Here is a 144179-nt window from a genome sequence, read left to right on the forward strand (position 1 = left end):
AGAGTATTTCAAAAGTGGAGCCAGCTGCCTAGGGAGGTGGTGAGCTCCCGTTCACTGGCAGTTTTCAAGAAGTGGCTGGATGAATATTTGTCAGAGATGCTTTAGGCTGATCCTGCACTGGGCAGGGGGTTGGACTAGATGGTCTGTATGGCCCCTTCCAACTCTGTGATGCTATGATTCTAATGCTGGATGGCATGCCTCCTTTGGAGCTGCCCTCTTGGTCTGTGGTTGGGATCCATGGCTTGGGTATAAGAACTGTGAATTCAAGCCTGGCCTTTGCCGTGATGTTTTTTTCATGGGAAGGGTGTGTGGGGCTTGGTGCAGGGATGGTTCTGTGCTGGGAGCCCTTTTGCTGCCCGTGAGGCCCAGCTGGGGAAGGGGTGAGTGTCCTGTCTGCTGCACAGGAGGGCTTAGCCCGTGTGCTTCTGTACTCTGGCTCTTGGAGGGGTGGCATTGAGGGGCACTGCCAGATTGCCAGGTGGGGATGGGCTGCGCCTGCATGTGTCACTCACAGGGGCATCATCAACTGCTGTTGTCTGGTTGGTGTGTGTTTCTGGGGTTGCTATGGACTCTGGCATGCCTGCTATGCCATCTGTGCTTGGTGGAAGGGCATGCCTTATTTCCCCCTGCAGAAAGTCCATAGGGAATGGACTAGCAGTGCCACTTTTGCATTGGCAAATGGAATGTACTGTCCATGCAGGAAGATTCTGTTGCAGAAGAACACTAAATAATTTTTTTAAAAGTACCCCCTTCCAACTGCTGTCAGAAATGGCCCAGTGCATTCTACCATCTTAAAATTCTGTCATTTTATTTTATGCATGAATAGACTGGACCTGTTTCTTTTGCCCTTCCCTGCTGGGAAGTGACAAACCTACCTGGAGTACACTCGCCACTGGCAGGCAACCCAGGAAAGCACGCACCAAGTGTACTCCTGATGGAACATGACAGGAGTGCTCCTGCACTTTGCTGGGGCCAATTCTGTCCCCAAATGGGCTGATGCACACGGAAGCATGCCTGTGACCAGCGTGATGACCTCACTTCCTGGAAGTGACATCATCGTTCAAGTGTGAAAAGTGACGCCCAAGGCACAAAGTAAGTGCCAGGAGGGCACAGGGACCTAACAACTCTATTGTTCTGCCATGGAATCTCACTGGGTGGCCTTGGGCCAATCACATTCTTTCAACCTAACCTACCTCATAGGGTTGTTGTGAGGATAAAATGGCAGAGTGGGGTGTAAGCTGCTTTGGGTCCCCATTGGAGAGAAAGGCAGGTCTTGATTCAGCCCAGGTGGATGCATTGTCTTGAGCTTTCTTATCAGTTGCAATTCATCAGTCTCTCTTTCTAATCTCCCTCTGAAATTCCTCTGCAGGATAACTTCTTCTTCCAGTCCAAGATCGCTTTTGAGAACGCACCTGACCCCACACAGACCTGCAGCATCTCATTACAGAGACAAGTAGAGATAAGCAGGCTGTCTTTCAGGAAAGCTTGTGATGTTGGCCTTCTCAGTGAGGGACCCATTGAAGTCCAACAAAGTGAATGATTCCCTGGAGTACATTTTGAAAGCCACCAAGCTAGCATGCTTAAATTGGTTCTGTTATTTTTGCACTGACACAGGATATAGTTATAGATGGACTCACATTCTGGCTGTATTTGAAGAAGTGAGCTGTGACTCACGAAAGCGCATACCCTACCACAAATTTTGTTAGTCTCACAGGTGCTGCTGGACTCTTGCTCTTTTCTACTGCTACAGACTAGAGATGGGCATGAACCACAAAAAAACCGAACCATGAGGTTTGTGGTTCGTGGGTTTTCACGAACCAGGAACCACAAACTGGCACGAACTCCTGCAAGTTTACGAACCAGTTTGTGGTTCATGGGGTTTAAATGCCCCTTTCCGGCCGCTTAGCAGTGGCCGGGAAAAGGGCATTTGACAGTTTAAAGGGCCCTTTCCTGCCTTGCAAGGGGCAGGTCCCTTTAAACTATTAGCCGGCAGGTGGCAGGGGGGGATCCCCCCTCGCTGCCTGCCAGCTGATAGTTTAAAGGGACCTGCCACTTGCAAGCAGCAGGGCCCTTTAAACTGCCCAAACCCCAGACCCCACCCCCCCCAGCCCCAGCCCCACACTCACCTTGCCCAGCCACCCTACATCCTCCCCCTCCTCCTGTGAGGGGGCGGGAAGGCTGTTTTTGGCCTCTTCTGCCACTGTGTGGGCCCGCAGGGCGGCGGAGGAGGCCGAAAACGACCTCCCTGCCCTTCAAATGGCCTTCCATAGAAGCAAAATGCATCCCAGTTCTGTCCAAGAACATTGAAAATAGGGAGCTGCTGTAGCATAGTGGTTAAGTGACTGGGCTACGAATTAGCATTCTGCTAGTTTGACTCCCACTACTGCCATAAGCTCTGCAGGTTGCCTTGGGTAAGCCACTCCTCTCAGCCCAGCTGTATTGTGGGGATAATAATAACACTGACTTTGTTTACCGCTCTGAGAGGGCAATAATCTGTCTAGAAGGGAGGTATATAAACAACCTGTTATTAACGAGGTTTCATGGCAGACATATTTATTAGTTAAAAGATTCCATCTTTCCTTCCCTCTCATCAAATTGTCTTACAAACAGCCTGCATTAAATGAATTCAAAACCAAGACAAATAATAATAACAACAACAACATTCAATTTATATAGCATCCTTCAGTACAAGGGCTTTCTCTGTGGTGGCCCCTACCCTGTGGAATGACCTGCCTGAGGAAGTCAGAAGAGCCCCCACTCTCCTGGCTTTCCATAAACGATGCAAAACCGAACTATTCAAAAAGGCTTTTTACTCAAATGGGAGGGCTGCATTGTAGGGATGGGGTGTCAGGGATCATAGATTTCATCACCATTTTTGCCTCATATATTATCTGCTGCTTTAAATATGTACTCCTATGTACAACCATCGCTCCATGCTGTCTAATGTTAGTCCTAGAATTGATTACATTTTGCTTCAGTATCTCTACTGAGTCTTGGATCCTTGCTAATCCTATGTCTTTAAACTTGTATATGTTTACCTTATGGTATTGTATTGAAATGTACTTACTTGATACTGATTGTATTAACCTCGCTGTGTAATCCACCTTGAGTCTCAGTGAGAAAGGCAGACTATAAATGACGTAAATAAAAAAAAAAATTAAATGCCCACTCAGAATGGTGTACAAGGTATGTCATTATTATCCCCACAACAAAACACCCTGTGAGGTGGGTGGGGCTGAGAGAGCTCCTAGAAGCTGTGACTGACCAAAGATCACCCAGTGGGGAATCAAACCTGGTTCTCCAGATTAGAGTCCCACACTCTTAACCACAACACCAAACACACACATCAATCCCAAAATTACCACACAAGAGACCAACACAGATTAGTCTCCAATCAAAGGCTCTCCTAAACAATACTCTTTTATAGGGCTTCTTGGAACTTCCAAGATGGAAACCCTCCTCTAAACTTTCTGGAAAACTGTTCCAGAGGAACGGCGCCAAGGCAAATCTAATGATCTCGGACAAGGAACAGGCTGTAGAAGCTACTTGGAAGATCAAATTTAGCACAGAGGTTCATATAGGGTTGCCAGCTCCAAGCTGAGAAATTCCTGGAGATCTGGGGGGTGAAACCTGGAGAAACCTGGACAAAGTGGGGTTTGGGGAGGGAAAGGACCTTTGCATGGCATAACTCCATAGAGTCTACCCCCCAAAGTAGCCATTTTCTCCAGGTGAACTGATCTATGTGACCTGGAGATCAGTTGTAATTCCAGGATATCTCCAGTCACTACCTGGAGGCTGGCAACCCTAGGTTCATAACAGGAGGAATGGTCCTTTCAGTCTCATAACAGACCAATGGGAGTCCCTCAGCAGATCAGTTGCTGAAAGCCACTGTGCTATAGAGTCTGAGCACTGATCTTTTTCGTATTTCTTTTGGCTTTATCAATACTTTTTTCCTGCAGTCTCTTATTGCTACAGGCTTGTAAAAGGTGAATTCATTTATTTTCAGATGAAGCTGTGAAGTAGATCTCTTTAGAGGGATTATCTAAGCTCTGAACAGTAGCACTTTCCCCCCCATGAATAAGCCTTTTGTAACTTACGCATGTGATGTTTATGTACGCTGAACATTTTGTGTTTGCCAGAAGAATAGTGGTGACCTTTTTCCAAAGAGGCACACAGAGATGTATGCTTAGACTCCCACTGTGATTTTATGTATTTCACTTGGACTCTAGCAACTTTTGTGACACCGCAAGACAAAAGTGTAGCCTGGTGTGTTGTCTTCAGCTGGATTTATCTGGATCCCTCCCACCCTTCTTGCTTCATGTTAAATCTGCTTATAAAAAGAAAGCCGCATGTACCAAAGTGAATTTATATAAAGGTAATTGGTGAGCAGCATTGGAAAAGGGGGAGAACAAATACCCCTCCTGCACACTTCCTGGATGCAATTCTGGTGTTGGACTGCATTAAATTTGTAGGAAAGAAGGGCTTCTGCCACAGTTTCTCCACTATTGTGCAGAGCCTCACTGGTCCTAGCTTGTCTTAAAATATATTATTTATTTATGAAATGTATACTCTTTTTATTTTTGATAAACTATTGACACATAAAAAGGTATAATAAGAGCTTAAAACAACATAAATTAAAGTTAGAAATCAAAACATTGAAAGACACTTGAAGCATATGTAAGAATTACTAAATAATTGAAGAACTGAGTCAACTAAACTTATTTACAATCATAGAACGACAGTTAACATATCTACATCATAAAAGCTGGAACTATTTGGGCTGGGTGAAGTGGAATATTGCCTCATGACTTGCTATAAAGTCAATTATAGGTTGTCATGTGTCAGCAAAATCAGAAATATATTGATCCGACTCGATCTGCTTCTGTTGGTCTAGGATTTTATCCATTACAAATATGTCCCATATCTTCCTGTACCAATCAGATAACAAAGGGAGTTTGTTGCTCTTCCAATGACTAAGCAGGCTGCGGCACACAAAAATGCTATAAATCGTGCAATCCTATGCAGAGTTGCTCCAGTGTAAGCCAATTTATTTCAATGGATTTAGACTGGAGTAACTCTGTTTAGGATTGCACTGTAAATTAAGCCTTAACAGGGTGTACCATATTTTGAAAAAAAAATCAACAACATTATTTCCAGCTTAAAAGGAATTAGATACGTTGTTGTAATAGATATTTGGATTTGAATTAGATGCCAGAATGACTGAACATGGCTTACAAGACCACCAAGTATGAAAATATGAACCTCGGTCTCCACACTGTTTCTAGCAGTTTGATTGCTGGTTACAGTTCATATCACCAGTTAACACCATTTAACTGGTGTTAAGATACCATCTCATTAATACTTAAAACATCTGGGTTTTAATATTGATTGTTCTGGAAGTAGCCAATTTAGATTGTCAGATCTGTTGCCATTGATTTTTAGAGACTGTAAAACCAAGGTCTCTTTACTAAGCCTGCAGATATGGTTTGTTATTGGAGGACGTTAATAAGATTGTGTAAATGTCTGAGATAATTCCTTTGTCATTGCATGAAATATTTTTTTAAAAATTTCAAAGTCAGTCAAAGGTTTCGACAAATGTTCCTTATAATTGTTAACTAAGTTTCTAATGTGAAAGTATTGATACCAATGGAATCTAGTTTGGCTTCCAAAACAGATTTATTTAAAACATTAGTGTTCTTGGTTAAACCTATTAGGCTTGTATAGCAAGTTTCCTCCAAAACCTATAGTCTTGTGTTTGCAACCCTGTTTCATACCGTGATTGACCTATGAAGGTAGAAAGTGGTGATATTGGGGGTACACACTTGAAATGCCCACTATCCCTTATTTGTAGTGAATTTAAGAGGAAAATGTTATCAATAACAGAGTTTGGCCTTTCCTTTGTATTGTTCCAAAATACTACATGCAAGTTTTTTGGATAACTATGTATATCCTATCTAAAGTCGGAATTGGATTTAATAACAACAACAACAACATTTTATTTATTATACCACCCTCCAGGACAACTTAACACTCACTCAAAGCAGTATACAAAGTATATTATTATTATTCCCACAACAATCACCCTGTCAGGTGGGTGGGGTTGAGAGAGCTCTGAGAGAGCTGTGACTGATCCAAGGTCACCCAGCTGGCTTCAAGTGGCGGAGTGGGGAATCAAATCTGGCTCTCCAGATTAGAGTCCCAGCGCTCTTAACCACTACACAAAAATGGCGTTTGAATAGACTTGGTATGAGTGATGTATCCCAATACAGTTTTAGATCTGGTTAACTAAATCTTCTTAGGTTTATTCAGAGTGTTAAAACTTATTCTAGGTTTTTTGTTGTTCCATACAAAGGCATTAAAAGATTGTTGAACTTTCTTAAGGAATGTGTTTGGGAGAGGAATTGGCAAAGTTCTAAAAAAAAAGATAAATTTAGGTAGAATAAATGATTTGATCAAATTAGTTTTCTCTAGCCATGAAAATGGTAGGTTATTCCAATGCTTAATGAGTCCAGAAAATTATGTTTAAACAAATCATTTAGATCAAGCAGAATCTTGATCCCCAAGTGACACCAGAATGAAGAAACCCAATTAGATTTGTAAGAATTTTTGATTTGGAGGGTAGTCATTTGAGCGAGATGTATAGGAAATATTACTGTTTTAGTATGGTTAACTCGAAGACCCGAAATTGCTGAAAATTGGGCAAGTTCTGTGTCAACAGCTGAAAAGGACTGTAAAGGGTTAGGTAAGTATAAAACTACATCATCTGCAAACAGTCCGATCTTCATCTCCTTATCTTTTACTTTGGTACCAAGAATTTGGAGGGTTTTGCAAATAGCAATGGCTAGAGGTTCAATAGAAAGGGCAAAAAGCAGGGGCAAAAGCAGGCAGCCTTGTCTTGTACCCTGTGAAATCAGAAAGTCTTTCGAAGATAGGTTGTTTATTTGGATTTGGGCCACTGGAGATGAATAGAGGGTGTGGAAGATGCACAGAAAATGTTCCCCAAATTCCATGTGACTAAAGAGTGAGATTAGGTATTTAGGCTCTAGCTTGTCAAATGCCTTTTCTGTACAAATCCGTTGTCAATTTTCTTTTTCCTGTTGTAATTTATGATGTCAAGTGATTTATGGATATTATCCACTGTTACGTTTCAGCATGAACCCTGTTTAGTCTTGGTGAATGTAGTGTATGATGACTGAGCTTAACCTAATTAGCAATTGTGGTTGTAAAAAATTTTGCATCTTGATTTATTAGTGATTTTGGTCTGTAAGAACTTGGGTTAGTTAGATCTTTATCTAGTTTGGGTATGACTACTATTCTGGAAAGCAGCAAGACTGAGGAACTATGCCAGAGAATAAGACATCTTTACAAACCTTAGCTAGGGGTTCTATTAGGATATCTGCATCTGCATACTTTATATAAAACTCACTTGGGATTCCATCTCTGTCTGGAGATTTATTGCTTTTCAAGTATTTGATAGTAGTTAGAAGTTCTTGAGTTGTTGTGACAGGAGCTTCCATTCGATCTCTATATTCTTTTATAAGTTTTGGGATGTTAGATTTGGAAACTAGATACTCAGTCTTTTCTGAGTTTGGGTTGGAAGATGCATATAAATGCATCTTATTGTAATACCCATTTCTTTTTTTTTTTTATAAATTTTTTTATTTTTCATAACTACAAAACACTACACCAGACTATCACAAGGAAAGGGGAGAGGGAAGGGACAAAGGGGGGTGGAAAAAGAAAAAGGGGGGGGGAATGAACTACAAACACTAAACACTACACTTCAATGTTTCCCTTCATACTGTCATAATACAAAAATAGCTCCATAGAATAATGATGGAGTGGTTAATCATACAGAAAATAAACATTTCAAATTCTGATTAAACTTTCCTCCCCCTTCTAGGTCCCGGACGCAATTCTCTCTGTGCAACTGCTGTTGCGATGCTCTCCCCCCCCCCTCCGGCTCCTCCTTTTCTTCGTTCTTGGTGCAGCAGAGTTCTGGGTTTTTATTCTCAAAATCCTTTAGTTGATCTTCTGATAATATCTTATAGGCCTGATCTTTATATCTGAACCATATTCCTTCCGGGAATAACCATTTGTACTTTATTCCATGGTCCCTCAGAAGAGCTGCAAACTTTTTATATTTAAAACGCCGTTTCCGGACTAGAAATGGAACGTCCTTCAAAATCTTGACTTTCAAACCCATAAAGTCCAAATCCGCATTGTATGAGTTATATAGGATGGTGTCCCGAATCTTTTTAGTTGAAAAGTCAATAATGATCTCACGAGGCAACTGTCGCTTTGTTGCATATTTTGAAGAAGCCCGACGGACCTCCAAAATGGCGCTTTTAACCTCTTCTTTAGTCGTCCTCGCGGGTGTCGCCAGTAGTTCCGAGACCAAATCCCACAGATCCTCATTTTCCTCCTCTTTCACGTTTTGGAGACGCAAAATTGTCTGCGTTCGTTCCACCTGTAGCCCGATCAGCTGGTTCTCCACCAACTTCAGCTCCTTTTTTGTAGCCTTCACAAGTGACGCACTTTCCAGAGCAGACTTTTCTGCCCCCCCCCCCGCTGCTGCCTTAATGGTTTTCACCTCGCTTTCAATTAAGCCCACCCTTTGATCAGTTTCGTTCAGCTTGTCAACAAAGGGTTTTATGGCTTCCACCACCGCCCTGCGCACCAACTCTTCGAGCGACTCCCCTTTCTGCAAGGTAGACGAGATTGACTTACCGAGAGCGGGACTTTGCTTCTTTGCTGCCATTTTTGGGGGGGGGGGGCGCCAACAAAATTCTGGAACTCCACGAAGGGGAAGAGCGAGTCTTCTTCAGATCAACCTCTCCTTCACAAACGCTTGTAGAACAGAAGGGATTCGCTTGTTTACAGGCTTCCGCCTGTTTCTTTTACTTGCCGTTTCTCGTTGCCCGGCGGCACTCGAGGCGCCGCGCACATCTGCCGGCCTCCATAGGGACAAACGGGCAATTCCCCCCCCGCATTGATTTCGGGGAGTTCTTCCCGCCGCGTCCCGGACCCTGGCTCCCTCCCTGGGAGTCCTGGGGGCTAATCCTTGCGGATCAGCCGCCCGGTCAGGGTGCCCGGTCGTTTCCTCCTGGACCAGCCGAGAGGAGCGTCCGGCATGGCTGAGAAAACGAAACCGAATCATCGTAATACCCATTTCGATCGCATTTTCAGTCACTTGAGTGACTTGCTTTAAGTTTATTCTAATTTATTTGATCTCCTCCAATTGATTGTAAAAAGATTTTTAAAATGTGGAGAGTCTGTCAAAAATTCCAGTCTCAAAGACTCTTAAAAGCCTCACAAAGATCTTTTTTTGTAATGGCTGTGGTGTCCAATGAAGGAACTACATTAACAACAGTTGCTGCAGCCATGTTAGAATTCCCCTAATTCTCACTAGACCCCTCTACAATCAAAGCCCCTACCTTAATATAAGACCTACTCGTTTGAGATCTCGGCATATTACCCAAATTTTTATGTTTAACACCTCCTGTTTTCTTCAGTTCTAGCAAGTGGATGCAGTCTTCACTTAAGATAAGTGAAATATGTCAAAAGGGGATGAGGGGGAGATGAGGGGGAGTGGAGCTCAGACTTCAAATGTCCATTGCTGTCAGTGTCGACACCGGAAGTTCATGAAATGTGTACTTTATTTTTGTGCACTCATAGGGGTTATCAAGGCATCTAACAAACGAAAACATATGTAATAAAAGCTCATCTTAAAAATCATTAAACAAGAAATATATCATCAAAACAAAATGAGACCTAAAATATATACAAATTTTTTTTTAAACACTTAAAACATTGGGGAGGAAGGAGGGGGTCACTGAGGGAACGCAAAACAAAAGAGTCTTCACCTGGTAGTGGAAGATAGTAACAGAAAGGGACAGATGAGATGGAAAGAGAATTCCAGCGTTTGGTCGCCACAACTCAGAAGGCCTTCTCTTGAGTTGCCATCCGCCTCATCTGAGAAGACAAGGACACCCAGAGCAGGGCCTCCAAAGATGACCACAGTAGCCAGGTAGGTTCATAAGGTACTAGGTGGTCTTTCAGGTATGTTGGTCCCAAACCATAACGGACTTTAAAGGTCAACACCAGCACCTTGAACTGTGCCTGTAAATAGATTGGGAACCAGTATAGATGGGCCATGATGGGAGCAATATCGTCCTTATGACCCACTCCAGTCAATATCCTGGTGGTAGCATTCTCCACCGATTGAAGTTTTTTGAAAACTTTTCAAGGGCAGACCCACGTAGAATGCATTGCAGTAATCTAATCTAGCTGTAATCATGGCATGCATCAGAGTGGCCAGATGTTTTCTGCTCAGGATGAGGCCACAGCTGACTACCCAGTGAAAGTTGGGAACAGGCACTCCTATTACCTGAGTAAAAAAGCCCTCCCAAATACTTCAGTTTTGCAAAGTTTGCAGAAAGCCAGGAAAACGGGAGCTTTCCTGACCTCCTCAGGCAGGCTGTTCCATAAGGTGGGGAATAGCCTGCCTGTATTATAGCTGGCATCCAGACCAGAGTGTATTTGTGCTATTTTATTAGCGTATAATAGCAACCCCAGGGCTTTTTTTCTGGGAAAAGAGGTGGTGGAACTCAGTGGTGGAACTCAGGACCGCACAATGACATCACTTTGGGTCAGCTGGAACAAAGGGAGAGTTTTTTAAAAGTTTAAATCGCCCTTGGCAAAAATGGTCACATGGCCGGTGGCCCCGCCCCCTGATCTCCAGACAGAGGGGAGTTTAGATTGCCCTCTGCGCCGCTCCGGCACGGAGGGCAATCTAAACTTCCCCCTGTCTGGAGATCAGGGGGTGGGGCCACCGGCCATGTGACCATTTTCAAGAGGTGCTGGAACTCCGTTCCACCCCGTTCCCGCTGAAAAAAAGCCCTGGCAATTCCATCTCTCCTGCTGCCCGTCCACGGTTGGTTGAGGACTGCATAATCAGGTTTGTGTTTGGAAATCTAAAATCCCCTAGACCATTTTGGAATCTAGAAGGATCTAGACACCCTTTAAAAATAATATGAGAATAAGCCCTTGGCATCAACATTCCATCCCTCCAGTACTGAAATGATGGAACAAGCTGATAAATTGCAGTGGCCAAACTTCTGTGCACAGACACAGACTCTTATGTAATCAATCCTAAATCCTGCTTGGCAACATTAACGGAGTAAATTGTGCCCTTGCTCTCGTTCATTCCCTCACAAAAATCTTTGCAATTCTTTGAATTATAATCAGAGTGCATCCAAAATATCTGGAGCTAATTTTTCAGCAGTATTTTTAAGAGCAGCATTTTTAAAAAAGGTCATTATTTGTGAAATTTAGCTGCATTTTCAGTTGGCTGTATTACGTTATTCAGTGATTTCTAGGCTACACAACATTTCAGCCCTAGTTCTATCACTGGGTGGAGGTGGGGGGGGAGGGAATGAAAAATAATTGAGCTCAAATAAATCACCCAAAGTGACAAGGTTCTTGGGAGAAAAGAAAACAATGTATGATAAAATGTTACGTTATTTTTTTTAAAAAAGATTCAAATGTGGTGCATTTCAGTGATTTCAAAGAGGTATAGGAGAAATAAGTTGTTAATATAAATTCATAGAAGTTAGTCTGTTGCTCAAAAAATAGTAATTCTTGTAGCACTTGGCACGATTTTAAAAATGAAGTAGAAAGCCATTGCTAACAGCAGGTGTCACTGTTAACTAAAGTTATTGTCAGCGGCCAGGCTCTCCGCTGCAGAGCATTTTCTATTCTAATCATTTAAGGACTGTATGAATGCATGAATTCTGCTGGAGTTACCAGTTTAGTTGCTTAATGTTGTGCTGCATACCCTTTGGAAGTAAGATTAGAGCATTCAAGAAGTAAGATTAAAAGTAAGAAGTAATGTTAGAGTGTTATGAGATTACACCAAATTTCATTTAAAATCCAAATGGGAAAAATTGCAGGAGTAGCCATTTCAATCCGATCCGGTTAGACTGGGCACAGTCATATACACACATCCTTTATGTTTTCTCATGAGCGCTTTGCATCTCTGGCCACTAAACTAATTTTCCACATAGGGTAATTGTTACAAACAGTGGGCTCAGGCATACCAAGGGCATCATTCCCTTTTCTCCCCTCCCTCCAATGGAGAAGGGAACACTTGCTCTGTATTGATACCATTACTAATGTTGTTATGAAATATATTAGCTACAGTCCTAGGTTCTCCATCATTACATCTGTGGAGCCCGAGTTTCAGAAGATATACCACATTATTATCTATACTATCCTTCATAAATAGAGTCTAGAACTAAATTTCTGGCTGAGTTGTTAAAGAGTTTCAACTCTTCCACAGTCCTAGAGAAGCTGATTTTTCTCCTCTCAGACACTGAACCATGTCTCCTATGGAGTATCACTTTTTGCTGTAGAAGCCAAGAAAATTCGGGCTTAGGGTTGCCAGCCTCCTGGTAGTATAGAAGCAACTCAAAACAATTTTTGCAAATGCGTACAAAAGTTTTTACTAGTTATATTTGCTAAATAGCTAAAGTGCACAGACAAATGTATAGAATAGATATCCAAGTGAACCTATATATACGCTCAGATACAATATAGTGGTGTGATATAGTCCTCTGATACATGCAAAGAGTTCATAAATCAATTGATTCCTTTTGCTTCAATCATATAGTGCGTGGGTCAATAGACTCTTTTTTCTTCAGTCGTATTGCACAATGGCCAGAAGGGTGGTATTAAATCCAGAACACATATTCCAGTGTATAGCTGGGCATATTCCTCAGCTACGGGTTGCAGCCAGTGACCGGCATTGTTCCGTACTTACTGATTTGTCTGGGTCGTGGATGTGAGTTATTGGTGTGGTGAACATCCAGATTACACATTACTGCCTGATGAAGTTTTGACCACGAAACGGGTATTGGAAATATTGCTGGCTGCAACCCGTAGCTGAGGAATATGCCCAGCTATACATTGGAATACGTGTTCTGGATTTAATACCACCCTTCTGGCCATTGTGCAATACGACTGAAGAAAAAAGAATCTATTGACCCACGCACTATATGATTGAAGCAAAAGGAATCAATTGATTTATGAACTCTTTGCATGTATCAGAGGACTATATCACACCACTATATTGTATCTGAGCGTATATATAGGTTCACTTGGATATCTATTCTATACATTTGTCTGTGCACTTTAGCTATTTAGCAAATATAACTAGTAAAAACTTTTGTACGCATTTGCAAAAATTGTTTTGAGTTGCTTCTATACACTAGCTTTGCTTTGTGTTGTTGACAGTTCTGTATCCGGTGTGCCCTTTTGGTTTTTTTAGCCTCCTGGTAGTGGCTGGAGATCTCCCGGAATTACAACTTGTATCGAGGCCACAGAGATCAGTTCACGTGGAGAAAATGGCTACTTTTGGGGGTGGACTCTATGGAATTATGCCATGCCAAGGTCCTTTCCCTCCCCAAACCCCACTTTCTCCAGGTTTCACCTCCCAGATCTCCAGGAATTTCCCAACTTGGAGCTGGCAACCCTATTCGGGCTAGAATTGTTTCTTGTAATGTTTTTACCTGATTAGTACCTTTTGGTCTGTTCATTTTAAATATTGTCATCTGTAACTGTGATTTATATATTTGTATTAGATTCTTTTATGTGACTTGATTGTGAACAACCTTTTGCCACAGACAATAAACCTCTACTGGTTTATATTAGCTAAAGTAATATGCCTTCAGCAGTTCACAGATGGAAATAGCGACTGTTGTGTGTTTTAACACCTCTTTTTACACACCAAGCATTATGGTCCCCCAACTTGCTGAGAGATCTTCAGTATCGGTAGGCTGCATTCATTTATTCTTTTGGCTACACTAAAAAAAAAAATTGCCCTACTGAATTATCAGCTGTTCAAAATACACTGCACCAGCTGCAATGTGTGAAATAGCAAAGAATCCAGTAGCACCTTTAAGACTAACCAACTTTATAGCATAAGCATAAGCTTTCAAGAGCCACAGCTCTCTTTGTCAGATACACGTGACTCTTGAAAGCTGTGGCTCTCGAAAGCTCATGCTACAGTAAAGTTGGTTAGTCTTAAAGGTGCTACTGGATTCTTTGCTATTTTGCTACTGCAGACTAACACGGCTAACTCCTTTGGATCTATGAGAATGTGGGAAATGATATTGTGTATTTCATGGATCTTCATACATGGCCACAAGAGGCACATAGCAAATTTTCATTTCTAAATACCCTTGGAAAAGGACTAAAATTTGAAGAAAGGTAACTTTAGTAACTTATACTAACAAGTTTTTGAAAAGGTATCTCTACAATCACCCCTTGGAGGCAAAATAGGGACAGTAATTGACAGGGGACAAATACCCAGAAAATCAGGTATGGTCCTGGTGAATAGTCTCAATTGTTTGTATAATGCATTGTTTTCTTTAACTCTAAATATATTTAAAACCAGAGTTGAGGCTTGTTTTGAATCTTATCCCATTTACAGACAACTCTTAGCCCACTCGGACAGTGGCCTGGAAAGAGAAATGGGGCTTCTCACAGCAAAAAAGACACTGTTGTGTAACTGCATTGCAAAGAGAACACTATGATATAGCGATGGCTTTGTTATGTAGTTCCTGAGATGGTTTTCTTACAGATGAGAGAAAGCACTGGAGGCTGTTTCAGGTGGGCAGCCAGGTTAGTTTTTAGTAGTAGGAAAAAAATGTGAGTTTAGTAGTACCTTACAGATTAACACAATTTTCCTCCTGGGTATAAGCTTTCATAAGTCAAGGCTCACCTCGTCAGCTTTGACTCACAAAAGCTTGCACTCTGGAAAAGTTGAGAGCTGTAGGGTGTCACTTGAGGCTGTTCCACTCTCAGTGAAGATGTCCTTCAACATTCTGCCAACAGAAGAGGTTTGTTCTCCTGGCGGAAGGCTCCTTTTGTTAGTGAAAGGTTCAGCTAGTGTTTTTTTAAAACTTTTGCTTTACTTAAGAGTATATAAGCAGAGCATAAGTGGAAGCAAAGCGGTATCCCACTAAGGCAGCAGACCCGTCTCATCATTTCAGATCCTGAGAGAAATCCTGTCCTCCAAGGTGCTATAGCTTCAGCCAATTTTCAGCTACCTGTCTGCATTTCTCTTTGACTCTTCCCCAGACATAATTGCTGTTTCTTTGCATATCACATCATGCTGTGATGGACCCCCTTCGCTCTCCCACTGTGAGGAAGATGTTTCAGCCAAAATTCAGTTTGCCGGTTTTGGCTGAGCAACCCCAAGTACTGTGTTAATCTTTGTGGTTTGAAAGTCTGTGTGTTCCACCCTGACAGATATAATTTTGGCATTTTAGCCCAGCCCAGGAATTTGATGGGGAGAAGCAGGAGCGTTCTTTCTGTTTGTTGGAAATGGCACTGGAGACTGTATAATGTTCCAAAAAGAAATAACTTTTTTTAGCAGGCAGGGATTGAATAAGAGTAGTAAGGGAATGAAAGTAGTGAGGTAAAATTTTGTTGATACTAAAGAATACATTTTGAGTAACAGACAAAATATTTTCCTTGAAGATTAGTTTCTTATATTCTTGGATTTTAGCAGTGAGAGATTTTACTTAATACATTAGTTACAGTAACAATGTTTCACAGAGTTTCCTATGACAACTCAGGTTTCCTGGAGTTAGTTTATAGCTATTTTCCCTTCACAACAGATCCAGGGTCCTCCTCAGAGCCAAACTCCCTTTAGAAACTGGGAAGGAATTAATCTTCTTCTCAAAGAAAATATAACCCTTCTTCTTTTGGCTTGAAAGGGAATCTAATCTACTACCCAAACACACTCCAGTTCTATGGTGTTTGTGTCAAGTGGGCTTCAGCTTATGCTGACACTTATACTAAAAAATCTTAAATAGAATTCTTCTTCAGGACAGTGAAGTTACAGTGAAGGTAAAAGTCTCCTCATACCTCACTCCAGAGGGGAACTTATCTGACCTTCCCTGTCAGACTCACTCATAAACTCTCTCTGACCAATCTTGTCAGAAACCAACTGTCAGCCTGCCAGGTTCTAATTGACCACTCAAGCTCTCTGTTCCAAGAGTTAACTCTTTCCCTCTCAGCTCTATGACTGCTGCACTTAGGAAACCTGCTTTCAAATGCAGTCCGTCACACCGGCCTTTCCCCACATCTTTACCACCCTCTGTTTCAAGAACTCAGAGCTATCATTTTCTATAAGTTAGCTCCTACTGAGAAACCATCCACAGTTATTACATTAACATTTCTTTGCCAAAGTCCCTGATTCCCATCAGATGTTATTTTTAGACCAAACCACAACGATAGACCCATAGACAGTAACCAGGCAGCAAGGCAGCAAGCTCACCACAGCATATTTAGCTTAACAATCAATAAATCTTTGAATCCTTATGTGGCAGTGGATTGTTGCTTTTATATCTTTTTCTCAAGTGTGTATTTGATTCTTACAGTTAGTGACAAAATGGAATCTATAGAAGACCCAATGCTGGTGATTTTGTGTGTGTGTGAGAGAGAGAGTTGGACATCTAGTTGGATGTTCCCTCCTCTCCCTTTTTTAAAACATCCAGCCTGATAAATCATTTTTGCAGAACAGAATCTTGCACATTTTTATGTTATTTTGTTTTACGTGACCCTTGTTTTTGGATTCTACCAAGAAAGTAATTCAGTTGCATGGGGAAAAATATCTCCTCTACACATTTTTGTATCTAAGTTATGTGGGCGTGGGTTTGAGTTGTTCATAGGTTCAAACATTTCTCCAGGGAATCCTGTCTACAGCAAAGAATATTTCTTGAATTTTGAAGCATAAAAAGATACTGTAGATGTGAAACAAAGAGGCACAGAGCTGTTACTACTGATAGGGGATTTTTAAAAAATAGTACTCTGCTGCCAATTATAAACTCCCCTTCTACCACTTATCCAAATATATTTCAAGACACCAAACACAGTGATACAAGAAAATATGAGTTTTATTGTGTTTCATATAAAACCCAGACACATATTGCTTCTTTCTGGCTGATACATGTAACAGCCTGATCGACAGGCCAGTAAGATCTCACTGTAATGTAAGCATCTTAAATGCTTGGAGTCACACTTCTGTTGTGGGTAAGAAACTTCTCTTAGGAAACTGTTCTTTCAAGGCTAAAACTTAGTTGCCAAGTGAAAACAAGAGAAAATGTTTATAGTTGAAAGGAACTTTTTCGCCTCACTATAAGACTAAGGGCTAAGCTACAAGTGACAAATGACACTTGAATGGCAAGTGAATAGACTCACGTGTATTCCTCCCTGTTCACTTGCGCTCCACTTGATCACGTAGGGCCAAGCTACAAGTGACAAATGACACAAGTTGGACACTTGTCAGCTTCCCTCAAGTTTTGATGGGAAATGTAGGCATCCTGGTCTTGCAGCTTGGCTCTCTGACTGCTGTCCGATGGACTTTTCAACTGTCACTTGTTCAACATTCCACCAAGCTGCCTACATTTCCCATCAAAACTTGAGGGAAGCTGACAAGTGTCCAACCTGTGCCTTTTGTCACTTGTAGTCAGTCTGTCTCGTAGTGATCAAGTGGCGCACAAGTGAACAGGGAGGAATACACGTGAGTGTTCACTTGCTGTTCAAGTGTTATTCGTCACTTGTAGCTTGGCTCTAAGTTGACCTGCAATTTAATTTCTAAAATGTGGGGGAAAGAGTCTGCCTACCAAGGGAAATTTCGCTTCCTGTGTGGGTATTTAGCATCAATAAAGCTCACATAAGATTTTAGGAGAAGGGGCCTCAGAAAAATTCCTTAACAACTACGCATAACAAACAAACAAACAAACAAACAAATGGTGGTGGTTGCACTTTCTTAGTCAAAGTCAGGGTGCAAGGCACAGAAGCCAGGTGCAGACATTTTGGGGCATAACATAAAGTTAGTGTGACAGTCTCTTTAATCACATTAAGAGAAAAGCACTAAAGAGCAAAGCAGTAAAAGAATAGTTTAAAAACAACTGAATTTTGTCTGGACTGTATGAACTGGTTGTAGAAAGGTGAAGGAAATACTTGATGGCCAGTTGATATCACTGTCAAAGTGAATGAGGTTGATGAAGCCCTCCGTGAAATGTTTAACTGTGCTATGCTAAGCAGAGTCACACCTTTCTAAGTTCATTATAGTCCATAGTTTTAGATAGGAGTAAGTCTGCTCAGGAAAGCACCGTAAGTCCTTAGGGCAGAAAAACAGCACTACACAACAGTGAATGGTACATCCTCCAAAACAGAAAAAACAATATATTATCTATCTTGTAGATAATACTTAGTATTTGTATAGCATTTTCTTAGCTTGCAAAGTGTTTCACACACACATAGAAAAGTTAGCCTGTTTAGACTTGGCAAAATAGCTGAAGAAGACATTTCTGGTGCATGGGATGGAAAATGGGATGAGAAGTTAAAAGAGAGCCACCAAGATCTCGGGGCAGAGCTGCTGACATCTCAATGTACGGGGCAAACACGTTGCTTCAAACAGATGTTATAGTTAAGAAGTGATATGTCAAAACTGCATTATATGCTAAATAGCACACATAATAATCACCACAAGCTGATGCATGATGTTTTGCAGTGTATCCAGAACATATATTACATGATTCTTAACTAATTAAAAAGGCTTCCCGTACAGTTCTAATCAGAATACCTGCTGGCTCCCAAAAGTACTTTCAAGTGTGGCTCTTTTTTATCTCTCATTTCGTTATACAACCTTACAAACGATTATGTGTGAGGCATTAGTTAGATTGCCACACCCTATTTATGCCTTTATTTTATGAACTGCCATATGAACCTCATAGATCCGCAGGTTGAGAAAAGAAACTCTATTCCCTGTGGTTGGCAATTTCAAACAGAATATCCTGTTTCCCAAACTGACCCCAGCTCCTGTTCACATATGGCTAGTTTCTTCAGAACTTCATTTGGACAACCACAACAATTCTTCTTCTTTGAAACAGAGTGTTTTATGCGATACTGGTAAGTGTGTTAGTACTTAAATACTTCCAGATTGCATCTACTTTATATTTCGGCTGATGACTATTGCCATTAAAGCTGGCTAGTTCAGTCATCTTGGTGAATCAACGCTGGAGCAACAGTAAGTGTAAAGTGATTCACATTGGCGGTGGGGGGGTGGATTCCTAACTCTGATTGGGTTTTGTCTGACTGGGTTTTTGTCAGGAAAGAAATCTTGAGGTTGAAGACTAGATAGATAGCACAATTAAATGTTATGATGTGGCCACATTTAAAATACAGATATGGATAAACTCAGGGGTCATTTCGTAGAAAGAGAGCTCGAGGAACTTATTAGCACAACTTATTAGCATATGCCACGCCCCTTGACAGCACCAGAAGTGTGTCATTAGCATAACTGATTTGCATATGCCACACCGCCTGACATCACCTATCCTGGCTGTTTTGGACCCAATCCTGGCCATTCAGGGCTGAAATTGGGCCCAAAATGGCAAAAAGGGGCTGAAAATGGCTGAAAGGGGCCCCAAAATGGTCAGGATCGGGCTGCTGCTGAGTGAGAGAGTGATCCACCACCCATCAGAGGTCCGATCCAGGCTGTTTCGGGCCCAATCCAGGCTGAAATGGGCCCAAAATGGCCGAGAGTCAGGTGGGTGGGGTCACCTGACATGTGACTTCTTTGGGGAACTACCGGAACTGTGTTCCTGCATGCTCCCCCTCGAAATGAGCCCTGGATAAAGTAATGTTCTCTGTTCCTTGCCATCTGTGGAATGTGAATGTCCAGTCATCACTGTCCCACAGGAGGCCAAAATACTCAGCAAAATCTTGCTCCTGCAGGTCCCCTTTCCCCCAGAAACAAGATTTCAGGCTGCCACAGGAGGGGAGAGGCAAGAAAGTTACCCTCTGCAGGTGGAAATCCTTCTGCCCATGGAAACACTAGTCTGCGACCAAGCTACAAAATACAGTTCCGGCTGCGTCATCACACACACAAAATAAATCCAGAGGTGTTACCTGTGTTAGTCTGTAGTAGCAAAATGGCAAAGAGTCCAGTAGCACCTTTAAGACTAATCAACTTTACTGTAGCATAAGCTTTTGAGAACCACAGCACTCTTCGTCAGTTGCATTTCTTGAAAACTTGAAAGCTTATGCTACAGTAAAGTTGGTTAGTCTTAAAGGTGCTACTGGACTCTTTGCCATTTTACACAAAATAAAGACATTGTCAAGCTGGAAAAGAAGGAGAAAATGCAACCAAAGGGATCATGGGGTTGAAGCATCTTCTACAAGGAAAAGCCAAAGAAGTGGAGACTTTTCCATTTCAGGGGAGGGTTTACTAAGAAAGAACATTACCATAGTTTATATTAAGCATGGGAGGGGGGGAGTGGATAGAAAACTTGGGTGGGGGCATCCAAACAAGCTGAGGGGCAATAGATTCAGGACAGAGGAAGGAAAATACTTAACGAATGACTTTCACTGCCATAGACTGGAGTAATGCTCACCATTCTTGTATGATATTAAATGGGTATTAGACAAATGCATGGCTAATTAGCCATGATGGTTAAAGGGAACTCTTGAATATATGAGTACTGGTTGCTGGGAGACAACAACAGAAAGAAACTCAGGCCTTTACACCCTTCTTATAGGCTTTTTAGGAGCTCAGCTCAGATGAATCTTTGGTCTGATCTAGCAAAACTCTTCTTAAGTCCTTATATTCATAAGAAGATCAGAACAAACTTTCGAGGCACAGAACAACTCTGAAATTCTGCTAGTGTCCCACGCCACTTTTTTCCTGGAGGAAGTTATTGAAGGTAGACAACTGTTGCTGTACTATCTATACCATGAAAGTGTTGGATATCGTTTTATGGTTTCTATTATTATGCCTGTTGGTCAACATGAGAATGTACAGATTGAGAACATGGGATGCAAATATACAAATATGTAGCATTCTCTACCCACCTTTACATTTAGGACCATAGGAAACCCTCTGGTGGAATAAAAAGAAAGGAAAACTTTCCCCTCTTGGGAATCTATTTGATAATGAATCTAATGTAGGCCGTTTCCACACTACTTACCTTCATCCGGAACGCTGCGGAATGTCGCGGGAAAAATGTGGAAGATAATGTCTTCTTGGGCGAGTTTTGAGCGATGTCGCGCAAAACTCGCGCGAGAAGATGCTATCTTCCGCAGTTTTTTTGTGACGTTCCACAGCGTTCCGGATGAAGGTAAGTAGTGTGGAAACGGCCTCTATGTAAAGAGTATAAATTATGCTGGAAGCAACTTTTTAGTAATAATATTTATTGTAAGTGGACAAATTATGTTAAACATATGCAAATATACAAGGATGATATCTGGAATCTAATATGACACACACACCTTCTGAAACGAAGGGGACATTTGGTTCTGTGTTCATTCCTTCCTCTTCCATCATTATTTTTTTTTAATTGGAGAGTTTGCTTAAAGAGCATTGGGCTCACTTAGACCTGGATTAAAATGAATTGGAGAGAGTGGAAATAAAACGGCATGTTGAAAAATAATGACGCTCAGGCGCAATCCTGAGCGTGGCTACTTAAAACAACTCCGTCTTTATTCAAGAGGAAAGTGCTTTTAGAAAACCTCTAATCACACAGTCACTACTGATACTGATATGACTCTCCCAGCATGGGGAAACTATATAGTAGTTAACTCCAGGGTTTTTTTTCAGCAGGAATGAGGTGGAACGGAGTTCCGGAACCTCTTGAAAACAGTCACATGGCTGGTGGCCCCGCCCCCTGATCTCCAGAAGAGGGGAGTTTAGATTGCCCTCCGCGCCGCAGCATGGAGGGCAATCTAAACTCCCCTCTGTCTGGAGATCAGGGGGCGGGGCCACCAGCCATTTGACCATTTTCTCTGAGGGCAACTCACTGGGTTCCACCACCTCTTTTCCCAGAAAAAAAGCCCTGGTTAACTCCTAAAGCTTTTCTGGCTAGATCATCAGAGGCCTGGATATAATATTCAATTGGGGGCTCCTGAAACTGGCACTAAAAAAGGAGTAGCCCACCTGCTGGAATGCTCTGTGGAGTACACTGATAAAAGATCTTTTGTCTCAAGTCTCTCTGGACCTTCCTCACACCCTGGCTAATAATTAATGTAAGCTTGCTGGACAATAACTGAGAGAGGAACTACAAGTGACAAAAGGCACAGATTGGACACTTGTCAGCTTCCCTCAAGTTTTGATGGGAAATGTAGGCCGCTTGGCGGAATGTTGGACAAGTGACAGTTGAAAAGTCCATTGGACAGCAGTCAGAGAGCCAAGCTGCAAGACTAGGATGCCTACATTTCCCATCAAAACTTGAGGGAAGCTGACAAGTGTTCAATCTGTGCCTTTTGTCACTTGTAGTTCCGCTCTGAGACTCCTGGCTTTACTGGAAAGAGCTCCACTCTCCAATTCCATCAAGTTCCTAGGCAGAACTCCCAACCCTGAGTTCATCTCACCAACACCCCAGCTTCCTTTTACCACCCAGTCACTAGTCTCACCCTCCCAGCTTCCCTCTTGGGACAACCTTAACAGTTATTTTCAAACTCCCCAATAGATTTCAGAAAAATCACCTTCCAGACCTATCTTTGTAGCGGGTTTTCTGGATCCTATCAGTTGCTTTGACCTCATGGTTTGTCTACTTCCTTATTTTTTGCTGAAATCATTGATTCTCCCTGCATTGGACCTTACCCCTTGAACCTGGCAGCTGAATTTCTGGACCCAAGTCTGTTTCTCAAACCTTATGGTTGGTTCACGTTCCCCTCCTCTAAATCCTTGAACTTCATCCCTAGATCTGCTTTTTATCACCTGCTCTTGGACTGAACTCTTCCATTTTTTCCCTTCAGGATTAGGCTCCTATTGTTTTCTTTCTTGCCCCCCCCCTGCCCCAAAACACCACTGGCTTGCCTAACTGATAGCCAGTCTCTTGGTATATGGAATTAGCTTGATTCCAAAGTAAAACTGAGTAAGTATATACTGACTTTAAACTGTGTTCATTCCAACTTGGCATGCCAATGGGTTCTGAAAAAAAATGTCTTGCCCCTTTAACAGAGGCTTAATGAGGAGAAATGGGCAGATGAAGTCTCTCATGGTATGGAGGTAAATAATATAACCTAATAAATGACATCCTATTAAGCCTCTATTAAAGGAACAGGACTTTTTTTTCCTCCAGACAGTTGGCAAAATTAAGTCCAATACTATTCTTGCATTTAATTTGATTTCCTCCTTAGAATTTCACAAAAGTTATCTTTTACACACAACCCTTCACACTATCTGCTCTTGAAATCATGGGCTTGTCGAGACTTCCGGTTTGGGATTTATGGAGGTCTAACGCAGCTCCATTTGCGGAGCTGACCGGACTGCCGTTTTAAGCGGCCGGCGGGGTGAAAATAGCCCGCGGCCGACTGCTCTCAGGCGGAGAGCAGGCAAAGAACGCTCGAGACCCTAGGGCGCATTGATCTCGGACGAGGGGGGGCTCTACACAACGGGTCCCCTCCCGATCCTTGAGGTCCCACCCTGAGACGGGTCGGCTACAATCTCTGCGGCAGTTTTGGGGCCAACTCGGCTGGCACAAGACCTACATACCCAAGCTTCGATTGGGGGAAGAAGTGGAAAGGAGAATCTGAAATCGAAACAGCGATTACAACCCGAGAAAAGTGAAGGGAAGGTAAAGATCACTATCTTCCGATACGGGACAGATTGATAAAAACAGAGAGGAAAAAAAGTAGACTTTTAAACTGCAACAGACTAGTGAAAAGGAGGGGAAGCTTCGGCAGGAGTTGTATTAGAAAAGAGACTAAGTTTAAAGAAGTTATTAAAGAAATTGGACTATTGTTTTGAATACCTGTGGCTTTGGAGCTGTGAGAAAAAGACACCATCGCGAGATCTGCTGTGGGAAGACGGGAGACAGGAAGTGCGTAACGGCAATAGAGCGGCTGGAGAGAAGCGGCCCTGGCTGGAGGGCAGGAAGAAGGGAATCGCCATCTTTGAGAGGGGAAGGGCCGCGGCCTCAGCGGAAAAGGAAGTAGGCCATATTGGATTATAAAATCATAGAGAGACCATAGAGAAAAGACGCCCGACATTTTGGACCCTTTAAAATTAATTAATGCAAGAAGACCGGGACATTTGAAATAAAAAAGGTACTAAATTTAACGCCACGGAGTTAAGGAAGAGAGCGGACTCGTGGGAGCGAGCTAAAGCAAGCCCCACGATGTCGAAGAAAGAGTGGCAATCGGCAATAGAAAACCTGGATAAAAAACTTTTGGAGGTGATTAAAGAATTTAAAGACATGAAATTGGAGCTGATTAAAGAGGTTAAACAGACAGTAAAATCGGAGCTGTCAGAAGTAAAATCGGAGCTGTCAGAAGTGAAGAAAGGTATGGAAACAATACAAAGTGAACTACAAGGGATGCAGCAGAGAGTCAAAACAGTAGAAGGAGCGATGGAGAACCTAGCAGATACGCAACAAACAGAGATGAGGCAGATGAGGGGAAGGATGGCGGTTGCGGAAAGTAGACATATGGAGAAGCAGCTCAGATTTCGCGGCCTGCCGGAAGTGGAAGGAAAGACAGCGCAAGAACAGTTGACGGAGGTGTTAGCTGAATACCTGGGGAAGGAGGAGGAGGATGTTGTGGCTATCCTAGATGTGGCATATCGTGTGAATTCGAGAATTGCAACCCAGAGGAAACTACCAAGAGACGTGATTGTACAATTTACAACAAGAAACATGAAAGAGAAGATTGTGACTAAACAGTTTCAAGATCCATTGGAGATCGATGGCAAGACAATTATCATAATGAAGGAACTACCCAGATCAGTGTTACTAGATCGGAAAAAATATAAAGGGCTAATCCAGATGCTGAAGGACATGAAAATCAGGTACAGATGGGAGCTCCCAGAGGGTTTGTCCTTTGAATTTGGAGGAGCTAAAAAGCGTATCAGGTCTGAGCGGGAGATGGAGCGATTTATAAGGGACAATGAAAAAGACTTACCAACAAGATTATGAATATGGAGTGTAAAGTATTATCTTGGAATGTAAATGGACTAAATTCACCGAATAAGAGAAAAAATATTTTTCACTGGCTATTAAAACAAAAATGTGACATTGTTTGTTTGCAAGAGACTCATATTCGAAAACAGGATGTAAAATATCTAAAACTGGGAAAATTGGGCAAAGACTTTGTAGCGGCCTCAAGTAAAAAAAAAAGAGGAGTGGTGTTGTATGTAAAAGAGGAGCTACAACCAAAATTTATAATGAAAGATGTGGAAGCCAGATTTGTAGCAGTGGAATGTACTTGGAATTTAAAGAGAGTGTTGGTAGTCGGAATCTATGCACCCAACGGCGCAAAAGAGAGCTTCTTTGAGGATTTGAGGAAGCATTTAGATGATCTTTCATATGACCAAATAATACTTGCTGGAGACTTCAATGGAGTGACAGACTTGGAATTGGATAAAAAGACTACAATGACACAAAAGAAAAGAGGACTATTACCAAAGCTCTTTTTTGAGTTGATTCAACAAGAGACTCTTGAAGATGTATGGAGGAGAGAATATCCTAAAAGTAGGCAGTTTACTTTTTATTCTGCAAGGCATTCCACGTTATCAAGAATTGACATGATCTGGGCCTCAAAAGATTTGGCGTTATGGACTAAAGATGTAGAAATAATGCCGATGGTAGGCTCAGATCACAACCCAATTATGTGGAAGCTGGGGAAAAGGAGGAAAAGGAAAGCATGGAGAATAAATGAGGATTTGTTACAGGAAAAAGAGAATATGGAAATATTGAGAAGAGAGACAAAGTTTTTCATTCAATATAACGTGAATAAAGAAGTACCAACTGATAAAGTTTGGGATGCTTACAAGGCGGTTATAAGGGGCATACTAATGGACTTAAATGGTAGAGCAAGAAAGAAGAAAGAGGAGAAGAGACAAGAGATTGAGGAGAAAATAAAAACTAAGGAAATACAGTTAAAAAAGAGACCAGGGAAAAAGAAATTATACCAGGAAATTAAAATACTGCAAGAACAGCTAACAGCAATGAGTAATAAAGAATTGGAGTGGAATCTCAAAAGGCTGAATCAGAAAGTGTTTGAGGGTGCAAATAAACCTGGGAAGTACCTGGCATGGCAACTGAAGAAAAGAAGGGAAAAGAAAACAATAAATAAAATTTGTGAAGATGACAAAACGTATTTGGAACAGAATACCATTAGTAGAGCCTTTTATAAATTCTACGCTAAACTGTATAATAAGAAAGAAGTAAATAAAGACTCAATAGCGTCATATTTGGAGAAAATGACACTTCCAGAAATCTCGGACGCTTGGAGAAATAAATTGAACAGTGAAGTAACGGATGAGGAAATAAGTAAGGCAATACAATCTGCAAATCTAGGAAAGGCGCCAGGGCCAGATGGACTTACAGCTAAATTCTATAAGACTATGGCCAATGAGCTGGCACCATTCCTAAAGGAGGTGATCAATGGAGTTTTAAGGGACCAAAGGATTCCAGACACTTGGTCTGAAGCGAACATATCATTGATCCCAAAAGAGGGCCAAGACTTGACTAGTGTGAAAAATTACAGACCTATATCGTTACTCAACAATGACTATAAAATCTTTGCGAAGATACTGGCGGAGAGACTGAAGGGGTGGCTTTCGGAAGTTATAGAGGAGGAGCAAGCAGGCTTTCTGCCAGACAGACAAATAAGAGACAATTTAAGGACAGTGATTGATGCTATTGAATACTATGATAAGCGTTGTGATAAAGAGGTTGGTTTCTTCTTTGTTGACGCTGAAAAGGCATTTGACAACTTAAACTGGGACTTTATGTTTGCCACTATGGAAAAGCTACAATTAGGAGAAAGATTCATCAGAGCAATTAAGGAAATTTATAGAGACCAGACTGCAGCAATTGTGGTAAATGATGAATTGACCAAGAAATTGACTATAAGCAAAGGAACAAGACAAGGTTGCCCGTTGTCTCCACTGTTGTTCATTTTAGTATTGGAGATTCTGATGATACAAATACGACAAGACGAAGAAATTCGAGGAATAAAAATAAAGGACTATTCATACAAGGTCAGAGCATTTGCGGATGACATAATGTTAATTGTAGAGGACCCACTGGAGAACATGCCAAAAGTGATAGATAAGATCAAGGAGTTTGGAGACTTGGCAGGTTTCTTCATTAACAAAAAGAAGTCAAAGATACTATGTAAAAACATGACTAAGCAGAAACAACAATTGTTAATGGAAACAACGGATTGTGAAGTAACAAGTAAGGTGAAATATTTGGGAATTGAACTGACTGCAAAGAATATAGATTTGTTCAAGAATAATTATGAAAAATTGTGGATTCAGATTGAGAGAGACTTGATTAAATGGAATAGGCTCAATCTGTCATGGTTGGGTAGGATTGCAGCGGTTAAGATGAATGTGTTACCAAGAGTGATGTTTTTGCTACAGACAATACCAATCATCAGAGACTCTAAACAATTTGAAAAATGGCAGAGGAAAATATCAGATTTTGTATGGGCAGGCAAGAAGCCTCGAGTGAAAATGAAAGTTTTACAAGATGCAAAGGAAAGAGGCGGAATGCAACTGCCCAACCTGAGACTTTATCATGATGCAATCTGCCTAGTTTGGCTGAAAGAATGGATGATATTAAAGAACAAGAAACTATTAGCCCTAGAGGGATATAAAAAAATATTTGGATGGCATGCATACCTATGGCATGACAAAGTAAAGGTCAACTCGATGTTCCTGCACCATTTTGTACGGAGAAGTCTATACACAATCTGGAAGAAGTACAGAATTTACCTACAAGAAGGAACACCTTGGTGGGTGGTTCCATATGAGGTGATAGACCCGAGAGCTGTTGACAACGAACGACAATGTTTGACATACAAAGAAATAACTAAAATAGAAGCATCTAAATTTAGAATAAAGACGCAAGAGGAACTATCACCGAACTACGATTGGTTCCAGTATAGACAGATCAGAGATTTGTATAACTCGGACTCTGTAAAGGGAGGTATACGAACAGAGAACTCGGAACTAGAGCAGACCCTTTTTAAAGAGGACAAGAAAAGAATATCCAAGGTATACCAAGTACTGTTGAAATGGTATACTGAGGATGAGACAGTCAAAACACAAATGGTGAAATGGGCTATAAATTTTAATAAAGAGATAACAATGGAGGCATGGGAATACTTGTGGAAGACTACAATGAAGATAACGACATGTACAAATATTAAAGAGAATATTTACAAAATGATCTATCGTTGGTACATGACACCAAAGAAGATTGCGCTAGGGAACTTGAACACTTCTAATAAATGCTGGAAATGTAGGAAGCATGAGGGCTCCCTCTATCACATGTGGTGGTCGTGTGATGTAGCTAGGCAGTACTGGGGGGAAATAATAAGAGAAATGAGTGAAATTTTACAATTTCAAATAAATAAGAACCCAGAACTCCTGCTACTAAACTTGGGAATGGAGGGAATTCCAGCCCATCATAGGACGTTGATATTTTATATGACAGCAGCAGCCAGACTTTTGTATGCGCAAAAATGGAAAGTACAAGAAGTGCCAACTATTGAAGATTGGATCTACAAATTGCTGTACATGGCAGAAATGGACAAGATGACAAGAAAACTGAGAAATCTGGACTCAGGGCAGTTTAACACAGATTGGGAGAAGCTGAAACAATATCTGGAGAAGAAATGGGAGGTGGGAGGAAAACTGTGGCAGTTTGAGAACTACTGAAGTATAATAAAATGTAGAGGGGGGTGACTTTACCGGGGGGGGGGGAAGAGATAAATGTGAATTTATAAGCAGTTAGATTAACAGATTGATATATATATAGATATATATAGGTTAATAGATAGAATATTGATAGAAAATAATTAATGATAAGGTTTAAATATAAGGATTGAGTAACCAACAATATTTTCTTTCTTTGATAAGATTTGTATAATGCACCAAACTGAATGTACAGAAGAGTCAAATTGATTGACTATGTGATGAGCTATATAGAATTACCATAAAGATACAATGAGTAATTTATAGAGAATAAGTCAAATTGTTTGATTTAAATGTAAGATTTTTATGGTTTATGATATATAGGTTTATGATATATAGAAATATTTAAAACTGGAAAATGGGATAAATTGTTTATCCAAGATGGAAATAAGGACTTACAGTTTGGGTATATAACAAGAAAAGTAGTTAAGGATGTACTGCTTAGTATAATGGAGAATGTATATTTGTTTTAGATAGAGGAATTTAATAGAAGTAAGGGAAAAGGGACAAAGGGTGGGAAAGCTGTTGGAAGTCAGCAAAAGGGGGGGAAAGGGAGGGGGTTAGAAATGAAAAATTTGGGGAAAATTGAATGTAATGTAAAAATAACGGATTCTAACCCAATAAAAATTTTTTCAAAAAAAAAAAGAAATCATGGGCTTGTCAATTTTTGTTATTATGTAATACTGTTTCGAAGCAATTGCCCTTAGCCACTTATACCTCCTCCAGTAAACTTGGAGTGATAGCGGGTGATATTCAGCTTTAAAGTATTGGGTTCTGCAGTGCTGAAGAACTAAAGAGATGGTTACTTCTGCCCTCAAAAGAAGCAAAAGTTATTGGGCATGTGGATAATAATGCATGCAAATGGATCCTGAAAAAAGAAAAGAGCTGCGATAATGGAGGAGGTGGTGAGACAGGACCTCTGTCCAAACCAACAGGTGAGCCTTTGTCTCTCTTTAATGAGATACATGCTTTCATGCAAAAATTGAGGGAAAGTGCTAACCAGTGACAAATGACAGAAAGCAGGGCTTGGACCTATCATGAGAAAGGGCAAGAATTTTAGGGAACCATTAAAGGCAGCTAATTGGTCGGGTTTATTTGTTGTATTTCTGCCACCATAGGGCTAGATTGGATGGGTGGAGTGAGTTACCAAATGAATGCTCTTTTTCACTTTTACCCAAAGATCATGTTTCAGCTGTGCATGCTGTAAACAACACCCAGGGCGGGGTAGGGTAGCATATTGGGCCAAAGTTTCTTATTGTGTGTGAAAGCAAGTACTTAAATGTCATTTACCTAGCAGAGGCAAGCTGTGGGAAAACCTATCAGGAACAAATACAACTGTGGGCTAAATATTATGGAGCACTTCTGAGCTGTCAAGGAAAGGATTCCTTTGCAATTTCCACTGACCGCCGTAAGCTCTAGCACCACTACAAAAGAAAGACTCTTCTTTCCTGATGTACAAACAACTGGGAGAAAGAAAGAAAAAATCAGCCCAGCAGTTCAATTCAGAGCTTTCCTTCTCCCCTCACTGCTCCACTTTTCCAAACAATAATAAAACCCTTCTACAAATAACACAACCAGAGACTTTTTAATTTAATAAGGAGCACAGATTTTATTCCCCTGCTGCTCCTTTCTGCTTCTGCTTAGAAAGACCCAGGGAGAGGTTTCCCAGCGGCTATTCCAAAGGCGGACATTTGCTCCACAGAGTATTTAATGTGCTGTTTATTGCCTCGCTGTTGAATAACAGAGCGCCCTCCCTCCAGCTCCTCCATCTTTCTCACTCCCCTTTCGGTTGCATATTCCCCACCACAGCCGTTCTTTTCTGTGAAGGGGGTAAAGGAGAGGCTGTTCGCCACAAAATAAGTGTTAAAGTACTATTAGAAATCTTTCTCTGCAAATCTTCCTTTGAAAACGATACCTTTTTTTTTTGAGGAGGAACGACTTCCCTCAAGGAAATAAAGAATAAAGGAGACAAATTTCACCCGTACGTTTAACACATACACTCCGTGTGAAACTGAGGACACCTGGGTGACTTGTGCGTGACACAATTCATTGCACAACGACATTTATAGCTTCATATACAGTCCCTGCTACTTGCTCAGTTCTCTGGCAAATTTTATTGGGTCTATCCATTTTAAAACGGGGATCGAGAATCCCTCGAAGCTTGCATAGAGTTACGGGAAAGATCCGAGCTCTTTGAAATATCTTTCATCTGCCGGACTAGAAGGGCGTGACAGAAACCTTTCTGTATGGAGCATGGTAGAGTTGTGAGAGGTAAATACCACTAGCGTGGATAGACGCATATGCAATATTTCCAGTCAGTATGCTTGCCTTGAAAAAGCCCGGACTATCTGTATATATCCATATGTATATCTCTACTCTTTCTTTATACACACACACACAATTTACATATATATTATTGCATATATATTGCATATATATATTGCACGCACGCACACACACACGCAATATAATGTATGCACACGTTACATGTGTGATAATACACAGTGTATGCACTATATGTGTATGTGTGCATATGTCTGTTTGTCACATAGCAGATGTAGCCTATGTGTGCATATATTACATTGCATACAGCATGTTAAACCTGTTGTGGTACGCGGCACGAATGTGTGCTTAGGCTGTGTCGACATCCCCAACGCATTTCTGCTCTGTGCTCATGGCCGGCTATGTAATAAATCCGCTTTGGCAGGCAGAGACCCATGATATATGATAGCGGCGATGTTTTCCCCTCTCTTCATTTGTTCAGCCTCCCCCCCCCCCCCCAGTAGCTGTGGGCTGGGATAAAAGTGGGGCAGAGAGGGGCGTGTTATTGTGTGTGTGTGTTGGAACAGTGGGAGGCGGGGGCAAAGTGTGTAACAGTCGGTGTGTGTGTGTTATTGCACACTTCCTGTGGTATATTTATGACCAGGGCTTCGATTTCCGGTAGTAGATACGCGCGCTCTCCTTCTCTCGCTCTCTCCCTCTTTCTCAGGGAGCGTTTAATATCACAGAGCAAAGGAGGAGGGCAACCTCCAGCAAACACACACACACACACACCCAGGGGTGGTGCGGGGGGTAAGCGGAGCAGCACCAGCCGCCGCCAGTGAACTGGGGGCGAAAGACGCCTCCCTCCCCCCTCAGACACAACAACTCTCCCTCCCAGCCCAAACAGTATCCGACGAATATGCGCCCCATCCAATACAGCGCATAGACCACGGGCTCTGCTCCCCGCTGCCCCCCGGCGCGCGAGCACAGGCGCGCCACATTCCTATGGACGGGCACGTGCAGGTAGGTGGCTGTGTGGGGGGAACGGGGGCGGGAGGCGGGGGCGAAACGGTGGGGCTGTGGGGGTATCTGACGCGGCGGGCGCCTATCGCGAAAGGGCGGGCTGCTTGCATGCCTTCCGGGGAGGGGGGGCTGCCTCCTCCGTTTGAGGCGGACGTGTGGAAATAACAGCCTCGTTCAGGGAGATAGGACGGTTATCGAATGGTGGGGCTATATGGCCAATATAGTGCGGGCGGCTCTTGGGTGGGAGATGCGTGTTGGGGTTGACCGGGAAAACAGACGCAAGAGCCGCCCCGGCCCCGCCATGAAAGGGTCTCCAGGGTTTTTATTCTTTTTTCCTCCTTGTTCAAGTTTATTAGAGCATGAAAGGAATGAAGCGCGGATATCTCGCCCCCCCCCCCGCCCCGCTCCTCTGGCATCTTCGCCAAGGGAGAGACATCTTTGTGGCGACGGGAGAGGGGCTGCATTGAGAACTGCCTGAGGGCAGGAAAGCGGGGCTAGGCAGGTCGGGGGGTCGCTGCGCTGGAAAGTGGTCGAAGGCGACGGATCGCGAGCGTTGGGGGAAGAGGCAAGGTTGCGTGGTGTGGCAGAGCCGAGTCGGGTGGTGTAGGGGCAGGTGCGCCGTTTGTGCGGAGGTTGCATGTTGAGGTGTGCGCGCCCAGGACGCGAGGACTCGCTTCCAGAAGGTCAACCCGTTAGTCTGTTGCCCCCCAAAGAGTCAGGAGTCTCCGGGGGCGTCTTTCAAGTTTTAATTTTCAGTCTTAATTCCTGGAACAGAACCCGCCTGGCCCGGGACACTTGGCGGGACAGGTGTGAGACTATGCATTGTATATGTTGAGGGTCAATGCGCGCTTGCTTGGCACTGAATCGGAGGGGTAATTTGGAGAGGTGTGGGAAGAACGTGGCGGGACAGCAGGTAGGGAATCCGAAAAAAACTTCCTCGCAGGGTTTGTTCGTGGCCGCCTTTTAAAACACAAATCCGTGCTGGCACACGGGGTCGATTATGTGTCCTCGTCGCGCAAAAATAAGACGCTGATTCTGACCTAAAAAGAAGAACATGAGGAAGGGCGGGAAAGGAAGAGCTGCGAGGCGAAAGCTTGCCACCACTTGAGGGAGTGGGGAGAACTTGGGTCGAAAGGGCTTGAAGAGGCGGCGGGATTCCCCTGCTGGTTCGCAGTTTCTCTCACGCCAGTGCCCAGACTTTCGCGTTCCCGCGCCTTTGACGCTTGTTACTGTTTCTAACGGAGGAGACTGGGGGAAAGGGGCAGGCAGGCTCGCTCTGTGAGGCTGCGCGCCCGCCCTGTTTGCTAGCAAACGCAGGAATTCCACCGAGAGAAGTCAAAGCCAAAAGCTGCCACGGTTGAACTGAGGGTTAGTCAAAGACTCAAGAAGAAGTTGAAACAAGTTCTGTCTGTCTGTTTCTCTTAAGAAGCGGGTTCCCCTTTGTGCCTTCCCGGCTGGTGGCGGAAAGGCAAAACATTTCTTCGCCTAGCGCTGCTGGATGAGGATTTGTTTTTCAACCTGGTATTTAAATTGGGTTCAAATAACAACAGAGACGCTGAAACTGGTCCTGGCTTGATGTTTAAAGCAGAATTTCTAATTCCGGAATGCATGCTCATTTTCTCCTATTTTTAATCACTTTTTTCAAGACTGGAAGGATGCCATGGTTTGAACCCTGTTGATTCATCCCTAAGCAGAGTTGTGCCCTTCTCAGCCCATTGGCTCCTGTTTAAGATGTTATGTAGGTTCTCAGATCTTTTACCAATACAGCTCATCAACATAACTTAATCTTAACCAGGCACTGTATGTTCTAGTCCTTTACTACCATCTTGCCTTCAGCACCCATTCGTCTCTTGTGAATTAGTATTTCTTAAGGTATAATTAAGACCAGAATGAACTAGAACCTTGCCCAAGGTTTCTTGCTAACAAATACCTCATTCTACCCTTGCCAAGCTTCTAGGCAGTATGGATTACTGGCACTGAAATTTTAAAAAATGGCTGTTGAATAATAAAATAACATTTCAGCTGTTTGTGCTTCTGTGATTTTAATATATGTTATGGTGCCAAAAATACAAACAACTTCTGTCCATAGGAATGAGTATATAACTTAATTCCATGGTGCCCCAGAGCAAAGAATTATTAAATCACTTCTACATTAGTGGCAAATTAATGCACAGTAATAGCTGTGTACCAGTTGGCTCTTCAATAATTATTCAAAAGTGTCCTTCAGCAACTTGGGAAATAATCTGTTTTTACCAACAGGCTCTTGATGTTGCCTTAACTTTGTAATTGCTTAGGAAATTGGTGGAGATGGAGTATAGAGGAGGTGAAATTACATCTTTTCCATCTTCATGGCACTTATTCTGTGCGAAAACGTGGATAAAAATACTTTCATTGGTTTTAAAAAATATAGTTGATATTTGCAACTTGGCACTCTTTCCATTGCTTTTCTTGGATTAAAACCCAGAATCCTGTTTAATAGAATATGTCTGTTTGTAGGCTTTCAGCACACAGCATTCCACAATATTTGGTTCACATTCATAGGCTCTGTGAAATATAATATAAAACTACCTCAGCTCACTGAAATGATCATTTTATTTATTTACTTACTTTGTTTATACCCCACCATTCTCCCCAATGGGTACATCATTCTTCTCTTTTCCATTTTATTCTCTCAATGATCCTGTAAGGAAGGTTAGGCTGAGTGTGTGTGACTGGTCCCAAGGTCACCCAGTGAACTTCGATGGCAGAATGAGGATTTCAGATTCTAGACCAACACTCTTAACCACTACACCATCCTGACTCTTTAATGATCATACTTCCACCCTGCTGGTATTATTTAGTTATTTATTTTGATTTGATTTATACCCCGCCCTCCCCACAGGTGGGCTCAGGGCGGCTAACAACATTAAAAAAATACAATAAAAGTCACAAAACCATACAATCAATAATAATTTTTAAAAAGTCATTAAAATAGTCCAGGAGCAGGCTATTTAAACAAATATTAGGAGTCCGTATATGGGCATAGCAGATGGCCAAGGGCAGCCCCAGAAAAAGTGGTGGTCTTAGATGGAAGAAGCAGGACACCCGCTGGCACTCAGCCAAAGGCCTGGCGGAACATCTCTGTTTTACAGGCCCTGCAGAAATGTAACAGGGCCCACAGGGCCCAGATCTCCAGCGGGAGAGCGTTCTACCAGGCTGGGGCCAGGGCAGAAAAAGCCCTGGCCCTGGTTGAGGATGTCCTTCGGGCCGGGGACCACCAGGAGTTGCTTGTCTGCAGAGCACAACACCCTGTAGGGGACGTAATGGAAGAGGCAGAAGACACAAGTCTTAGAAAAGTGGACATTAGTCTGAATTTCCCTCATCCTGTGATTTGCAGACCTATTTCAAAGATATCCTCCTCACTTTTTTCTCTTTGTGAACTGGGAGGACTCAAGGAATGCAGTCTGAAGACAAAGTGCTTTTTTATTCCCCTTGTGAGTTCTTTGCAGGTCACAGAACCAGTGTGGTGTGGTGATTAGGGTTCTGGATTAGGATCTGGGAGCCCCAGGTTCAGTCCTCCACTTTGCCATGGAAGCCTGCTGGCTGGCCTTGGGTCAATCACACTCTCAGCCTAAGCTACCTCACAGGGATGTTGTGAGGATAAAATGCAGAAGATGAGAATGATGCAAGCTGCTTTGGGTCCCCATTGAGTAGAGAGGCATGGCGTAAATGAAGAACAATAAATAAACAAACATGGAAGAATGGAGAGATGATGTGTATGTTTATTTACTGGCTACCATCCTAACCTACCTTGCAGGACTGTTGTCTAGGTAAAAAGGGGGGGGGAGGGAACTATGCATGCTATTTCAAGCTTCTTGGAGGACTGCAGGATCCAGATCTAATTGAATAAGTAAATAAGAACTACATGCAAATACTCTTCTCAGTCACATCTTTTTCATTTATGCAGGCTTTTAAATGTGTCTTTTATCTGAGGTTACATACTGGCCGTTTTCACACTGCTTACCTTCTCTCGGAACGACCCAGAACATCGCGCAAAAAACGCGGAAGATTGTGTTTTCTCGCACGAGATTTGTGCGACGCCACGCGTATCTCGCACGAGAAAACACGATTTTCCACGTTTTTTTTGCGTGATGTTCTGGGTCGTTCCGAGAGAAGGTAAGCAGGGTGAATATGTCAGAGAAACTTTGAATGGTTAGCTCTTTATTTATTTTATTTATTTAATTCAGTTTGTATTCTGCCCTTCTCACAGCCTGCAGGCTCTTCTGGTGCTGAAAGTGGCTTAGTGCTTGCCAACTTTTGCCAACATGACTTTTTTTTTAAAAAAAAAAAAGGTGCTTGCCCTTACATTTTACAATGTTTTCAAATGGACACACCTATTTCCCAGAATTGGTGAGATGTTATCTTTTAAAAACCAGCTCCAAGATGTGCAAAGTATTTAATTTAGCTGAACTCGTAATAAGACACAACGAACATTCAGAGTGTAAAATGCTGAGTCTAGCTGTTATATGCCCATTTTTGGTTTCTTCCTTGTTTTCTGCAGACTAAAGTCTGGCATGGCTGCTTATCAGATTACTTCTTGGTCATTGTTGGCTGCTGTTGTTAGTTCTCAGGTTACAAAATTGAACCGATGTGGAAAGTCCAAGCAAAACAATAGAATATGCAGTAATTCTCATTTAACGCTATAAATTCCTTTGCCTTGACACACATTTTTCTGAACCAGTGTCCAGACACTTGCTAAACATGCATCTTAGCAAAAATAATATTAATGTTTTCCCCCCAAAATGCTGAATATGACATTGACTTTGAAAGTTACATCAGATGTTGTTGGAAGAATCATCAGACTTTTCTGCCATGTCATATGTGGTTGTGATCAAATGTACTTTATAAAGGTTTGCTTAAAAATTCCTCTTGATGTTACTTTAATTGGATTCTTCAAAGGAGTAATGCCACAATGAATTTTAATTGAGTGGAAAGTTACTGTAATATGATTCTTTGGTATACCTTTTTTTCATAATTACAAAGGAACCATTGGTTTGACGATAGGCAGCCTTTGAGAAAGGTTTCTTACCTTGAACAGTACAAACCCTGTATTTAACAAGTTGTAGCCCATCCTGTTCTGACCTCGACAGGTATACACAGGGCTTTTTTTCAGCTGGAACGTAGTGGAACGGAGTTCCGGAACCTCTTGAAAATGGTCACATGGCTGGTGGCCCCGCCCCCTGATCTCCAGACAGAGGGGAGTTGAGATTGCCCTCTGCGCCACAATCTAAACTCCCCTCTGTCTGGAGATCAGGGGGCAGGGCCACCAGCCATGTGACCATTTTCTCTGAGGGCAACCCACTGAGTTCCACCACCTCTTTTCCCAGAAAAAAAGCCTTGGGTATACTGTCACATTCACACTTCAACTTTTGAAATTTACATTCCAGACATATGAGACATGCTCCTGTAAAAAGTGATGGGACTGGGAAACCTAGCAGATGGTTTCCACTTTTGAAACTTATGTTCGTTTATAAGACAACCCACAGCCTCTAATGCAGAGTTAATTAGATGACCGGATGTTCAAAACAATGGCTTTGTACGCACATTGTTACATGTATTGCTCTCTGTGTGCCCAGGAGTTTCATGGCCACCATTAGCTGCCATAGGCTGAATCCACAAAATCCCAGTCCATTGCTGCATTGGCAACAAAGCATCCACACAGGAGTTTGGGGTGCATTTTCCTCCATCGGCCATCATTTTCTCTGCTTTTTTCTCCCACTACACCAGAGGGCTTTGAAAAAATAATAACTGATAGATTGTTATAGCATTATAATAATTTATTGCCATGAACTTCTGCAGAATGAAAGTGAAAATGAAAATGTTCTGCTGAATGGCAATATTTACAGTTGCAGAAGTTGGTGTTCTAATATGGTCCGGTGGCTCTGAGTGCTTCAGAATCTCCCTCACTTTTGGAGATTCTTATTGAATCAATACAGAAAGAGAAATCTACAATATTTGTATATAAGTACTTGAGGTCAGTTAATAAATATATTATACAGAGTCTAAGAGATGAATGGAATAATGAGCTGGAGTGTCCAATTTTGCTAAAGCAACGGGAGAAGACTAAGCCAGGGCTTTTTTCAGCAGGAACGTGGTGGAACAGAGTTCCAGGACCTCTTGAAAATGGTCACATGGCTGGTGGCCCCGCCCCCTGATCTCCAGACAGAGAGGAGTTTAGATTGCCCTCCGCGCCACAGGCATGGAGGGAAATCTAAACTCCCCTCTGTCTGGAGATCAGGGGGCGGGGCCACCAGCCATTTGATCATTTTCTCCAAGGGCAACTCACTGAGTTCCACCACCTCTTTTCCCAGAAAAAAAGCCCTGCTTTAAGCTATATATCTGTTGCTGCTATGCATCTTAAGTTGCAACTTATTCAGCACAAAAATATGTTTAGGATATATTGGACATCACAGTATCTTTTTACTAAAGGTTTATGCATGGTGTCTAACTGTTGGCAGTGCAATTCATAAGATACATCTGTGAAGCATATGTTTTGGTCATGTTCAGTCATTCAGCCCTTTTGGGAGGAAGTAATTAGCCATATTAATTTTGTATTAGAAAACTCATTTATCTTCCTGGATGTTAAGGTATTGTTAAACTATTTGCCTGTCTCTTGGAATTGTACTGATGGTCAATGGAAATGGGCCCTCTGTGCCCTTACAGTTGCTAAAAAACTTATACTGCAACACTATACACTTATAATACAACACCATACACTCACAATATAATATGCGGATAGACAAAATCCAGCCAAAGTTAAGCCCTGTCAATTTAAACAGGGGCGTTAAGCATATGTTTATTTCTCTTTCAGTGGGATTTTAAATGTACTTAACTTTGTCTGAATCTGGACTTCAATTTCTACAATGTCAGCCCAATAGTTTGTACCCCATAATGTTTCCTTAAAGTGTCTGTGTAAGTAGTTCAGGTTTATCTGGAGAACTCTGCCTTGAAACAAAAACTATTTTACCATAATTTCCTTGATTTTTGTTCACAAAATGTTGATATTTGTGCTGCTGTTTTTTAGAAACCAGCATTATTAAGGAAATTCTTTTGCAAGACAGAGATCACAGTGTGTCAGTGCTCTTGTATGTTTCCTTGGTAACAAATATACTATGCAGATTTCATAATGAGTTTCTCCATTTACGTTGCCTTTCTCATTAAGCCTGCCTTGAAGTAAGTAAAAGGTCTTGTTTATGCAACTATTCAAACACATGCTGTCAAAGAAAAATTACCACTAGCATCCAAGTCTTCCATATACAGGAATTTATTGTATGATACACAATGTTGTGAACTTTATAAACGATGCAGTGTAAATAATGCAAAACATTTACTCTGCATAAAAGGTTGTGTCTAAAAGTATAAGTTCAAAACGTGTATGCATCTAGTCTTCATAAATCATTAAGCTTGTAAATTCATTCAGTCAGTCATGGATCTTTATCCTCTGCATGTTTACTCAGCAGCAGCTTTAGTGTGGCTCATTGTGAAGTAAGCAGGGCTTTTTTTCAACTGGAACACAGTGGAACGGAGTTCCGGCACCTCTTGGAAATGGTCCCATGGCTGGTGGCCCTGCCCCTTGATCTTCAGACAGAGGGGAGTTTAGATTGCCCTCCACGCTATGTCGTGGAGGGCAATCTAAACTCCCTTCTGGAGATCTGGGGGTGGGGCCACCAGCCATGTGACCATTTTCGCCGAGGGCAATTTAAACTTTAAACAGCTCCCCCTTGTTCCAGATGACCCAAAGTGACGTCATTGTGTGGTCCTGTGCTGGCAACCCACTGAGTTCCAGCACCTCTTTTCCCAGAAAAAAAGCCCTGGAAGTAAGCATACCTAAGGTTTCATCTGTAAGAAAGTTGACATTTAAGATACTATATTAAAATAACCATCACGAAGTCACTTTCCACAAGAACTTTTGTCACCCCTCCCCCATATATGATATGGCTGTGTAGTTTACTAACAATGCCATCCTAAGCAAGTCTACTCAGAACCTACTCAGGTTTATTCCATGGGGCTTACTCCCAGGAAAATATTCTTGGGATTACACTATTACACTACCATCCTAAAGAGAGTTATAAACTTCTGAACTAAATCAGCTGTGAAGGGTGTAACTGTATAGAATTGCAGCTCAGGTATCACACTATGGTTAGGGTCACAGCCTCTCCACAGGTTCAGGGCTTTCTGGGAGAGTCATTAAACAGGATCAGGGAATAATTATGTTTAATTTTTATAGTCTTCATTTCTCAGACTCAAAGTAAATTACAATTTTTTTTCAAAACCAACGATACAATAAAAACTAAATACAATTAAAAGCCTAACAACAAACACTATAAAACTATCTAAAAAAATTCCACAGACATTCAAACTACACCAATATTCCTTTTATAAAAAAATCCCTTACTAAAACGTTTCATTTTTTGTATTCTGTGGAGAGGGAGCTCAGCAGAGATTTGATGCCACAGAGCCCTCCCACCCACCCCCATCCCTGTCGCCTAGCAAACCAGCAGTTTCTCCAGGGGAACTGATTTTTGTAGTCTGGAGAACAAACAGTTTTAATTCCAGAAAAATTCCAGGCCACACCTGGAGGATGGAAACCACAAACGTATCAGATTTAAATGATAGAAACAAAAGAGACCACAGGCCAAAGAGTGAGAAGAGCGATAGGAAATAAAAACAAATCAGAGCACCAGAGAAAGCTGAAAGGAATGTAGTTGTCACAAGGAGCTAACCTAACAAAGGAACAAGTCCAAATTAAAGGGAATTGCTTTGTTTTAGAACTGATCATGATAAGGAAGGGTATAGTTAGGTTTGGCTGGTTGGGTTTTCCCTTGTTGCCGAATGCTTTTATAGTTTTTGTCCGGTGCTTTAAAACTTATATGCTGTTGATGCTTTTAAAAATCTTCAGTAAATACTTGTCCATGTTGCATGACCGCCTTGTTCTGTGAGTGCTGCCCCAGATCCAAAGTGAGTTTTCTGGGCTACAAAGAAGGCAGCTTTGAAGAAGGCCTCTACCTTGAAGTAAAAACTACAGGAAAGGAAGATGCAAAAGGAAGCAGCAGATGTTATTTCAACTCACTTTCCAGGCCTCTCAGGGGCAGGCTACCACTTGGACTATTACAGACTCTCTGGGCTTCAGGGTAACAAGCCATTCCCAGGCAAAATATCAGTCAGAATGCAAGAAAAAACCCAGTTGGGTGTTTAACGGCAATACGGCTACAAAAGGAAAGGAAGTAGCAAAAAGGAGGTATATGACCAGCTGCTGCTTGGTTCTCTCCTGAGAAACCAGGCCAAGTCTTCTGAGGAAGCTGACCTTTAACGTTCTTTGCAGGAGATATTGACGGTCCGCTGGGGATCTTTGCCCTGAATCACTGAACCAGCACTACTTTTTATGCCATCTTGATTTCAAAAAAGCCAGGATGCTTCAGCTGAACAATCATTGAGATCCTCAGAAAACTTCGCCAGAATATTCTGGAAACCAGTTATATCCATGCACCTCAGGGGAACAATCAATGTAATTCTTCCACTTCCAGTGATGTTTCAAGGCATTGTGAGGCCACAACCCTGCTCACCTCATAGCCTTGTCTTGCTGCCTCTGCGTTGGCACCTATTTTCCCGCTACTGTCTAGGGTTGCCAGCACTCATTTGTTAAATTCCCAGAGATGTTGAGGGTCGAGCTTGGTGAAGGTAGGATTTAGGAAGGGAGGGACTTCATCAGATTATAATTCCACCCCCAAAGCAGCCATTTTCTCTATAGGAACTGATCTCTGTTGCCTGGAGATCATTTGTAGGGTTGTCAACTTACAGGTGGTGGCTGGAGATCTCAAGACAACCTTAATGCCCACCCAAGGTGCCATTTACATTAATGCCTCTTCACTTCCTCAGGCATCTCTAAAAGTTAGGCTGGCAAGATATACGTTTCTCAAACTTCTGAAAATTTTCTTGCAAGAGTTCAATCGTTTTTAGTTGTCCTGGCAACAGTACCAGAGCAACCAAAAAGATGGCTGAACTCTCATGAGAGGAAGAAATTTTGCAAGAGTTCAGAAAGCCTTATAGGGTACATACAGCTTGTGTTGTTTTCTGAGAGGCTTGGGAGAACGAAGGTGAGAAACATTACTTCTTTTAGCTCCTGGACACACGGGGTGGCAGGGAAGGAGGTTTGCATCCCCCAGTATCTGTTCCCTGAGGAGATTCTCTTCCCTACTGCATAGGGCTAGCAGTGTCCTTCACTGGGTAGTGGTCTGCTCATCATACTCTCTCTGTTGAGGGTTAAAATGTCCAAGTCTCAGGTCATCTGACTCTAAGCCAGTGCAAAACAATAACATTTGACTTGTTTTATATTCAGTTTACAGAGATATACAGGAATAGCCAAGCATTAAGGTAGTGTTGGCATGGACATAGATGCTCCCTCCCCAAACTACATGCCCACAGGATCTGTACATTCCAAGATCACTCCAGTAATGACCATCGTTGCTTCTGGACTGGTAAAGGCAATGGGATAGATAGCAGCAGAATCCTGAACTGTTTCTGGTTTCCCCGTGTTGGACATGCAGGCTTGAAAGTAATGTGCTAGACACTGATTGTCTGGCAAACTTGGTGGCAGAACCATCTTTGATCTTTGCAGAACCGTCAGTGCTCCCCCGCCCCACACAACCCATTACTCTGGGACGGTGCTGAATTGGCTATTGAATTGAGCTACATTGTCCAAATGTGGTCCTTTAGTATCAGCCAGCCAGGTTTCAGTAAAATGCATGCCAGATTAGTAGCCTCAATCCTGAATCAAATTATGGATAACAGATGTCTTGCTTGGCAGGAATTAATTGTACAGCCTCGGTGATGTGATGTTGGTGGAAAATATTTGCCAATATGCTTGCATGCAATAATATCAATTTGGAATGCAATATGGGCTGTGAACTGCAGTCTACTCTGTGCCTTTTCCAGTCCAACAAACTATTCCTATAACATCTTGTGCGGAGAAATGCACTTCTAACGTGAAGCTGGTTGATACTATCAGTGGGCAACCTGTCTAGATATACTGCATTTCTTTCCTGTTTTCAATTGGTTTGCAATATTTCCCCCTCATTATTCTTCCATCAAGTGTCATGTTAAATAAGCCATTCTGAAGCATTGCACAGCATCCTAATATACCAGTCTGTGGGAAATTAGGGTTGTACACCTTCTGGGTGCAATCAAAAAGAGCTTTCTGGCACAGGAGAATGTGTAAAGTGGAATTTTATTTTTATTTTTCCCTTTGGCATGAGAAACTCACCATTATGCCAAGCGTGTGTTTTCTGAACCATCTATGCATGACAGCAGTGAAGCTTTGCTCCAGAACAGAAACAGATAATTTGTATGGGTGGTTGTTATTCAACAGGGCTTTAATATACAAGAAACATGCTACACTGTGTAATTGAGCCCTTTTAAGCAAGTTGCACCTGCTTTAACAGGATCATCTTGTTGTGTGTGTGTGTGTGTGTGTGTGTGTGTGTGTGTGTTTTCTGATAGATGGTGAAAAATCTGTTTTGTTTCAGTTGGGAGCCAAGGCAAAACAGCAACGTGGATCAGTGGTACAAAAATGCTGTCGTGGCTGCTGGGTGCAACTTACATTTTGTTAGGTTGGTAGTCATGATGAGTGATTGAATGATGGATGACTGGATGATCCATTGATATTCTCGAAACTGGATTGGATGACTGGAAATCTTTACTGAACTGTTTCTGTTTAAATTGGAAGACAGAGAGCTGGGAGTAAAAAGGCGAAAGATTTGTGCGATCTGAAGAGAAACCCAAGTGTATGAGTGTTGGGAGTGTTTTAGATGACATTTAAGTGGACCGGAAGTGATCTCAGGAGGAGCTGCAGGATCAACATGTGTTTTGGAAATCGGAGAAAGGATCAACCGTTTTACTTCATGTAAACATGAAGTTTTTCCTTTCTGTGACTGATAACTTCTAAAGCAAAGCATAAGAAGATATCCTTTAGGTTTTATTCCTTTCCCTGTGCTCTTCCCTGTTTGGGGGTCACAGTGAATCTTCTCAGAGTCATAAGGGGTTCTGTCATAGGAGGACAAAGGGGGGGGCACTGAGCAGAGAGAAAGAACCTGAAGCCAGTAAAAAGCCTTCCGTGAGCAGCAGTACCCAAGCAGATAGTTCCGCTTGTGTGTTTTGTTTCAGTACTTAGCGCTCAGAGGCTGTGCAGGCACACCACGCAGTCAGGGGCTGACTGCGGCATCTTGTTTTCCTTAACAGCAAATCTGTCTGCATGTGCAACCAATTGGCTCCAAAGGTAGGGTTGCCAGCCTCCATGCGGGGCCTGGAGATCGCCTAAAATTACAACTGATCTCCAGACAACAGTTCCCTCAGTTCCCCTGGGGAAAAAATGGCAGCTTGAGAAGGTGGACTCTATGGCATTATATCCTACTGAGGTCTCTCCTCTCCCTAAATCCTGCCCTCACCAGTCTCCACCCCCAAATCTCCAGGAATTTTCTAACCCAGTGTTGGCAACCCTACCCAAAGGAGAGAGACTGAGCCCTTAGCGTTAACTCCATTGGCAGGAAGAGAATATGCGCAGTATGCATGAGTGCATTTTTTCCAGTACTTCCTGGGCAGTGGGGCTATGGCATTGGCACGGAGTGGCTCGTAGGGTTCAAAGGTTTGCTTTGCACTGGGGAACAGCAGAAGGCAGGGTGGTATCAGAGCCAGCGTTTCCCTCGCCATCCCTTTCTGTGCTCTTTTATGCACATTGCAAGGAAAGGCCAGCCCAGCAACATCCACACCAGTGTGCATACGTGGGTTAGAGGAGGGAGGGCCCCCGGCTGCTGCAAAGGCTCATGTTATGCAGATTGGAAAGAAAAAAAGCAATTATTAAAGGAGAGCCACAATGAGGAGGAGGTCCCAGGCATGTGGAGCTGGTTCATGCCCATCCAGTGGCCGCCTGCTGCTGCTGTCCTTTGCTTAGGTCCCATGGTGCTAAGGCCACCACTGTGACTAAAGAAATCCTCTAAAGGTAGGGGGTTGAGGAGCATCAGGAAGAATTTCATCTTGCCCAGAAACCCTTTTCGTCTTTTGGGCGTCTTGCATCTTCACAGAGCTTTTTTTCTGGGAAAAGAGTTGCTGGAACTCAGTGGGTTGCCCTCGAAGAAAATGGTCACATGGCTGGTGGCCCCGCCCCCTGATCTCCAGACAGAGGGGAGTTGAGATTGCCCTCAGTGGCGCGGAGGGCAATCTCAACTCCCCTCTGCCTGGAGATCAGGGGGCGGGGCCACTGGCCATGTGACCATTTTCAAGAGGTTCCGGAACTCCGTTCCACCGTGTTCCAGCTGAAAAAAAGCCCTGCATCTTCATCCACCTGCCCTGTCGACCATGTTCAAACATATCAAATCCATTGTGCATAGATTGCTTTGTGTGACTGATTTTACACATGAATTGACTGGGATTCAACTGCTCAGTCTGAGCTGATGTGCATCAGCTATCCAAACATTCCCCCAGCACATTCCACAGTTGTGCCTGAAGGGAAGACAGGCATACCAGGAAGCAACAAGGTCGAGTGGCCAAGAAAATATAAATATATTTATTGCACAGTGCAAACATGGTTTAAAAACCGTGGAACAAAGTTACGAACTTCGAGACCTAGTAACATCAGTTGCACAGAGTCACAAAATTGTTGGCGTTTATAAAAGAACCAAGTCACAAAATTGATTGCGCAAACAGAGGCCGCTGACTAGCACAAGAACGCCCGCTTGGAGTGCAACTCTGGCTCAGGAGGACAGAAAGCTAGTTGAGCGCCGCTTCTGTGGCGTGAGGCCACCCAAGTAGATATTAACAACAAGTGACTTGTATTGGGGGCTAAAAATGTTCCATATTTAAACTACCTGGCCTGAACCAGCAACATTTCATATTTATGAGCCACAATTTTTATGTGTGTGTAACAACAAATCAGACCTCTGAAGAAGGCCCAGAGGGCCAAAACGCATTTGTCTCTGTATATGTGCAATCAGTTTTGTGACTTGGTTCTTGTATATACGCCAACAATTTTGTGACTCTATGTAACTGATGTTACTAGGTCTTGAGGTTTTTAACTTTTAGCATGCCTGGGCAGACAGGCATGCTAGATGCTTGGGGATGTAAGGAGCAGGGCTTTTTTTCTGCTGGAACGCGGTGGAACGGAGTTCCGGAAGCTCTTGAAAATGGTCACATGGCTGGTGGCCCCGCCCCCTGATCTCCAGACAGAGGGGAGTTGAGATTGCCATGGCGCGGAGGGCAATCTAAACTCCCCTCTGTCTGGAGATCAGGGGGCGGGGCCACCAGCCATGTGACCATTTTCTCCAAGGGCAACCCACTGAGTTCCACCACCTTTTCCCCCCAGAAAAAAAGCCCTGGTAAGGAGTGTTCTCAATCTCTTTGCTATGGAGGGGCTGAGTATTGTCCCATGTGGCTCAGGGTCACAACCAGTGTGGAATGGGAAGGGGGAGTGGTGAAGCCAAGATAGACCGTTCCTTTTTATTGGCTTTTCAGATCCCAGTTTCATTATCTGAGGGAATGATGTTTTTCTTGGTTGAAATGTTAAAATACTGGATTGGATCCAACTCGCTTTTTGATCCAGTCATTCCAAATTCCCCTTTTATATGACAATCTCCATGCATATCCATAATTTCCAGTATAGCCTTTGGGGGAGAGGGATCCAAGAACACTCTTCCTTTTTCATTAGCAGAAGGGCTGGTTGGATCAAGCCCGCCGGCTTGCTGGCAGGATAGCTGTGGGGGAAGGATACCTAACCAGTGCTCCATCCGCTCCATTTTCTGTACACTTTATAGATTTTTGATTAAAGTACAGCCTTGTCTATGGAAGTTGAGCACTAAATGGGACACATGAACACCCAGGAAGCTGCTTTATAGTGAATCAGATCACTAGTCCATCAAAATCAATATTGTCTAAGACTGGCCGTGGCTCTCCAGCATCTTAAAGTCTTTCCCGTCACTTACTACATATTGTTTGAATTGGTGATGCTAGGGACTGAACTGGCATGCTCTTCAAAATCAGAATGTATAAAAGAAAAAAAAGCAGTCTTAATGTTGGCTGAATTTTCTATACCAGTGGGGGGGGGGATTAATTTGAGGACTGGAGCGCAGACAGTTGCTAGTTTGTTTAATTTAAACTCCACTTTCCAACCCAATGGGGACTCAAAGTAGAATACAACATTCTCCCCCTTCTCCATTTTATTCTCACAACAATCCTGCGAGGTAGGCTACACTGAGCGTGATGGATCTGGCCAGCAAGCTTCCATAGGATTCGAGCCCGAGTCTCCCAAATTCTATTCTGACATTCTAACCACTGCACCTCGCTGGCTGTGAAGGAGCACCTTTTTCTAATTATTCTGCTCTAAGATCTTCAGTGGATGCCCTCCTTTTTTTCTCTCACCTTCTGAGGTTAAACAGGAGAAGAGTTTTTTTCAGTGGCAGGGTCCTTTTTCTGGAATTCAGCCCTCAGCTTCTTGTGCTGAGAAAGCTGGTGAATCCCTTTTTATTTAGACAAGCAGCTTTCTATTTGCTGTAGTTATCAATTGATTTCAATAATTTTATGTGGCTGTTAATTTCGTTCTTGCAGCTGTTTTACATTGTCTATCTCTTAACTTATTTATAAGCAAGCATGAAGGCTGGGTTTGGTGCTAGAATATGGAATATACATTTTAAAAATAAACAAGATGCTAACATGAAAACATGCTAAATTGAATGTGTCGGGGGTTAAAAATTAAGACAAAAATATTTACTTACTTAATTTATACCCCACCTCTCCAGCAAGGACCCAAAGCAGCTTACATAATAATCCTCTCGTCAATTTTATCCCCACAACAACCCTGTTAAGGTGGGTTAGGCCCAAAGTCATCCAGCAAGCTTCCATGGCAGAGTGAGGATTTGAACCTGGGTTTCCCATATTATTATTATATTAAAAATAAACAAGATGCTAACATGAAAACATGCTAAATTGAACATGTTGGGGGTTAAAAATTAAGACAACAACAATAATAAAGACAACAACAACAACAACATTTATATCCCGCCCTCCCCGCAAGCGGGCTCAGGGTGGGTTACAACAGAAGATAAAATATACAAGATAAAATCACAATAAATTAACACAGCTTTCTAATAAAACACCTGCTCACCGTATAAAAACCATATAACATCTGGCGGAGGTGGACGTGTGGCTTAACCATGCGTGGTCGCTCATGTATGGGGGGTAGGTGGTCAATACCCCCTACAGATATAGAGGAGACTGGGAGAGAGGCTCATTTGGTGGAATGAGTCTCTGACTCTCTAACCACTATATCATGCTGACTATTCTTGAATTTCAATGATATTTTTGTACTCCAGTCCTGAATAATTATCCTAGTTTAACTGCCTGTAAAAGCTTTTTGTGATAGCCCTTTTCAATTGGGGGACACAGTACTTGATGGGGGGGAGTGTTTGCCAGCTCTCCCTTCTCTCACCGCTCATGCCTTCAATGAACCTTTAAAAAACATATCTGTAGATGGGCTCTATTAGCAAATGGCCTCTGAACATATGAAGACTGGGTCCAGTGGACACAGTCCTGTCTTCCTCCTCTTTGTCCAGTTTCTCCACTTCGTCCAGTTTCTCCACATTTTGAATGTTTAAAGAGGCTTAGTGAAATGATTTTAAGTGTGTGTCTTTAAATGCTTGGTGTGGTACAGTTGAAGAATGAGGATGAAAGAGCGATGAGTGAGTGAGATGATTGGTTGATGACTGAGAATGGGCAGAGAGAACTGCTATTTTTAGTTACTGAGCAGAGACAGAATATTCAGTCTGGGCAAAGCAGGCAACCTGTGTGGAAGCCTGAGGAGATTCTTCTTCTAGGTCAATTAGGTAACCTGTGTGGAAGCCTGAGGGGATTCTCATTCTAGTTCAGTTAGGCAACCTGTGTGGAAGCCTGAGGGGATTCTCATTCTAGTTCAGTTAGGCAACCTGTGTGGAAGCCTGAGGGGATTCTCATTCTAGTTCAGTTAGGCAACCTGTGTGGAAGCCTGAGGGGATTCTCATTCTAGTTCAGTTAGGCAATCTGTGTGGAAGCCTGAGGGGATTCTCATTCTAGTTCAGTTAGGCAACCTGTGTGGAAGCCTGAACTGTGTGTCTTCTGGGCCAAACTACAAGTGACAAATGACACAGGTTGGACACTTGTCAGCCAGCTTTCCTCAAGTTTTGATGGGAAATGTAGGCAGCTTGGCGGAATGTTGGACAAGTGACAGTTGAAAAGTCCATTGGAAGCTGACAAGTGTCCAACCTGTGTCATTCGTCACTTGTAGCTTGGCTCATCTGTGAGAGAATATTCATCCTGCTTTCTGGTTTTGACAGGCAAACTGTGTGTGCGCCTGAGAGAGAAATGTTATGTATATCTGTGTGACTGAGCCTATGAAAAGAAACTTTAAGAACTGAGAACTATCTTTGAAACCATTAAGCTTAAGTAGTAGTGTGAAACTGATAAGCTTCTTGTAAAAATAAAAGTTTATTTTGGTTCCCCCCCCCTCCATCCCAGAGTATCTGTTATTCCTATATCCCTTTCCTTACCTCAGAGCCACATAGTCCCACAAAGGAGCCTGACGCTTGGGCACGTTATTAAAGGGGAAATTTAAATTAACTATTTTGGAATATAATTCCTGGTGGCAGCAATCTACCCAGAGGGTGTAAGAAGAGAGTTAAAGGCAAAATCTAACTGAAAAAGAGAGTGGGCCTCTATTTTTTAATTATCTTTAATGTTATTGTACTGTTATTGTTGAAATGAATAATAATTTTTTTTAAAAAAGAGAGAGGGGTCGTAACACTTAGTATTCCAACCTTGCTGTACTGTCATCCCAATTTGTGGTATTGGGTAGGGGTCACTGTCTGGAGAACGTACTTGCTGGTATGTATATATAGAATCAAATCATTAAGCACTTTCAAATCTGTTTTGAAGGATCATTAACATAACATTCAAGTTTCTGTTAGAGAAACCAGGTTGGCCTCATCACTTTGTCATGTGACAGCGATCGAGTGTTTTTCTTACTCCACCTTTAATTACCCACTTAAGCTGCGAAAATGTAGAGTAAATTCCAAAAGTGAATGCAACAGTATCATTTCCTCAGCACGAATAATTGTACCCATACAGAGTTTCATACTCCATCAAAACAGCAGAAACTGTTATGATATATGCTAATGGGGAAACGGCTTCTCTGCATCTTTGAGCAGGTTTTTCAGGGGACTTGAAAAAGGAATAAAAACAACTGCCTCATTTTCAGATAGTTTGACCCACTGCAATTGTTTCTAAGAATCTGAGTAGGTGGAAAATTGTATTGCATTTACATTCTCCAGACATTTAGGAGAGGAAACTGAAAAGGCAGAACCAGATAAACAAGCATCACATATAATAACATTACTGCCAAGGAAATTTAATTCAGTCCTCAATGATGGGTTTGGGCAGATGAGCTGCATTCAGTTTAAGATAACATAATGCATGTGGTGTAGTTTCAAGTAACCAGCCACAGAATGAAATAAGATATTTTTTTCTTGCATTAGGTATGTATTATTTATTGTATCTGATGTAAATATACAGCAGATACATGATACCACCACCATCTGCGTGTAACTGGATATGCCATGTCTCAGCGGCAGAAGTAGAACAGATGCTATTTTATCTACCTGCACAAAGGCATGTTTCATACAATTCCATTGCTTTAGTGCATTTGTGATTACTAAATTTAACATTTAAATAATTTAAAATCAGATTTCCTGTTAGAACTTGAAAGGTGAGTGTGGGATTGGTTAGGAGACCCGTTTCAGGGAGCTGAAGAAACATTCATGGTGTGGCCCTCATCCCAATTTCACCTTTGATAAACTTTTGTATTATTTTGAAAATCTGCAATGCCTGTTTGACCACAGGTGACAGTGGGACAAAAGAAATGTGCATTATATGTGATAAGAAGCAATGCCTCTTTAAAACTATCACTTTTCTCTAGCATGATTCAGGACTGGACATAGCAAATTTTGTTATTTTGGATAAAACAAGATCCCCTCCTTTCTCTAACACACTGCACATGCAATATATAAATGGATGCATATACTACTAAATTCTGGCTAAAAGTTCATGAAGCTACCACAGCTGTTTCCACACTACTCACCTTCATCCAGAACTCTGCAGAACATCGTGAAAAAAACATGGAAGATAGCGTCTTCTTCTGCGAGTTTTGTGCGACATTGCGCAAAACTCACGCGAGAAGACGCTATCTTCCGGTTTTTTTCGCGATGTTCCGCAACATTCCAGATGAAGGTGAGTAGTGTGGAAACGGCCTAGATCTAGTTTTAATAAACCACACTTAACAATGTTTGAAAGATTAACAGTGCAGTCCTAAATGGAGTTATATCCTTCTAAATCTATTGAAGTCAGTTGTGTAAGTCTGGTGCAATTCTACTTAGAACTGCATTGTTAAGTCTTTAAAGGATCAGTTTGGTGTAGTATTTAAGAGCGGCAGGACTCTAATCTGGAGGATCAGGTTTAATTCTCCACTCCTCTGCTTGAAGCCAGCTGGGTGAACCTTGGGTCAGTCACATGCAGGGATGTCCAGTCAAGACATTAATCCTTTTAAAAACCCTTATGCTGGAGTAACACAGTTGTGATGCTTATTGCTTATTTTTTCCTCCAGACGGAGAAATGGATGGCCTTGAGGTTACAGTTGTGGTTTCTACCTGAAGAGATCCAGATTCTGTACCCTAAACTGTTTTAGACTTCCTGGCTGATCTTGGTGAGTCTGTTTTTCATGCATGTCTCAACCAGAGCGAATATATATATATATATATTTTAATCCTTAAAACATCAGTATGGCGTTCTTGACATTCGGTCCTTACCTTGCAGGAGGATTATATTATTTCTATGTTTGCCCAGAAGTTGTCAGACTTCCTATATTCAGGGAACTCTGTGTGTGCTTATTTGAATGTAAAAGAGCCCTTTAACATCTGCCATGGAGCCACCTGGCTTCATAGCAGCTTCACTGCTGTCAGGAAACCTTGTCCTCTATCAATGATCTTCTCATCAAGATCTCCAGATAAGCTTCCAAGGAATCCTGGGTGTCTTGAAAACACAGTCTGTAAAGTCACTGTTGTAGCTCGTAAGTACTAGAACCATAAAGGAGGTTCTTTACATGATCAGCCATGATCAGTCTCAATCAAAATGACTGACGTCCTGTGAGTCATTGCCTTAATAAAGGACCACAGAGAAGGCGCAATGCTATGTTCATGGTAGGGATCCCAGGTCCCCTGCTCCCACCCTCTGCTCCCTGTCACCTTTCACCTGGCCAGCAGGGGGGAAAGGTGGGGAAGAGGCCTCCCGGGCGCTGCCCCGAGAGCATTCTCACACTTTGCAGCAAGCTGATTTGTACCCCAAATGGGCTGAATGGGTTCCGCTTGGGCCCAAATTGGCCTGCTGTGAAGCGAGCCCACACTCCTGGGTCCTGCACAGTGATGTCACTTCCTGGAAGTGGTGTCATCATGTTGGCTCAGGAGTATGTAAGAACTTTGCACATGCACAAGGAGCAGTAAAAAGAAAGTGCAGGATCCTCCCCTCCCACTGGGAAGGTAAGCGGACCTGACAACCCTAGTTGACAGTACAACAGTCTGACTCTGCCCACAAGCACTGGTTATTTGTTTATATTCGTCCATGGTTATAAGGCTCTCCTTCCGTTCCCTAAATGAGTCTTTTTTTGTTTCTCAAATCTTTAGAAAGCTGTTTATGGTGCCAACTTCTTTAGGCTCCTCTCATTTTTCCTTCTCATAGGAATCATTTGTGACTGTGCCTTCAATATTTTGCTTTTAGGAAACTCCCACCCCTCTTGAACTTCCTTCTCCTCAAGTATTTCTGACCATGGGATTCTATCTAGCATAACTTTAAGTTTGTTAAAATTTGCTTTTCTGAAATCCAACCTCTATGTCTGACAATGTACAGCTTTTCCCTTCCCCGAGACTGTAAATTCCAAAATTACGTGGTCACTGCTACCCAGTGTGCCAGCTACTTCTACCTTGTCAACCAGTTCTTCTCTGTTGGTAAGGATCAAGTCCAAGATAGCAGATCCCCTTGTTTCCCTCTCCACTTCCTGAAAAATGAAGTTGTCAGCAAGACAAGTCAGGAATTTATTAGACCTTTCATTTTTAGCAGAGTTAGACTTCTAACAGATATCTGGGTAATTGAAACCTTCCATGACCACTGTGTCCCATCTCTTTGAGAACTTTGTAATTTGTTCCAGGCGTGTCTCATCTAAGTCCTCTGCCTGGCTTGGTGGTCTATAGCAGACCACCACCATAATATCACTATTATTTCTTACTCCTTTTATTTTTACCCAGAGATTCTCCCTCTGAGGCGGAGGACATCTTGGGTGTTTCCCACCGTCCAATCGGGGAGGCAGGAAGTTAAACTTTCTTCCTCTTCCTTTGGTGTGAGTGGGACCACCCTCTCTCCTCAATTCTTTTCCTGCCTCAGGGGAGAGCAGTTCTCATTAGGATAGCTTAGCTACCTTGATTGACCCTATATCTTTTGTCTCTTCTTATCCTTGTGTCCTTTCCTGTTTGTATGTTCTTTTCCCTTGTCTTTCCTCTCCTGTTAGTCTCCAGTCTGTCCACTTAAAAAAAAAAAAAAAAAAAAAAAAGAGAGAGATAGAGAGAGAGAGGAAAGGGAGAGAAAGGGAGGAAAAACCCCCTCCGGAGTCCGAAGAAGAATGGAGGGACAACCGTGTGAGTCATCCGACTCCGAAGACTCATTCCTGGAAAGGGCTGAGGGCTGTTCCCCGGAGGCCGTCCTCCCGACGGCGGGAACATGCCCGACCGGGTCCGACTCGCCTCAGAGGCTTGATCGGCCCCCCGGCGGAAGAGTGCTCTCAAAAGGAAGACAGCCCGCCAAAAAACGGCCCCGTCTGTCGCAGACGGTGCCGGGAACAGCCGCACAGCAGCAACAAGAAAACGCCGGAACAAGCGCGGCTGCGAGGAGCCCTGTTTCGGCGGGAAGAGCCGCAGCGGCCGCTTTCCCGCCAAACCGCACCATCGCGGTTGCCAACCTCCCGGCGGGAGAAACGCAACCTTCTGCAACACTTCAAGCACAGGGCTCCAACTTTAGCACTCCAGAGACATTCGTAAGTGATTCTACCCCTAATGTTCCCCCTAATATTTTGGAGGCAATCAGATGGTCCCTAAGAAAGGAGCTTTGGTCCATCTGCCAAAATGGGGCCCAAGATTCCTCCACTGCCATTCCGTCCGTAGTCCCAGGCACTTCCCAGGGACATGACGATAAACCCACAGCCTGGCCCACTAAGGCAGCCAAGAAACAGCAGAATAAAACTCCCAGATGGGCAGAGGGGGATTCCTCAATCGATGAGGACTCTGAGGAAGGGGACTTTCTCTCAGAGGAAGAACCAGAACTAGCCCCAGCATTCACTGATCAATCCATTAGGCTGTTCCAAATGGGATGATTACAACTACTTACTGTCCAAAACACTGTCAGCACTGGATCTAAAGGAGTCTGACAAAGGGGAGGAGGAGGAGGCTGCCCCACGGGGGACCAAGTCACGACCAAAGGGGAATAGGGAATTTTTCCCCAGGGCTGATAACAACCCCAAAGTTTTTCCTTTCCCTGATTTCTTCGAAAGACAGCTTAAAGCTGAATGGTTAAGGCCAGCATCCACCAAGCAGGTCCCTAATATCATGAAAAAGCTGTATGCATTGCCTGACTTTGCCAATGAGCTCTTGCAGGTACCGATCATAGACGCACCGGTGGCAGCACTTCAGTCTCAGGGTCTCCTTTCAGAAGACGGACAAGGCATGATCAAAGATGGTCTTGACAAGAAAGGTGAGGCAATTTTGAAGCGTGCGCACGAGGCCATGGCCACATCCATTAAGGCCTCTGCCATAGCCTCTGCGGTATCCAGGGCGGCTGTGGTGTGGACCAGAAGGCTGATCCAGTTGCTGCCCCAGACCAATAGTAGGCTCTTAGAAGGAGCCAATAGAATACTCAAGGCCTGCACATTTACGGCGGACGCTACTCTAGATTCCCTATCGATGACTTCTAGAGCAATGGCATCTTCGGCCGCGGCACGGCGCATGCTGTGGCTTCGGGTCTGGCAAGCTGACCTTCAAGCAAAACTGATCCTGATGTCCTACTCCTTCCAGGGCGGCAAGCTCTTCGGGGACCAGCTGGAAAAGATCCTTATCGAGACTAAGGACAAAAAGAAGTCACTCCCAAAATCCCTCAAAAGGCCAGAGAAAAGGTACTTTGGCTATCAATCTTTTAGATCCCATCACACTCTACCCAGAAATCGACAGGATCAAAAGCGCAACTGGACGCTCCCCCGAACTCCAGCACGCAGAGGTGCCTTTCATCCCAAATTCAATAAACAGCAGGGATTCCGTGGGGGTAGACAGGACACCGAGGACAAAGGGCAGAGACCCTGACTCGCAAAACGCTCCGGTGGGGGGACGATTACTCAGTTTCCAACAAACCTGGGCAGAGTCCAAGGCGGATGCCTGGGCATTAGAGATTGTCTCCAAAGGCTATGCGATAGAATTCTCTACCTTTCCTCCGGAGCGATTCCTCATCTCACCACTCAAGAAAGACCCCCACAAAAGGAGCATCACAATCCAGGCTATACAACATCTACTGGAGATAGCAGCTGTCGAACCTGTCCCCGAGGAGGAAAGGGGACAGGGAGTTTATTCAATTTTTTTCACGGTACCCAAAAGAAACGGCGACTGGAGGTCCATCCTGGATCTCAAGTACGTGAACAAGTTCATCAAGTTGAGAAGGTTCCGCATGGAAACACTTCGGTCCATTGCAGAAGCACTTCAACAAGGCGAATTTCTTACTTCAATAGACCTGACGGAAGCGTACTTACACGTACCTGTTGCTCCGGCCCATCGAAGATTTCTCAGATTTTGCATACAAGACATCCACTTCCAGTTCAGAGCGATGCCCTTTGGGCTGGCAACAGCTCCCAGAGTATTCACCAAACTTCTAGTGGTACCCGTAGTCTGGCTCAGGGAGAGGGGCTACCAGCTGCATCCTTACCTCGACGACATCTTAATAAGGTCTCCATCACTAGAAACCTCAATCGAGGAGACAAGGTTTATCATTCAAGTGTTGGAGAAACATGGCTTCCTAATCAACAGGTCAAAATGCTCCCTACAGCCGTCACAACGACTGGAACACCTGGGATTCATACTCGACACCAAGAGGGGCTCTCTTTTCCTTCCAAAGGAGAAGCGGATGAAGCTCATCCGGCTAGCGTCCGATGTAATCAAGCGACCGTCATCATCGCTTATGGACCTATCCAAATTAATGGGTCTACTTGTAGCCCACTCAGAAGCCATATACTGGGGCCGTTACCATCTTCGATCCCTGCAGTCGGCACTTCGTCCCTTCCAACTACAAATAGCACACAAAGTCAACCGCAAGATACAGCTCCCTCTACCAGTCAGGGAGAGCTTGCGATGGTGGACCACGGAGAGCAACCTGCGCCAAGGCAAGAGCTTCCTGTCACCTCGGCTGGTTCAGATCTACACAGACGCCAGTCTACTTGGCTGGGGAGCAACACTGGGGGAATATCCAGCCCAGGGGGAATGGACCAATGTAGAAAGAAAACTACCAATCAACGTACTGGAAATGCGGGCGATCCTTCTAGCCCTGAAGTTCTTCAAAGACCAGATAGCTCACAATCATGTCCTAATACGAACGGACAATATTTCAGCGAAGGCATACATCAACAAGCAAGGGGGAACCAGGTCTTCGCGTCTACAACAGGAAGCCGAGAAGATCATCGGCTGGGCGGAAATCAACCTCCAGTCAATACAGGCAGAGCACGTCCGAGGAGTCCTCAACGTCCAAGCAGACTGGTTGAGCAGACAAGCTCTTCACCCGGGGGAGTGGGCCCTGAAGAGGGAGACCTTCCTGTTGGTATCAGAACGCTTCGGACACCCAGATGTGGACCTCTTCGCCTCACACCTAAACAACCAACTACCGAGATTTTTATCCCGGTATTACCATCCTCGAGCCGAGGGGACGGACGCGCTCCACTCTCAGTGGCCAGCGGGACTTCTGTACGCCTTTCCACCACTGCCAACGATTCCGAAGCTTCTGAGAAAGCTGAGGGAGCAGAGAGCGACTCTGATCCTGATCGCGCCCTGGTGGCCGAGAAGACCATGGTTTGCCACTCTGCGCCGCATGTCCATAGCGCCTCCTTTCAAACTCCCAATTCAACCGGACTTGCTACAACAGGGACCCATTTGGCACCCCAGGCCGGCGTGGTGGTCCCTGACCGGCTGGAAATTGAGCGGAGAAACTTCATGCTAGAAGGCTACCCGGCAGAAATAATTACTACATTGCTGGCATCCAGAAAGAGGTCTACTATCAGGATCTACAACTTGGCATGGAAAGCCTTTACACGCTGGTGTAGGCGCAAGAAACTAGACCCTGCTCTACCATCCAAAACTATGATTTTGGGCTTTCTACAGGAAGGACTGGACAGAGGACTACGCCCAGCTACGCTGAAGAAACAGATTGCTGCGTTGGGCACGGTCCTACCAGTGTTGGACGGAATTCCACTGTCCTCACATCCTCATGTCCAAAGATTCCTCAGAGGGGCTACTCTTCTGAACCCGCCAACGGTGCACAGATTCCCGACATGGCGCCTGAATGTGGTGTTGTCGGCGCTCATGAGACCTCCGTTTGAGCCTATTAGGAACATTCAGTTACGATGGCTAAAATTGAAGACCATATTCCTAGTGGCCATCACATCTGCACGCCGTATCTCGGAGATGAGTGCTCTTTCAATTCGTCCTGAACTCTGCATTTTTCATAAGGACAAGGTGGTTCTCCGAACAGATCCAACCTTCCTGCCCAAGGCATACTCAAAATTCCACAGATCTCAGGAGATCAATCTCCCGTCCTTTTGTCCGAATCCCACTCATGCTAAAGAGCGGGAATGGCATAACCTTGACGTGAGACGGGCCCTCAAGGCGTACATTATTAGGACAGAGTCGGTACGTCAAACCGACACTCTTTTCGTTAACATCTCACGTCCTAAGCTGGGCCACCGCATGTCATCCACGGCGATTGCTTACAGTATAAAGTCCTGTATTCGAGAGGCCTATAAGGCCATGAAGATGGAGGTCCCAAGGGGAATCACGGCACATTCAGCAAGGAGCGCAGCCACCAACGCGGCTCTAAGGAAAAATACTTCAATAGAGGACATTTGTAAAGCCGCCACGTGGTCCTCGGCTTCTACCTTTATCAAACACTATCACCTGCACACGTACGCTTCAGCCGATGCAGCTTTCGGCCGTACAGTACTCCAGCATGTAGTAGAGGACGAAGGATCCATCCCACCCAGGATATAGGGAACTGCTTTGGGAGCACCCAAGATGTCCTCCGCCTCAGAGGGAGAACGGCCCCTTGGATACTCACCGAGAAGGGTCCTTCTCCTCTGAGGACAGGAGGACATCTTGCCCTCCCGGGATCCTCGTCTACTCCAGGCTAGCAGTAGGCTATGTGATCTGTATGTTTTTTCCTTTCACTGATCAGTTGTTCAAATCATTGTGGCATTTTGCTCATTTAATGAGTTACGGCCATTACTGTCGTCAGTTGATAATGTTATTATGTTTTTTCTTCGTTCTTGTGTTCTATCCTTCTGTTTGAGAGGGACGGTCTTTTCACCCAGTTTAGGGATAGAGAGAAGGAATACTGCTGAGGGGATTTACCCGAACTGAGGAGAGAGGGTGGTCCCACTCACACCAAAGGAAGAGGAAGAAAGTTTAACTTCCTGCCTCCCCGATTGGACGGTGGGAAACACCCAAGATGTCCTCCTGTCCTCAGAGGAGAAGGACCCTTCTCGGTGAGTATCCAAGGGGCCGCTCTCAACTGAACTTCCATGCTCAGATACATGTATTTCCTCACAAGTATCTACCTCCTTTACATATAATGCTACTCCTCCGTCTCCCGTATCTGTCTATCTCTTTTAAACAAGTTGTATCCCTCAATCCTAGTATTCCATTTGTGTGTGTAATTCCACCAAGTTTCAGTAATGCCTATTATGTTATAGTCCCCTTCCTGTATTAAGACTTCAAGTTCTTCCTGCTTGTCCATACTCTATGCATTTGTGTAGAGACATCGGAATCTATTAAGTTATGGGCCCTGAGGTTTTCATTTCTGTACTTACCTGCAAGTTAATGTTTCTTCACATATGTGTCACTCCAGTCCCCACAGATCTTTAGTGTTCTTGGCCGTTTCCACATGTCCTAACGTTGCGCAACACTCATGGAACAAGGGCGTCTCCGTGGTGTGATTTCTGATGTCATTGCGCCATGAAGACACCCTCGTGCTGTGAGTGTTGCACGACGTTTTAACGTGCGGAAACGGCTCTCATCTCCAGTTATAGACTTTGGATTTTTGTCTCTCTCTTCCGTAGCATTTAGTTTAAAGCCCTCCTTATTAAGTTTGCAAGGCTCTTACCAAACACATTTTCCTACCCTCATGAGGTGCAAATCATCTCTTGATAGAAGAGTTTCATCTCAAAAGCATAAGCCATGGTCCAAAAAGCCAGACCGTTCCTGATAACACCATCTACATAGCCAGTCATTTATTCGCAGTATTCTTTTTTGTCTTTTAAACCATAGCTTTCAACAGGAAGAACTGTGCTCCCAAGTCCTTCATCTTTTTGGCCAGAGCCACATAGACTCTTTTAATGTGTTCTGGGCTGTGACACACAGTATCATTTGTCCCTACATGGATCAGCAAGAAAGGATAATAATCTGTGGGCTTGGTGAATCTTCCTACCCTTTCTGTCACTTTCTGGATGTGTGCACCTGGTAAAAGCATACCTCTCGAGGCAACAAGTCCAGTTAGCACACTTTATCCTCTACTCCTCTCTGTAGGGAATCCCCAGTTACCAGCACATGCCTTCTCCTATATTGAGGAGCAGAAGCTTGAGTTCTTTTATCCACGGGGGCCTGAGAAATTTCCTTTAAACTTCAAGGAGGCTGGAGGAGTAGCCTTTGATCCAGTGGTCCAGAATCAATATCTATGGGGAAAGCATGGAACTGATTGCTTAGCAACAGAGGCTTAGAATGTCTCCTGATTTTCCTGATCTGTTATTAATGACAAATGGCAACATAATGAGAAAGGCTTGTTTCACTAGCCACGTATAATTCAAGCTCACTTGCCATGGCTCTATGGATTCACAAGCTAGAGCTGAACATATGAAGGTGTGATATGTCGAGTCAGTTCATTGGTTTGCATAGCATAATATTATCTAAGACTTGAAACATGGGAAGGGGCCTTTCCCAGCCTTGCTACTTGAGATAATTTATCTATGTATGCCTGGGAGCTTCTGGATGCAAATCCTGTCTTCTGTCCCTGAGCTAAGAATCCACATGTGCTGAATGCAAGGATATAGGTTTCGAGATCCTTACCAGTGTGTGATGACAAAACACAGGGAGAAAACGTAAGGAGGTGTACTAAGAAGTAAGTCCCATTTTATTCAATGGGGCTTACTTCCAGGATAGCATTCTTAGGGTTGCAGCCATCGCTTTCTTATTTCAGAAATGCTCTGCTTGCTCATTTATTCAACAGAAGAGCCTCTTTATCGCTGTTCTTACAAAATAAGAAAGAGAGCGTTTTCATTTGATGCTTTGGCAGATTTAATCTTTTTTTCCAGAAGCTATTCTGAGCATAAGCCTTTAAAAATGTTCCCTTTTTTTTGCATTTATATGCATATATTTAAGGACCATTTTAAGTCACTCTGTTCTGTTTTTTAAGATCCTCTGTTGGGGAAATTAAGTTTCAGCGTTTGTTTTGTGCTGATCTTAAGAAAAACAGGACCAGTCGCTAACAAGGTTCATAAAATGCTAGTGCTATTTTAGGTCTTACAAGTATGTTAAATGAAAAAGACAGCAGCATTGCATCACTCCATCACTCCCCATAATCGTGTTACGGAAACTCCGTTATCCTAGGAAATGCAGTGGCAGTAGAGGAGAAGCAGGTGGCAGGCAGGGAGTGGGGGAGAAGCCCTGTAGTGGCTAGATATTAATTTATACCCCACCTTTCTGTTCAAATAGAACCTTTGTTTTGAAATAGAAAGCTAACCGATGCAAAGCTTCCTAAAAAAAACAAATAGTTGATGAGAACGCAATTTCCCACACTTTCCTGCGTCCCCAAAAAAGTGCTGAAAAAACGGAAGCCAAACAGCCTGCAACCGCTTTGAAATCAGAGATGTGTGGAGTGAAGGAGAAAAGCCATCAGCATTCGGTGAGTGGGTCATCCCTTTAACTTGTGGAAACGGCCATAATATAAGTTATTTTTGAGTCCTCTTGCATCCATTCTTAATGGTTACTAAGCTATGAAATAATCAAGGAGGCAGCCCATTTTGCAGCCATTCACTGCTCATTCAAAGGCAATCAGATTTTCTCTTGTAGTCTCAAGTTTGGCTTCCTAGAAAGGATGGCATGCAACATTTCTCAGCAGACTGAATTACAGGACTGTTGTTGTAAGGAACACTCTGGTTAAAGGAACAGGTATAACAGCCAGGTCAGGTTCCCACACATCCAGCCTGTGACCTTGAAGGTCAATGGCCTTGGCTGGGATAGCGTCAAGCAGTATACATGGCTCTTTCAGTAAGGCAAAGACGCAAGGCCTGGTGAGTTCGTGTAATCTGATGTTGCATGTCGAAAAGGGTTCTGAGCGTGCACATTCCATAGCAGTTCATCAGGTCAGATCTAAACTTCAGATCCTGAGGTTTCCTGATCTAAGCTCTAAAGATGATGGCAACAAGCACATGGGAAGGAATTTGTAAAACAGTGGATGAAAGGAATGTGGGGCAGTTGCTCAGGTGCGTGCAACAACTGTTAACCCATTTCTGCTTGTGTTGCCTGCTACTCAATAAGGATTTAAATAAGGATCATTCCATTGAAAAAAAAACCCTGCTCCCACCGGAGTTTCTATTTACCTGGTAATTGGTCATTCATCGCCTGCTCACGTTAGAGGATAGACTATTTAAGTAATTATTTCTGGTCCTTGATTTTTTCTGGTCCTTGAATAACAGTGCCCTTTACAATTACCAAAGGCTGCATTTTGTGAACTAATGCCCTTTTAAGATTATACATATATATATATATAGGATATATATTGCTGATCAGCTAAGACGTGAAAGCTAATTAACAGAGATCATTTAACTATGAATAATAAATGCTATGGTTTGTTTACAGCATATCTAATTAATAGAACATATGGCACACGGACATAGGACATGGCTTTGTATACCCTGCAGTTAAGGGGAAAAAATTCTGCACCAAGAAAGACTAAATTCTGTAAATTATACGAATTCAGTACCTATACAGGATTTTTTTCCCTTACTTTGTTTCTTGTGCAAAGCATCTGGAACACATCTGGGCCATTTCCACATGGCTTACCTAGTTCCGGAAAACAGTGAAATCTCACGCGAAATCGTGCGAGAAGACGCTGTTATCGTGTCTTCTCGCACGATAACAGTGTCTTCTCGCGCGATTTCATGTGAGATTTCGCTGTTTCCCAGAACAAGGTAAGCCGTGTGGAAACGGCCCTGTTCTGTTACAATGCCTAAGAATTATGGTGATATATAACAAAGATATTGGTTTGTTGTACTATAGATAGTTCCATGTTAACCTGATCTCTCAGCAAGTGGACTATTGGCTTGCAATGCTGATGCAGTGTGACAAGCTGTGCTGGTATAACTATCCTGGTACACGATCCAGATCGGTCCAGCGTCAAATGTTGCAGCAACCTTGCCGAAGCAGGTCTGGGTGCAGCTAGTGCCTGAATGGAGCCTCCTAAGAATCTTACGTAGGTTGAATTCCATGGAAGAAAAGTAGGAGCTAAATGTAATAATAGGAAATAAATAAAACCATCTTCTTTGTAATAGGTTGACTCTTAGAATCAATCTGCAAGAGATAAGAGCTTGTTTATTATTTATTTAAAATAGCTGTATCCTGCCCTACCTCCTCAGACTCATACACCCCAGTTTTTCCATTGGAATTTTTAAGAAAGCTCTAAAAATAACACAGCCTACCTCTCCCACCTCCCCCCGCCCTAGTTTGTTCATAGGCCTTCTCGTTTCTAGTATGGGGTAAATGGAAGACAATTCTAGTAGAGATTTTGGACAAATACTACCCTAACCATCTTTCAGGAGAAATTCAGGGTTTTTTGGCTGGTTCTGGCAGAAGGTATTATCCCAGGCAATCTGTTTGTAGTCTATTTGACACCTGTTGAGCAGACATTTGTAGATGAAACTATGTCATGCCATTCTTGGCAAAGAGGTGCACTTCCCTGAAGAGCTGCCAATGTTAGTAAAGCAAGAGTGGTAGACTGGAAGCAGAGTGGCAATACACTGTGCTTTAAATGAATGGAAAACAAGATCCTTTATTAAAATACCACAGACTAGAAAAAATGTCCCCCACCATTTATGAGATCACCTACTGGTGATGCTATATTGTTAAAACAGTCTATCCTGACAAAAGGACTAAAACTAGAGTTCTCTTACGAGCATGCCATTGCACAGTTGAAGCAATTTAAAACACATTAATTTTAAAAAAGTAACCTGCAGTTACGACGACTGTGTTGAGTGTAAACGCAGGCAGAGTGAATTTTAAAGCAGTTGCTGCAATGTACAAGGTAATAAATAAAATTGAACTGGAACAGTAATGAATTCTCACAAGAGCAAGAGCATTAAATAAAATGCAACCAAGAGGTTTGATGAATGGTAGGAAGGGAATGGTTTCGAAGGAGGGTGTTTTGGACTAGAGAATGAAAAAAAAAAAGACTCAACAGAATGTGCGTGGCACCAAAATGACAATGACTTTGTGAACAGTGTGATCTCTGCAAATAGGTAAGGTTGGCAACTGCCAAATCATGCACATTTTCTGTGGTGGCTCCCACCCCCACCTCCTGAGGGGGTCAGGAAGGCCCCCACATTTCTGTAATTTTAAAGAATGTGCAAAACAGAAACGTACTGGAGACATTTTTATAAATAGTACAGAACCATAGTATAATGAAACAGCTCAGAAGGTCACTAGTATAAGGGATATGCTGTCTGTTGCAATGTTTATTGTACACATTATCTACTTTTTTAGTGCAATGTCCTCTACTTTTGTAACCCTCTTCATTATGGTATGTCATGACTCACTCAGTTTTTGTTGCCTTAGACAGTTCTTTGCATTGTTTTCCAGTGTTGTGATCCTAAGTCTCGAAGCATTGTTTATCAGAGGCTTTTGCTGTCCGATCGAATTGCTTTTCTGATTTTGTAACCTGTCTTGAGTCTCACTGAGAAAGGCAAGCTATACATTATTCTTAAGAACTGTTCTACCTGACATAATGTTGTTTTTTGATGGGGGAGCATTGAATTAATGTCGTTCCACCTGCAGACTGAATTCATAGAGTCCAGTTTCCCTTTAAATTGTGCTTAAAAAAAAGTTCAGTGTCAATCCAAAACTAATTCCAGGGGGCTGCCCATGAAAAGTGTAGCGATGAACCGACAGGAGACTAAGTCAGGATGCAAGTCAGGAAGAGAGCAAGCACAATTAAGGCAATAGCAAAGTTACAATAGTAAAGTTACAATATTCTGAGACCGTCACACACAACTGGGCAAACATGCTGTGATCAGCCTTTTGTCTTATCTGTGAAGCATAACAAAGCACATTATGAGCTGATCATGGGAGTATATGGTGCAGCTCTGTGGAGGATGAAAGGAGGCGTTGAGATATGCTGAGAATGGCCCAAAGCCAAGGTAAACTCCCTGATCATGGTGTGCCTATGATCAGGACTTGCAGAGCGGGGCTGCCAAGACTGGTTGGTATGCCAGATCCAGCCCACAAAAAGAGTTTGATAAAGAATGCCACCACCAGGATGTTGTCTGGAGTAGTTCATAAGGGCCATATCACTCCATTCTTGGCCCATCTACACTGGCTTCCAGTTTTGTTTCTGGGCACAATGCAAGGTGTTGGTGTTGACCTTCAAAGTCTTATATGGTTTGGGACTAACATACCTGAAGGACTGCCTACTCCCTTATGAACCTAGCTGACAACTGTGGTCAGCTTTGGAGACAGTGCTTCTGATGCCCTCACCTTCTGAAATCAGGCAGGTGGCAACCTGATACAGGGCCTTTTCAGTAGTGGCACCAGAACTTTGGAACAGTCTCTCTCCACTCCCTTTCTGTTGCTGTCTTCTGCTTCTTTCATTTGATCTGCCCTCAGTGATGCCCAACATTTTAATCGTTGTTTTTATGTCTTTATATATACATTAACTCTGGTTTTAATTATGTTAATGATGTGAGTATTGGGTTGGTTTTAATTGATTTTAAATATGGCTTTTATTATGAATGTTTGGTGACCATTGTGAGGGCAGAAAAGCAAAATATAAATTTTGAAAACTAAAAATAACTAAATAAATCGAATGCATCTTTCTTGTCTATCTATGCTACTTCCAATTCTTTCCTATATAGTGTAAAAACACCAAGTTTCTGTAAGAATAAATACAAACGCTTTGCTATGACATAAAGCCCATCGGTTATGTACCGATGGTTTACTATGGTTATTTTGTGCTTCTCTATTTTTATGCAAGAAACAAAACACGTTACATTCCTCTCATCTGTTTGTCTGTGTAAAGCCGGAATTCAAATTTAACTGTACATAATTACACAATCCTCGTTCCGAAGTAAAGTTTTCTTCTTTATCTTCTAGGACCAAAGCAACAGTGGTCGTACCATGGAGGACTGCCTTCACACTTCCTCTGAAAATCTTTCTAAATTGGTCAGCTGGGCTCACAGCCATGGAACCATCTGTAGCCTCATTCCAAATCTGAAACATCTGTTGTCAGAGGGATCCCATGGCAACCTGACAGCGATGTGGGGCTGCAGTGCGGGCCATGCCTATCACTGGCCATTGACAGCAACCTGTCGGGCTGGCCCGCAGGAAAGGGTGTGTTTCCAGGACAACAGAAGCTTCAATTCAGACAGTCCCAGCATCATAGGTGTGACCTCAGACACACAAACCAGCCCTGTGGAGCGGTACTCAGGAAGGCCAGGGAAAGCTAAGCTGGACTGTAACAGAACGAGAGATTCCTGTGATTTCTCCTACTGCAGCGAGCCTTCCGAATTAGACGAAACCGTGGAGGAATATGAAGATGAAGCAACACTTTTTGATATGGTCTGTGAGTCCTCCGTGACTGATGAAGACAGTGACTTCGAACCTCATCCACAAAGATCGCAAGCTGTTTCCCGTAAAAGGTCGGGCCCAGGTCTCTCTTCCTCGTTTCACTCAGGATCTCAGATTGTTGATGGGAGCAGTGGTGATGCTATAGTAAAAAAAATCAAGCAAGAAATCCCTGAGGATTATTATATCGTGGCTAATGCGGAGATTACTGGCGGCGTTGATGGGCCTGCATTGTCATTGACCCAAATGTCAAAACCCAAAACGCATCCTGCAGCCTCCTACCCTGCGCCCCCTAAACCAACTCCCCGCACATCACCTTCGCTCAGCGCTGAATTTGATTTACAAAGCGTCTCCGCCTCTTCGTCTGTCATATCACGGCCAGCAATTCAAAAGCCTCTAAAAGTAACTCTGGCTTCTCCAAGCAGGGGGCCTGGTAATACCCCAGCAGCCAGCCCTCAGGTAGCCCTCCAGATGCCAGCCAGCACTTCCAGCACCGGCAAACAGATCAGCATCCCTTTATCGGCTTTGCAGCTCCCTGGGCAAGAAGAACAAGTCGCCTCGGAAGATGCCCTCCAGCCTGTGCCAAATCAAGTTCCCAATGATGCAGCGTTGTCACCTTCTGTTAGCACGGAGCCAGAAGTCAGCTCTAGCCAGCAGCAGCCAAGCACTGCTCCCACCATCACCGCCGAGCCGCTGCCACAGACAGTACCAGGTATCAACACTTAACAGTGCTCCTTGAGATGTATGCATCTAAGAGGCGGGCTTTTAAAAAAAAAATCAGTGTGCGTTCTGAAGGTCAGACTTTTAGTACAGTTCAAGCGCTGATTGTGTGCTGCTAAGAGGGAACAGAGACCGCATTCACAAATGAGTATGCAAGAAAGTATTAACTTTGGTATAGAATGGGTGCAATTTGGGAACGACATGATTAATGCAAAGGCATCATGATAAATGATAAGGGATTTTTCACGCTAGGGCTTGCTGCTGTGTTGGGATAGTGACTTAAATGCCAGTCTTAAAAACGGTCTGTATAAAGCTTTAAAATGCATCAGGAACCAATGCTGCTTAGAAATAAGAGTTTATTCCAAAGGCTCTTGCTTCTGTAGAATGGTTTATTGGGACCTCACGTACATCTATAGGAAGGGGAACACATATTTGGTTCCTATAGACCAAGAGTTCTTGTCGGGGTAAGGCTTTATTTGGGACTTGGTCTGGGAACAAGTGATACTGCGAGTAGTACTAGACCAAGTGGTAGATAGGCTTTGGCTGAAAACGGTAGCTTCATATCCAATTCTCCCCCCACCTCCCCGTCCCTTAGATTACATCATTGGCTAGCAGCTACAGAAAAATATCACAGTGTTATGATGTTCCACGGCATGCTGTGTTTCAGTAGACATTGCAGGGAAGGGGGAGACAGAACTAGAATAGTTGTTACCATTTTTGGCAGCGTCCTTGTATCTGCCGTAATGTTGAATTATGCCATGTGAAGAAAATTGAGGTGCAAACATCAATACTTGTATCATTTTCACCATGTTAATAATAATGATGCTACAGTATTTCTGCTTGACACCACTTTGCATGGGCTGAAGTGACTGAGATAATTACAGCCTAAGCAAGGTGAGTATGCATTTAACAGTGCCATCCTGTACAGAGTTACTCCTGTCTAAGCCAACTGATATCTCTGCGTTTTTTTGTTAATCTATTTGTTCTTCCTAGGGTTGCCAGGTCCCTTGAGTCCCCCAGTGGGAGACTGGGAGCCTGGCACCTACCCCTCACCATCTTCCAATGGTGTTTGTTTCATGCACGCACATGTGATGACATCACTTCTGGAAAATGATGTCATCACGCGGGTCAAAGGGCAGCCCGGGAGCACTCCTGCGCTCGCCAAAGGGCTGAATTGCCCCCCATGGGCCCGATTCAGCCCGAAATGGGCCTGTTGTGGGGCATGGGAGTGCCCCGTGCCGCCCAGGGGGGCACAGCCCCTCCAGGGACACCCTAGGGGGCACGCCCCCCCCCACTGGCCAGATAGGTGGGCGCAGGGGGAGGAGGTGGGAGCAGGGGATCCCCCCTCCCCCAGCAGGGGAATGGCCTGGTTCTTCCTGGCCTTTCCAGATGAGAAAGGAGAAGAAACTTTTTTCTCCTTTGTAAGAGGACGAGAGGGAACAGATGACTCTATCTGTATTAACTACACTACAGAATCTGATCTGAGAGCATCCCTCTCACAATACCTTCTGACGGTTTGGCTCAGTTCAGGATTCTGGTCACAGATAATCACACAAATCCTACTTTGCCTCAACAAATGCACTCTTTTCTCATCTTTGCTCTGGCCAGGTGTCTCTATAGCTGGGGAATATGTGAAGGTATTGCTGGGGGACAAACTAGGATTAAGCCAAGATGTCATTACATTCATGTGTGTGTTATGTGCCATCAAGTCGCCTCCAACTTTTGGCAACCCTACGAAGGAAAGACCTCCAAAACATCCCATCATTAACAGACTTGCTCAAATCCTGCAAACTGGAGGACATGGCCTCTTTTATTGAGTCAAGCCATCTTGGTTTAGGTCTTCCTCTTTTCCTACTGCCTTCCACTTTTCCTAGCATTATTAACTTTTCCAGAGAATCTTATCTTCTCATGATGTGACTAAAGTAAAATAGCCTCCGTTTTGTCATTTTAGTTTCTAGGGCAAATTCAGGCTTGATTTGATCTAGTTTCCACTTGCTTGACTTTTTGGCCATCTATGGTATTCGCAAAACTCTCCTCCAGCACCATATTTCAAATGAAGCAGTTTTCTTCCCATCAGCTTTCTTCACTGTCCAACTTTCACATTCATACATAGTAACAGGGAATGCCATAGCTTGGATTATCTTGATCTTGGTTCTCAGAGAGACATCTTTATCTTTAAGGATTTTCTCTAGATCCCTCACAGGTGCTCTTCCAAGTCTCAACCTTCTTCTGATTTCTTCATTGTAGTCTCCCTTTTGGTTGATGATTGAGCCAAGGAATAGAAAATCTTGAACAATTTCAATTTCCTCATTGTCATCTTAAAAATTGTGTAATTCATCAGTAGTCATTACTTTTGTCTTGAAGTTCAGATGTAATCCTGCTTTGGCACTTTCATATTCATACATGACAAAAACCCAAGATGAGACTAAACCTAGTTAAAAAATAACTAAAAGCATGATTTCAGATCCTGGTATGATAGACCCCAAATAACCACAATCTGTGGACTGCCCCATGTTCAGTTATTCTAACCATAGTAAATTTAACTTAAGTCTGAAATGAGCCTGCCTGCCTGCCTGCCTTTTCCTATACTTCAAATGCCAAGAGAACTCCACCTTGGGAAATTCCTGGAGATTTGGGGGCAGCGCTGGAGGATGATGGAGTTTAGGGAGGGGAGAGAGCTTAGTGGGAATATGATGTCATTGTAAGAATGCCATTTCTCCTAGACTCTATGGTATACCATAGAGTCAACCCTCTAGAATTACCATTTAATCCAGGGGAACTGATTTTGGTAGTCTGGAGATTTGTTGTAATTCTAGAGAACTTCAGGCATCTTTTTGAGGTTGGTATCTCTACTTCCTGGAAGTATATGGGAAACTCATAGGAGGCCATCTTTCAGATATGCTGGCTTGGAGCATTGATAACTTTAAAACTCAAAAAGGGTATTTAACTATGACTGGGGTGTGACAAAGTGCAACATTTCAGGATTGCTGTGATGTCATTTAATTCTGCATCACTAGAAACTACTGGAAATTATACTTTCAGGTGGGTAGCCATGTTGGTATGTAGAAGAGCAAGATTTGGGTCCAGTAACACCTTAAAGACCAACTAGATTTCCAGGGTATGAGCTTTTGCAAGTTGGAACTCCCTTAGTCAGACTCTAATCTTGGAAATCATATGAAACAGCATATCAAAATCAAACCACATTCCAATCTAAATTCCTATTGTAAGTAGTCACACTCCATTTTTTGTGTTGTCTGTTGTTTTTGGTAGATCCAGGCCTCGAAGAGCTGGAACCTGGCTCTGTGAACTTTGGGGATGATATGTTCTCATGCCCCAGAGCCCACCCTCTTTGGGCACAAAAGCGAATAGGATGGCCAATCCCCCGTGGGGGCAGGGGATTCCCGCTCCCACCCTTCACCCCCACTCCCGCTTACATGGCCGGTGGGGGGAAAGGTAGAGGAACGCGCTGCAGTACACCTATTTTGCCTCAATATGGGCCTGATTTGGCCCCAAATGGGCCCGATTCAGCCCACTGCAGACCACAGGAGTGCTCCAGGGGCCATCACGCCACCCCCACAGTGCCTCTAGGTTCTATAGCGGCCTGATTTGGCCTGATTCAGCCCAAAACAGGGCGCTGTGGAGCGCAGGAGTGCTCCAGGTATGGTTGCCAGGTCCCTCTCACCTCCTGCCGGGAGGTAGGGAGAACTGGCATTTACCTCCTGCAACTCATGCCCCAGGGCTGATGTGATGATGTCACTTCCAGTAGTGATGCCATTGTGCTGGCCATGTGAATGCTCCTGTGCTCTGCACAGTGCTGATTCGGCCCGTTTGGGGCCCATATCGGCCCCAAACAAAGCACAGGAATGCTTCTGTGGCTGGCACGATGATATCATCTCCTGAAGTGATGTCACCGCGCCAGTTGGGACGTGCACATGGCGCACGTTCCTGAGGTGGCTGCAGGTGGCGGGGGAGCAAATCCCTGGGAGTTTGCAAACCACTGGCGAGGGAGCAAATCCCTGGGAGTTTGCCCGCCACTGGCGGGAACCTGGGAACCCTAGTTCCAGGGCCCATCACAACCCCCCGGCACTGCTCCCACGTTCCAGAGTGACCTGATTCGAGCCCTTTTCGGGCCTGTTTCAGGCCAAATCAGGCCACTGTAGAGGGCAGAAGTGCTCCCCAGGCATCACGTGGCCTGTACAATGACATCATTTCCCGGAAGTGATGTCATCATGTAGCCCAGGAGCAAAAGATAAGAGCCAGATCTCCCGCCCAGAGGGCAAAGGGACATGGCAACCCTAGTGCAACATCAGCTTCTGTGTTTAGCAAATAGAATGAGGCCTGATACAATTGCTTTCAATTGCTGGAAACTCTATGGTAGATTCTTAGGGTTACCCACCGTCACTTGCATGTTTTCCCTAGATGTGACAACACCAGCAATTTTTAGGCAATAGCAGCTCAGGGCAGATGATCCTCTACCTTGACCGGTGTGTGTGTGTGTGTGTGTGTGTGTGTGTGTGTGGAGGGGCTTCCCTACCTTGATTGTTTTGTAGAACCTTCAGCTGCTGAAGCTCTTTTGGGAGAAGGCAGTTATTTGGCTGTTCCCAATCTTTCCCTCTGGTCTTTCTTTACTCAGAAAGTGCAACTTTATTCAGTGGGGCTTACTCCCAGGTAAGTGTGCATGGGGATTGCAGTGTTAACATAATATTTCTCTGCCACTCCTATATGTTTTATGTTGTGATGTTAAAACTATTTTTCTAATATTGCAGCTTTGATTCCAGTACTTTAAAATGCTTAATATTACCGAGCTATCAGGGAATTTTTTTTGTTTAATGTCTATGTCTTACATCCTGCATGTTGTTCTCTTATTGTACATATAATTATGCAAACACAATTAGCTGCAGAAATGGGAGATGTTTACAAATGGCGGGTGTTTTATTAACTGAAAAAGGAGGAGAAAGCCTGAAGCATAAATTGTGTTGAACAAAAAGTTGATTCATTTCAAATACTGAGTGATTTTTTAAACATGAACTTTAGAATCTTTTATATGCCAAAAAGTTTATTCATCTTAGATGGAAGTTTGACTAGCCAAACTCCATTATAATCCTTTTATGATGAAAATAAAAACTTTCTGTTCACCAGCTTTACAACCTTGATTATCTAAGCCGCTATGCAGTAAAAAGTCTATTAAACTTAAACATGGGTTTAAATTCTGATCTTTTGTAATTCTTGCTACTCAAAATGCCTTCCACATCTGTCTCTAGCGAATGCTTAAATCTCCTTTCCTTTATGTAGTTATTGGAAGGGGGCCATGTCTCAGTGGTACAGAATCTGCTTTCCATGTAGAATGTCCCAGATTCAACCCCTGGCATCTGTAGCCAAAAGGATCAGGTAGTTGGTAATGTCAAAGACCTCTGCCTGAGCCCTCGGAGAGCAACTGCTGGCCAGAGTAGACAAGGCTGAGCTTGGTAAGTGGCCCTGCACATACAGGAATGCTGATTGGTGGGGCGGAGCACATTTTGGGTAAGGCATTGCACCTGTAAGCCCCACTGTGGTTACAGACCTGATCCAACCCCTGATCATATGAAGGAAGATTTGTTTCCTTGCTTGTGTAAGGCAGAACCCTTTTGCAGTATGTAATATTCAAGGGCTGCCCCCTGTACAAATAAAAAAATGTGCCTGATAGGCCCAGCTACAGCTGCAATTTACATTTCTGCAAACCTAGGAAGAATTTTTTTAAAGCTATTATTAGAGTTGCTATAATAAGGTAAAATGGCACCTAGTGTTGCAATATCAGCTACTACCAGGGGGAACAAGAAAGAAATAATGGCAAGTGGTAGGGTTGTCAGGTCCCCCTTACCCTCCTAGTGGGGGTGGGGGGCGGGCAGCACTTACTTGTGGTTTCTTCTCACGTGTGTGCAAAGCACATGCTCCCTGCACAGCTTGATGATGTCACTTCCAGGAGTGATGTCATCGTGCAGACCCTGGAAGTACTCCTCGGCTTTGGGCCTCAAAACGAGAATGACATCATTGTGCTGCGAGAATGCCCGAGAAGGACTGTTCCTGTTCCCCCACTGTCCAGGTGAGTGGTGGGGGGGGGTAAGAGGATTGGAGTGGGGGATCCTCTGCCCGCATCGGGGGAACAGCAATCCTAGCGAGTGGGAGCCAGCTGCAAAAGGTGGAACCAGAGCTTGGGAGGGGGAGCAGGCAACAAGGAGGGAGGGAGGGAGCCTGAGAAGGCAGCAAGGAGGGAAGCCAGAGCCACAGGTTTGGGGAGAGATTTCTCTTCCTCCGTGAGTCTGTGTAGCTCCCCCTTTGGTTAAAAAGTACATTATCAGCTCTGAACCCTCAGAGTTTAAAAAAGTAACTCAGAGATCCTTACAAAAGAAATCAAAGTAATACTGGATATAACACATCATAAGTGCAGAAATGGAGGTGTGGTGTCTTTCTTGCATCATAGCAGGATGATCTGCTGGATAAGTGAAAGCAACGAAACCTTATATAACATCTTAAAATCTTTCAAGAACTCTTTATAAGAAAAGCATTCCTGCCAACAGAGCTTTGCCCTTATGATTATGAACAGCAGGACGGACGGCTCTCAGCTAAGTCAGTTGCTGGAGACAGTCTTCGAGATCATTTCCTGATGGTGACGGTCAACTGAACAATTAAACCGCTGTTGTGGCTCAGTCAAATGCACTTTTTCTTTCTCTCCTGCTTGAAATAGAGGGTTCAGAAGTCATTCACTCCATAAGCTGAGGCTAGCTCATGCTAGCTCTGCTATTGAGCTAAATATAATATTTAATTCCTGATACATAATTGGGGGTGAGGGGAAGAAAATATTTCTATTTTAGCAAACGTGGGCTTGAGGCAATGTTTTTTTCTCATGGCTCAGACATCATGAATGAAATCTTAAATCAGTTTTTATTAAAATTGCAGTCTAGGCTAACAGTACAGAATGGGCCGCTTGAGTGATGCCTTATGTCAGCAGGGTTAGACCTCTAAAGGCTAGCAGCAATTCTACATTCTAAAAATCTAAAATACAGATTCTTAAAAGATGCTCCTTTGCTACTTCTTGCATCCTAAAGCTACAAGCTCAAGCTGAACAAGACAGAAAGGAATTCTGCCAGGAATGGAGCAATTCTGTAAACAAGCCAACTTAGAATCTATGGGGTGACACTTGCATTCCTGGGATATTTTGTAGAATTTACTGATATATCTTACTGTATTGTAGAACAAATTCCAAACAAGTGTTAATATTTTTCCAAAGCTAAGCTCCAAGAAATGAGACAGGATGGAGACCATGAAAAAATACAAAATGGTGTGATGTGTTTTACCATATGTTGGGACAAGCAGCAGTATCTCCCCTATGACCTTTGAGCTACTTCAGAAATTCTAAGAAGTTGGCTGGCCTCTGTTGGAAACACATTGGGGGACTAAATGGGCCTTTGGAATAGCCATTGGAGGACCTAATGGTTCTTTATCTGTTTTTCAATAAACAAACAATATAGAGTATGAAGACAAACACATGTAGCAAGAACATTTGTTAGGCCATCTTTCCTGTAGATCCATGACTGGATTTTCTCAGTGACTTTCTTTTTTAAAAGTTAAATAGTAGACATACTGGTCCTTGGTTTGAATTGGGGCAATAGCACATAAAGGAGAAGGTGAAGGCGTTTAACCCTTCTACCTCCACATAATTTCATTAATCAAAACAGACTCCGTCCCGTACCTTTAGCCCTAGGACAGGAAAGAAACACACACACTTTGTTTGACTCTCTTAATTCCTTTCCAGAACTAATAATTTCACTGCTACAAACCCACGTGCAACTCAGGCTTAGGCTGAGTTCCCCTACCCTGAGGTAAAACTTCTCCTCTTTAAGCCTATGAAGCTGTATACTGGGCTGGGAAGCCTCTGGTAGCATGGTTGATGTGAAGCTTCAACTTTCCTTCTTGTCCCACCCTTAAGGATTATTAAAAATGGTTACCCAGCCAAGTCTTAGTAGGGAACAGATCAGGGGTTTGCGCTTCTCTTTAGCAGAAACTGGCACACAAAGCTTGGGGAGGTTCAAAAGGTAACAGAAGGTTTATTTACAGTAGGTTAAAGTGAAAATGCAGGTAGGCAGGTGTTTGAACTGAAGAAACAGAAAGGTTTTTGTACAGGAACTTCATTGGTGTGAGGCACAAAACACTTGGTTTAACACTAGGTTGCTGGCTTCTTTCAGAGGTTGACACTGCTTCATGAATGTTTCCCTTTTAAAGCACAGACACAGCACAACTTTCCCTCCTCTCCAGACTTAAGGGTGCTCCACTGAGACAAACCCTTGCTAGATACTGGGCAGGTGTTATAGTTATGAGCCCTGTTCCTGGCACTGAAGGGGAGACTCCTCTCTACCCACTTCCTTGGCCCACTATAATTCCCGGATCTCTCAAGTCTAAGCAGGAGTTAGTGCTGGTTTTTCCCACTTTAGTCAGAGGACTAACAGTGGCCGATTCCAGACGACTAACCTGAAGGCGCTGCATGGCGCCATGTTCCGGATCGCGACGGGGAAAACACGAAATATCGCGTTTTCCCCGTCGCAATCCGGAACATGGCGGCATGCAGCGCCTTCAGGTTAGTCGTCTGGAATTGGCCAGTGTTTCACAAACATTATTTCCTCTCACAGAGGATTCTCTGGCTGACCCTCTCTGGTCAAAAGCCAGGCTCCAACCCCCTTTCACTCTCTTGTTTACCCCCCAACTCTAACTGACCACTTCCCCAACATTCCATCCCCAACTGCCATTTCAGGCTAGCCCCATGGGAGGGGGTGGGGAAGGAAACGTCAATCATACTTTCACTTCTGGAAATCTCAGCATCTGAAGCTGAGTCCGTCACATTCACAAAGACAAAAGAGGATGTTTCAATCTGCACAACTTTACACAGGTAGAAAGGTCTGAATGAAGGCCAAGCGCAGCTGCCATTTGACTTAAGAAAATGCTGGGAAAATTAGCAGCACAGGCATCCTTCTAATCCCATTGACCTCACTGAATTTAGAAGGGTGTAACTCTGTTTACAATTGTGCTACAAATCTCTTGGTGTCACATTCAGTTAGAAGCTGTTGCCACTTGATTTCTGTTGTGAAATATAAAGTTTATCTTTCTTCTTAATATATGTCAGTAGTTAATACACAAGGAAGCTGGTTGCCATTCTAGAGCAAAGTCTCTTTAATTGGCAGTACCAAAAGATGAGAAGCCTTATCTAAGCTGTAATAAGCAGAATGAATTGCAGACACGTTCCTTCTCCTGCAGTGATGCATTTATTCACAATAGGGAGCAACTCTTATCACTAAATACTGATGTTACAATGAATAGATTCTTCCTTGTGTGAGTGGGTTTTTTTGCAGATTTGGATTTGGGGCTGTCAGTGGATGTACATGGAAAGAATGAACACATAACCAAGTTCCTTTTCAGTCTTTGAACATGCATACATCATATTATAAAAATGGAAATGCAGGAAACAGTTAAAGAATCTTTACCATTTTTTCCCAAAGATGTACTGCTTTTTATCTTCATTGCTGAATTATTTGATTACTGTTAATATACTGCCATAAGCTTTAGCTGAACATTTTAGTTTGAGCATCTTCTGGAGTCTGTGTAAGAGTCTTAAAATGGTGCCAGCAATGTACAGGGCACTTGTAGAATAACATTAGCACAGAAAAGACAAAGCTCCCATATCAAGGAGCTTTCCATCTGAATTTCTGTGGTGAGAAAGAGACAGAGAGACAGACACCAGAAGGATGGAAGAAAAAGGAGAGACAAATGTGTTTCCTTCTGATGCACCAGAACAACATAGGATAATAGTTGTTTTAATGTTAAGAGTTTTATCACCTCAAAATATCATTACCTATCCTGAGCCATTGTAATGAGCTGGGCTACAAATCAGATCAACCCCTCCAATAAATGTCTTCAAATCTGCCCCAAACAAATCTACTTAAAAACAGATAAAAAGCCCAAATTGCAAATCTATTATACCTGTTTGCATGGCTTATTTGTGAGGTATTTTGTGGGGGGGGAAATTGCTCAAATCCACTATGGCATAGACATCACCATTCATTTAATTCTTGGGACGATATCAAAGCATAGTCTGACTTTGAGTTGATGGTAGGGTTGCGAGCCTCTTCACCTTTAAGGTGGGGGATGAGGAGATTGCTAGGCAGGCATGGGACCCCGATCCATCTATCTCTGTCTTGCATGCACTCTGACAGCCCTGATAGGGTTGCCAGGCTCCAGGTGGTGGCTGGAGATCTCCTGGAATTACAACTGATCTCCAGGTAACAAACATCAGTTCCCCTGGAGAAAGTGGCTGCTTTGGAAAGTGCACTCTGTGATATTATACCCCACTGAGATCCCTCCCCTTCCCAAACCCCAGCTTCTTCAGGCTCCACCTCCCAAATCTCCAGGAATTTCCCAACTCAGGCCTAGCAACCCTATGTCTCAGCAGGGCCAAAATCAGCTCCAAACACATGTTTGTGGCTGATTTGGCCCTGCTGAGACCCTGTAGCTTCTGGTTTTCAACCAGAAGTGGTCATCACTGCCTCTGGAGTGTGCACATGCATCATTTCACATGTGCTATGGTGGCTCCTGGCCTGTCTCCCCGCTCCTTAGTAACGGGATTCCCTGCCCTTAGTGGAGGGCTGGCAACACTAGCTGATGGGGCCTAGCCTGGTGAAGTGGACAAACTGCTTAGTAATATGCCCCCCCTTTAGAACTGAACTTTGCCCTTCTTGGCTGATGGCATCAAGTCAGGATGGTTTGGTCAAGTGGGTCCAGGAGATTATATCTGCCTTTTTCCTCAAAAAGGAAGAGGCTTTTCCCTGGCACTTCGAAAGAAGCTGCTCCTGAAGAATTAAGTCTGGACCTGAATAGCTGTTATCCGGTGGCCAATATCTTTTTTCTGGGCAAAGTGCTCGAGCATGTAGTGGCTGTGCAACTTCAGGAGAACTTGGAAGAACTGGATTAGCAATACTCATTCCAACCTAGATTCAGGCCAGAAGTTAAAAATGGTTTGGGTTGCCAATGTTCACCCAAGAGACTGATGGGGGACTGCAACCCTACTAATTCTGACAGTTTTTTTCGATACCATTAGCCATGATCTCCTTTTGGAGATGCTGGCACTGTTGGGGATTGAAGGCGCTTTGTTACAGTGGTTTCAACCCTAGATGGTTGGCTGCTTCCAAAAAGGGGTGCTGGGGGACTGCTGCCCAACCTCCTGGAATTTACACTATGGTATCCGACAGGGTTCTGTCTTCTCCCATGCTGTTTAAAATCTACATGAAACAGCTGGGAAAGATTGCACAGCGGTTTGGAATTAGGTGTCACAAGTTGACACTAGAGATGGGCACGAACAGCAATATGAAGTAAAAAAACCCACGAACAGCCCAATCTGCTGTTCGGGAACAAGTTGTTCATCAAGCCAGACAGTCTGGCATCTGCAATCAATTCCCATGGCAACTCAGGCAGGGATTGTCTGAACTCTGTCTGAACTCCTGCTGTTGCCCTGGAAACTCCAATCTAAGCCCAATTTAGCTTGCTAGGCAGGTCTTTCTTCCAAGTGTGGACTGGAGCTCCAAATTTGTTACAAGAGGAAAAGACCAGGGGGGAGGGGGGCTCCCAGCTCTGGCTTTCAGGGAGAGACAGCTGCTGTTAGACAGAGTGAGTGCATTGGAGCCTGAATTTTCTTTATGTGTGGTGGGATAGGGATCTACCTCTTCAAGGTCCAGGGTTGCTGCCAGGCTCTGGGGCCAAGCTATTATTTATTATTGGTACCTTTCCTGCTGCCTGCTCAGGTAGGGTTTCTGGGAGTGGTGCAGTAGGGATCTTGATGGCTGGAGGAGAGCCTGCTGGTCCCCACGAACAACGAACATGTTCATGACAGGATCATGTTCGTCAGTGTTCGTTGTTCGTTCCTGGATGGCAACGAACAACGAACACCATGGCCATTTCCAGACGGCTTACCTGCCTCCGGAACGTCGCGCCATGTTGCGGGGAAAACGCGAAATATCGCGTTTTCTCATGCGAGTTTTGCGCGATGTTGCGCGATGTCGTGCAAAACTCTCGCGAGAAAACGCGATATTTCGTGTTTTCCCCGCAACATGGTGCGACGTTCCAGAGGCAGGTAAGCCGTCTGGAAACGGCCCATGTTTGTTTGTTTTTTTCTGTTCATGCCCATGTCTAGTTGACACCCAGCTGTTTCTTGGTAACAGCAGAATCTGTGGATTTGTCTTGAACTTGCAAGAGGTAATGGGATGGGTGAGGGCCAATAAACTGAAGCTCAATCCAGACAAGACTGAGGTGCTTCTTGTCCTTAATAAAGCCACCTGAGAAACGAGCCAGCCTGTCCTGGAAGGGGTTGCTTTTCTCCTGCAAGTGCAAGTTTGTAGCTTGGGAGAACTGCTGGATCCTAGCCGATCATTGGAGGCTCAGGTTTTCTCCATAGCACTTAGTGACTTCTATAAGTGATCTCTAGACCCAAGTTGTATAACATGTAAATAAAAACTGACTAGTTACTTCTCAAGTGGCTGGGAACAGTTCTTTAAGGGAGCCTGGAGGATCTTTCTAAGTTCCACTTACAACAATACAAAAGAGATGGAGGCAGATCCAGCCTTTGAGAAGGAATGCTTATCACATAATCAAAAACTATGTGTTTGGTTCCCTCAACCGCAAGAGATCTTTGCTTTATTCCAGCCCTACTCCTCATATACCCTATCCCTTATCCTGTTAATGCATCTATTTATACCGCTGCCAATAAATCTCGACAGTAAGATAAGTGGCTGTGAATACTGGGATTTCCCTATGGAACTCTGGCAACTGTTTGCTCCCATGCTCAGCAATTTGAACATTTGTCATCCTGCCCCCACCAGCCCATCAGTACGGTTATCTCAGTAAAATGAGATGGGGCATTTCCTGTGTAACTCACTTGATTAATTGAAATTCAGGGAAAGAAAATCAAGCGGCAGAGAGGTCGGTCTTGGCTGTCTCACCACAGCTGGGCCTCCACATGCTGTTGTCTGTTTGGATTTCATTCATATTATTTACTTTCTGTATGTTCTAGATGTGCTGAATTCTTTCTTTCAGCTTCTGATGGGTGTCAGGCAAAGGCAACATTGATAATAACATAACCAACATAATTCCAGTTTTTACTCTTAAATAAAATTATGAATATTTATTACTTCATATCCAGGGCTTTTTTTCAGCTGGAACGCGGGGGAACGGAGTTCCGGAACCTCTTGAAAATGGTCACATGGCTAGTGGCCCCGCCCCCTGATCTCCAGAGAGAGGGGAGTTTAGATTGCCCTCTGTGCCGTCGAGCAGTGCGGAGGGCAATCTAAACTCCCCTCTGTCTGGAGATCAGGGGGCGGGGCCACCAGCCATGTGACCATTTTCTCCGAGGGCAACCCACTGACTTCTACCACCTTTCCCAGAAAAACAGCCCTGTTCATATCTAGATGAGGAGACCTTCGGAAACCAGTCTTTGTATATAATATGGCTATTATATGGAACTTCTGAATGCACAGCAGGTGCTTTACTGCTGGGCCATGGCCCTTCTTCCCATCCTATGTCTTTTGGTGGTGGGGTGGTGGTGGGAGGTAATCAAAAGTTCACCCTCTGAAATGGAAAACTTGCCCTCTAGTCCAGACTTTGAAAATGTATTTTTCATTTCAGGGTTGGAGAACAAGCATAAAACAGAGCCTGCTTAGTTCAAGTATAAATGAAAATTGTGATGTGTCTCAAAAACAGGAAGAGACGGAGAGAGCGCAGCGCACAAGGGGAAGAAAGGGTGTGTGTGTATGATGTCCAGGTTCATCCAATAATGTCAGACCATGATTTGTGCGACATCACGTAAAGAATAAAATTTCTAAGATGATTTTAGTTTATGCTGCTATTGACCTGGAAACAATTGGGGCCTGGGGATCATGACCCCCCCCCCTCAATCATTGTACAATTATATCTGAATAGGCTTGCCAGCTTCCGGTTGGGAAGTTCCTGGAGATTTGGAGGGTGGAGCTGAGGAAGGAGAGGGACCTTAGCAGTGTATAATGCCATAGGGTCCAACTTACAAAACAGCCATTTTCTCCAGAGCTGCTGAATTGGAATTCATATGTATTCTGAGCCTGGATTGTGCATTCCACCTCTTTCATGACTTCTTGTAACTTATTTACATTTACACGGCCCTCACTCCCTTCACCCTCTCCCCCCTCCCCTCACCACCTATATATCTCTGGCTAAGTTTCTTCAGACCCTCCGTGCATCTGACGAAAAGAGCAGTGGTTCTCAAAAGCTTATGCTACAATAAAGTTGGTCAGTCTTCAAGGTGCTACTGGACTCTTTACTATTTTCTCCAGGGGAACTGATATCTGTGGCATGAAGAACAGTTGGAATTCTGGGAGATCTCAAGCAACAACCTGGAGTTTGGCAACCCTATCTCTGAGGCATGCATGAACAGTATTTCTATACTGTAATTATATATGCACCACGGAAAGAAGAATAAGGAAACTACTCCTGAGTTTAGATTTGGAGGTCAGTTCAAAAGGAGGAGTTGACCTGTGCAACCACACTAACAAAATGTTCTCACAAATGTACTGTATTACCAGCTTTCATGTTATTTAAGTGTAACAAGATTGAATTACGCGGGCCTTTTTTGTGACTATACTCACTGGTAATGAATACTGGCTCTTTTTTTGGGAGGGAGCTTTTCAAGCCCTGATCCTTGTGTGCCTGCCCCACTCAGCCACGGAAAGAGACAATAGATCCCCAGGAAAAGCCAGTGGAGGGAAAGGGGAATGGGTGGAAATTGATGCAACCTTACATACAAGTACAGGTACCCTTGCCTTGCTTCCTTCACAAAAAAAGTGTGCTGGAATTACATCCATAGTTTGTGAACAGCTACTCAACAGTTTAAAAATCACTAGAAGAACAAGTGAAAGATGATGACAGTTTAAATTCAGTGAGCAACAAAATGCGTGACTGACAATTCTTGTCATGTAGCAGAGGTGTGTAAATCAAATAGTTATGCAGGCCATAATGGGTCTTTAGTGGGCCATCCTGTGACAGTGCCTGGCTCCATTACAGCTCAGGTAACTGTTTGAATGATAGAGAAAGTGTTTTTAAGTGTTGCATGCATCCCAGAATGACTGATAACGAATCCCTGTGCTGCGTAGAAAATGTCAGATCACAACCTGTCAGTTGTTCTCTGTGCTTAGGGAAGACATTCTGATCTCCTGTTTCCTCAGAAAATTTTTTCACTCCATGCAAGGGGCTTGCAACAGGGCAACGTCCCCTTTTCTACCATAAACAGTATAAAAAGGACACAACAAAGCTACCCCCACCCCAACCAAGCATTGGCTTCAGAACTCTAGACAGTTACAGCAATTTATTGATGTTCAAAAACAGGCATCTGGCATGTTTTTCCAGAAATAATGTTCTGTCCAAAAAACACCTTCAGGAGTCTGAAAGTGTATCTGGTCCTCTTTCAGCAGAGCATTATATGTTTTCTTTTGAATACAGTGTCTTTTTAAAAAAAATAGATAAATGGATGTTGGTTCCACCGTTCCAAACCATTTTTCTGTGGAGGAGACTCTAAAATAATTTTTCAAACCTTGAAACCCTATCTGTGAAAACATTTACAGGCCAGGAAAAGAAGCTGGTAGGGGGTGCTATTCAATTACTCCGATTGCCAAGAAATTTTATTTGTAAAGGGCTGAGAGATAGACAGACAGACAATCAGCTTACATTTTAAGAAAAAAGTGAAGCATTTTTCCTGTCTTTTTTTGTATAATTTTCAAATATCAAAATATCAAATCAAAATAAAGTTCATATCCGAAGTCAATATAAGGTTTACTTTCAGGGCGATTTGGCCTTGTTTATTTTTGCACAAACGTTGAATTCTTGGTCTGTTTCTTGTGGAACCCCTGACAGTGTCCTGTGGAACACCAGAGTTCTGTGGAACTCTGGTTGGGAAACACTCGTCTAGTCTGATGGGTGACAGAGTGGAGTTCTCCAGTCTTTCCCCCCAGCGACTGTCTCCTCTACAGTCCCCAGGAATGGAAGAAGTCTGATCCTTTCTCCACTTACAGCAGTAACTGTTTGCTGCCCTGCTGGCCCAATGCAAGCAGCCCATACAGTGGAAAGGGTGGTTACCAGTTGCTCACCCTTCCTGCTGTAGGAGTCCACATGGATCAGATCAGCAGTGGAGGAAGAAGAGGTGTGGAGCCTTTGTTTTCCCTAGTGTGATGCTAGCTGCCACCCACAGCAAGGAGGACAGGTACCAGTCACATTACGGGACCCAGAGATCAGGCTAGCAGATGCACTCACAATGGGAGAGCTATAGTGCTTTTGTGGAACAGTGGTTCTGATTTGTTCCCCAGGGAGGGATCAAAATGCCGACTGTCTGCTGAGAATCAGCCTTTGGGCCACACAACATGGTTCGTAGGGTTGCCAATCTCCAGATGGGGCCTGAACTTTCCCTGGATTATAACTGTTCTGCAGACTACAGAGAAAATGGCTGCTTTGGAGGGTAGACTGTACGGCATCATATCTCTGCTGGGCTCCCTTCTCTCCCCAAACTCCACCCTCTCCAGGCTCCCTCTCCAAACAACGGGAGGATAAGGGGGTAGGTACTCATCCCTGTTGCCTTCATTGCGTTCATGGGCCAGCTCATGCTCCCACTAATGATGTCACTTCTGGTGCAAACAGGATCCCCTGCTCCCAGCCTCCTCCCCTATCACCACTCCCCCTGGCTGGCAGGGGGGAAAGCCAGGGAAAGAGGTCTCCCAGGAGGCACTCCTGGCAAAGTGCGACATCGCTCCCAGGAGTGACATCATTGCGCAGACCCCGGGAGCACTTCTGTGCTTCATACCAAGCTGATTTGAGACCCAAACAGATTGATTCTTTAAGAATTGGCCCCAGTGAGAAGTGCAGGATCACTCCCGGGGCCTGTGCGATGGCATCACTCCCAGAAGTGATGTCATCACGCTGCACTGGGAGCGCAGGTGAGAGAAAGCATCCGTAAGGTAAGTGCCAGGTCCCCCCTCCTGCCAGGAGGGTAAGGGGACATGGCAACCCTACCTGGATGCCTGCTGATGGCAAGCAATCTCTGGTGGCCCCCATTTTTCCATCGATGACCAGAGATTAGAGGGCAAAGAGAAGAATCTATGGGAGATTGCCTACCATTAATGAGCACCTGAGTACCCTATTCCACTCTCAAATCTCCAGTAATTTCCCAACCCAGAGCTGGCAAGTCTAACTAGGGTATGAGAAAGAGGACAACAGGAAACCATGTGCAGGCCTCCCTTTTGTGTGCATGTGATACATGCATCTTCGTATGTTCACATTAAGGGCTAGTAGAGATGACAAATGAGGTCAGAAGCTTCCACTCATCAATGCCTACTCCTCCTTTGCAAGCCACTGGGCACAGGTAGTAGATAATAATAATAACAACAGTGCCCTTTCCAAACATCTAAGTGTGGGTATATGGTTAATATATATTAAACTTAAATGTTCATTATAAACCATGGTATGCATGCTCAATTTTAGCAGCGACAGTAGCACACAGCTCAAATACACAAGATGCTGAAATCATTCCTCATCTGTGTTTTCAGTCTATATGGACACAATAGGATGTGTGGCGGTGGGCAGTGCCATCAAGTCATACATAGCTGACTTATGGTGACCCTTGCTGGGGTTTTCTAGGCAAGAGACTAATAGAGGTGGTTTGCCATGGCCTGCCTCTGCATAGAGAGCCTGGCCTTTTCTGAAGGTCTCTCATGCAATTATTAACCAAGGGCAGCCCTGCTTAGCTTCCAAGATAGGACAAGACTAGGCTTGTGTGGGCTATCCAGGTCGGCAATATATCAGTGCAAAGTCACCCTCTGATAAAAACAGCAATTTAGGTACGGAGCAGTGCAGTCCTAAGCAGTTACACCCTCCTCCTAAGTCCGTTGACGTTGATGGACTTAGATGGAACTTTCCTTAGGACTGTACTGTAAGTGCACGTAAAATCCTACTCCGTGTTTCCTTTAATGTGGTATTTTTGCTTGATGTTATAGAGGTTTCATTTCCTTTCATGACAAACGACGTTACGGCTAAAGTACTTGCAATGAAAGACAGAAATTGTCCAGTTTATATTTCCTTGTTTAATTGGTGTTCTTAGACCTCAATGTTTCACTTAATGGGTTTTGTGTGTTTGAAAAGTCAGAAATTAACAACACGGATGCAGCATGGAGTCAAATGTTTCCGGATTGTATTGATATTAAATCTTCAGCTGTACATGCCTGTTGGGATGTTCTTTCCTTGTCATTATTTCCTCCTCTTTCTCTTGTCAGGCTGTCCAGGCCACCAGCCACAAGTCGAGACCAGGAGTGCACCTTCTGCACACCAGCATCTTGGGCACTGTGGCTGGATCTTGGGTTAGAACCTGACATGTCTAAGGCAGGAGACATTGCTTTTGGCTGGTCATGTGACAGACCTCAGTGTCTTTTGGCAATTTTACCTAAGTTTCAAGGGGATGGGATTGACTTTCTCCTTGATTTTCCAGCAGCTGATCCAAAGACAAAAAATCAGCTCTATTAGGCTTGGTCTGTCCCTGCAGCAAAAGAGGTCATAATGAGGTTGTCAAACCTAGCCTGAAGACCAGAGGGGCAGGGACAATGAGGGTGTGGCGGCCATCAGTGATATCCTGGGAACACCTGGAAGTGACATCATACCTTTCGACGAATTGCTGGAAACTCTATAGTAAAACCATAGAATGTCCAGCAATTCCTAGAGAGGACTGATTGCACAATTTAGTTTTCCTACATTATAGTATAAAAGAGAGGGGTGACTTTACCGGGGGAGGAAGAGAAATGTGAACTTATAAGCAGTTAGATTAATTAATTGATTGAGATATATATAGATATGTAAAGGTTAATTGATAGAATATTGATAGAGAATAATTAACGGTTTAAACATGAGGATTGAGTAATTAACAATATTTTTTTTTTACTTGATAAGACTTATATGCACCAAACTGAATGTATAGAAGAGTTAAAACGACTGACTATGTGATGAGTTATATAGAAATACTATAAAAAGAAAAAATGATTAATATATAGAGAATAAATCAAATTGTTTGATTTAAATGTGGGAAATTTTTATGGTTTATGATATATAGAAATATTCAAAACTGGAAAATGGGATAAATTGTTTATCTAAAGAAGTATAGTTTGGATGCATAATAAGTAAAAGAGTTAAAGATGTACTGCTTAATATAATGGAGAATATATATTTGTTTTAGATAGAGGAAGTTAATAGAAGTAAGGGAAAAGGGACAGAGGGTGGGAAAGCTGTTGGAAGTCAATAAAAGGGGGGGAAAGGGAGGGGGTTAGAAACGAAAAATTAGGGGAAAATTGAATGTAATGCAATGTAAAAATATTAATGTTCTAACCCAATAAAAAAATTTTTTTAAAAAAAATAGTTTTCCTACATTACTAATTCCCTATAGGTAGAATACTAGCTTAGCATGTGGAGGGTTAAGCTAGACCTTTTTCGTGCAGTTGTGCTCATTTTTAATTTGCAAGAAATTTTAACAAGGGGAGGTATTGAAATGTGGCTCTCTTCATCTATAGTCTGAAATGGTACCGTTCCTTCTACCACTTCAGGAGTCCTTCATCTCATTCTCCAGCATCTGCAGACCAAGCATTAGTTTACTCTAGGATATGATGCCATGATCAGTCCTCAGTACACTTTCCCCGCAATCTCCAGTTTTCTCCCTTTCTCTCACTTTTCTAATATGCTACTAAATTAAATTTATTTATTTATGTATTTATTGTTATTACCCCTTCTTTCCGCTTGCCTCAAGGTTGGATTCCCAGCCTCTGGTGGGGCCTGAGATCTCCCAGAATTACAGCAGATTTTGAGATAGCAGTCCCCCTGGAGAAAACAGTTGCTTTGGAGGGTGGACTTTATGGCCTTATGCCCCACTAAGGTGTCCCCCTCTCCAAAACTTGCCCTCACCACGTTCCCCCCCCCCAAATCTCCAGGAATTTCCCATCCCAGAATTGGCAACCCCACTTCAAGGTAGCTTATAAGAAACTGCCCTCAGGTGGCCCTACTTTCACCTTTAACTTTCCATACTCTACTGACTCCAACAGTATTTGCAGATTTTTCTAACGAACAAAATGTAGCTTTCCCTCCATTGTATTCTGTTTCTTCTCACGACTTGCCTAATTTAATTAACGGATTAAGCAGGAGAGGACTGGGAAGTGAAAATGGCCCTGGAGTAAGTCAAGCTGAGCAGCCCCTGCTGTTCTACAAGCCAGCACTGCAGGGCCACACAGTTCAGTGGGGTTGAGAATTGCCAGTAGCTCACCCAGTGGAAGCCGTGCAGGTCAGGAGGAGCCAGTTGGTGGCCTGACACAAACTCCCAAGACTGTTGAGGAGTCTGGGCCAAGCAGCACCTGAGGCTCAGGTAGACTTTCTGGGCCTTGGTTCTGTTAGCTCCTGGCCACCAGTGACCCACCTCTGAACGTTAAAATGCCCAGCCCCCCCCGGATGAAATATTCTGAGTTGAGCTCAGGAATTTGCCTCAAGAATTCTGTGCCTTTAATAGCAGGTTGAGGGCAAGTCTAAATGCTACGTTGATCCCAGGAAGATTTCCATTTTCACATAACATGCTTGTTTGTTTAGAGGAGTTACCGCCTGCTCACTGGCTGCATTGTCACCTCAGGAATCCACCTCAAGAAATCTGTGATGATATTTTTAACCTGTGACATTCTGAACACTTAGGTTATGCTCATGGGAATGAGGCTTTGTGTATCTTCTACCCCAGAGGTCTGATTCCAAACCATCTGAGAGAACTAAGTCAATCGAGTTATTTGGGACTGTGCAGATTCTTCTAAACTACTGAGTTTAACAGTCTTAGCTCTGACTTATGAAAGAATCGGAACGCTTGGCAATAGCTGGTTTAGCATTACATATGAATCCAAGCAGTTTAAAAAAGGTTCACTGATACTCAGATGTCAAACACTATGAAACTATATAAATACAGAAGAAGTATATGGCGAGGGGCAGGGAATCTTAGCATTCTGGTGTCAATTTAAAAAATCCAGGCTAAAGATGTGAATTCATTCCACACAGAAAGCATAACTACAGGATTCGGTTGACTAATGAAAAGTTCAAAAGATCCAGATCACCTGGAGGTTGAGAAAATGTTGTTACAATAAGGTATATTCATCTCACTCTGATCCCAATGGTACATTGATTGAGTAGGGGTTTTTAGACAGGGCTTTTTTTCTGGGGAAAGAGGTGGTGGACCTAAGTGGGTTGCCCTCGGAGAAAATGGTCACATGGCTGGTGGCCCCGCCCCCTGATCTCCAGACAGAGGGGAGCTGAGATTGCCCTCCGAGCCGCTCCAGCTGATCTGGAGATCAGGGGGCGGGGCCACCAGCCATGTGACCATTTTCAAGAGGTTCCGGAACTCCGTTCCACCGTGTTCCAGCTGAAAAAAAGCCCTGGTTTTAGATAACCCATATTCAGAGGGAAATTTTTTCCCAGCTATCAACAGCATGCATTAGGAAAAGATTCTGTTGCCCCTTCTAAGCCTTACAGAGACTGACAATCATGAATAACATATATTGAAGAAAAGGAAAACAACTTATTTAAAAATCAGTCATTTAATCTGATTAAAACATTGAAATGAAAAATGAATTCTGTAACAGCAACAGAGCTGTAGTTGTGTTATCATGCTCATTCAAAGGAAAAGAAATGTGGAAATGAGATTCCCTAGGAAGAACCAATGTTTTCCTTTGCTATTAGAAACTGACAGCAATAAGTCACTGCACACATTGTATATTTACATCTGGGGTGGATATTACAAATAAATCAGAACCTTTGATTCACTACCTTTGGCAATATAATCAAAAAATAGGGGCAAAGAACTGTATGGGCCATTTTATAAACCATATATCAGCCAAGTACCATGAAGTTCTGCAGAAAAACCCAGAGCGTGATTTATTATATTAATTACAGTCCTGCGGATCCATGCTGCTAAGCCTGAAATTGCAATCACATTCTAAAGTTGATTTAAAAATATTCTTTGGCTGGGACTACAGCACAGCTTATTGTGATTAATGTAATAAAATATTTATTGCATTTTCCACCACACTCCTTTTTGTTTCCCTGGTTAGTGCCCTACTTAGAGGGTCTGATTCCAAAGCTGAGACAGACGGCAAGGTGGCAGGCACCTTGGCCATTTCCACACGGTTGTTTGCGCGACCGTGCAAAACTCGCGCGAGAAGACGCTATCTTCTGCGTTTTTTCCGCAACGTTCCACAGCGTTTCTGGTGAAGGTGAGTAGTGTGGAAACGGCCCTTGTCTGCCCCTGTTAATGGATATAGCAGAAAAGTTGGGGAGGGTCTAATTTTAACATCCGAAGGGGCATCCAGGTCTGGGGCACTGGAACTACCCAACTTTGATCTCTTCCCAATCCAACACTCAAACTGCCTTTCCCCCAATTTTAATAACAGAAATGAGTAGGCCAGGAAGAAAAGTACCTGTGACATCTGAGGGGAAAGGGTTCAGTTCTCTTCACCTGTGTGAACCCCATTATGGTACAATTAGACCTCCATCCCTACTTTATACACAAACAAAATAGACACGAGAACAAAAGAATATGGTTGCCAACAAATAATTTCATTTGACTCTTAGATTTGAAATGATTGACTATGCCAGCCTAACTTTGCTTGGGATTGTGTTGCTATTTTATTTAGGATGACACTGCTCAAGACACTTCAGTGTTTCATTTCCTTCATTTTCATTTTTAAATCCTTTTTAAAAAAACCTCATCTGATTGTTTTTTTAATGTTTAAATTTTTATTTTATTGTAGAAAAATTATGAGAACAGAAAGGAAAAAAAATATAACTATTAAAGGCCTAGAGTGGCCTACACAAAGAGACCTAAAAAAGAAAACTAACTCATATTGTGACTCGGGGAGAAAACTGCTTGAGGTAAAAAAGATTGCATTTTGTAAAACAATCTTCGGGAAAAACAATTAGCACCCCAGCATCAAATGTAGATTGGCCTGAAATGCTTGTAATTTTCCCCTGAGTTTGTGCAGAACAGGTAAGGTTGCTGTCCTGCCAAAATCTACCACCAAAGGTGAGCAAATCAGTTGGCATCATGATGGAGCCGTCTGTTTCCTTCCTGTCCCACAGACAGCCCACGACATTTTTGGTGCAGAAGGATGAAAACCAAAATAGCACCCCTCATGATAGTAACAACCAGGGCTTTTTTTCAGCTGGAACATGGTGGAACGGAGTTCCGGAACCTCTTGAAAATGGTCACATGGCTGGTGGCCCCACCCCCTGATCTCCAGACAGAGGGAAGTTGAGATTGCCCTCCGCACCACAGTGCGGAGGGCAATCTCAACTCCCCTCTGTCTGGAGATCAGGGGGTGGGACCCATCTCAGCCATGTGACCATTTTCTCCAAGGGCAACCCACTGAGTTCCACCACCTCTTTTCCCAGAAAAAAAGCCCTGGTAACAACGGAATAATAACAAATCACTGGCAGTTTGCTTGTCCTATAATGAGAGAGTGGTTAGGGTGTTGGGTGAGGGCTGAGAAGACCCAGGTTCAAATTCTTGCTTGCCACGATACTTACTGGATGCTCCCTCTCTCTCTTGCAGATTAACCTACCTCACAGTGTTATTGTGAGAAGAAAATGGGGGAAGGGAGTACCATATATGACATCTTGAACTTTTTGGAGGAAGGGCTGGATAAAAATATATCACATACATAAACAAACCCCCCAGAATTTCCCCCTATGATGTGTGGCTACCTTACTGTACTAAGTGGTAAGGTCACACTACTGCCCCTTCTTCTCTGCTGTCTTGTCTCCTCTGTGTTCCCTTCTCCCTCTTTTCCACATTCAGGAATTTGCACCTGACTACTGCCAGCTACTCCCTGGTTAAGGGAGCGCTAATTCTGGTGAAGGTTGCTCCTAAACTCAGAGCCTTTCACTCACCTCATTTCTGATCCCGAAACCATGGTTAGGCCCTCTCTCTGCACAACTCAAACAATATATTTGTTATTGCCAAAAGAACTGGTGGATTCATGCAGGGGGATCTTTTCATGCATAGAAGATATTATGGCCTCACAGCAAGGCATGCCAGTCCCTTTTACCAGGCAATGTAAATAAGCCACAACACAAACTCACACACCGGCATAACTTTTTTCTGTTGTGACAAGCCTGTCTATTAAAAAGTGATGAGCGTTTAGCATGTTTCAAACGGAGCCATTTTAGAATGTCTAGACAGGAGCATATTTTGGGAATGGTACTCTGTCAGTCAAGGTTCTGATGGGATGAGAAATTCTAAAACAATTGCCAGGTGGGTGTGAAATACTACAGAGTATGAGCATTCAGAACAACATAGATGCTCGGATATTAACTGGAATAATAGGATGCGTTTAGTATTTGCAGCAACAAAAAATACCTGTATTTTCTTATTATTTTGTTTAAATGGTGTAAATATTGTGGATCCTTCTAAAAATTGTTGTGATCGGGGCTTTTCAGCTGGAATGCAGTGGAACGGAGTTCCAGAACCACTTGAAAATGGTCACATGGCTGATGGCCGTTTTCACCGAGGGCGATTTAAACTTTTAAAATCTCCCCCCTTGTTCCAGCTGACCCAAAGTGACATCATTGGCCTTGGGAGCATGTGTGCACTTTGCGCACGCACATGTGGTACCAAGGGCACCACCTCCCACCAAGAGTTGCCCCCTGTGCTGGCAACCCACTGAGTTCCACCACCTCTTTTCCAAGGAAAAAAGCCCTGGTTGTGATAATGATAAACACACTGTAGCAGGCCATGCGTTGTTATCAACAAGTGTCACGGTTTTTCAACACACTTAAAAATGATCTCTTAAGTCACTTGTATGATATAAATGTATAATCTGAATTAGTGGAGGGGGGCAGTCTTAGCCATGGGACAATTGGAGCCCCAGATGCTGCACTCAGCAGGACTGCATTAGATGATATCCCTAATCTCCCAGCTGCTGTAGCACGGCCATTGTCAGCCTCTCTGCCATCACTGGAGTTGTGTCAGATGACAGCAGCTTAAGAGCAGCAGCTAGAAATCAGTGGTAGGGCAGTGGCAGGCCTCCAACAGAGGACTGCCACTTGCCCATGCTCTGAAGTTCCCCCACCCCCGCGATCAGGGCCAGACTGGGGACAAGACAGCCCTGAAAAACCCCCGACCCTCGTCCCATCACCCAGTGAAGGGGGGAAAGGAGGAAGAGAAGGCTCCCGTGGGAGCTGGGGGCACCCGCTTTTGGCAGTGGCTGTTCATGCTCACCCCATCTGGGTTTTCAGGCTGCCCATTCATGGCAGCTCCTTCCTGTCTTGCATGGGAAAAAAGCTGGCCCTTGATTGGGGCCAGTGTGGCCCTGGCTGGATGTGAGTGGCAATGTTTTTAAGGCCCCATCCTGGACCTTTGCTCAGGTCTCCAGAATTATTAAGATTACTCCTGATCTGAATCTAGTATTTGAATGCTTAAAACTCCGTCTCTTCTTGTATAAAGTTATCAGTACCAGGCATTTATTGTGAGCAATGCTATGTTTCAAAGATCATAGCACTGGCTAGCTACTGCTGAACAAACAGTAGATAGGAAAAGGGAATTATTTGAAGGTGGCGAGGAGAACCATCACTTAAATCAAGTAGAATTGTAGCTTAGTCTTGCCAACTTTGATCCTGTTTAGGATGGTACTCACATAACATTATCACTGGATTGCAATAAGGATCCCAGGAACATACACTGCAGCAGCAGAAACCTATAAAAGTTTTGGGAACAGGCCTGAGATTATGGAGTGGAGACATTAATCTAAATGAGTAAATAGAAAAATAGATGTGATAGTGGGGGGAGGCTGCTCTGTGGGTGTGGTGGGGTCTGGTGAGAAAGAGTCTGGCGAGAAGGCTGAGACCAGCCACAGCTGCCAATTACACTTATTGGGCTTCGTGTCTCCACTGAGTCCTGGGGAAAATATGAGTGGTTTTCCCTTGTCTGAAAAATAAAGGAACTCGTTTGAGAATCTCCTTTGTACAAGTTTCAAACAGATCTGGAGTCATACAGCGTAACACTTCTTTGAGGGAGGAAATGATGCTGTATAATAACAGAGTGCTTGTTGTTTGTTGAAAATAGGACAGCCCTTCATAATAATTGGATTGCAAGGGCTATGCTTATTTTAGAAAACATTTAGTCCTTGTCACAGCAATCAACTTTAAATATGGTGTCTTGTCAAAATTGCTGACGTGCAAATTGCATGCCTGTCAACATTTCACAATGAATGTGGAGTTAACTGCAACCAAAGAAGGAAAGGGTATCTCCACAATGGTCCTTGGGTCTTCTGGGTCTTCTGTAGACTGCATTCTCCTCCTCCTCCTCCTCCTCCTCCTCCTCCTCCTGCTGTCAATCACTTGCGTGAGGGAAACTGGCATGCTTGAAAACGAGGTGTGGCGAAATGGGGCCTTTCCTCCCACTGGTAGACCCCACTCTGCCTACCCCTCCCTTTTTGCCTCTGGCCAGGCACCTGAAGGGGCTGTCTCCCTTTCCTGTCTCTGGGTAGTTGCTGCCACCACTGTCCCTGTATGGGGTCCTGGTTAGGCAGGACAGCCTCCTAACCTCCCTCCTCTGCTAGTGGGCCCAAGCGGTTGGGGGACTACGTGGAACAGAAGAGCTTTCTTCTGTAATAAATTCCAAAACTCATTTATTTAACTTCTAACTATACACAGGCAAATATACAGTGAACGGAAGGAATAAAACAACATAAAAAGAAACCCCTACTCTCTCTCCCTCTGCTTCTCTATACTCATGCCCTAATTAGATGTTGTGTAGGGCAGGCCCGATCCTTTGATACCTGGGGTTACACTAGATCTGCCTCTCCCCTCGGAGCCGTCTCTCCCTCCACTCTCCAGCCACCAACTGTCAACTTCCAACTCCCCTCCACCAACTGACTCGCTCTCCCTCCAATCACATTCTACTCCAGAACTGGCCCCTCCCTTCTGCAGTCCATAGAAAGTTAACTCCACAAACAGAATGGTGTTTCTCCACAGGAGGTATGAGGGTTTCTCTTGCTTTATAACTCTGCCTTCATGGGCAGCACACATGTTCAGTACCGCATGAGTAACTCTTCAGAGCTAGGTTAAGGAAGGTACATTGTTGTCAAGCGATCATTTCTTAATGCTATCAACTGCTCCCCCATCTCCCTTATGGCCAGAATAGGATCTACTGTATTTAGGAAAGGATATACTTCATTTGCTTACTTCTGCCACATGAAGCTGTTCTAACAACAGCAGTTTTCTATCCCTCGTGTCAACCGAAAGTTGGCCCAAGCTCAGAGCCATCCCAACCATATAGTACCCCTTTAAGGAGCACCAAATCAGAAAGAAGTAAGTGTAATGAAAAGTTAAAATAAATCAAAATGTCATCTTTTTAAAAATCTTTACCTGGGCCGATTCCAGACGACTAACTGGAAGGCGCTTCATGCCGCCATGTTCTGGATTGTGACGGGGAAACTCGCGCGAGAAAACGCGATATTTCGTGTTTTCCCCGTCGCGATCCGGAACACGGCAGCATGAAGCGCCTTCCGGTTAGTCGTCTGGAGTCGGCCCTTGTTAATTTCAAATGCCAAGTAAATAAAGTTCAAGGTTCATTCTGAACTTCTAAATTTTCTCCATATTGAATGTGGGGTGGGTTGCCAAAGTTATAAGTTCCTCCAAGATACCAAAAGTCCCTAGGCCAGCCCTGCCCAAGCTATTCTAGCTTCTCTCCCAAAATTTTCTAGGCTGAATATACAAGCTTACTGTTCTCTTCATCATAAAGAATGGAGATGGCAAAGGGTCTCTCTCTACACAGTCACTTCTTTGCATGCACCCAATGTACATTTGTTGCATGTAATTCACATTCAAGGTGTCAGACAGTGGCTTGCTAAAAGTTACAATCCAGACTACCTCTTGCAATGAGACAAGGATCCATTGATTTCAAAAGATTTACTGAATATAAACAACCATTATAGTCCACTATCCAAGATACTAGGATCTTGGCTGATACACGAGTATTGTTACGAATGACAGGCAAAGGCTAAGGTACAGAATAGCAAACCCCTGCAGGCCTCATCCTCCCCCACAGTTCTCAAAACAAACGGCCCGAGACTGAGAAAATGAAAGCTTCCCAAGACTGGAAAGGTTGTAGTCATAACATTCCTCTTCTCTAAGATATCTTCTACTGAACTGCTTGTCACCTGCAAAAGAAGCACTTATAATACTGACAGGATTAAAATGGAGTCTCTTTGGTTTGAACATACATGAAACACAGTCAGAACATGACACAAGGAGACACTTCTGCTGCAGGAATAGCACATTGGCTCAGAACCAACATACAAAATCTTGTTGCTGGTTTTTGTATCTGTTGTTGTTATTGCAATCATTATTTAGAACCTGGTAGATTGAGAGCCCCAGGATATTGTCCCTATCACAATTCAGAGGCATATATATCAGTATCTGACCACTCCACATCTTACAAATCTTTTGTAAATCTTTAGTTTGGCAGATTATTGCTTTGGAGGCTGCATATGCTCCCCATCTCATACGCTGAAGTGCACATCTATCTGTATTCAGGGCTTTTTTTCTGGGAAAAGAGGTGGTGGAACTCAGGACTGCTCAATGATGTCACTTTGGGTCAGCTGGAACGGGGGCGGGGTTAAAAGTTTAAATCACCCTCGGAGAAAATGTTCACATGGCCGGTGACCCCACCCCCTGATCTCCAGACAGAGGGGAGTTTAGATTGCCTTCTGCGCTGCTGCAGCGTGGAGGGCAATCTAAACTCCCCTCTGTCTGGAGATCAGGGGGCGGGGCCACTGGCCATGTGACCATTTTCAAGAGGTGCCGGAACTCCATTCCACCACGTTGCAGCTGGAAAAAAAAGCCCTGTCTGTATTACCATATTGATTTGAAATGAAGACTGTTCCCCCCCACATACATTTGTCACATGGAGTATAGTGGTTACAGTGTTGGACTAGCATCTGGAAGACGCAAGTTTGAATCTCTCCTCTGCCATGAAAGCTTGCTGGGTGGACTTGAGCCAGTCACACACTCTTACCCTAAGCTACCTCATAGGGTTGTTGAGAGGATAAAATTGGAGGAGAGGAGAATGATTTAAGCCGCTTTGGGTCTTGGGGCTCAAAAATCTGCATACAAGTTACAGTCATGTTCAGTAAGAAGAATACATTTTGTATATAACCGTTTAAAAGGGGAATTGTCTTTTATTCCGTGTTGTCTTCCTTTTGGATAAATATTTGAAGCAGCTGCGCAGAGCCTCTTTTGAGGAAGGAATATTGTGCTATCAGTGTTGGATTTTGGCTTGCACAATATTGGGTAGAGGAAAAAAATGTTGGCTAAATCCACTTAATGTGGTTGTACGGAAAGATAGTTTGTCTGAACAGGACAAACTAAGAGGCATTGAGAGATGAAAATACATTTAACATGAACAAGAGGTACAACGAGTGCCCATGTTTGTGTAACAGTCTCACAAGTAACAGCCACACCTTCATTTAAGTGGAGATTCTGGCAGGTGTTGTGTAACTTGTATGACGTGGTTCTCTGTCTTTTGGACAACCCATCTTTCAAGACACTGATTTTTTTAAGAACTAAAATTTACTGATCAAAATAGAAAATATTCAAAACTATGGAGATCCTTTATACCACAATGTTTCGGTTCTAGTCTTCTGCCATCATTCTCTGCATAATATAGTGCATATCAGAAGCAAAGGATTGATTTGGTAGCCCTGTAATTGGTCTGAAGTCACTTGATTAACCTAAATAGGAGTGGATCTGAGCACTGCCTGGATAGGAGACAATGAAGAACCCCTATTTTAGACAGGCAGACGGGCAGGTAGATAGATAGATAGGCAGGAAGGCAGGCAGATATCTTTAAGAGGACATCTTATTTGTTTATGTGCTAAAAAGCATGCGATTCTGTCAGATGAAAGCTTCGCTCAGCAGATCATTCGTCTTTTAAATTGTAGTGCTATCTTTGTGGCTTATTTCTATGTCCCTTAAAATGATAGATTGTATATTTTGATCACTTGTTGCAAAGTGCATTGCAGGTCAGTGACCTTAAAAGCCTTTATGTAGTAACCACTGATATGTATTATACCAAAACAGATTATTCATTTAACAGGTTGAAAAGTGCATTTCATTAAAAGAATTTTTGGTTTATTAAACGGAACTTTAGTGATTTTTTTGTAAGTGGGAACCAGTACAGCCTCTGGTTTCACAAATGAAATGGTTCAGAACAGTTTTTACTTTTTCTAATTGGGCCTCTAAACACAACAGTGGAGTCAATATACAGTTTTATGTTTTCTGTCTTGTTCTAAAATGCAGACCAACTCAAATCTCAGAATTTCCCCCTTACAAATCTACATGCACTAAAATGTGTGCCAGTGACTTGAAGAACACTTAATGGGTTGTTTTTCATATCCTTAATAACATCATTTGTGAAACTGAAGTTGGCTTTTCAGACAGGTATGTAATAAATAATACCTTTGTGAACTTTGTGAAAAATTAATTTTTATTTTTGTTTTAAGGATAATTTAATTTGAGAAAAGTCGCATGTCATAAACCCATTTCCTCCCTTCTCTTCTTTTGCCTGTCCCAGATCAAGATGAAAGAGCAGCAGAACTGAGCAGAGAGCAAAACGAGAAAACTATACGTAGCACCCAAACAGCTCTCCGTAACTTCAGAGAATTCCTTATCTCTAAATATCCATCAGAAACTCGAGAAATCTACATCATTCCTTGCAAAGAACTGGATGCTTACCTGGCTTCATTCTTTGTTGACGCCCGTCAGAAGGATGGTTCGGAATATGAACCAAATAGTTTGGCCAACTACCAGTGTGGGCTGGAGAGGTATCTCAAGGAGCACAGATACGGATATAGTATTACCCGGGATAAGGAATTCAAGAGATCCCAAGAAGCACTGAAGCAGAAGCAGATAGAGCTACGGTGCAAAGGTAAAGGAAACAAGCCACACAAATCCATGAAGCTTACTTTTGCCGATGAGCTTATCCTACGCAAAAGAGGCTTGCTGAGCCGTTATAATCCTGAAGGATTGCTGAATCTTGTCTGGCTTAACAACACAAAAGCCTTTGGCCATTGTACAGGTTTCCATGGGTCAACCCTCAAATGGGGGGACATTCGGCTTCGGGTAACAGAGACTGGGCTGGAATATTTGGAATGGATGGGTCAGGACAGCAGTGATGGCAACGCCAAAACCAAGCGAGGGGGCACAGACTCCAGGGTGTACGCAACGCAGCATGCGCCACAGACCTGCCCAGTGCAAGACTACAAAGAGTATGCGCAGCGGCGGCCCCCTGCAATGCGGTACGAAGATGCCCCTTTCTACCTGTCCATTAAGCCAGTTGTTAATCTGGCTGCGCTTCACTGGTACAATTGTCAAGCTCTTGGTAAAAATAAGCTGGCCAAGATGGTAAAGACCATGTGTGAGAAAGGGAACATTCCTGGCAGGAAGACCAACTTCAGCGTATACCAGAGCTGCAGCACACTCTCAGAAGCTCAGAGCAACCAGCTGGTCCTGATCTGCAACAATTTGAGCCAACAGGCGGCTCAGTCCATGACGAGCCACTCCAGCTCCGGCAACTTCATCGTGTCCGCATCTTACGACTCTTCCTCGGACACCGCTTGAACGGACTCAGCGTTGAGAACAGTCTTGTGTTTTAAGCTTTGGATCCGTGTCCGGTAACACATATAAACTGTGATTGTACACTGCTCTCCCCACTCACTTTTCTCCAGTATCAATTCACTTTAATAAAATAAATAATATATATATATATTACTTTTTACAACTGAGTGAATAGAAATAGTTTAGTATAACTTATATAGTATTTATAGTGCTGACATGGAAAAAAATGAAGTCTACATGGGATGGTAATATAATGATAGATTTTTAAAGGTTGGGGTGGTAGCAAGTAAGAGACAGACCATAATATTTATGTAACATCAACTGAGGAAAGACCTACAGTACAAATTTAAACCAGTGTGAAATTATCTTGGCTGTTGTTATTTTTCCAAGAGATACTTGTCATTTAAAGTACCAGACTAGGATTTGAGAGTCCCAGATCTGAATCCCCATTCTGCCATAGAATGGGTGGCCTTGGACCAGACACTCTCAGACTGACCTACCTCACCGGGTGGTTGTTGTGAAGATAAAATGAAGGAAGAGAGAATGATGTTCTAGGCTGCTTTGGGTCCGTTCGGGGAGAATAATGCAGTATAAAATACACAAATATAAATAATATTTAGTTGCTGAGATGCCCTTGCTCCTGTATAGAACTGCATTTCCCACAGTTATTTTATTGGGAGTCATCATAATTGCAAAGATACAAACCTGGTTTAAATTTGAAATGTAGATATATCCTTAGAAGATCCTCTGCGAAGCGAAATTGTGAATTAATGGGATCTGGGCACTGAGAATTTTTTATGTGTAAGCTCCACACCAATGAATGGAACAAGATGCTCAAGAATGCTCTTGCGCAGTGACAAAGATCTTCGGTAGAAGATGTTGATGCTGGATGGTGCCCAAAGTAAACTATTTGCACCTAACATAAATTTTAAGTGCAATCCTAATCAGAACTACATCCTTTTAAGCAGGCCTTTTTTTCAGTGGGAACACGGTGGAATGGCGTTCCGGCACCTCTTGAAAATGGTCACATGGCCGGTGGCCCCACCCTCTGATCTCCAGACAGAGGGGAGTTTAGATTGCCCTCCCCTCTGTCTGGAGATCACGGGGGGGGGGGGGCAGCACCGGCCATGTGACCATTTTCACCAAGGGCAATTTAAACTTTAAAAAACTCCCCCCCCTTGTTCCAGCTAACCCAAAGTGACGTCATTGTGCGGTCGGTGGATGTCTTTTGAAATAGTGTTATTAAAATGACATGAATCTTAGAGTGGAAGGAAGGCCTCTTCCCATGATCTTTTTGCCTGGAAACAAGTTCCTTTTCAGCCAGATGAAAGGGGTGGCTGAGAAGAAAACAGGACACTGTTTCCTATAGCTTTTTTTCTCTGGTAAAAGTTTCGCTCCCCATGTCTCCGTCATGCCACCTGGGAAAAAAAGAAGTAGTTTTGATTTTTTTTTAAAGTAAGAATTAATAGTGGTCTCTTAAAACATGTATAATATTTGTATAACGTGTATTAAAATAATATGCAAAATATGTGTACGGGCGAAAAGTAGACTGTTATACTAATATGTTAACTTTTCCAAACCAAGCACCACTCTTCTAGCACTTTGTGTCCATTGTCACTTGTTTCTTGAAAATGCTGTCAAAGATCCAACTAAATTGCAGCTGCACCAATCCAACCCAGATTTTAATCAGCACACAGTCACTTAACTCTGCACTGGATTGTGAATCAGCATTTATATTTCCTTGATTTTTTAAAAAAAAGTCATAATGGCAACAGTAGCATCACATAGTACACATAGTCTTTTTCACAAGGTAGACAACTGTTTCACATCTTCTTTCTCCACATCTCTAACTATTATGTCAAGAACTGAGGTCCATAGAAAGCAAATAAAACAGTTCAAAAGACTCTGAAATCTACCATGTGAACAATTGGTGGCTTCCAATTTGTTCTTGCCAATGGAATTTCATCATTGTTTAGTTTCAAGTGGGTAGTCATTTGGTTTGCAGTAGAAGAGCAAGATTTGGGTCTGCTAGCATCTTAGAGACCTTAGAATCTCAAGGTGCTACTGGACCCGAATCTTGCTCATCATTGCTCAGGAGGACTCACTTTTTAGCTTCTGAGATAAAAAATGAAAGGCCCCTTTCTCTTTTCATTGCCTTGTCTTAGATTGCCAGGCCTTCTGCTATGGCATCTTGTGCAGCATGATGTTGCATCATGCTAGGAATCACGAGAAGGTTTTACCATAGAGTTTCCAGTGATTCCTAGAGTGACATGACTTCACTTCTGTTTTTTCCCAGAAGTGACATTATGATGCATGTGACATTGGTGCCCCCCATGTCCCTGACCCCCCCCCCCCCACTGCCAGGCATTTGTTTGCCTACAACTGTAGTTGCTCAACCCTATTTTGCTGAGATCCTCCTATTCTATATCCTACCCAGGGCCAAGCTGAACGTGACTGGCATGATCCAAGAGTAGGCTCTGTCTTTTTTTAAAAAAGCCCACAAGCAGCCATCAGCTGATTTTGACTCCAGCCAGGGTGGGGGAAAGCTAGTCTTTTCCTCTGTCCATTTTCCTACTGCAGATCACACCTCTGCACCCCACACCCCCCAAAGCTGCTGTTTGCCTTGCAGGGAAATGCATTCAAGGTGTAAGAGCTGTCGTATGTAATGTTCAAGCTATGCCTGAGCATATGAACTGGAGTTGTTACTGTTCATTTTTAATGTTTCTTTTATGGAGCCTGGGGACTTGTGAGAGGGTCAATTTGTGCAGTAAAATACTCTTCTGGTACCCAGATAAGTGTCTTAAAAGCAGTGTTCCCCCACACCCTTCCCTCTAGAATACATGAATTGGCCTCCCTTGGTCTGCATATTGTCCTATTGATCTAAAGTTAAGTTTTTAACAGCATTTTTAGAACCTTTTGAGAAGGGGATGTTTTGCTTGTAAAGTCATTGTCTTGCCAAAAGAGGAATCATTTCTATGCATTGTGTAATTCCGTGATGGTCCTGTTGAATATGCATGTTTTATAGCATATGTGATACTTGTAAAATTGTTAACCATTGCTGCTATAACCATTTATTGTAGTTAAATGGGAACAAAATGGTACTGTTTATTTTGAGGCTGTGCAACTTAACAGTTTATGTGTGGCATTTCTACTTGTGTCTTTTTAAAAAAATATGTTATTTGGAGCCCCTACTAATGCCTTCTGTTGAAGGAAATAAAACATTGTGGCTGAGAGGTTGTGCCAAAATTATGCTGTTCTGCGTTTCCAATCAGAGATCAGGTACTGACTGATTATTTTAAAGTAATCTCTTGGGCACAAACTTTTATTGTTATCGTTGATCATCTAAATGTCATGATCAGAATGCCCTGGAAACAACCATATTAGTTAGGTCACTATAATTCCCATTACTAATGGCAGGGCTCATTTCGAGGGGGAACGCACAGGAATGCAGTTATGGCAGTTCCCCAAAGAGGTCACATGTCAGGTGGCCCCGCCCACCTGACTCTCGGCCATTTTGGGCCCGTTTCAGCCTGGATTGGGGTTGAACAGCCTGCATTGGGCCTCTGACAGGTGGTGGATCACTCTCCCGCCCATCAACGGTCCGATCCTGACCATTTTGGGTCCCTTTTCAGCCATTTTCAGCCCCTTTTTGCCATTTTGGCCCCAATTTCAGCCCTGAATGACCAGGATTGGGTCCAAAACAGCCAGAATAGGTGACGTCAGGGGGTGTGGCATATGCAAATCAGTTATACTAATGATACACTTCCGGTGATGGCAAGAGGCGTGGCATATGCTAATGAGTTATCCTAATGAGTTCTTCCAGCTCTTTTTCTACAAAATGACCCCTGACTAATGAGAAAATTGAATATGAAAGATGTTACTGGCTCAGGGTTTTGCAGGGCATATATATACCATACCTTTAAAATAGTTTAACAACCTCTTCCCAGAGACCCCTAGAAATTCTTTTTCTGTCTATGGGATGTCTATGATATGTAAAAATCTCCATCAGAGAATTCTTAGCTCTTTGCCAAACTACTTTTCTCAGGATTCTTTGGGAAAGCATGATTATAGGTGCTATATTCAATCAATATATTGTTTACAGCACATAGACTATTGTAGAACAGATGCCCTGTCATCAGTGAATCTGTAGCTGAGGGACTTTAGGGAAAATGTCTACCCTTGCAAGTCCCACGGAAATAAAAGGGATCGGCATACGAATATATTTGTACACTTTAATTTTTAAAAAATATAATACCTAGAAATAGTCAAATATTTTCACAATAGTGTTGCAGTGTTAATTCACTATCAACCCCATCGCTATTGCATATATGGCTTCAATATAAAATGATCTGCAAATTTGTATGTATTGGATCCAACCGGGCCCAATACTGCTTTTTTTATTGCTTCTTGCTCCCACCCCCACAGCCATTATTTGTGCTTTTTCAATAAAGCCTTTGAACAAGCATTTTGGGTTGTCAGTCCCTCCCCTTACCAGTATCTCCGCAAAGGTGCTGCAGGGAGAGGGCTGGTACTGTGCAAGAGGAATTTTTAAAAAGGGCCTGGCTTGTCCACTACCCACCCCCCCACCCCCCACAACCCTGAAGGATCCATACTTCGAGAGCAACTTTTGCTCATCTATAATATTCGTGTTTAAAACCATAGATGGATCGATTTAGCATTTTTAAAAAAGAATGGCACAAAGGCTTGGTTGTTGGCGGGGTGGGGGGGGGGCGTGCTTCTAGAAATCCTGGCTTTAGAAAGAAAAAGAGGAGCACAGCTCAACCAGCCAATCAGACTCAATAAAGGGAGAGGCAGAGAGGGAGAAATCCAGGAAATAGGTTGATCCAGTCAATAGTCAAGCAAGCCTTTATTGGCATATATAAAATATAAAATTTTAAATACAGAGACTCCATACAAAATGAGATTAAAATACAGATAGGAGCAGGGAAACAGTGCAGCAAAACCAGTACAGAATATTACTTGTCAGGGCGTATAGCCATGGCACTGTAGAGAAACTTAGCTACTATTTCAGTTATTTCCCCATCTGGGTTGTCAAGCAGGAACTGAACCTTAAAATCATCAGAAAACTCTGAAAGTTGGGCTAATATAGGATGTAGAAGATCCTGGCGTGATGCCAGATAAAAAGGGCACTGGAGAAGAACATGGGAGACAGTTTTAACACAGTCCATCAAACAAGGACAACACCTGCTATAATAAGGAATCCCATGAAATCTGCCAGATAAAATGGCTGAAGGAAGAACATTAAATCTGGCCAGAGAAAAGGCTCTACGTAAATTGGGAGCCAGGAGTTGGTCAAGGTATACTGCTGGGAAACTTACATTAGGGAAAATCCCCAAGTTTAGGGAAGAGCAAGTTCTATTAGCAGAACTATAGAGAGTTTGTAACTCTAATCCCAAAAGACTGGATTTTACTTTTGAGAAGGCCTCAGACTCAGATAGCAGGGATAAAGATTCTATAGATAAGTTCAAGGAACTTATTTTAGCTTCAATACAGGCTGACCGACTAGGGTTGGCAAATTCAGATAATAAATGGTTCGTATAACTGGGGAGATCAGAATTAAAATGGAGTTTCAACCAATATTTAATAGTATGAAGCCATGCCTTGGCGGCCAACAAATTCTGACCGCACTCTAAGCATAAGGCAGCATATGGAACACACATAGGAACCCCCATGATCTAGGTTGATCCAGCGTTCCAGTGATGCCTTGATTTAGCACATGCGCAAAAAAGGAAGGAAGGAAGGGTCTGCACTGTGACATCACCAATGATGGCATCAGTGATGAAAGCGCCAACATTCATGGATCCTGACACATTTTGACACGATGCAGACTAAAAAAACTGGCACCACACTGATCGAATATGAGTGATGCAAAATGGCCCCCAGAGATCCGATTCGATGCCTTTCAGCTTGACTTCTGGGATAGTGAGGAGTTATGTCCCCGGTGCAGAAGGGGCGTCATTTCCATCAACACAGGCTGACTGACAAGAGACCTGATTCTCTAGCATCTCAGTCCGATGTCTTCCCAGTATTCCCATAGGACAACAGAATCTAATCCAGCCCTACACGATAGGTGACCCACCAAACTGTGCTGTTCGACTGTGTTGTAAGTCAATGGTAATTGGCTTATACAAGGTTGCTGTCTGCATTCAGAGGCTGGACCACCAACACTGGGCTCTCAGGTTCAAAGGGTGCCCGAAATGATGCAAATCACTTGTGATTATAGTTATATTTATTTAAAAAATTAACAGTGTTACAAGTAAGGTGATGTTACGTAATAAAGGCAAAGCAAAGATTTATCCTTTGGCACAGCAAGTGGCCCCCAAGGCTCTGGCAGAGTTGCTAGAGCTTGGTTATGCTTGCTCCTGGCCACTAGTGGCCCTCTAGGGCAGGGGCCCACTGGAAAATTTCCCTGGAAGTTAAATGGCCAGTCTGCTCCTGTTGTGTGGCATTCATTGTTTCAGAATATAAATGAATGCAGCCCTTAAACATGAGACTCGCTCCTCAATTTTGAACCCATTTGCATGAAAATGACCCCATCAAAGGAACCAGTTCAAATATAAGATCACGTTGGCGTGTCAAAGATGTGGACAGCGTGGGCCTGAGCAAATACTAAGTATGCATCTCTCCACATGAGACATCTGACACAAGAAGAACACATGTCTGGAGATGCAATGGTAGCTGGAAAGGGTAAAGAGACTGAGCCGGTAGCAGGGCAAAGGCTTTGCTATACACTGGAGCTGTCTGAAGGGGCTGTGAAATGCCAGAAGGGAAACTTCAGCCCACTATAACCTCTACAGGTCCAAGCCCGGCTCTGGAAGGCAGCTCCAGCCCATTGCCATTCCTGGCTGCCTCTGGTTGTGATCCTGCACAGTTTTTATATTAGAAAGGTGAAATTGAGAAATGAAATTAACAAACCCTCTGAGGAGTGATCCCTGCTGGCTCTGTCTTTTAAAACTATGCTTCCTGGCTAACGTTGCATCTCCCTAAACCTGACAAACGCGCCGAGGCGTCTCGTGTAAAGAGACACTATGTCAGTTAGAAATTTCATGAATGTTTCTCCGTGTGTCCACTGGCAGGAGGCCTGAGACTTGAACTAAGAACCAGATGGCCCAAAGCTGGGGCCTAACTTAGTTAACTGCCCTGGATTTCAGGTCCTGGGTCCCTCTTCTGACAAAAACAAGGAAGAGAGATGGAAAACATCCAGTCTTTCTGACAGGTTGGCAATATGAAGTCTCAGCACTGGCGGCCATTTCTGGTGTAAACAGCGGAACCTCGCCTCTTCTGCCCTTGCCTTGTCAATAGAACAGGGCTGCTAAAGCCTCCCACACCCCTGGCCAAGATTCCCTCTACTGCCCCCGCATCAACTGACCCAAACATATGAAAACAAATCACTTGATTTGCCCAGGAATATGGTTTCCTTAGCAACTCCCCCCACCCCAGCAACTTTGCAACAGAATACTAGGGTAGTATTGCAGGCAGAATGTTGGACTTGAAGATTGGGGTTTAAATTACTACATTTCTCACTGATCTTAAAATGTGAGAATAAAATCTCTCGTATGTGCCACCCTGATACCTGACTGAGTCTCTCTACATGAGGTTGCTCAAGTGTAGGGAGATGCAATGTTAGCTGGGAAATGTAGTTTAAAAAAGAGCTGGTGGACATTGCTCCTCAGAAGTTTTGTTAATTTCATCTTCACCTCCCAGAAGGATCTGTCCATTTCACCTCCCCTTCTGGGAGGCGAAGATGAAATTAACAAACCCTCAGAGGAGCCATCTCCAGCGATGTCTTTTTAAACTATAGCTTCCCGGCTAACATTGAGACCCAGTTTGGTGTAGTGGTTAAGAGTGTGGGACTCTAATCTGGAGAGCTGGGTTTGATTCCCCGCTCCTCCACTTGAAGCCAGCTGGGTGACCTTGGGCTAGTCACGGCTCTCTGGAGCTCTCTCAGCCCCACCCACCTCACAGGGTGTTTTGTTGTGGGGATAATAATGATATACTTTGTAAACCACTCTGAGTGGGCATTAAGTTGTCCTGAAGGGCGGTATATAAATCGAAAGTTGTTGTTGTGGATCCATATACTTGAGCATCCTTGTGCAAGATGTCTTGTGTTGAGAGACTCTTACTTTCTGTGTGGCACACATCTATCCACAATGGGAGAACAAGTGTAAGACCTTTCGCTTGATCCTACTCGTGTAAGATGTCTTGTGTAGAGAGACTCTAAGGGAGCATATAGCCATGCCACCAAACTTTTGCACTGAGTCTTTCAGCTTGCATGAACACACCAGTTTGGGTTGTGTGAATGGAACCTCACTTTCAAGGAAACGGGTTTGACATCAGGATGTTCAATCTGAAATTAACCCATAGGGACAGTCGACAATGTCTGTGATGGGTTTATGTTTTTAACCTGCGTCTCCCAAATCCTAATCTGATACTTTAATCACTACACCACATTGACCCTTGTTACAAACATCAAAAGACCCACCCAATCAACCAAGTTTTTTCTAGTTCTCAGTGGGCTTGTGTTTTTGTGACCCTCCAAGTACAGGAAATCCCATGATTATGGCGCAGCCACTGAGAGCATATTTGAGGTTCCAACACACAGTACACAGCTTACATGTTATTGTTGGGCCATACAGCTGCATAAACAATGGTCATGCTACTGCTCAGTCTGTTTTATTTCAATTAAACTTGTCAACAGCTGCTATATCACTCACTCAACAAATACACTTTCTTGTCCTACTTATATGGAAATCTCAGAGTCTTAACATTTGCAAATGATTTCATCTCGACTCTCACAAAAGTAGCCCAAGGTTATTGTGGCAAACTGCCTATTTGAACATGTTTAAGTGAATGATGCTCACACCGAGCAAGCAAAATCCTCACCTTGGGTTTGGCAGTTAACCAGTGGTTTCGCTTCATCATAACTCTTGCCAATAACAAAGGGAACTTGGCCCTTTTCTTTGGAAAGGCACGTGAGACTTCTGTACAGAAAAATCAGTGGCTCTTATTCTCTCTGGTGCTTTCTCTCTCTCTCTTCTCTGTTTCTATTATTACTGAGCGTATTAGTAGAATAATTACAGGTAACAACATTCAGGAGAGCTGGATTATAGTACAGTGGGAGGAATACTTTGAAAACAGAGACAATAACTTTGCAAGCCTACACAGCTTTTCTTATATAGAGCTAAATCAAAATTTCACTTTGAATCAAGCGAGTTTCTGCATTTGATAGGATATTAAGGTTGCTGAAAACAGACCTCCACATAAAAGTTCTCTCTGGGCCCCTGCCTCATATTTAACAGCACACGCACATGATACTTGATGAGAACATACAAACTGCAACTATCTCCCAATGGCACCTTTCCTGGTTCCCTGGGCCCCCAGGTTGAACCTTGGAATTGTATGCCCCTAATCTCCTTCTCTGGGCAGCCGTGCATGATATAATAGCTTGCATATGGTAGGGTTGCCAGTCCCCGCTGGGGGCAGGGGATCCCCCACTTCCCCCCTCCACCCCCGCTTACCTGGCTGTTGAGGGAAAAAGTGGGAGAATGCGCCTCCTGGGGGTGCTCCCAAGTAACACAGTGAGTTCCCGTACCGCAGTGGGCTAATTTGGGCCCCAAACAGGCTGAATCAGGTGTATTTGGGGCCTAAATTGGCCGACTGAGAAGTGCAGGAGCTCTCCAGACCCTCCTGGCAGCACTCCTTCGCTCTGCAGCAGGCCAAATTGGTTCGGGGCCAAAACTGACCCGCTGCAAAGCGTGGGATCATGCCAGGGCCTGTCATGCCACCCCAGCCGTGCTCCCACACTCCGCAGTGGGCCAATTTTGGCCCCAAATGGTCCCGATTTGGCCCACTGTGTAATATGTGAGCACTGTGGGGAGGTCCCTGTGCTTCACAGCGGGCCAATTTAGGCCCCAAATGGGTCTGATTTGGCCCCAAACAAGCCAAAATCGACCTTCTGCAGAGTGTGGGAGTGCTGTCAGGGGTGGCATGAGGCTCTGCGTGATAACGTCACTTCCTAGAAATGACGTCATCATGCAGCCCGGAAGCGCATGCACAACAGAGGTGAGTGCCAGGTCTCCCACCTTCCACCCGGAGGGTGAGGGGGCCTGGCAACCCTATACACACGAGGAAATTCTAGTACACTTCCAAATGAGTTATATTTGTGTACCTGTTTTTTATTTCTCAATAAAATGATCCGGAACTGTAGAACCAATACAAATCATCATTAGTTTTTAAACTGTGTTAGATTCTAATACATGCTCAGATAACAGGTTTCTTGGAGTTTCTAGGATTAGTAAACAGACTGTAAACATCCCTGACTAGATTTGAAGGCGCAAGCTACAGATATTACTCCTGTAACAAAATCAAAAAGAGTCCAGTAGCACCTTTAAGACTAACCAATTTTATTGTAGCATAAGCTTTCGAGAATCAAGTTCTCTTCGTCAGATGCATAGTACAGAAACTGGTCAAATATAGAAGAGGAGGGGAGGAGAGAGAAGATGCAGTTAAGGGGGGAGAGGGAGGATGCAACCCAAACATTCCTTTGCTAGTAAATGTAAACATCTCCTTATGCAAATTTGACTCTGTCAAGCTGGGACTGAATAGGGACTATGAATAGTTATCACATTATCACAGGTAACAGATTTCCTTTACAGAGGCGGGGTCTGGGGGAGCCCAGTGGCGCCTGGCGTGGGCTTTCGGGGACCACAGTTCTCTTTGTCAGATGCATCTGATGGGGAGAGCTGTGGTTATCGAAGGCTTATACTACATAGAAATTGGATGGTCTACCTGTTTTACTGCTGCAAACTAACACGGCAAACTCCTTTGAAGCCTCACCCAAGCCAACTGACCCCCACACCAAAAGGAGATGTTTACATTTACTAGCAAAGGAATGTTTTGGCTGCACCCTCCCTCTCCCCCCTAATTGCATCTTCTCTCTCCTCCCCTCCTCCCCCCTCCTCTTCTATATTTGACCAGTTTCTGTACCATGCATCTGACGAAGAGAACTTGATTCTCGAAAGCTTATGCTACAATAAAATTGGTTAGTCTTAAAGGTGCTACTGGACTCTTTTTGATTTTGCTACTACAGACTAACACGGCTAACTCCTCTGGATCTACTCCTGTAACAGGTTTCAAAGCCTACCCTGTGCAAAGCAAAGCAGAAAAGCAGAGGGTGGGAAGGAAAATGGTTAATCTACTTCCCACTGGCTTTTCTCCTTCAACACCCGCCCCCCTTCACCTCCTTCTCTCTAGTCAGGGCTCTGAAATATGGATCAGGAATCCCGGCTGAGGAAAAGGGATTGGCGGGCAGGGAGGGAGGATATGTTGAAGAGAGGAAATAACGGGGAAGGAAGATACTACATTGCCGTCCTGTGCAGTTATGTCTCTCTAAGCTCACTGAATTCAATGATGTAACTGCCTAGGGAGGCCCTGGTAATTATTCTCCACGAGTCCACTGCTTCTTTACTGGCCTCACTTTCCAAAGAGAAGCAGCAGTCTGGCTTTGAAATCATGAGGCAGAGTTAGAACTTCCGTCATATTTGAAAGGACCTTTAGTCAGTGGACAACTGAGAGTTAGGGTTGCCAGCCTCCAGGTGGTAGCAAGAACCAAAGGACAAACGCCGTAACTACTCCAATATAAAGAAATATCAACATATATTTTTTCAATATCATATATACACAGGAGGGGCATATTCAAAGATTTGAAAACAGGTTACAAATTAAAGGCGAGCATCAAATAGATCATTCTTAATTTTAACTCAGTCAAAGTTAAAGTGCAAGGTGCTGTAGAAACATTCCTATGTCCATATAAAAAGTGCTAGTGCCTATTTTACAACAACCTACATGGCATTAAGTGTAACCATGGAATATATTACCAGCCTCCAGGTGGTAGCTGGAGGTCTCCTGGAATTACAACTGATCTCCAGGCAACAGAGAACAGTTCCCCTGGAGAAAATGGCTGCTCTGATGAGTGAACTCTATGGAATTATACCCCACAGAAGTCCCTCCCCTCCCCAAACCCCACCCTCTCCAGGCTCCATCCACAAAATCTCCAGGAATTTCCTAACCTGGACATGGTAACCCTACTGACAGTCTCTCTACACAAGACTTTTTCCACAAGTAGGATCAAGTAAAAGATCTTACACTTGTTCTCCCATTGTGGATAGATGTGCACTGCCAGAGAGACAGCACACACTTGAATACAAGACCACACAGAAAGTAAGTCGCTTGAGCATCCCTGTGTAAGATGTCTTCTGCAGAGAGACTCTGATCAGCAGAATTGTGCCTGCACTGTCCCAGGGATGGATCCAGGGTTGCCAAGTCTGGGTTGAGAAATTCCTGGAGATTCTGGGATGGATCCTGGGGAGGCAAGGAACTCAGAGGAGATGTAAGGCCATATATTCCACCCTTTGAAGCTGCCATATTCTAGAGAGCTGTGGTTCTTGAAATCTGATGCTACAATAACATTTGTTAGTCTTAAAGGTGCTACTGGACTCTTTACTATTTTATGTTCTCTAGGGGAACTGCTGTTGATAGTCTGAAGATCAGACTATCCAGTCCCCACATGGAGGTTGGCAACCCTAATGGCCCCCCCTATATGTTTGTGATGTCACTTGTAAGTAGTGACTGCATGTGCAGAGGTCCTATAAGGTACATGTTCACCCACTATCAGACCAATCTCTTTATTGCTGCTTGACAATTGCTTCTGAGCTAGGCATTATGGAGCTCCAATCAGGACAGAGTTGTCAACTCAGACCACCTTATCCTTTGAAAAAGAAATTCTTGCCCTTTACTCTCAAGTAAGAGAGGCTCTAGACAGAGCTCAAGCCAAATGACAACTTTTGGAATCAATAGTTCCAGGGGCCAGGCAGAGATTGAGGAGGGAACTTAAAAGGAAGTCTGGAGTGGACATCAGCAGTTTTGGTGGGTTGTGTGGTAGAGCCAAGGGGAGGCCCAGTGGTTTTGAAAGGTCGGGGATGGGGGAGAACCCAGGTTGAAATTCAAATTTCGAAAGTTCACATAGAAAGAAACAAGCCCCAAAGTCTCCTCCCAACCCACACACTGTCCATGTCTTTTTTCCTATTCTGTTAACTTACATTCTTCTTTGTCCCACATAAGAACAGAGTCTATTGCAAAGTATTATGAAGGGGAAGCTATTTGCACTACTGACCATGTGGTCCTAAGTAGAGATGGGCACAAACCAAAATACGAACCAAAAATAAGCATGAACCAGGCCGGTTCATGGTTCGCGAACTGCAGTTCGTCAGATCCCATTTCTGATGAACCGCCACAAACTTTAGGCTGGTTTGTTTGGTTCGTTTTTTGGTTCGTGACTGCAGACAGCCTGGTGCCAATCAATCAGTTTCCTAGGCAACAGGGGATGGACTTCCTGCAGACCTTCTGCTGACCTGGAAGTGACCCTCTTCTGCCCCGGGAAGTGACCTTCTGCTGACCCGGAAGTGATGATTTTCTGACCCAGATGTGACATTTTCACGAATCAGTTCGTGAACCAGGGGCAGGTTCATGAAAATTCATGGTTCGTGAAATTTGATGAACCACGAACTGCATGGTTTGGTTTTTTCCCGGTTCGTGCCCATCTCTAGTCCTAAGTAGAGTTCTAAGCCCAGTGACTTTAATGGACTTGAAAGGGTGTAATTCTGCTTAAGACTGTATTGTGAGTCTAGCAGTATTTTCCCTTTCCATGCTTACTTACCAGTAATGTGTCTTCAGTGTCCCTCCTGCCCTTTGGCCTGCCAATACCTTGCCTTGCAAGTTTACCCTGTGAATGCTACACCAGTTCTGACCTCTCTTAGCAGCCTCTTCCCTTGTCTGTTGTAGTCATCTGAAACTTACTGTAATAAACCAGTTGTGCTAAGGTCTAGTAGAAACAGACGATGTGACACCTGCCCTAAACATTAAGCCACGCTTCTAGTCCTCAGCATTGCCTTATTTCTTTTTACATTCTGCCTAGGGACCAACTACGTGCTACATTTCCTTATGTCTTGCCTGCCATGCACTACAAGTTTCATGCTAGGAAGAGCTTAATTTCTAGGCCTGTAGGGGCCTGATTAGGACTAGGACCGAGATGCATGGGGAGAACAGGTTTCGATCTTCTTCCATGCCATTTTGTTGGGGGCTAGGGTTACCAACCTCAAGGTGGAGCCTAGAATTACAATAGCTCATGAGACTGCAGAGATCAAAACCCAGGAGGACATAACAGCTTTGAAGATATACCATAGAGTCTAGGTAGGGTTGCCAGATGGGGTCCAGAATTACACCAGACCCCAGGGTTAGGGGGTAGCAACATCAACCTTTTTTCCTTTTACAATTGCATGTGCGTGCTCCCAGCTGGCTCAATGATGTCACTGCCGGAAATGATATCATCCACCAACCCACTCCTGGTCTCCCTGAGGTGGCCAGCCACTCCTGGGTGGTGCCGTATAGCTGCAAGAGTACCGCTGGGCACCCGGGATGGCTGGTCGGCTACTCCTGAGTGCTGCCACACTGCTGCAGGAGGCCAGCCAGGTTCCTGGGCTGGCAGACTACTTTCCCGGCCCAATGGTGATACCATGCAACTGCAGGAGGCTGGGCTGCTGGGCTGGGCAACTGATGGGGGACAGGCTGGCCAGGCGTTCAGTATTTGGGGAATATTTTCCACGGAATGTCCCCAAAAATATCAGACTGTTCAGGTGAAAACCAGACACCTGGCAACCCTAGGTCTAGGAGAAACAGAAGTTCTACAGCAGGGGTCCCCAACTTTTTGAGTCTCTGGGCACCTTTGGAATTCTGACACAGGGAGGTGGGAGCAAGCACAAAATGGCTGCCTCAGAAGGTATAGCCAACCACAAAATGTCAGCAAGTGACATTATGCATAAACGCAATAGTAAATCTCCAGCATTTCAGGCAGAAGCTGTTTAATAGGATTTTTTTTTAAATGACAATTTTAATTTAAAATATTTTGTTGCATACAGGCAACTTCAGTAGTGCAGTAAAGATCTTTATGATGTGGTCACAGCTGCTGGCAAATTAATGTTTTAAAAAATATGCACAACCAATCAGAAATCTCCAATGGCCAATCAGAAGCCAAGCTGAGCAAAAGCCCCATCTGGCCCAGAGCACTTTCTAAAAACACCAGGAAAGGTGTTGGTGGGTCCACTCTGGGGACCCCTGTCCTAGAGTCACTAGAAGCCAGATGCTCTAGAACTTCCATTTAGGGTTGCCAGCCTCCCTTACCTTGAAAGAGGGAGGTGGGGAGCAGCAGGTGGCCCGTGCCCTGTGCTTCTTATGTGTACACAAAGCATGCATGTTTTGGAGGCCCTCCAATAACATCTCTTTTGATGTAAAACTGGAAGCGACACTGTCTCTTGGGAGCTAAATTGGTCTCAAATATTGCATCTCCACTGTTTGTGGCTGATTTGGCATCACGGAGACCCCATTTTACACCAGAATTGGCATTATCGGGGCCATCAGAGCATGTTCATGTGCCATTTCAACCTGTGCTCCAGGGCTCCTGGCCTGCCCCCTCCCCACCGGCCAGGTGAGTGGGGCTGAGGAGAGAACGGTGAAGGTGTGTGGGAAGGTCCCTCGCCCCTACTGGGAGGCTGGCACCCCACTTCCATTTCTCCTATGATATAGGAGAATATGTTCATTTCTGTTGTCTCTTCCCCCCTCTCGTAAACACATGTACACATACAAAAACCACCACAAAGGCCCTTCCCGATACTTAGACTTAGCTAATGATAGCTCTGGCTCAAAAATGCATGCCAAGTGCATAATGTTTGCAAATTATTATTAATAAATGAAGCTTCTTTGGCTACAGCCTTTTAATTTGTTTTATGTACCTTCAAAACAATACTACGTGGTCCTTCATAAAGTTCCAAAGATCATTTTTCAAGGTTCAAATCACCACATGTACAATTTATTACTATTACTCTTTTCAAAATGGAAATCCCTTAGTTAGCAAATGTTTTTCCACAGGAACAGGAAGCAGATTAAAAACACTATATTAACTTTTCTTTAAGGAATGCATCTCAAAGAGCCTCTTTTCTTTCATCAAATGGCACGTGCACAGACGCAGCAGCGTTGCCCTGACTCAAGATTCTTCACATTCTTTAAAGGCCATCCCTAATTTTGCAAATCCAAATTAAGTGCTCTTGGAGCTGGCATGCTGCTCTTTCGCACCTTCCACCTCCTTCTTGCTGTTAGAGTTGCCAACTCCAGCTTCAGAAATTCCAAGAGATTTGGGGGTGGTGCTTGAGGAAAACAGAGTTTGGAGAGGGAGCTCCGCAGATATATGGTGCCATACAGTCCACCTTCTGAAGCATTCCTCCAAGGGAACTAATCTCTGTCATCTGGAGGTCAGTTGGATTTCCACAAGAATTCTATACCCCATTGGGAGGTTGGCAGCCCTACCTGTTGGCAACGTGGGGATAACTACACTGAGATATATTTGCAGGGTTCTTACAATCATCAGTCAGATTGTGTGTTTGAGTCGCTTTGTGTGTGTGTGTGTTTTTTAATGCCTATTTTGGCTATGCTTTAGAGTCGATTGATTTGTTCCTCCACATTTCTCCTGTTATAGAGGACTTGTTTCCATGCCTAAGGTCGTAGGTTGTAGCACATCTGAAAATTTTCCACTTGTATTCTTTAGCCTTCCACATACTGTCTGGACACCTCTACTGAGAGCCTGCATGGCACGGTGATTAGCAGGCAGGTTCTAACCCCTGCTCTGCCATGAAACTCAGGGCCAAGCTAGAAGTGACGAATGACACTTGAACAGCAAGTGATCAATCAGTGACCAAGTGGAGTGCAAGTGGAGCGCAAGTGAACAGGGAGGATATACGTGAGTCTGTTCACTTGCCGTTCAAGTGTTATTCGTCACTTCTAGCTTGGCCCTCACTGGGTGACTTTGGGACAGGAACACTTTCTCAGTCTAGCCTACCTCACTGAGTTGTTGTAAGGATGAAATGAAGGAGAGGAGAAAGATGTTTGCCAGTGTTCCCTAAACTGCCGGTTAGGACCCAGAAGTGGGCCGTAAAGCCTCAGGGACAAGCTACACATGACGAATGACACTTGAACGGCAAGTGGATTGAGTGGAGGGCAAGTGAACAGGGAGAAATACACTTGCCGTTCAAGTGTCATTCGTCATGTGTAGCTTGGCCCTCAGAAAGTGGATCACAGGCTAGCCCTCTCTAATGGCTGAGCAGCAGAGCAAAAATGGAGGTTCTAGAATTCTCTGCCTTGCATCAGATGGGATACCATCTTGCACCTTTAAAACCAGGGGGAAATTTTATTATCAGTTTCAGTAGGACCAGGGTTACACCTTCTGTTTCTGAACGCACCCCTTACAGTTTCACCACACCATCACTAGATAGCAATATTAACACACTATGCCTATTTTTATATCACATTTCTTCTTGTTTCCTAGCTTATTCAACAAAGCTCAACAAATTCCCCATCTTTAATTTTGACGATGACTTGAAGTACCTCTGTATCAGTGCTGTGAGCCCAAACACGACTAAAGCCACCCTGTATGCACTGAACATGTGTGGCGTTACTGGTGCATGACAAAAGGCCTGAAGGATTACATGGACATTACAAAGGTGAGTCTTTTAGAGCGCCCTTCTCCGTTGACCATTGCTTTACTGTCTCAATCAGAATTTGCAGAACCTTGTGGAGTTGCAGGATTAAAATTACAGAGCACTAACAACCTATAGGAACTCATAGGATATAACCTTCCTAACCTTTTTAGTAGAAAGTGAACTGTTATGAGGCATGACGACATAAGGCTAACTAGGCCGAAGCCTAGGTCAGGGCCATATTATTCATAAGGCTGACTAGGCCGAAGCCTAGGGGCCCCACAGGGACTAGGGACCCATCAATTTTTTTTTGCTGAGGCACACCCCCTCATAAATTACAATTAATTGATTCTCTTATATAACCTGTATTAAAAAGATAATTAACTTCTTCCTTACTGAAGTGAAACAAATTGTCTCTTACATTAAAACAGTTATCTATAAATTATATATTTTAATAAATTATAGTAATTTTATTCACTTCAAAATATTATTGTATTGAACAATTATACCCCCAAAATGTGCTTTCCTGAAGAGTTCTACTTGCGCAATAAAAATATTAAAAAGATTGTGTGTAGAATTCCTCAGAATCGATATAGGGCTATGTACTGCAGTCTAGTACCTACCATACCAGACACAGGCTGTCAGCTGTAGTGGGGTGAAAGACTGAAGTGCCAGAGGGGGCCCAAAATACCTGAAAGTCTACGGGCCCTGCCATGGATTAATATGGCCCTGCTTTTCGGTTGTGATTTTCGGTTTTATTTTGGCAGAGTCACAGTGATGGTGAAATCCTTTCCAGCCACTGAGTTACTCCACCTCTCGATCCTGCTGCTACAAGCTGGTGTGCATGCAAAGAGAGGCATGTGTACCAGCAGCAATCCTCCCAAAAAACAGCAAAATGGTGGCAGTACTGGGATTCACAGTCCAGCAGATAAGGCTGTGCAACCCAGCTGAAGGTGGCAACCCATGAAGACCACTGTATTAGGCTCTCTGTATTCAGGTTCTCAATGTTCTGCATTGAACCTTCCTACTACCCAGTCCCCTCATCACAATTTTTTTTGCCTGTATGCCTGTCTACTTTCAGCTTAATAAAGTCTGATGAGCAGATATGAAAAAAGATAACTGAAATTAACATAGTGATGAGAGGATGAAGAGAAGAGAGCTCATTGTAACTTTTTCGGCTGCAGGCATCAAAGGAAATATTATTCATGCCTTCCTCCTGTTTTTGCAAGCACCTCATTATAACCAGCTTAAAGCTTTCCTTTTAATTATGAGTTTTATAGGGGCTGTAAGTAGATCTGAGCGGAATGGCAGGATCGGAAAGTTCCTCTACTCGTATGCACAGGGAAATGGGCTGCTTGGGCCACTGTTAAATAGCTAGACAAGTACAAATCATGGATCACGAGTTGGTCCACTGCAGAAAGATCCTTGCAGACAAATAGCTCAAAGTGATTCGTGCAAGTAGGCCAAGCTATGTACTGCAGGGGAAGAGAAGGAGAGAATTCTTCTTCTTTATTCATTATTTACATTATTTATAATCCACCTTACTCACTGAGATTCAAAACAGATTATACAGTGTATATCAATGCAATCAATAGGCTGGGACAGTCAAAAAGCAGTGTAATAGGTTTAGGACTGTGGTAATCTAAAACCAAACAAAAGTATTAAAACAAAGCTGAAAAAAAAGAGAAAAAAATATGACGTTAAACAATGCAGAAACCACATAGTAACACAATACATACAGCAACAGATAGTACATAGTATATTACAGTAGTATAGTCCACAGTCCCTTTCCCTTTATTAAAGCACCTTCCTGAATTATTCCATTTTAATACAGGCCTATTGAAATGAAATCATGCCCTCAAGTCATAGTTGACTTATGGCGCCCCCTGATGGGGTTTTAATGGCAAGAGACTAACAGAGGTCATTTGCCATTGCCTGCCTCTGCAACCCTGGTCTTTGCTGAAGGTCTCCCATCCAATTACTAACCAAGGCCCACCTTGCTTAGCTTCTGAGATCTGATATGTAGTGGTGGAGGAAAGTGTCCTAAAGTCATAGCTGATTTATGGTGACCCCTGGTGGGGTTTTCACAGCAAGAGAGTAACAGAGGTGGTTTGCCATTGCCTGTCTCTGCAACCCTGGTCTTCGTTGGAGGTCTCCCATCCAATTACTAACCAAGCCCAGCCTGCTTAGATCTGATGAGATCAGGCTTTCCTGGGCGTATTACCTTTGTAAAAATGTCCTCTTGAATAATTCAGTTTTGCACAGTTTGCTAATGCCAGAAGAGTGGGATCTTTCTGGCCCTCATCTGGCCCTACACCAGCAAGGTTTGGTGTACAAAGATGAAGAGAAGAAGACCCTACCCTATAGAGGGCAGCAAGGATTAGTCAGATAGGAATGTGAGGAATGTTATTTTATTTATGTCATTTATAGTCCCCCTTATAGTCACTGAGACTCAAGGTGGATTACACAGTATGAGATTGGCACAATCAGTATCAAATACTTTTCAATACAGTATCAAACACATTTCCATAAATAATGCCATGGGGTAAATAGATACAAGTTTAAAAGACATAGCATTGGCAAGAATCCAATATAGAGTAGAAAAAATACTGAAACAGAACATAATCAATTCTAGGACTGACATTAGACAACATGAAGCACTGGTGGTACATAGGAGTACATATTTAACGCAACAGATAATATGTAAGGCAATAAAGTGATGAAGTCCCTGACTCATTAGCGAAGCATCTGAGACCCCATCCCTACAATACAGCCCTCTCATTTGAGTAAAAAACCTTTTTGAATAGTTTGGTTTTGCATTGTTTATGGAAAGCCAGGAGAGTGGGTGCTCTCCTAACCTCCGCAGGCAGGTCATTCCACAGGATAGGGCCACCACAGAGATTTCACCCGTGTGCAGCCTGGCACCTGCAGGAGACCCTGTTCAGATGAGTGAAGCTGCTATGGAGGAACATAGGGAGGGAGGCGGTCCCGTAGGTATGCCGGACCAAAGCCGTGAAGAACTTTGTATGTGATATAACCAATACTTTGCCAATGGAGCGACTATGATGTGAGTGATGTTCATGCTCCTGCTCGCTCCTGATAACAATCGAGCCGCAGCATTTTGCACTAGTTGGAGCCTTCTAGTTAACTTAGATGGGAGACCTACGTATAGAGCATTACAATAGTCTAGCCTTGATGTTACCATAGCATGGATCCAAGTGGTCAGGTCAGCCGTATCAAGATAAGAAGCCATCTTCCAGGCTACAGTGAGGTTGTAGAAAGCATTTTTTTCCACTTCCATGTCTTGCCTCCAGAGTGGTACTCTTAGGGGCAATATCCTGATTCTTTTTGGGAACTCTCTCTAGCTCTTCACTATCAAGTATGTAGTTCCTAAAATACACTTTCTTTGCTCTTCAAATCAGTAATGCATGGCTATCATGGTGTAAGACGCTCTACCAACAATCAGGCCATTCCTTGTGGTGGGGCAACAACAAAGAAGGCATGCATGCAAGCAGTTGTTGATCTTGCCGATGGACAAGGTGGCATCTGCAGTATGCCCTCCTCTGATGAGCAAAGCTGTCATGGCAGAGCGTAGGAGGAATGGTGGTCTTGCAGGTATGAGCAACTGAGGCCATGAAGGGCTTTGTATAAGATAGCCAGGGCTTTTTTTCAGCTGGAATGTGGTAGAACGGAGTTCCAGCACCTCTTGAAAATGGTCACATGGCTGGTGGCCCCGCCCCTGATCTCCAGACAGAGGGGAGTTTAGATTGAGCAGAGGACAATCTAAAATCCCCTCTGTCTGGAGATCGGGGTCCAGGGACACTGGCCATGTGACCATTTTTGCTGAGGGTGATTTAAACTTTAAAAAACTTCCCCCTTGTTCCAGCTGACCCAAAGTGATCCATGTGCAGTCCTGAGTTCCACGACTGAGTTCCACCACCTCTTTTCCCAGAAAAAAGCCCTAATGATAGCCAATACCTTGTATTGCATTCAGTAACTGATGGGCAGCCAATGGAGTGACTGCAGAATTGGAGTAATATGCATGTGCTGCCTAGCTCCTGATATAACTAACAACAAAATGTTATATATATACAGCTGGGGAGCTGGGGCTGAGAGGAGTAGCTCACCCAAGGCCACCTACTGAGGTCATGGCAGTAGTGGGATTCAAACCAGCAGAGCACTGATTCACAACCCAACCACTTGACCTACAGCCGGTCAGCATTCTCACCAAGTGACAGGATTCTATTCCAACTGGAGCCTTTGAGTTGATATGAGGGGAGGCCGATGTAGCATGCTCTAGAGTAGTCTAGTTTTAATGTTACCATGGATCCAGGTGGCCAGAACAGCAAAGTCAAAGTCTATCTTCCAGTCTAAACTAGGTTGGAAGAAAGTGTTCTTTGCAGCTGCTCTAACATGTTTCTCCAGCAGTAAGGCTGGATCCAGTATAACCCCCAATCTCTTGATCAAATCAGCAAGGGTCAGCTGAAACCCACGAAAGGTGGGAACATACCCACATGAACACACATGAAGCTGCCTTAAACGGAATTTATTTCATAACCCGAGAACAGAATGCTGTAGCTAGACTGCTGGTTGGCGCCAGTTATTGAAATGTATGACCCCGATATTACAGAAACTACACTGGCTATTGACCCTCTCCTGAGCCCAGTTCAAAGTGCTGGTTCTATCATTTGAAGCCCTACATGGCTTGGGACCAGAGTATCTGAAGGACCATCTTTTCCCATATGTTCCTGCCCAGGAGCGAAGATCAGAGGAAGAGGCCCTCCGAACTGTTCCATCAGCTCAAGAGGCTTGGTTGGTGGATACTTGAGTGAGGGCCTTTTCGATCTCCCCAAGGAATTGCAACTGGCCCCCTCATTCTCTGGCTGCAGAAGGCAGCTGGAGACAGTTTTATTTAGGACAGCTTTTAAATGCATATTAACTGTGTTTTAACTCTGTTTTTTAACGGTGGTTTTTATATATATTCAGGGATCATTTTGTAGAAAAAGAGCTGGAGGAACTCATTAGCATAACTGATTTGCATATGCCACACCCCCTGACAGCACCTATCCTGGCTGTTTTGGACCCAATCCTAGCCATTCAGGGCCAAAATTGGGCCCAACATGGCAAAAAGGGGCTGAAAATGGCTGAAAATGGGCTCAAAATGGTCAGGATCGGGCTGCTGCTGAGTGGGAGAGTGATCCACCACCCATCAGAGGACCAATCTGGGCCGTTTCGGTCCCAATCCAGGCTGAAACGGGCCCAAAATGGCCAAGAGTCAGGTGGGCGCGGCCACCAAACATGTGACCTCTTGGTGGAACTGCTGGAACTGTGTTCCAGTGCATTCCCCCTCAAAATGAGCCCTGCATATATTTATGTTGTTTATGGTTTTACATTGTAAGCCACCTTGTGCACCTTTGGAGGAAGGGAGGATAATAAATGTTTTAAATAAATAAATAAATAAATAAATAAATAAATAAATAAATAAATAAATAAAGGGTTAGATTTAGGAGTCAGCAGATGCTGCACTACCTTAAACAACTGGAATATTTCTTAGTTTGAACTAGCTGACACAATGGCAGCAGATTGTCCCATCCACCATTCCTTCATAGGTGGTCTCTAATAGCACATTTTGTCAGATTCAGTATGAGTTTTCTGCCAGCATCATTCTAGACATCTGCCAGCTTTCTTTAGGTCATGAACCTCTATGGTAAACCAGAGAGAAAGGATCTGCCTCAAGGACGGAAGAGGTTGATAAGGAGCAATGTTGTCAATAGCTTCAAGGATCTTCATATTCCAAATGCCCACAAATAAGTATGGGCTGTCACCATAATAAAAATCTCAAAATCACAGCTGAAAATACTGGGTGCCACAATGGAATTTTTAGATGCCATGGTGACCTGGCGCCTGTGATTGTTCAACCCCTACCTTAGTCCCCAATGTCAGGCGCATATAGTCAAAGCCAGTGATCTTCCTAGCATTTTTAAAAGGCAAATTGTTACTGCACAAGATTCCGATTCAGTTTAAGGCTACAATGTTGAACGAAGGGGAATTAATCGTTTAGTCCCAGAAAGAAAAAAAACAAAGAGCAACTGTCATTTTTTCTCTTCCAGGGCTAATAACAGGTGGGCTGCTGGCAAATCCCTGGGGTGGGGGTCATAAACACCCTTCCCCTTACCTGGCAACCCCAATCCAAATTCTGGCTTCTCACAGCTGCTATGTTGGGAAGTGTCTCATCTAGTTATGCCCTTTAGTATAGTCTTACAGAAGAAGGAATTTTGCCTGGTTTCCTGGTGTACTAATTTTTCTCCTCAAGGCTGGGGTGGAGACCAGAGTTTCGTGTGAGAAAAATTAAAGTAGCTTTTAAAATAAAAGCTCAGTTGGTGCTGAGGCCTTTCTGAAATTACTGTACCAGGGCAGAACAAGTCGTTCCAGAGGCCCCAGAGAAAGGTGTGAGGGACGAGATTATATGTAGGGAAGATGCTATTAAATGCACCGTGGTGTGACAATGTTGTTTATAAACTGCTGGATTAAGAATCCCTGATCAGTTTGAAGCTCACTTAGAAATTCTCTTTCAGGCTAAGATACTGAAGTAATCCCATATGTGCTGCTTTAATATCTTCAGATGAACTGAGGGAAACAAACAAGAGACAATAGAAAGCTAGAAATGCTTCTTATAACACAATATGGCCGTTTCAGTATATAAGAAATAGAAAGCTCAAATACCCAAACACATTGTCTATTTTCGGTAACACAAATCCAGTTTTGCTATACCAAACCGAATCCCTCCCTCCCCACTACCGGTCATGTATAGTGGCTATCCGGGGCTCTTGCTACCATCCATTGTTTTATTGCTTGCCTGTGACCTGCTAACTGCAAAAACGATATAGTCACCTGGTATTTAGCTTGGTAGGTCATAGTAGCAACAGCTCTGTCCCACTCCACTGCTTGCTGAAACTGAAAGCCAGAACTGGGAGCACAGTGCCCTTTTATAACCAGAGGTCTCATTGAGAAAAGCAGGAGGTCTGTGGTTGGCAGTCAGAACTGCCTAACAGGGCTTGCGGGGATGAGATTGGCGTTCCCATGGCCACAGAACACCCCCTTCCTCCCTCCCTCCCCCCTGGTGTCTGCTCCCATGTTACCAATTGCAACCAATTTGCAGCTCCACACTTGGAAGAAAGACCTGCCCATCAAGCTAAGTTGGGCTTTGATTGGGGTGTCCAGGGAGACAGAGAGAGTACAGACAGATTTCTGGCACTCTGTTGCTGAGGCAATTGATTGAAGGTGCCTGAGTGTCTGGCTTCACGAACAGCAGACGAACGTAACGAACGAGGCTTGCAACAACCACTTGTTCATCTGGAATGGCGCCTCATGAATGGCCCGTTCGCAAACAGATGAACGGCCTGTTCGTGGGTTTTTTCCATCCGTAATGCTGTTCGTGCCCATGTCTAGTCATAAATTGCATCAATTCTAGCTGCTATGTGTTCACAAATGTATAAGCAGAAAAGGAATATATAGGGAAGAGAGGAAAGAGCCAAAGACACTGTCTGGGTCTGATCAACTCCTTTTTCTACCATAGGTCTGAAATCCGATATCCAAATGTTAGTATTTTTGTGGAAGTTCCAGTTCAGTCCATTGGCTTGGACCTTATGATATTGTTCCCCTCACCCATTTCTCTGGCTACTGTGGAGGTTGTTCTCCGCTGCAGTGTTCACTTCCTCTGCCTCTAGCACTTCCATATGCACAAGGCCAATGCTCTTCAAGGAGCCCTTACACAGGCAGAAGTGCTAAAGGTAGAGAAAGTGAGCACCACAGCAGATAGCACCACAATGGCTGGAGAGAAGGAAACAATGTCATAGGATCCAAGCCAGTACCTGTATCTCAGGACTCCCCGTAGTAAAGGGGGAAGACACCTTGTGGGATTTTAACACAACACTTTTCATTTCTTTGGACCCAGGTTGCAGCTGTGAAGCTGAACGAACTCTTTGAGGATTTCTATGTCACAGTGAAGAAAACAGATGGCTCTGATTTTCTGGCTACCTCTCTGCATGCTATCCGTCGAGGCTTGGACCAGATTCTGAAGAATACTGGGCTGGGTTTTTCTATCACAAGTGGAACCTTCAATTCTTCTACCAAGAAGCTCAAGGAGAAACTGCGGGTGCTCAGTAAGGCTGGAATGTCAGGGGCTGGCTCTCGCAATATCGTCTATTTTTCCCTTTCAGATGAAGATGAGATGTGGAGGACTGGATGCTTGGGTGATGGTAGTCCGGTAGCATTACTGTCCACTGTGGTAAAATATAACAGCCAGTACCTTAATATGAGAACCTTACAGGAGCACGCCGATTTAATGTATGGTGACATTGAGCTGTTGAAGGACTCACAGAATCGAGCATTTTTTGCCAGAACAGACAATGTGAAACGAGAGAAAAGGATGGGTACAGCAGAGTGTGCTATGGCCAAATATTTCATGAGCACTCCAGAGGACGCAAGCAGTGCCCTTACTGCCTCCTCTGCAAGTACATGTACATCCACCGGCCTCCTTCACAAATGGAAGCAAAGTCCCCATTTTATCTAACTGCTCGGAAGGAGGTCTCTGGTATGGGCAGAATTATGGTACGAAGAGCAGAGAATGGGGCTGCGCTCTTTAAGGGGGATTGTCCCAAAACTGGCTAAAAAGGTCAAACTTGACCATTGTGAGAACTTTACCTTTGTTTCATTCACTCAGGCCTCACAAAAGTTAGGCCATCTTAATTCATATCAGTAAGCCTATTGTCCTTTTGCTTTAGACGCTTCAAGTCCGTTGTACCATAAGTGCTGAGGGTCAAACTAGTCCTGCAAGTTTTTAAGGAGTTTGGTCTGGGTTCTCCAGACTAACTTGGGTTCCCTGCAACCACACAGCAGCTGTGAGGAATGGAAAATGTGCCTGTTGCCCACTTCAATCAAAATGGTGACCACGTGTATCAGGACAGGAGGACTGTGTGTGGCACACATTCCTGTTTAGCGTTCCCAGGTCCTCTTATTCTCCCAGTGGGAGCAGGGGACCTGGCATTCACCTTTTCCAAGGTTTTTCCATGCACACAAAAGCATACACTCGTGGGGCAGCACAATGACATCACAGTGACATCATCGTGCAGGGGCCAGGAGCACTCCCGTGCTTCACAATAAGCTGATTTGGGCCTGCTGCAAATTGTGGAAGCACTCCTAGCCCCTGTATGATGACATCACTCCCGGAAGTGACATCATCGTGCTGTCCCAGCAGCGTGCCCGGGAGGCCGATTCACCTGCCTTTCCCTCCTGCCAGCCAGGTGAGTGGTGTGGGGGCAGGGGGCGGGGTGGAGAGTGGGAGCAGGGGATCCCGTACCCCCACTGGGGGACCTGGGATCCCTATTCCTGTTACATGCTGTTGGGTGTGCCAAGATCAACTATTTGAAAAGGGCCCAGAAGCTGAAGGGCATCAGTGCAGTGGTTTACAAATGCTCTACTTTCTCAGATTCCCTTTTCTGCCAAAGCCCCCCCGCCCTCGCTTTCATCTGTCATGAAATCCCTATGGATTCCAGTGTACCCTAGAACACCTTCTACACTCAGAGCCAAGCTACAAGTGACGCCTGACACAGGTTGGACACTTGTCAGCTTACCTCAAGTTTTGATGGGAAATGTAGCCTTCCTGGTCTTACAGCTTGGCTCTCCATTTAATTGAAGTTTACAGACCCCCCCCCCCCTCACGCACACATCCAGTGAAGGGGAAGGCGGGCGCCCAGTGAGAGCCCAACACCTACACTCCCCTCCCGACCGCATGTTCTCCCTCCCATAGACTGCCTCTCTGTAAACTTCAATTAAATGGAGAGCCAAGCTGCAAGACCAGGATGCCTACATTTCCCATCAAAACTTGAGGGAAGCTGACAAGTGTCCAGCCTGTGTCAGGAGTCACTTGTAGCTTGTAACTAACTGCTTTGCCATACAGAAACGATCATATACAACCTGTGTTTCATGTGAACAAATGAGACGTTTCTCTGCACCTCAGATTACACCACGGGACCAGCTCTAGAGCACTGTGAAGCTCGTTCCATGAACCCAAGGGAGTTTCTGGCTTGTTTTTCTTAACCATCACCCAACTTCCAGTCCTGTATGGCAAGCTGCTTTTAAACGGTTGGTGACTGCCAAAGCAGTTTTTGGGATGGAGTAGGAGGCAGGCCGGTTGTTCAAAGGGGAAAAGTCAAAAATCCCACAGTGCTATGTGCAAACCCTCTTGCATACCCTGAAGTCTTTATTTGGATCTCAACTGCAGCGTTGCGGCTAAGTACTGAAAAGGAAATATTACTCTTTAAACATTGCAGCGTGGCTTCTGAATATATACATATATTTTGCTGACTGGGTTAAAGAGAAGCTCATATTCCAAAATTGTTTTGTCAGTCCCCTGAGACTCAGTTTCATTTTATGTATGACATCAGTGCGCTGTTCATATAGCATACTGCTGATCTGTCAGAAATGCATTGTAGTGAACCACTGGGAAGTGCCATCAAAAGACCCTTAAAATGTTAAATATAACTGGGGGTAGGGAGGGAGAGACTGCTATTGTATTTGTTATTAAATGTAAATCAAACCACAGAAATACATACGCCCAGTCCAGCTGGAGACAAGAAAACAGACCTGCATACACATCCCTTCTTTGCGGGAGAATTACGTGCACAAATGGAGCTGAACACCCAAGTCCTCCTAGCCTGAACCAACCATTGATGTTGTGTGCACATAACCCAAAAATCAAATCTGGATAGATTGAACTCATTATCCTGGTTCTTCCTTCCCCTCCAACAGCATGAGCTCTCTGTTGGATCAGACCCAACGCCAGAGCAATATTTTCAAACAATCCACATGATGTAGTGTTTGGATAACACAGTGCAAATATGTTTGACAAATATTCCAACACTAGGAATTTACAGTGCAATCCCCAGCAGAATTATAACCTTCTAAACCTATTGATTTCAACGTATCTCTGTTTAGGATTCCCTGATTAGAGATTTCCAATCCCGAGGCAGTAAATACTGCTTCATAATTTGTATCCCATCCCAAAATTGGTTAAATAAAGTCCACTATTCCTACAAAAACACCCTCTTCATTCTTATTTCCTATGTTTGGAGATAATGTTTCAACTTTACTCTCAAAAGACTATCTATCTACTCTACCTCCTCGCTACTGACTCCTTTATATTTTAAACTGTTTGCGCTGGCGTGGTGGTATAACGTCAGCTTTTTAAAAATGAATGATTGCTTCAATCAAGGAATATATTCGTTTTAAGTAAATCCACATCGGACACAGGCAACACACAGATTCTCAAATGCACATGGCCACATCTGCTTGGCAACCGGGTTATAGAAGTTTATCTTTTTTGTGGAAAAAAACAACAACCTGAAAATACAGCTGCTTCATCAAACAAAGAAGCTGGCTACAGTCCCGGACAATTGCTGACCCAAACTGTTATTTATGGAGACAGTCTAGATCCTTTTATCCAAAATTGCTGACCCAAACTGTTATTTATGGAGACAGTCTAGATCCTTTTATCCAAACACAGCAGGGTGTTGCAAATTGTCCTTGGAATCCTTTAGATTCTGGCCTTAAGGACAATTTTGCAAAAATGTGTTGAAAGATATAAATCCAGGGGCCAGACTAGATCATACAGGCAGGTATATTGAAGCCTTTTGTAATCAATGGAACTAAATATGCATGCCAAATTTGAATTCTGGCCTTTATGTTCTTTTAAGTGTTGTGGCAGAATAAGATCTTGTTTGTAAAGGCTTATTAAGTTCTGTGGACTTCTTTCACTCATGGCCTGGAGGGCTTCCTCAAAGGAGGGGGTTGTATTGTCTGCTATCAGAGCTCTATATCTTGTTAAATTTCCTCATTCCCGGTCTCTGAATTTCTGCTATGTAAAAAAGTGAAGTCTGTGTATTATTGAAGTGGATAAGGAAACATATGGACTCAATTCACCTTTAAATTCAATATCCTATGTTTTCTAGTTTGTTTGTGACCTTTCTTACTTTTGACCCCTAGCATATGTTTCAAAGGATGCCGGCACAATTTTTAACTGTCACTCAGATTTAAATGTCAGATTTAAAGCAGTCTTACGTGTAGGAAAGCAAAAGGAGTAGAAATACTCCCATTTCCTATTCTTATCCTATCCTAGTGAGATGGGCTCCATCTTCTAAAATCTGCTATTGACCAAAAGCTCTTTATTTGGAAACATGCATAATTAGAAGTCTAATTTTATTATTATTTAGATCAGATGTTCTGTTGTACTTACATGATCAGATTATCTTATGTTGAATTCCAGACATCAGTTCATTTTTAGATATAATAAATATTGGTGCTATTTCTTTATCAGGACTTCAGAAGAGAAATCATATTTGGGGGGTTTTCTGTACAGGTTTTTTTCATCAGTTCTGGCCCTGTACAGCTTCCATTTATCCCCGGATTTCTGCACACATTTTTTTTTACTTTATTTTTTGCCTTGGAGTTTTAGGACGGGTTTCCCCTTAGTTTTTTGGAGACTACTTTTACCCCAATCTTTTTCTGGAAGTTGATTTTGAGTTGATTTTTTCCTTGTAATGTTTCTTTTTTAGTTTTGTCTGTCCTGCCCTGCTCCCACTCACCTCCAACCCACTTTTTGATGACTGGATGTTTATCATCAAATTAATCCCCCCCACACACACCTGGTTTGTTTTCTATCTTTTAACATCATTTTCATTGTGTTACATTGGCCAACCATTGTAACAATAAATGCGGTAGATTCTCTGATTTCCCAGCTTTCATTAGAAAAAAAAGTAAATCTCTAGCCCTTTCCATTGCACAGATATGCCTTTCCACTTATATATCTGCAAGGGAAGGGGCTAGAAACTTACTTTAAAAAGAATGAAATCTGGTAATTCAGAGAATCTATGGCATGCATTGTTACAACAGTAGGTTGATACAACACTATCAAAATGGCATTTTAAAAAAAAGATTGCAAAAGCCCTGGTGGCCCAGGGGATATACAGTGGCCACTTCTGGTACCAGAAAAAGCATGGTTTGAAAACAACAACAACAACAAAAATATTTATATACTGCCCTTCAGGACAACTTAATGCCCACTCAGAACGGTTTACAAAGTATGCCATTATTATCCCCACAACAAAACACCCTGTGAGGTGGGTGGGGCTGAGAGAGCTCCAGAGAGCTGTGACTAGCCCAAGGTCACCCAGCTGGCTTCCAGTGGAGGAGTGAGGAATCAAACCCGGCTCTCCAGATTAGAGTCCCACGCTCTTAGCCTCTATACCAAACTGGCTCTCACGCATAGCTGCTTGCTGCTCCAAGCTCCACCCCCACAGAGGTCAGTTAGCCCTGCTGGTGCTGGCATCCGGCCTCTACCTTATAGCTCCAGGTCAGTCCAGGGCCTGCTGGTTTGGACAGCAGGGTGGGGGGGGGCTTAGGTATGAATGGTAGAGCTGCTCCCCTTTTAAGCTTCTCCATGCCAAGACTTCTCCATGTGTTCATTTTCAGCCTTTACATCCATATGACGTTATAGGCATGCACAAAGAAATAAAAAGGGTGCATGTGCTGTGACGTTACTGACGACAACAGTACCCTCACTTAAGAATCCTGATTATTTAAGGCACGTGCAGAACAAAATAAAGCGACTCCACAACTGTAAAAATGCAAAGGCAGGGCAGATATGTGGAAGAACCATACTTGTCGTGACTCCCTCTGATCAAAACAGTGACTTGATCCTGGAGAGCTCAGAAGAAGAGTCTGAGGACCAACAGGGTAAGGCCAGGCCAGAAGCACCGGCTGATCATACACCAGAAACCATTCTACCAGCAAGGCCCTGGCTGACAATGCCTCAGCAGCACCTGACCAGCCCACTAGAACCTGCAAGCGAGGCTATCCTGCCTGCCTCACCACTGGGGCCCCGCTAGGCAGGTCACGGAGGAGGGCCCAAAGCCCCTCCAGATCACCTCCCACACTGAGGGAGCGATGGCACCACCTCCCAGCAGACTCAGGCCAGGACTCTGAGGGGGATGCTTCCTTGCAGGACCCTGGCCAGAGCAGAGCAGAGCTTCCTGAGCCCCAGCACCTGCTGGCAGACGCAGCTCAGCCCAATCACCTATTTAGGGTGAGGCTGGGCAGAGGTTCAGGGCTGCATCCATTGGTTCACTTTGGGCAAGCCTTGTGTTCCAGCTCCAGGCCCCGAGACCTCATTTCCCAGACTCCAGCTTCCTCACAGGCCAGCCTGCCAAACAACTGACTCCTGAGGAAATCACCTGACCAGGCATAGGGCAATACTCAAATTGATTCCAATGCTAAGAAAATCAGGAATGAGTTGATCATGTGGAAAAGCCCTTTATTATGAGAGATACCACTTTTTTATCCCACCCTTCCTCCAAGGTATTTCACGGTGGCACTTTAGTTTTCTCTCCTCCATTTTACCTCACAACAACCCCATGAGGTAGGATGGGCCAAGACACAGTCACTGATTCAAAATTGCCCAGTGATTGATTTTAACCTGGATCTCCTCAGCTCTAGTTTAGAGTAATGCCGATCACCACGTTGGGCTCAGGTAGTAATTTTCTCCAGGCTAGTTTGGCTAGGGATCCTGGAGGTGTTTTGCCATCTTCTGGGCATGGAGCAGGGGTCACTGGGGGTGCGTGTGCATGTGTGTGTGTGGGGGGAGGTATTTGTGAATTTCCTGCATTCTGCAGGGGGTCAGACTAGATGACCCTATAGATCCCTTCCAACCCTATGATTCTAATACTCTAACCAACGCACTGCACTGGCAGAGGTCTGATTACCACCACTATGACAACAATTACTGTTATTAATATTTATTAAACGTGTGTGTTAGTACTGATACAGTACAGTCCTTTCTTGTGACTGTACTCATCTCAAGATTCATGAGGGGCATTGCTTGTTTGCGAAAAACTGCTTTCTTCCTTGTGTGTAAAATTTCATCTAAGCTGGGAATGTAAGAAATGTCATGGTGCGGGTGTCATTTAAACAAACAAGCCCCCTCCTGCATCCTGAAGTGGTATAGTCCCGCAAGAGTACGTACCAGATCAGGTAAGGTGTGATTTCATTGACATAGAAAATGAATGCCCAGGAATATTCTAAATAAATAAATCTCTTAACAGTACATCAAACTCTACTGTGTAAATTAAATTAATGAAAGGTTTAGATTTGTGCCAACAAAGTACCTTAATTTAATTTAAGAAATAAGGTGTGTTCATAAGTTCCCAGAAGAGTTTCAAATACACCGAAAGACAGGGATCTCTCAACAACCACTGACCTTATTTGCTCTTTATTGTTTAGAAAGTTTCCCCCGACCCGCAGAAATTAGCTCACTGTTATGCACTGAACAACCGATCAATGCTGGAGTCAGATATGGAGCAGCCTGTGATATTCCTGACACCAGCACATCCTAGGCCATGCAACAAATTCTTTTGATAGCTCAAAACATTCCAGGGTATCTTGGTGTGAAACCATTCTTTGTTTCTTAGGAATTGGTTAAGAATACTGAAAATTTCCCAAAGGACTTTCGTAATAGTCATTACACAAGTCCAGAATTAGGTATTAGAAGCAGCCCTGCATCTCCTCCTCTTTTGTAACACTTAATTCAAAACACAAAATATGAAGCCGTCATGTTCTTTATCCCATATGCCACAACCGATGAAATGGAGCAGGGAAATTCTGAAGGTGATGATGCCATGTCCAGACTTAATTAAATCGCTAAATGTAACGGAGAGAAGGAAACTGTGGGCATCAACTTTTGCCAGTTAAGATATATGAGCCATGACTTATCATTCTGGCCTTTGGCACATTTTTGAAATATTCCCATAAAATGTTTTATGTATACATATTAAAACAAATATATTGTGACAAATGTGTGTGTTGTACAGCTACACTTGTGACGAAGCTGGGTCTGGGCACAGTTCCTCTTGAGGATATGCTCAGTGGCAGGGCTTTTTTCCAGCAGGGATGTGGTGGAATGGAGTTTTTATGAAGATCCCAATCCTCCACCCAAGAGGCAGGCTAGGGTAGGGAGCAGAAGAGGGAAAAGGCAAAGCAGAACAACAAGGCCTCTCTCTTCACCCGGGCTGGGATGGAGGGAATATTTCTTCCTCAGGCTTCGAAGAACATGGATGTGGAAGCCAAGACTGAGGGCCAAGCTACACATGACGAATGACACTTGAACGGCAAGTGGATTGAGTGGAGGGCAAGTGAACAGGGAGAAATACACTTGCCGTTCAAGTGTCATTCGTCATGTGTAGCTTGGCCCTGAGAAACCAGGCCTAACTTGTGGACTCAATGACTGATGCGAGTTTGCATTGCCAAGAGCCACATCAGTTCCCGATCCCCCCTGTGTTTTTGAAAATAAAAAGAAAATGGCACCATCAGCATTTCTGTAACTCACATATTTTAGTAATCACGTGTTTTTATATACTTCTCTTTGAAGTATAATAATATTCATGCTATTTATCCCATTCGTGGCTTTTATCCTATCACCTCACATAGCAAATTTCGAAGGCTTCCTCCAGCTGACTGAAGCTTCTTCAAATGTAACTTCCGCTGGAGGAAGAGCCTCTTTAAGTTAGAGGAAGGATTCTTAGTCTAGAGGAAGGCTTTCAGATTCATTGAGTAGAGTGGTAGGATACAGGTCAACATCTTTTGATTAAATGAATCACCACGGGTTATTCAGAATGTAAGTGACTGCCCTTGATTCTAGTGACCGCGGAAACCCCCATGTGAAACTAGTAGTATACACACCTAGATTTCTCAAATCTAGTTTATTTCCAGCTATAAAAATAACTGGCATACCAGTTTCTCCTCATGTGCTCCTCTTTCATGCCATTTTATGGCTTTGTAAATATAAAATACATTTGTGAACCACACGGGCTCCAGTTAAAAAAAACAAACAAACCCTGAAGTCGGCCTACCCATGATTTAAGATGTAATTATCTGAATATGCTCCCTGAAATTCACACTTCTTGTATCCTGGAACTCTTATCATCCTCACCAGTTCCTGAACAATCCTTGCTACCTCTTTCCTCAGCAGAACCTCCCAGCCTTTTACTAGGAGACTGGGGCGGGGTGGGAACATGGAAAGGTGCTGTTTCCTCAGTAGCAAGATGCCATTTTTTGGGTGAACCTGGAAGTGGCATCATGTCACTTCATGATTCAGTGAAAACGATATGATCACCACAGGGACTTGCATTCACACGGCAGCCACAACTCCTCCACGGGGACTCAATTGGGAAGCCCTGCAGGGGCATATCTGGATTGTTATGGTTAGTAGAGGGGCTCCCCCCCCCCCGTGCTAATTCCTTGACTCTATCTGGCCCATAGTGGAAGGTCGCATGTGCTTGTACGTGCAGCCCCTTCCCCCAGGCCATTTAGTCATTTATTATTACAGCAAAAGCCAGTAAAACAAAACAAATCTGCGATAAAAAATAAGTTATTACATCAGGGCATAACAATAAGATCAGAGCATTAGTGCTGGAAGAACTGATGAAATAAAAACAATGAAGATAAACGAGAGTTAAGAAAAAATGGCAAAAGCAATTATACCACATTTTCAGCTAAGAGGAGTCTGCGTTTCCTAATGGCTAAGGAACAGAATCTGGCCACAGCATAAGTCGCTGAGCTCTGAGTGTCTTCTAAAAGGAGGCTGCGCAGGATTTCTGGTCTAAAGTCGAGATAGGACTGCAAGGGGTTAAATTTAGACAAGAGAGGCAGTATAAGACAAGCCCTTTCCTCTTGATATAGTTCGCAGACTAAGAGAACATGAGTGACTGATTCCACCATCTTGGGCATGCATGGGAATAGGCGTTCATGCATTGGCACATGAGCAAATTTACCCTCCCCCAGGCAAATAACCCTGGGAACCATGTCTTGATTCATAGATCAACAAATTCCATTGTACAGTAGTACCCTATCTCCTGTCAAATAAAAATATAGTAAGTATTATAATCTGATTTGTAAAAGAATCTAAGCCCATGTTCTCTCTTTGCATGTATCTGACTTTGTATGTAAATAAGTGCCTAAATTTGGTCTCAAAGGTGTTTGCCATGCTCCCTTATTAAACGACAAAACCAAATGAAAAGCTTCCACGGGTAAGAACTACCAACAAATAGACAACGGTCCCCGTGAATACCAGTCAATACCTCAATGTATCATATCAGTTTTATGATTCTTAAAGTGCAAAGTTATCGATGGTTATGCACCTTGCACTTTAAGAATCATACAACTGATATGATACATTGAGGTACCGACTAGTACTCACAGGGACCATTGTCTATTTGTTGGTAGTGTTCCCTTACTAAGGCTAGAGAGAGCCATGAAATATTCTATATTATGGTTGGATCCAAATAAATGCATTACAAGAATCACATGGCCAAAGGAGCTTTGAACTTACATTTCTCAAACACAAATCCCACCTGCAATGTGAAAACACTATTCCAAAACTTCCCAAAGCATCCTGTGATACAAACATTGTGCCAGGATGGGGGCGGGGTGGGGAGCTTGCCATTCAGAAGGAATAAAAGTTGAAAAATCCCGTGGGGGTGCCAAGTCCAAGCGTGAGTTAATGAAACCCTTTCAGCTGTTGAAAACACATGTCAGATTAGATTCTGTGTAAGTAACTAAGAAATGTGCACAAGGACAGAACGTTCTGGGATTGCAGGAGACAGCTCAGTGAAAATGACTGACAAAGAAAAATGCAAATTCTATGTTAGGAAATATTACAAAAGGGATTGGAAAAAATAGCTAGGATTGCCATGGTTTTCTATAAACCCAAGATACAACTGTATTTAAAGTGCTATGGCTCCATTGCCAGCTATCTGCATCTCTTGGCATATCAATGGCTACTAGCCACTGGAGTTAAACATCCATATTCAGAAGCAGTATACCTCTGAATACAAGATGCTGGGCACAAGCAATCAAGGAAGATCATTCGGTACCTTCATGCCTTTCTTTTGCGGGAAACAGAATACACAGCTAGTTGACTGTCCCAACAAGACAATTCTTATATCCTTAAAAATTATTTTAATTGATAGCAAGGGGGAAAAATGTCTTTCAAAGCTATTATTCCTGGACTTTAATTGACAGTTGTATATTGCGCAGGGAAGTTGAAAGGTAGCATTTTCTCATGACATAAAAAACTCACTTCTAGATCTGAAATCATAACATTTTCATGAGTGCTTAGAGAATGAACCTTGCTTGCCTTGAGCCTGGCAAAGGGGAATAGGAGATTTAAAAATACAGGTGGAGGAAAATTCCATATTTTTGAGAGAAATGAGAAAATGAGAAAAATTTTGGCAGGAAGAAGCTACGGCAAGCTGGGATTTTTTTTTTGTTTGTTCAATTGCCAAGCTAGAAACGAATGCCAGAGTCATAAATTAATAGGGGAAAAGATGACTGGATTATGTACCGTTTGTGTCTCAAATTGACTACATGCATCGGTATATGCAAACGTTGGAATGGACTTAGCTGCAAAAATCTGCAGGTCAGCTTGTTTATCACAGTAGTTGGAAGAGTAGCAACGAAGGCTGCAGTCCTCAGTATTCTTCCTTGCTACTATTTACTGTAATGATTTATATACCATGGCATCGATGCATATACACGTTACAGAGTGACACTGGGAGGGGAGACACTTCTTGCCCCGAGGAACCTGAAGTCTAAATGTTGACAGTGCAGCGTATGGAGTGGAAGGAAGGGAGAGGCAAGACTAACAAAACAATTGAGAGAGGGGATAAGATATGAGCACAAAAACAGGAATCTGAGCAAATGCAATCCCATTTATTTGGGCTTCCTTTGAAGCTATACTGCTCAGCTAGAGAATCAAGGAAAACGAAAAGAGTAAGGAGTATGTTATAGTCACGCAATCACAGATAAGCAGAGCATCTCAGAACAACAAGCAACTTCAAATTATTTTTAAAAAGTCTGCCACTGATCAAATGAAAACAAGAATTAAGAAAAAAAAAACCCGCCATGGGAACTCGGAGAAGGCAAGAGACACAAAAATGCTTGTTATAAGTCAGCTGAACGAGGATGTTTTCTTACACTGTCGGATTCATGGAGCTGATGCTTCTGGACAGCCTCCTTCCCCTGGGGAAAGAGAAAGCCCTTGTCTTCGAGCCTCTAAAGACATATAAACATTGCCTGCTTGAACCGATTTAAGAGTATTTTCTTCACTGAACCCTTGGAGGGTGTTTGAAGGCGCCACAGCAGCCTTGCCAGGCAACACTTCCCAAGATTTTCTCTGTCATGCTCATTAAACTTGCATAAAATGGGAAGCCTGCAGTGTAGAAGAGCTGTCCCTATTCTCTCTTTTGCGAAACATTTGCATCTCTTTGCTGAAGTGCTGTGAGGTAGCTTGAGTTGATCTGAACAGGCCTAACTAGGAAACAGGAGGATTGACTTCACATTCAGGATCCAGAGCTTATAATGGAAAAGGCCAAAACAACAGAGAATGAAGGAAGCTGCTGAGGCTTGACAGCAACAGTTACTTTGATGAGTTGCGAAATCTCCAGTTCAGAGATATTTGTGCCAATTTGGCTTTAGAAGTCATCCAGAGATATGCCTCGTTTCCTCCAGAGACTGCCAGTAAAAACTCAAACGCTTAAGTAAATTCCTTCATCTCTAAGGAGCCATGAGATGACTTCTTTGTTTTTTAGGGGATAAAGGCTGGGATTCAGGATCTGTGTAATTGATAATTTGTGATAGCACAGGCAAGATGACTCTTGTCACATCTAAAATGCTAAGCAGAATTGGCCTCGGTTACTAATTGGATGGGACACCTCCAAAGAAAACCAGGTCACTATGTAGAGGCAGGCAACGGCAAACCGCCTCTGTTAGTCTCTTGTCCTGAAAACCCCAGCAGAATTTACCATAAGTTGGATACATGTTGATGGCTCTTTGTACCAACACCATATGGTTACTAAAAACTAACAACAAGAATATATGTTATGCCTGGAGGTGATACAAATTCCGAATGAACTTCCGTCCTTTCTTCTCCAGCACCTCTATTGCTTCCTCTTGTGCCGGAAGTATTTACAAAATACATCATACCCAAGAGTACATTCTGCGATAGGAAGGCCAAACTTCCCGTATACTTCCAAAACTGTATGTTCACGCATGAATCTGGGGTTTGTTAGGAGGGCTTTTTTGCAGTATACAATAGATCTAAAGCAGGATTTTACCCTTGATTCCATCAATGGGTATGAAAAGTGCTCAAACAATTTCTAGAAAGAACCCTTCTAGGGGCTTATCCATCACCCAGTATGATTCGCTCCAGGCACACACACACCCCGCTTTACATTGTGAGATAATTGCACATTATATCGGGCTCACCTTTTTCTGACACTTAATGATTGTGAAATATTACTACAGATTTACATGCGTAAGAGCTCCTGTCTTCCTGTAGCTTTGATTTCCTTAGGGTATTCCCATCCCACTGCCTCTTTTCAGTTCTTTTCCTCATTAGACTACAAAAAAGATTAGAGACATAATTACATTCCTGTATGTAAACAGCAAATATTGTAGGCTTCAGAAACACTGACGTTAGCTGGTAAATAATGAATTACACCCCAGCTAGGAAAGATCTGACAACGATTCAAAAAATACTGGCTTCGTTCCTAATAAAAGCCTTTTCCAGTTTTCAAAAGATGACATATTTATGGTGAGACTCTAGGATGCAGTTTGTGATTCACTGTTAATCATTATTTACAGTGATTGTGTGTGTGTGTCTAAAGCTGGCATAGCTGTCAAAGAGGAAGATTTCACAATCTATGCTGGGCGGTGTGCATTAGGCAAACCCAGGAATATATTAACTTTGTCTGGCAGGAATTAGACAGTAAGTATATCACAGAAAGGAAAATAGGGAGGTAGAAGTGAAAAGGTCTTATTTTGAGAAGGATTTAAAAATCAAACAAAGAAATGAAATGCTACCCACTAGTTCACTGGACCCAGCATCCTTCATTAAGAAGAAACTACACTCAGAGCCTCATAATTTTTGCATCTAAGTGGTGTTTCATTTTATTAACAAAACTGGGCCAGTTCCAGGTGTTGGGGGGGGGCCTTGGGTAGAGAGAGAGTGGGGAACCAGCAGACCCTAGGGTTGCCAGGTCCAGGTTGTGAAATACCTGGAGATCTGGGGTGAAGCCTGGGAAAGGTGAGGTTTGGGGAGAGGAGGGACTTCACTAGGGTATAATACCATAAATTCCACCCTCCAAAGCAGCCATTTTCTCCAGTGGAAGGGATCTCTAAAATCAGAAGATCAGTTGTAATTTCAGGAGAGTTCCAGGCCTCGCCTGTTGGTTCATGTCCCTTTCTGAAAAGCATCTCTAAGATCATCAGTCCCATAAAAATCTTCCATTTCCTAAATATGCTGGTTATTCTAGCATACCACCTTCCCCTCCAATACACCTTAACTTGATTTCCTTTTCCTTCCTTCCTTCCCGACTGATTGAACCACATTTTGCCTCTGGAGCCACGTTTAATTCACAGGACACAAACAGCTCCTTCTAGCCTAGTCCGGCAGTAGCCGTAGCTTCAAGCATCTCCCATGGTGGTATCTTCCACAAGACAGGCTAGCCTGATGGGTCCTTAAGGTAATACTTCCTGTTCATCAGCAACAGCTAAGTCATGCGAGAGCCAGAAAGCATTAATGTAACAGTTGCCTTAGTACATGCTTTCAAGACCTACAACTCTGTCACTCAGATTATGAAGCAACTGACTTGATAAAAGCATTTCCCCAGCTGAGCAAGCACTAATGTTTCCAAAAGGGCATTTCCTCTTCTCATCTTATTGTTACAATGTCTTGCAAGGACTACAACACATCTAATTTATTGCTGAAATACATCTTGGTTATTACTGCTGGATTTGTCACTGAAGTTGCAAAACCACCAGAAAATAGGAGTGATAACAGAAAATGCAAAGGGCAAATGAAGACGGAGGAGATGAAAGGGAAACAAAAGATGTCAAGAACCCGTCTCTGTATTATTTCCCCCTGTATCCCAGCTTGTATTCGGGCACGATTCATATTAACCTGAAAAGCCTGGAATCGGGATTGTTTGTTCTCCTATGAAGCTGACTGTTCCTTGAAATCTATGTCAGAGACCTTGATCCAAATTGCCTCCCTCCCCTTGGAAGTTTGACACGTGCTATAGAAAAGAGGACCTTTGGGGTGATGGCATCCAATCTGCAGCACTCCCTCATCCCATTAAGGTTGCCTGCTGCCTATGTTAGCGGGTTTTAGGCACCATGTCCAAGTAGGTCCTGCTAACTTGTGCTTTTCAATCAAGTATAAATAATGTCTCTGTTTTGCTTGTAGTTGTCATTGGCAGCTTTACTCTGCTTTTGCACACACAGTTACTAAAGGTTTCTATCCTCACCCAATAAAAATTTATAAAAAAAAAACCTAAAGGTTTCTATCCCAGCTCGCCATCCAAAGGGTCTTAATGATACAAAGGTAGCCTACAACTGGCTTAAATAAAATGCAAAAAGAAAACATTGCTGCTCCAAGAGTACTCCTTAGTTTATATACACTTTTTGATAAGTCTGAACTGTTCATATTTTGTGTGTCATTATGTTTCTAGACCACATCACTAAACGATCCTAGATCCTACCTTCCAAGCAGACTGAATTCATTAATAGGATGGAGAAAGGGAGATGATAGAAGGCTAAAAATGTCAGTTACTTCCTCTCATCTGCCTTGTAAGGTTCACCTTGAACCTGAGAGGTGCATGTCATATTCTACTAGCACTAACATAAGAGTAGCTATACAGGACCACCTAAACAAAAGCCTCAATCTAGCAAAAGGGATTCGTGCATGGAAGTAGGTTTATAGCTGTGTAGCCAACGTACAATTTGGACTGGGCAGAAATGAATCTCTAGACATTCTTTGGGCATGCTGCCACATTTTATAAGATCAGTTCACAAATTTTACTTGCTCAGACACATCATGACAATCCTTGCTCTCAAAGAATGAAATTGCTCACCTCCCCCCAACTCCCTCTTGTGGCAACACATTTCAGAGAAAAGTGGAACTAATGTTACAGCAAATTACAAATTTGGGGACTTCTCATTTCATGCGTACATTTCACCCCAAATCCCACATACTTCATTCCATGTTTAGGGATCATTTTACAACTGCACTCTCAAAAAGGGCAGAGCAAACCTGGAAGCTAAACTACTAAACAGGGAATACAAAACATTACTGAAGACTATCGTATGTCGGACAGCATCTGGCCGCTCTTAGAGATTGCTTCTGTTGCAAGGACTTTGCACTTTCCTCGACGCTAGATGTTCTATATTTTGCGTCCAGGAAAATTTAATCCACCTCTCCACTAGTTTTGCTTTAAAGCTTTATCAAATAATAAGGTTGCTATTTAAAATAATCCATCATTTACAAACTTTGATTTAAATTCATTAAAGTACCTTTGCTATTTGTATAGGCCGCTGTAATATAAGTGCTTACTTAGATCCATCTACCCTTCAAATGCTGTAAACAAACAAGACTATTGTTGCCTTTTAGGGGGAGTTTTCTCCATATACGCAAGCTTTTCACCCATCCCCAGAAGAAAAAACAATGTCTGAAACATTCTGAAGGCAGAGCTGTTTGTTGTCATTCATAAAACTGAAATGTAGCACTTCCACTACAGAATAGTCACCTGAATTAGATAGGAGTGTGTGACCGAACGAACTTTTTGCAAGCTCACCTGAGCCATGGGGGCGGGAGGGGGAATCACTTACCTTTGAAACTCGGGGATAACACTAACCAACCTTGTATGAATTGCTGAGATGGTAAATGTTTACTAGGAAGTTCATGTACTGTATCAATGGTGTTGCACACATGGTAAATTCAACTAAAAGAATGAACAAGCAGGAACCAAGATAGCAAATTCAAGCCTGTATCAGCCTTATCCAATTTTCAGACTATAGGGAAGAAGCAAGGTAGTTTAGAACTCGTAAAATAGTTTAATCTTCACCTTCCCCAATTAAAAGTCCGGCTCCAAAATGAAAACTTTTACAAAGGCAGAATGTAAAGAAAAATAAGTCCAGTTTCGAGTCCTCTGCTATTTTCACAAATCACTACCGATGGCTTGGGAAGGGGAACCGAAGCTGCACGATGCTACCTCAATGGCTTTCATTGGAAGGACACTAAATCAAGTTCTCACTCTAAATCCAGCCGTGGTAATACAGGTAGAATAAGATTTCCAAATGCAGAGTCCTGGGTGATGAAGTATCCTGAAGAATGTGCGTGAGCGTGCTGGAAAAAGAAATAAAAAATGAAACAGGAAAAAGCATACTGCTACTTGAATCAACATGGAATTAAGCAAACAGGAGCGAATCCTTACAAACCTAAATGTTTATAAAACAGTATATGGTTCCTCTGTAAAAAAAATTATTTTCTGTTGTTGTTATTACTCGCTAATAAAAAAGAAAAGAAACAACAAACACTGTTGTATATTGCTCTGAATCTGCCTGCTATCATTCCAGCTAAAGTATGCACTGAAAAATGAAGATCTAGAGGCAACTTCTGCTTAATGACAAAGGCTGCAACACCCAACACTCAGTTAGGCTGCTTAACCCCCCCCCCCCCGCCCCCGTCACTCTCCTGTGTTTTATAAGCAGCCTGAAAGTATCTTTGGTTGCAGGCAAAGTGGTGTTAAGAGCCAGGATACATCATTCGATGCAGAAGGCAAACAGCAACGCAGGACGCACAGTCTCTCCACAAGAGACGTCTGACACATGAAGAACAAGTGTTGGGAGATTCAATGGTAGCCGGGAAGAGTAGTATATAAAAAAAGAGCCAGTGGCAGGGCAAAGGCTTTGCTATACACTGGAGCTGTGAAATGCCAGAAGGGAAACTTCAGTCCATTATAACCTCTCCAGGCCCAAGCCCGGCTCTGGAAGGCAGCTCCAGCCCATTTCCATTCATGGCTGCCTTCTGGTTGCGATCCCACAGTTTTAGACTGGAGAGGTGAAATTGACAGAGCCTTTGGGAGGTGAAGATGACATTGACAAACCCTCTGAAGAGCAATCTTTGCCGGCTCTGTCTTTTAAAACTACGTTTCCCGACTAACATTGTGTCTCCCTACACTTGATGAACATGCGCCGAGGCGTCTCATGTAGAGAGACACATAAAGTCCCAATCTGTTTACAGGGCTGTCTAGGAGTCTTTTAGGTCACCACTGCACCCTCTGCTGAACTCCAGCATGACAGGATACAGAAGAGAGGGCTTTGAGGTACATTCAAACATATATTTACAACTTTGATCTATTTTTACAACAATTGATATATACTGAATATAACAGTCATATGGCACGAGACAAGAAGACATGGATGCTACTTTGGACGCCATGCACATACAGCCATCGAATACATCCATGTACAATATCTAAGTTTTGTGAGGTACATCCGTCTTCGCTCCTGGCACATGCAAAAAGACGTTCCAGGAAAGACATAAGACCCCATGGAAACCCACAACACAGTCGACTGGGGCCTGCTTTGACTAGGACCACTCACCTGCAAGGCAGCCTTCTGCTGCGCTGCTATGTGCTGTTGCTCGGCGTGATCACGGAAATCCTTGTTAAGGGAGGACCTAGCGAGCGAGAGGCTGCAAGCAACAGGGGGGAGAAAAGAACCCGTGTCATACAAACGCAGCAGAATCAAGCACCACCGCAGGACGACGGCCAGGGCGGGTACCGCAGAGCCAAGAAACTCTGTATGCACAAAAAGAGTTTCCCGTTGAAATCCACCCCAGACAAGATCCTGCTCTGAATACAAGGCTTCGGTGTTTGGGAAACCTGACATGCAAGATGGTGGGCGAGCACCAGATGAACAAATTCTGTTCAGCGACTCTGGCTCCAGCGATGGCAGGCTAAGTCAAACAGGAAGGATGCCCAAGCCCCAGTGTGAACCAAAGGGAAATCAGCTGGAAGGCATGCAGTGGAAATGACACTCGGTCCCCCAGCTCATTCGTGTCTCTTACCAGTGCCACCCAGTGACTTTCCTAAGTGATACCTGAATAAGACAACAGCACTACTAACCAGGGGTCCATAGTCTTCATGATGGGGAGTTCATATGTTTGGTAGAGTGGCTGCAGAACTCTGTATGCACGAAAAGAGTTTCCCATTGAAATCCACCCCAGACAAACTTTCTTTGTAGCCAACATGTTCATACAGTACATTTTCAAAAGTGCCTACGCCGCCACGAGCAACAAGATAAAGCTCTAGACTACACACTTAAGGAAATCATACACAGAGGTATTCATTTTTGCACTTTTAAATTCAGAGCGCCTTTGTAATCTCAGCGATTTTCATTAATCGCAGGTTGTAATGTTACATCTATGAAGAGAATTTACAGCTAGAAAAAGAGAGTGGATAAAGCAAAGAATCAAGATCCTGCTACTCTCTACGTTCTTCAAGAACTGTCCAGAATTAATGGCTGGGCATTCTCCAGGGGAGCTGAGAATGAGCTGCGTGTCATCCGACTGAGAATTCTGAAGAATTACTTGCTCAACTAACGGGGTTATCATGTCCACATCCCTACAGTTCCCTACCCCGCCTCTGAACACTGCATGCTTACATAGCCCACTGAGATCATGAGCACATGAACACATTCAGAAACAAATGCTCTTGTGAGGAGTTCAATCTACATATTTGATGGTGATGAGATGGGGTGGGGGGGAGAGTATTTCTTTGGTGCTGGGTAAGATCATGACAAATCGGAAGA

General features: G+C 43.5%; 2 protein-coding genes across 5 annotated transcripts in view; one reads left to right on the top strand and one right to left on the bottom strand.

The window, feature by feature from the left end:
- The first annotated feature begins 31901 nt into the window (after positions 1 to 31901).
- Positions 31902 to 98832, top strand: KIAA1958 (KIAA1958 ortholog). 2 transcript variants are annotated; one of them, XM_054987197.1, is made up of 4 exons: positions 31902 to 32071; positions 51780 to 51878; positions 65872 to 67054; positions 97778 to 98832. In XM_054987197.1, the coding sequence occupies exons 3-4, from the start codon at positions 65896 to 65898 to the stop codon at positions 98821 to 98823; spliced, it is 2205 nt and encodes a 734-aa protein (XP_054843172.1). In that variant the 5' UTR covers positions 31902 to 32071; positions 51780 to 51878; positions 65872 to 65895; the 3' UTR covers positions 98824 to 98832. The 2 variants fall into 2 exon arrangements, with proteins under 2 accessions (XP_054843172.1, XP_054843174.1); XM_054987199.1 differs by lacking the exons at positions 31902 to 32071; positions 51780 to 51878 and adding an exon at positions 62907 to 62980.
- Positions 98833 to 141396: 42564 nt separating this feature from the next.
- Positions 141397 to 144179, bottom strand: part of INIP (INTS3 and NABP interacting protein) — a 13429-nt gene continuing 10646 nt past the window's right edge. For 2 of the 3 annotated variants that reach the window (XM_054986806.1, XM_054986808.1), the window contains exons 4-6: positions 143495 to 143554; positions 142971 to 143061; positions 141397 to 141711 (exon numbers count right to left, since the gene is read on the bottom strand). In XM_054986806.1, the coding sequence (XP_054842781.1) occupies positions 141616 to 141711; positions 142971 to 143061; positions 143495 to 143554 (247 nt within the window). In that variant the 3' untranslated portion in view covers positions 141397 to 141615. The remainder of the gene's footprint in view (positions 141712 to 142970; positions 143062 to 143494; positions 143555 to 144179) is intronic. The other variant, XM_054986809.1, reaches the window with a different exon arrangement.

Source organism: Eublepharis macularius, chromosome 8 (genome assembly GCF_028583425.1).
Source record: "Eublepharis macularius isolate TG4126 chromosome 8, MPM_Emac_v1.0, whole genome shotgun sequence".
In the NCBI taxonomy this organism is placed as follows: domain Eukaryota; kingdom Metazoa; phylum Chordata; class Lepidosauria; order Squamata; family Eublepharidae; genus Eublepharis; species Eublepharis macularius.

Coding starts and splice junctions, on each gene's coding strand:
- KIAA1958 (XM_054987197.1), top strand. CDS start 65,896: ATGGAGGACTGCCTTCACACTTCCTCTGAAAATCTTTCTAAATTGGTC. Junction 67,055..97,777: donor GCTGCCACAGACAGTACCAG/GTATCAACACTT, acceptor TGCCTGTCCCAG/ATCAAGATGAAAGAGCAGCA.